The sequence below is a fragment of the Hippoglossus stenolepis genome, chromosome 15, assembly GCF_022539355.2.
Source record: "Hippoglossus stenolepis isolate QCI-W04-F060 chromosome 15, HSTE1.2, whole genome shotgun sequence".
NCBI classification, from domain to species: Eukaryota; Metazoa; Chordata; class Actinopteri; order Pleuronectiformes; family Pleuronectidae; genus Hippoglossus; species Hippoglossus stenolepis.
In genome coordinates, this window is record NC_061497.1 from 17,646,220 (window position 1) to 17,788,190 (window position 141,971).

Here is a 141,971-nt window from a genome sequence, read left to right on the forward strand (position 1 = left end):
ATGAGGGAGCTACTGGCTAAATGCAGAAAAAAACGACCGAATGAATGCATGTATGTATGTGTGTGTGTGTGTATGTGTGTGTGTGTGTGTGTGTGTGTGTGTGTGTGTGTGTGTGTGTGTGTGTGTGTGTGTGTGTGTGTGTGTGTGTGTGTGTGTGTGTGTGTATGTGTGAATCTATGTATGCACATGGATGTATTTATGTATGTATAAAATAAATACGTGTATGTGTAAATGTATGTATGTATGAATGAATGAATGAATGAATGAATGAATGAATGAATGAATGTATGTATTTATGTGTGTATGCATGTGTGTGTAAATGTATGTATGTATTAATTTATGTATGAAAGAATGAATGAATGAATGGGGAAAATAAACTACATAGTAAACAGAACACCTCCATTCAGCTCTCTGAGTCCCATAACCCACATTCATACCTGTTGCTGAACAAGAAGCTGATTATTGTGACGCCTCCGAATAAGCTCCGTCCCTCCCACCCGGCGCGGAGCGGCTGCAGCGGGGCAGGAGGAGCGGGGGCAGCCCGGGGGCAGGACCAGCCGTCACCGCGCGTCACAGGCGGCTTCATTATTTAAACTTGAGTCAGGAGGAGGAAAGTTTTCAGGGTCGGGACATCGTTGCTTAGCAGCTCCAGGCGCAGGACTCCGGCTGCCTCACGTCGGCTCTTTTCACTGCAGTTTATCAAGGAAGCGCGGTCTTGTCCCCTGCTCGGCGTCATCCGTCTGTCTGTGTGCCTCTCGCAGTCTCCGTGCCAAACATGTCCCACACCGTGACGCTAAAGGGACCCTCTCCCTGGGGCTTCCGACTGGTGGGAGGACGGGACTTCAGCACGCCGTTAACCATCTCCAGGGTAGGTGCAAACTCCACTGTCCGCTGTTCCCGTTGCGTGTCCATTCATTCGGCATGTGCGCAAATACGCAGCGCCGGAGCCACTCGGTTCACTTTAGACTTTAGAATTTAGAATTTTTACGCACGAAATGATGATTAAATGTGGTTTCTATAACGTTTTCATCCTCACAAAGTTTATACCTGACGAGTTGAAAAAGCTCAAGTGAGTCATCCTAAAATCCTGGCCTGGTTAATTCATCCTAAATGAGATTTAAGATCAGGTCCAGGTCCGTTATCCCTCACAGCAGTAACTCTAATCGTATTAGGAGAAGCTGACAGACGGTGCCGTCTAATTCCTGGCAGCAGAAGTGGCCAGTTCAGTTTGAGTCATATTGGCTGATCAAGGGTTAAAGTCTGTGAACGTCATCTATAGAGTCAATTTATGCGAGATTATATATATATGGGATCATTTTTAAAGATTAATATCATAACAAAAAAACAATATAATAATATCATCAATATAAGGAAAAAATTCTAACAGGTCAAAGGTTCTTCTAACTTAATTTTTAATATAGAAATAATGTGATTCAATGTTATTTTCCAACTTTTCACCGAGTGAAAGTGGCTCCGTGTTGCAGTGAGACTCACATTTTTGTGTCATTATTATTATTGCATGTGTTCATTCGTGAGTTGACGTGGTGGCTCTGCGATTCTCAAACCTCCGTGAACTTCCCTGACCCTCGGAATATGGGTCAGGAGTCAGTGTGCTGGCAGTGGACCTGGCAGTAGCCTATAGTTTATCCCAGCCTGGGTAAACACAGGCCGGTGCTGCTGCAGGGCTTGTAGAGAGAGGAGGGGGGGGGGTGCTGACATTTGTTTTTCATCAGAGCTCATTGGTGCTGCTGAGGGATTCCAGGTGTTGTGCTCTGCAGCTGTATCACCGGCCCCAAACCGGCCCTTTAACTACAGGGCCCTTTGCACTTCAGACCAGAGGTGTAATTTTTAGATTTACGGTGGGCAATTAATGACTCTCGGAGCGGAGCAGACGACCGCTGAAGGTCACCTGAAGTGCTCCCCATTTTTAAAACGTATCCCTGAAAAGGAGAACTGTGATGCTATAATTTGACGCAAATACTTGGCAGTTGTCTGAAGGTTTGTTTGACGCACTTTCTTTTTCACAATCAAAGTGAAACAAAAGCTGGATGTTTGAAATGTAAAAAAAAAAAATCCAGAAATCAAACACTCACAGCTCTTTGTACCTAAATGTCCTGTTTTGGTGAGGGCTCAAATATTATTGGCTGTGTGGATCGCTCGCTGTACGTTTGATCTTCATGATTCACTTATCTGCATGGAGCGGAGTTTCCAACAGAGTCTTTGCCCAACACCAGAAGTCATTTGGAAAAAAATGGGAAACCGACACTGTGGCCTCATCTCTCCTGTCTTCACTGCTTACGTTAAAGACCAGATGTTGCTTTGTGCCGCTTCAGGCCGTCTCAGGTTTTTTCGTGACACATACCTTCCTAACGTCTTGTAGTAATTTCTACAGTAGGCAAGTTGTGGTTTCACTAAAATCACTCTCACAATTACTCATCACTATCTGTTCATACTTGCATTACTGCCAATATGAAAAACCATGGCATGAAACGGGGGAAGTTCTTTATGTGTGTGTATGTGTGAACATTGCGTAATTCAGTGATGACGGCATCAGTGAAATTAATTACTTGTTTCACTTTGCAGACAGTTGCATAAGGTGGCAATAAAAGAAACATGGAAAAGCTGTTTGCAAGAATAAATAAGGGGGTTGAGGCTGATTCCAGAAATCTTGGCTTGAAAATTAGAGAGGGAAGCAGCTGTTATGATGCAGGCGCGTTTAGCTAAATAAAAAGTAATGTCAGAGGCAGTGTTTCAGCTGAGAGTCTCAGGATTACACCTCTTGGAGCCTTTTGTATGCTTTTTACTGGCAGGACATTATAATTGTTTTCGACTGGTGTCTCGTATTCTGGTTCACAGGAGCTGGTCAAAGGAAAAATTCAACAGAAACTTAGAAAAATAAACGAAGTGATGGGAACATTGTCCTCTCGCCTCATGTCGTGGGAGCTGGTTGCCTTCTGAGTTTGTGATTCATTGCCGCTGTATCTCTTAAACTCGTCGTTCCGTCATGCGCTTGTTGCATTCTTGCCGTACACTGCGCGCCCAAGACGGCAATTACAGGGTGTTGAACGGTGACACGGAGAGAGGTGCATGGTGGGAGACGAGGAGTGTGTTTGTGAGAGTTTCAGAGTGAGATGCTTTATGTCTTACAGGATCCAAAATGTCTCTTTGGGGGATTTTTTAGTATCACGTAATCTTCGTACAAGCCAGAACAGTGTGGAGGATGTGACTCTGTAGACTAACAGAAGAACAGAAAAGACCTAAAAACCTTTGTTTCTTTTGAAGTTTTACAGTTCTTTACATAATCCTTCTGATTATACCTTTGCTCTGCGTGACTGACAGATCTCCTCCCGTCCTCTTTATTTCTGCATATTTGAAAGCGGATGCCATGAAGCACCTGGGAGACAGTGAAAGTTGTAAATACCAGAAAACAAGTTCTGATGGCAGCAGCTGGTTCTTTGCTTAAGGTGCTAATGTCCCGGGATGGGCCCATTAGTCTCCTGTCAGCCCATTAGGACTCCAGCCAGTTAACGGCACGTCTACTTGACTCTGGAAACATTTGCCCTGATAACATGCCTGTGTACGCTGTGGCAGCTTGTTAAACGGCTGCGTGCGCATGACAGAGGAAAAGTGGCGGAGACGCAGACGAATATGAAAAACGCTTATGTAACTGCAGAAGCATTTAGAGAGGACACGCTGAATACGGCAGCTGTGGTTTAAGCCCCTTTTGTGAACCGACGTCCGGGCAGCGGGTGACGCAGAACGCCTGTCAGTCCTGCCAGCGGGCAAACAGTCGTCTTCTGGACAGGAATTTACAGCTGAGTGTTGTCAAATAATGACCCAAATCCCAGGGTAGCTTCCCTTCTCAGAACTTTATGTGGCATATTTAGAAGTCTTGTTTTGCACAAGTTCTTTTAACTGTGTGTGTGGCGAGTGGATTGTTTTTTTGAGTATTTTATTTATTGTTTTGTGAGTGAAATACAAAAGCAGTTTCTTAAAATCCCAACACAATGTCTTCACAGTGTGTGTGTGTGTTGCTCAACCAGTTGTCCTGATGTGAAATAAATAAACCACAGTGACACAAAATAAGAGAAAACCCAAACCAGAGAATGTTTGGCATTAACTTTTGTTCATGATTATTTTCATTATCGCTTATTTGTTTGGTCGATAAAATGTAACAGAAAAGTGAAAAATGCCGAAATGCATATATTCAAACTGGTATTCTTCAATCCAACAATATTCAGTTTATTATCACGTTAGGTCAAAAGAAAACGGCAGATTTAAAATCTGGATCTGGGAAATGTTCGGCATCTTTGGGTGAAAAAGTAGTAGTCGTAGTATTTGTTTCAGTTCTACATTTCATTAGTTATATGCAGTAAAGAAACATAATCCACCCAGCAGACCTTTAGGGTTCTCTTGTGTAATGGTTCTCTTGTTGTTTACACCTGGTTTTGGAATCAAAGTCCAACCTCAGGCAGACTGATACCTTATCAAAGTAGGAGAATCTGATAAACTGACCGTCGAATGTTGTTTATGGATTCAAAGGAAACACTGACACACTCGTATGGACATTCAAGGGGTTGTCGGTCCCTGTATGAACTCCTCCTGCCCACACTGGTCACACAGACATGCCTCAGACGCTTCCTTGTAATGGTTTTATTGTGATTGATGGGAGAAGAGAGGTAAAGGGATCACATCCAGAATGGAGTAATGATTTAGAAGAACAATATCTCCTTGAGCATACAGTTAAAAATATGATTGATTGTATCCTTTAAGGAATGAATAAAGCAGAGAGAAAAAGAGTCTCATTGTATATGAACTTCCTCGTCCTTTGTCATACTTTATCTGTAAGTCCCCACGTATCAGCATTTTTTTCCTTGCTGGTGGAATTTCTGGAATTCTATAGCGTAAAAGAGAAAAGGCTCGAGCCCTAGCGAATCATAACGCTCCACGTGTCTTATGCTGATTACACAAGTGTATTGAAGCGCATGAATTAGGAGCAACTATAACTTTGATTGCATTAGTGGGTATACAGTACATCACATGAACTCAATGTCCCTTGTACCCATTAATCTCTCAGCGTACATCTGTCCAGCTCCCTGTCACACAGACACAACATGTGACCCGAAGCCACATGGGTTTGTTTCTTCTGCTGGATGTTGCTCCCTTTCTCGAGATGCCAGAAGCTCTATTAGAAACAGTGATATCAGATGCATGGCACCGTCGAGGAATTTCCTGTTGTCATCAAAGCTTTATGTGAAGTTCCTGAGTGCGTAAAGCGGGGGAGACAATGTGAGTCCTTGGGTCGCTGCTGAGCATTTCCTCCTCATCTGGCTGTCTGGTGTAGGAAAGTCTGTAGCTGATGTTCACACCAGACCTGGTCTTTCATTGTTGAGTAGTCAAAGTGCTTTTGTGTAAAAAGGCTGTGATGAAAGCGGGAAGTTCTTCCACTTTTTCTCTTTATATTGACTCGGACAGTCCCCGTTCTAAACATGTCTGTTTGGAATGCAGAACCCCTCTGCTGCACAAAGAGCTGTTCATCTGTTTATTGTAAGTCCGGTCGAATCTCGACTCATTGCGCAGAACTCCCAATACAGAATTAGTTTTTGTTGCCGTTGTTGTGAACATTCTGTTGTCATTAACTTCATTACATTGATGAGTCCCGGGTTGCTGCTGCTGGTCGCCTGTTTATTCAAATTTCATTAATATCGAACATATCACGGGTCCAAATCGCAGCACATTCTACACTGCTCTTCCTTGGGCCCTTAACGATACACATCTCAAGTGTGCAGGTGATAAATTGAACATTATGTGACAGAATTACATCCATTAAAGCAGCCTGAGGTTCGGATCTCCTCTCATCTTATGAACTAAGACTTGATTTATGTGCCTTCCCTTCCAACTTCTTGTCATCTTAGTCAGTGTTGATCACCACATACACGCCTTTGTTTGCCGCACGCGTTGCCAAATATCTAAAGCACCATTCTTGATTCATGAACGTGTTGAAACTTCACACGGTGACAAAGACCTCTGTCAAACTCTTCAGGGAAAGTGTCTGCACAAACCAGTCAGAGTGATTAGTAATGACATCATGATTCAGATTCACAGGGATTTCTACCCGTTTATTGATGAGTAACATTGATGAGCGATGTCGTGGTCATCCTAGACAGACACACAAATGCATTACAGAGTGCAATTAAGTTCCATGTGACTCTCCCATTTCCCTGCCCTCATTAAAGTCTAACCTTACATACTGTATTAAATAATAAGCGACAGTGTTTCTTGTTGGTCTTGGCGGACGCAGTGTCTTTGTTTGAGTGTGATAATCACACACCAGCGAGAAACTCACACCCGAGCTATGTAATGTCTCCCCAAAAGCGTCACCAAGGTCATAACCATGGTTCCTATCGCACGTCCAACAAGCAAACAAAGGCGTCTGACACGCTGCCAGGAATTATTCTCTCTTGTTGTTGAGATGTGCGCCTCACTGATCCCACCCAGCTGAGAAAAAAAAAAGCCTCTGTGGAATTCACGCATGAGAAAAACATTAAGAAGTGACAGGTTCCTCTTTCACAAAGCTTGGAAACAACCGGCCACGAGTTGATTTGCCGGTGTTACAGGTCAAGAGGTGTTTAGATGATCGGGTCAGGTTGAATGTTGATATTATTTAACCCTCTGAACACTGATGTAGAGGCTGCGGGACGTTGTTGTTTACACGACCCTGTTTAAATCCACCTAAAGCAAAAGCTCTAAACAGCTAGAACATTCATTATTTTTCTATCGAAACACTAAAGGCCTCTGTCTTGTGATTACGTTTCCTTATGTGCGGTAGGAAAACTTGGTAACAGTCAGTTGTGATGAGGCATTTTCTGTGTGAGATTGTTATTTTCATGATCATATTCTAATCGATCATAATGGTGTAAACATTCATTCTTTTTGGAGCAGAACACCAAAGTCTTTGTCTTCTATTTAGGATTAAATGGTTATATTTCAGTATGAACTACACAGGATGACATGGTCACTGAAAAGTTAGGGAAACAACAGTATTATAACATAACCCACAAAGACCTTATATTTTCAGTCAAGTTCAGAGCAGTTTAACTTCGACGTCTGTGCCTACAAACTGCTCTCTGACTGCTACTATATCATACATATACACTATATTCAGCTATTATAACAATTCCCACATACATTTTAAATTTCAGTATCAGTATCTCAAACAGCAGTATCTATTCAACATTCAGAGCAGAAGCTAAAATGAAAGTATTAGTCCCTCATCTCTTTCCTTTCTGTGCTTTACACACCACCGTTGCAGAAAAATCCTCTAAAGGTCAACAGCACTTTGATTTTATGGCTTCAATCTTGTTATAAAAGAAAGTCTCACTTTCCCCTGAGACTGACGTCATGTTCAGCGTGCGGGTGCAGCTTTAATGTGCACCGTACTTTTCACATGGACGGTCCACCTGTGTCCTCTGTCTCCCTCTGTCTCCCTCTGTCTCCCTCTCAGACCCACAGAGACACACGGCCACAGTGGAACCACACTCATCAGGCGTCAGCGTGCCACACGATGACTCGTTGTGACACGAGGTTGTCGTTTGCTAACCGCTTCGCCTGGTAGCGATTAACTATGTCACCAATTGTGATGTGACTGTTTATATTGCCCAACACCCAGTGAAGTCGCTCTCTGCGGGATCGATGCCGTCTCTAAGCCGCAACTGCTGCATGTGCAATCAGTATAATGATATAATAAGACCTGTCTGGTGTCTGTATATGTTGTGTAATGTCAAAGTTAAACCTGAAGTCAGTATCTCATGCAGTACATCAAGAGATGTGGGTGAAATGGGATTAAATTCAGTTTCTTATTTCGGCCAAGTTTGACTTTTATTTAATTTATTTATATTTTCTGCCTCACAACAGAAACCAAACATAGTTCACAACAACTCTGGTTCTCTCTGCCTTTGAGCCAAGACAACTATTTATGAGCTGCAGTCACATGCCCCAGATTACAGACGTGTGTCTCTCCTCATTTTTAATTCGGAATAATTTAATCTTATTTCTGTCATCACGTGAAAGAAGTGGAAATGGATATCTTAGCTTTTGTTACTTGCATGTTAGTAAAAGGATGAAAATAGAAAGTTACGGTTAAAAAAACACCTAAAAAACTTTTGGGTATTCTTTAAAGCTGCTTGGAGTAATTAGAAAATGACGCTAATCATTAATGGTCCACAGCTCCATCGTCATTACATCACTACATCTGCAGTGTAAATATAGCAGATGATGATGATGATAGTTCTGAACCACTCAACTCTCCACCCTCCTTAAGTTAGGGGAATGTTTAACCTCTGGTGACGACCTCAGCCATGGCACTTGGCATACCACTACTGTGTGTGTGTGTGTGTGTGTGTGTGTGTGTGTGTGTGTGTGTGTGTGTGTGTGTGTGTGTGTGTGTGTGTGTGTGTGTGTGTGTGTGTGTGTGTGTGTGTGTGTGTGCACTTGTGTGCATGTGATTCATGCGCAACTATTCGTGGCCTGACCCTGAAGTACTCACTTATGGAGTTGAACAGTCCACTATGACGCAACCCAGGGTCAAATCAAATCAAACACACCCACCCACCCACGCACACACACACACACACATGTTTGTACTTCTTCTTAGTGAGGACACTGATTGACATAACCTTAACCATCCAAACTAAATGCCTTACCCTAACCTAAACCTAGTTCTAACCCTTAAACCAAGTCTTAACTCTCAAACAGCCCATTGAAAAAGCAAGGACTGCAAAATATCCTCACTTTCCAAAAATGTCCTCATTCTGTAGGGTCTATGCTTAAAATGGTCCTCACAAAGATATAAGTACAGGAACACACACATACACACCCACACAATCAGTCACATTTCTAATACTCTAAAAAAGTATTTATTCTGAAACCAACATCCCTTCGATCATACTTGTCCAGTTTTGTGATTTATGTCATTTCTGCGAAAACAGCTGATGAACAAAGTGAGTTCAGAGTTTTTTCTTTTCTTTCCACGAGACTCGTGCACATTTCCTGCAATGCCTCTGACCTCTGAGCTTGCCGGAACTGAGTCAGGGACATTGGGGTCATTAAAAAGCTGTAAATCAAGACCCCCACATCTGAATCACACGACTTAGCCGTTAGTGGTTCATGGAGCGTGAACTTGTGAGCCTTTGCTCTTTAAACGCTCGTCCCATTTAGCGGATGCGCTTCTCTGGCACAAGCTGCTCCTCTCTGGTGTTCATCCAGAGTGGATCGCCAATCACATCTGAGATTACGGGAAAAGTGTTACTTCAATACAAGGTTTCACTGTTCCAAACACGATACATCTCAATCTACAGCTGTCAAGGTAATGGGTATTAGAGGACGGTGTGGGGGTCAGGCAGTGGGCGCTCTGGTTTGGAGACGAACGAGCTCATCAAGTGGTTTCCACTTAAAAACCGGGATGACAGGACAGAGATTAATCACCAGCGCTCGACATAGAAGGTGCTCATTAAATGGAAAATGATCATAAATCATGTGTTGCCCGTGCATTTATACAAACAACTCATTTTAGCCTTTTGGCTGGAGTGACAGTTCCCGTCTTGTTCACTTTTTATTTGGTGGCATATTTGCTGTAGCTGTTCGCCAGATGAAACAATGATTCAATAAATAATAATCTGTCAGTTTAATATAGTGGAAAATATATTTGGGCATTGGACTATAGCAATTTGAGGACGTCGCCATAGGGTATTGGAAACTTTGATGAATTTTTTTACATTATATTGATAAAGAAATGAATAATGTAGTAGTGAAAGTACCTGTTAGCTGCAGCCCTAGAAGGTGGTGCCTTCATAGAAGCTGTCACCACTCAAGCCAATAACTTCTTCCTCTCCTCCGTCCTCTGTTGCTGTTAGAAATGTTCTGAATGAACATTGGTTTAATCCCCGTTACGCATTTTTCAATCTGCAGCAGAGAGTAGCACAATCCTGCTGTTATTCAGGTGAAAGTGTCACACGGATTAATGCTTTAATTTCCTACAAAAACAGTGCGACCGAACCAATTGAATCCAGCTGCTGCAACTCTCATGCACATTTAATGGCTGGAAAAACAGAGTCAAACCGATCCTCACACATTTCATAGCTTCGCAGCGCACGGAGAGCGACGGGAGACACGATGAGAATTGTTCACATTTCATTGCAGCTTTTTGGTTTTTCATTGCTAGTCGAGAGTATTTTTCCTCTGCAGCTGTTTCACCGTGGAGGTTTGATGATGGAGGATTTGATTGGTAGTTTCTCCATATTTATGTGTTCCAAAAAAACCATATGACCAGTCAGAGGCGGGGCCTGGAAACAGCCGGGACGGTTGTGCGTGTCAGCGTGTGCTTGTAATAACAGAAAATTGTTATCATATGTTACTTAGTGTGTCTGAGAAGGTGAAACATACCCAGAGGGACGCCCGCTCTCCTCCCCCTGTGGTGCTCAGATGTCCTCACATCCGCATGTTCTCCAGTTTGAAGGATCGCAGAGAGGAAGCTGCTCACTGTCTTCAGATAATCTTCAACATAAAAGCGATATGGACATTCGTGACAAAGTTTTTTTTAAAAGGCAGAAGAACATGTTGAGCAGATGCTTGTATGGATCTGACGTTGCACAGAGACAGTTAAGGTTCAAGGTTCAAATCCGGTTAATTAATGGGACTTTTGTGAAGGAGTTGCTGTGCAGATTGTTAGTTTTTTAGTATTTGCAGAATTTAAAAAAGTTCCAGTTCTTTCCATCGAGACTCAGAGCGGCCTCTCACATCCCAGTGTCGTCGCTGCTGGCTTTTCAAAATGTAAACCAAAGGTGCTGCCCAACATAATATTACATAAATCAAAAGAGAGTTGCTCTTGTTGAATTTGGCCCTTGCGTTGAAAATCCCACACTAATACTCTTTTTGTATTTCTGTCTCCCTGACAGTTTGACACCATTTATAACAGCATTTTCTTGTTTTCCTTGATTTGCTTTTTTGGGTGTTGCTCGGATTGTTAAGTCTGTGTTTCTTTGTGTGTTGTCTCCAGGTAACAGCCGGCAGCAAGGCGGCCCAAGGCGACCTGTGTCCAGGCGACACCATCCTGGCCATCAATGGCGACAGCACAGAGAGCATGACTCACATGGAGGCTCAGAACAGGATCAAAGCCTGCACTGGGCAGCTCGCGCTCAACATCATCAGGTACGAAAAACATGAGGATTTTCTCACCAGAGCAACTTAACAACACCGGTAATTTGGTCAGAACCTTAGAATGACTCAAGCCCCTGATCCACTGGTCAAAAACACCCACAAACATCTGGCTTACGTCTGCAGTGGAAATGGGTCAAATGACTCCTCAGTAGACACAAGCTTTTATTGGCTCCGGCACCAGTCAGCAGTGATGGAAACATGACACCCGGGTGAACGCACTAATTTCTTCTTCCCAGGACATGCGTGTGCACTTCTGCCTCTCTAGGCAAAAAATAATTATACCGGCCATCTATTTGCAACATACCATACCAGCAACAACACACAAACACTTATATGCCATACAAATAAAGGGCTAGTGCACTAGAGAGCTCAAATTCCCAACAGTATTAAAGTATGCATGGATCTATGGATCCATATCATGAGTCATGGCAGCACAGATGGCTATTTCCCAAGTGTTCCAATTTCAGCTCCTCAAATTAAATAATACCAGTGCAAATCTCTCCTATTCACCACTTTCTCATGTGCATCAAACACATCAGTGAAAGCTTACCTTTCAGAAGTGTACAGGTTGGGCCTTCATCGCAGCAAAAGTCTGCAGGGATCAATATGTTTTAACAACGAGCCCCTCTGTTGTTGGAATGCCTGCTCCTTCAATACTCGCCTCTGTTTATATCCGCAGCCACATCATTTTCTGTCGTTTAGACACGCTGCCGTTTCCTCTCAATGGATTTGTTTTTTTCTCAAAGACAATCTCTGGCCCCGAGTACGAGTCTGAAATAAAGTTAAATAAAGTTAAATTGAATCGACCACTGGCTCTTGAGAGCAGGGGGCGGGAGGCGGTGAAAGAGGCGGCTGCAGGTGCAGCGTGATTGACACGTTCCTCAGCAATTCACATTTCGCTGCCCTTGCCAAAGGTCAATCACCTAGTTCGCCTTTATGGACGCGCCGGCATTGCTTCTTCCGCTTTTTTTTTTTTTTATCAGTGTAGACACAGTCACTGAACATTGAGACATTATGATGCACAATAAACTTGAATTACATTGGCTGGTGAATAGTAATTAATGTTTTTGTACCTCATTGTTTTTTACATCTTGGGACCAACGTGCAACAGCTGCACATGTGTAAACAGCTGTATAGAGCTGCATGAGGTCTGATAAACTGCCTCAACTTATGTCACATTTTTGAATACTACAGTTCTGAAAATGAATAAAACCTGGGTGTATGGAGTTAATAAAAGAAAAGAGCTTACCAGACCTTAGTAGTCTGCTCCTCCTCTCCGGATTCAGCCCATTTTCCATACGATGAGAATCAATATGTGCAGAATGATCCGACATCAGGAAATGTTCGAACATTAGTCACTTGCTAATCTGTTGTTACTGCTCTGACCCTCGGCGCAGGCAGCTTACGGTTTCTGCTCTGCGGCTCATTAAGTGACTCGAAGTTGAAAAACCTGAGTGATTTTTTTTTATTCACTGCCTCTCGTCCAGGGAACCCATATTGTTTCTATTTCTGGAGGGTCTGTTCGGCTTGGCACAGTCGAGTCATGGCGGCAGATGACAGGTTTACGGCGGTTTAAATGATCGACCCGCCGCTCCTATAGAGCGCCGTCAAAGTCAATGGGGCTTGTGCACACAGTGAGTCAGACAGTGACCTTTTCGAATGGACTTCACAGGGCGATATATTGCATTGTTCCACTATATGAGGTGGAAAATTGTCTTTCACTCTGCATCATTTTCAACAGCGGACGAGATCCGTCGAAACAGTTAATGGCACAGAGAGAGGGGGAGGAGACGGGGAACGACCAAGGAAAAACTGAAATGCCAGTTGCTTCCCACATTTGTATTAGATGGTTACTTCGGGCTGGAAAGTGCAGCGCGAATCTGGCAACCTCTAAGCTCCAATCTCTCAGATGGAGAACACTGTGGTTTCAGCCTCGGTTGCAAGTGACAACTGCCAACTGGTGCTTCAGCTCTCTCCTTTTAGGGCAACAGACGACGCAGTCTTTTCTCTCTCACCGTGGGTTCGGAGCTCGAAGCTTGACCTGCAGTGGAAAGAAGAAACACTCCCGCAGTAATCGGACGCCTCAGATGAGAGAAGATTCACACGTTTCTCCGCCTTGTGTTGTGTAGTGTGCACTCCAGCATGCAGCACCCCCTCCTGCCCTTCACCTCAGCTTGTAGAGGAACCCATCCATTCATACATCACGCTGAGTGATGGAGCATTCAGTGGCTTGTCCACAAAGGGATTGAAGATCTATTTAAAGTTTGTTTTTAGCTCAAAGTGCAGGGGAGCACCACTACACCTGCAGCAGCACAAACAAGGGCACTACCACACTTATCCAGTTGCACCCTGGGGTTTCCAAATTCAGCTTAAATTTCCCCTGAAGCACTGAAAGTTATCTAACACAATAGGTGTATCTAACACAATAGGTTTATCTAACACAATAGGTTCCCTACACAGTAGGTTCCCTATTGTGTAGGAAGGATTTGATATGAGCAGGAGCACTTTAAGGTGATAGATACTTGAAACCCTTGGCTGACGTTCACATGAGTTTTTAAGATGCCACTATCTTGACCCTAATTTTAACTGATGTGAATTTGAACAATGCTTGTCATTTAGGTTTTGTATTGGGAATTGACATTATTTTTGTTTTAATTGGAGTAAAAAACATTTTTGAAATTGACTTTTCATCAGGGTACCATAAAATCACATGGCGCAGAATGCACATGGGTTAAATGGAGACGTTTTTTTACATGATGTCAACAAAGATATTTGACACCCGATAAGCTCTTTCACTTTATATAGCTGAAAATGATTCTGCTAAATTAAAACCACAAGACGAACCCACGATGTTCATCAATCCTCCTTAATTCCTCATTTAAGCTGACAAGATAGCGGTTGGATGCTTGGTCGTATATCAACACAGGCAGGACAAGGCTGGCTGCTGGTATGTGACCTTCTCTGTGTATATTGGTTGAATAATTACAGTGGGAATTGCCCTGCTGCAAGACAGGAGGAGGGCGAGTCATGTCTGAGAGGGACGTATAGCCACACACCATTTTGGCTCCGGAGCTGAAATTAAGTGGTGGTGAAGGAGACGGAAGATAGAGCGAGGGGGGCCTTCAAGCAGAGGAGGGGGGGGGGAAATAAAACATTTTAAAATGGATATGAAAGTTTAGAAAGACAAGAGCGGACAGGTAGTGGCTGACAAGATGAGACAGAGAAAAAAGGGAAAGGATGGAACCAAAGCTGCTTTCAGACATGCGTGGAACTCTGGGCACTTTCCTGAAAGTCCGTTGCCCCTGAGTGAGACTATGTGAGACACAGCAGGAAGATGTCTGGAATATTCACAGCGAGCGAGTTTCTAACACGTGACGCCCATGAAACACGGGAGAATACAAATATCTCGGGATGAAAATACAAGTAGAAGACAAAGAGTATACATCATGTCCTGACTCCTGCTTGCTCTGCCCAGGCGCCACCTCTCCCCGGAATGTTCCGGACCTTGGAGCTTGACTTTTTGTACAATTCAAAGCTGTGAGTGGGTAAACACCTCATACACATGTTTTCCAAAGCAATTCTTTCCAGGTGATTAGAGCCGTACATCCAGAGTACCAAACACCTATTGTGGGGAAGCATGTTCTCTCTGGGGAAATGCTGCGCGGGAAGTTGTGTGTTAATAAACAGCAACAGTCACTATGACAAACATAAACAGAGCCAAGCCTAAATTCATTAATAGGGGAAAAAGGAGGTCACGCTTTTGGATTTTTTGCAAATTAACCACCGAGAAACACAGAGAGGTTTAAATGGTAAAAATAAGTAAATAAATAAGACATGATGCAAAGGCCACTATTGGGGGTGTCGTTAAACATTTTCAAACTTTGACGAAGCTCTTACAGAAATTCGATGAGCTGTAAAAAAGCATTGAGGTTTGTTTTATGCCCCAATTATCTAGACAAAAGGGGGCGTCATGTTGATTTGTAAAAGTCAAGTGCTTATTATCGCTATTTACCAAAGCAGATGTGGAATAAAGGGTCTTTCAGTTCAATGGAAACACTCCTCAGCTGCGGGTGACAGGAAAAAACCAATGATTATTCAATGGGAGCCATTGATTCTGGAGGCCCCCAAGAAAAAAAGAAAAGTTGGGAGTGACTCGGCGAACCCATGCTGACTCACAAGAAAATAATATTTTAGAGGACATCAGCTCTCAGCCCTCATTAAAAGCCTACGCCATAAAATCCTCCAAACAGTCACAGAGTCATAGATGGTGAAACGAGAGCCCTGTAATTTTCTGTTGCTGCCGATGGACAAATATATGAGTCCACACGTCTGCTGTGAACCAAAATTACAGTTCGCTGGCTGCATCTGAGCTTGAGGTCTTGTGTAATGCAAGAATGCTTCTTTGTAAAGTCTCCGCATTTATTACTTTCATAACCCGCCCCTCCTTCTCTTTTTTTTATAATTCATAATACAGAGCGTTTTTTTAAAGAGGGTTTCTGGTGGGCTGCCCCGGGGAAACACATGAAAGCTGAATGAGAAGTGAAGGAGAACCATGACAATTGGGGGCAGCAGCTGCACTTCTCTGTGTGGTATTATTTCTATAAAATTTCATTGAAAGAAATTACAAGACACTTTCAGATGTTGTTAATCTTTGCTGTTCCGAGTTTATTACCTCTGACAAGGAGGTTAAGTTTGTTTGTTTGTTTGTTTTTGGTGCAGATCCGGAACAGGGGACTAGCCTTGGATTATCTTTTGCTCGTTTCAACACGATGGGACATTTTTCAACATTTTCACTTATTTCCGAGGGAATAATTTAGGGAACTGATATCTATGATTGTGAGAAATCTGGTGCAGCTTGATTGAATTTAAGGGGACTGCTGGGCCTTGATGGAAGTAAACTCCGTTCTAGTTTTAGTCGTGATAAAGTTTGTCTCCTCTTCTTTTGTAGAAAATAGTGATTTCAGGATCTTCCTCTAACCCCTGGAAAATGTACTTGAACTATCCACATTCAGGAGTTTTTGTGCCGTAAACTGTGCCATAAAAAGTCTAAATAAATAATTACACTTTGGAAAAACCCAGGCTGATACCTGTATATACCACTATAGAATAAAATGGATGCAGAAATGGAATATACATTACCAATAATTGAAAATCTCTGCGTTATTGGCTGGACCTGTGTTTGTCCAGTGTGCAGTTTCGTGAGGAAGCTGATTAATTGCAGAACGAAAGAGAAAACCGAGAAGGAAAGAAGGCGAGACGAGGACAAGGAAACAGTAAGAAGTACTCTGAGGTCACCAGCTTTTCCATTTTCCATCCGTCCTTCCCCGCGCCTCGGGCCTGTCAGCACTCAGCTGAGAGGTGAAACACCCTCGCTAGTGTTGCCGCTGGCGATCAAATGGAGTTGTGTCGTCTCGGTGGGGAGGAAAAATGGCTGCCGCCCACTCCGCAAAACACACACACTGAAGTTCAGGGTGGTGTCAGTCGACCTGGACAGACTCACTGGACCCATATTGGTGCGTGTCATGTCTGCTTGGCTCGGCCTGAACATCCGACGCTGGGAACACAAGAACCAGCTGTGGGGGTTACTTTCTTCTCCTTCCTCCATTTTTCCCTCCTGGTTCATCCCTTACCCCCCTTATACCTGCCCCTCAATGTGCCGTTCATCCGTCCCCCCTCTCCAAACCCAAATCCCACCCTACCTATCCCCCAGTGTTGCTTCTTGTTACGTCCCCTCTTCATCTCCTCTTCTCTTCCCATCTCCTCCACCCTGACCTCACCTCCCTGCAGTCTGCCCGAGCCTTCTGGAGAAAGCCGTGCGGTCGTGCGGAGGCCTGAGAAACAGATGTCGGCGGTTGTGATGTGTGTTTCCACCGCTGGTCAAGCTGTCCGGAAAGCGTCATGCTGAGTGGCAAGTTAAATCTGCTGAGAAATGAGTCATGATGCCTGAGCTGCGTTACTGTGGGTCTTGTTCTAGTCTTCTATAAAAAGGTCTAATATGAAAACAGGGACATCCTGCTGTTCTCATTTCAGCTTCACTTACAGTTACAAAGAGAATTCATGGTTAGGTCCTGGCTGGAGTGAAGGATGACGTGCATACAGTTTGGTCAGCTCTGGGTTTTTAGCCTTTGATGGGGCTGAATGGAATTTGACTTGTGCAGAGACGTCACTTGCTAATGTAGAGTCTCCATTTGATTGTATTGATTTAGATTTTATTGAAATGGTAACAGAAGGTTAAGTAGTTTAACGAGATTTGCACAAAATACATTTTTTATTACCTCCACCAAAGAGGTTATATTTTCACCCCTGTCCATTTGTTTGTTGGGTGGTTGATTTGTGTAGATTACTTAAAAACTACTGAACAGTTTTCCATGAAACTTTGTGGAAGGATGGAACATAAACCAAGATAGAATACCTTAAATTTGGTATTTTCATGGTATTTGTAGCAAATGGTCCCTGAGATTCGCTTAAAAGCTTTTATCTGCATGTCCCCTTCCTTATCAGTGACTGAAACCAGCAGAGTGTTTACACTTTGGTTATGTAAGTGTAGACTGTGGGATAGCGGATACCAAGTGGTCGTGAGATCCTCAATACTTAGTTCAAACATGGTTTGTGTTATTGAAACACAATAATGACTCTGTTTTAGAGATTAAAATGGTTACTGACCCCTCAGCACATCACTTTTAATAGGTTTTATACTTTATGCTCCTGTGCGTTAATCCATTAAAAATGTATTTATCTGCATGTGCAAATCTCTGATTGAAAGCCCCCAAACAAAGTCAGTCATTGGGTTGAGATTATTTTATCACACTGTAGAAATCATATTATAATGTATTGATGGGAATGCTGACAGTACATATTTGTATACAGGTGCATATATAGGAGTTCCTTTAGGGGGAGAAACACAGATTCGATGATGATCTGGGAAGTGAAATCACAACAAAACCCAGGGCCGAGGATTCAGGAGGAATCGGAGAGAGCAGGCAGAGAAAAGACCCAGAGTCGGACCTCTCTGGCTCAGGATTAGCTCCTGCTGTCTTGCTTTGACTCCAAGGCCTGTGACTCACCGCTGAGGAATTATGCACGAGGCCGCATGCGACCAAAGGAACACAGGACTCCAGCTGGGACAAAGAGAAACCGCCAAAGGAGCCAACTCACACACATGCCTCTGCGCTACTACCAGGACCGCTGCCTTCTCCTTCTCCCTCATCCCCTCGTATCGTCATTCCTCTCACGCTCTCCCAGGGCCTCTTTTTTTGTGGTGACCATAAAGGCAGCGTCAATGGAGTTGAAGAGGAGAAAGGGGAGGAAGGGGGTAGACCACAATCATTCCTCCTGTTTTTCTCCTTTCACTTCGATCGTGTCATCAGCCAGATGCAGATTTTTCCATGTGACTCGCTCAGGTCGAGACCTCCATAACCGCTCTTCAAGCATTTGAACTCTTCTCACGTTACAAAATAACACAGGAGTCGCTCCGGTGGTGTTTGCCGTAAGAGTGGCCTGAAAAACCGCTCTCGTTCAGATGGGTTCGAGGAAGCGAGACGAGACTCTGAAGTGAACCCTGAAATGTTCCGTGATCGGCCGCATCTTAATTTGAAGGCACTCCGGGGTTTTCAGCCGTCTGTCTCGTGCTCCTCCTCCTCCTCCTCCAGCAGCATGGTGACAGTGTGCAGCCAAAGAAAACTCATCCGCTGCTCCGAAAAAACCAGATCTCCCCAATCAGGAAATTAAAAAGGTCAAGCGAGGGAAACTATGACCAAAGGAAAGAAGAGAAAATGACCTGGGATTTACTTTTGTCTGAGCTGCTCTCTGTATATGGGGTCCTTTCTCTTTTTTTGGGGGGGGGTCGTTTTGTCATGAGCCCATTCCTATTCAGTCTCATGTGGATAAAGTTTGTAGTTTTTTTTAAAGTTGTATTGCCTTTGCTGTCCATGATTGTTATTTTAATTCATGAGGATTATCATGATTACAGAAATCAGCTCCCCCTTCGCCCTCTGTCTTTTCATTTTTCTTGTCGTTTGCCTGGAGTAAATCTTCCTCGACGTTGATACAGCGAGGAGCAGAGGGGATTCCTTCGGGTGGAAATCAAAGACAATACTGTAGGAATGAGCTCAGGACTCTTCCCCCCTTGTCCTATTTATCATTGTAAATCTCATTAAGAAACAGAGTGTACCGGCGTCTTCCCACACACAATACCTTTTGGCATCGGAGGAGGTCGAAGTAAGACGAGATAAAGTCTCAGTCGGCAGCTCGATTTTAATATCTAGTCTCCTTTAGCCTTGCAGATCATAACAGTCTGGTTTATACAGATTTACTGGTTTGTACTGCGCAGGCTGGATTCATCCTTGGATCAGACAGACAGAAGAAATGGAAACAGGGAGAGAGATGATCAACAGGTTGGGAATGTGTTTGTGTTCCTGTGACTGCCCATGCAGACACTCTGGGGTTCTTTCTCACACACTGACCTGAAACCTGGCAAACAGAAAGTAAAAATATGTTTGTTTTGAGATTACATCCGTTGCTCAATATCTGATGTGTGAGATTTCCTGATAACTCAAATAGAAACAAAAACAGCCTCCAACAGTGAGGTTTATTGTTTCACCCCTGTCTGTTTGTTGGGTGGTTTGCTTGTTTGTATGTAAACAAGATTTCACAAAAACAAATGAATGGATTTCCATGAAACTTGGTGGAAGGATGCGTCCAGGGGTCTGGGAAGAATCAATCGAATGTTGATGCAAATCCTAAAGAGAACGGATCCAGGATTGTTTTTTCACTTTCTTTTTCATTGTGAGATTCTGCGTTTTTCAACATTTTCACCTTTTCCCAGGGAATAATTCATGGATCTTGATGAAAACAATCAGGCACATTTAGATGGCTGACAGATATGCGTGTGGGAAATTTGGTGCACGAATGACATCCCGCTCCAGACTGACCTTCAGCATAACAAGTGCAACAGTGTAACACTGTAAATCCCAGTTTCCACTCACGCCTCCGCGTTCTCCAGTAATGATGGATGGACGGTAAAGTCCAAAATGTCATTTCAAAAAGTCCCCTTCAGTCTGAACTCGTTTCAATGGGCTGTTTTATGCCGTAACCATTGAAACCAAACAATCTGAAAACATGTGGGGATGTCATCCTCCGCAGTAGCTGTTGTTCGTCTGCCAGACACTCGGCGCCTCATAAGAACGTCCTTGATGGCAACACCTCCGTGGTTCATATCTGCAGCATTGCCTCAGCTCAGCCAACGCTGGGCCAGCTGCAGGCCGATTACCTCAGTTTGTAGACGTCAACACACCGCCCAACACACACACACACACACACACACACACACACACACACACACACACACACACACACACACACACACACACACACACAATCACACACACACACACAATCACACACACAACCCCAAAGACATTGCATTAACGTTCATTCATTTCCTGAAGACAGGGGAATACCCTCACCTTAATTTAACCTTAACCGTACACTGGGAAACTGGGTGAAGAGAAGTACACACACACACACACACACACACACATGCATACAGACACACACGTACACACACAAAGACACACACTGTCTTGTAGTCACTCTGAGTGATTTCCTGGTAGTTGGCGGTTGGATGCTTTCCCGCTAAGCAGCTCACGCCATGGCAACAAAAACTTAATGAACCAAATAATTCATCTCAGATCTTTTTCATACGAAATTCATAAACCTTCACGAAATCAACTTGAAAGTGAAACTGCAGTGGATGGGAATTGTCGGTGACGTTGCTGATGAATCCCAATGAGGATCAACCCTTAGTTCCACAGAATCATTTCATTCTCTGGCTTATAAAGGACCAACTGAATTATGTGGACCTCTGTGACCGTGCTGTAAATAAAGTATTCTATCATTGCTGTGAGTCTGTATGTCGTGCAGTGTGAGCAGAATGGGCAACTGCAGCCAATTACTGGTAATCTCAAAAGCAGGGTGAAAATCTCAAATACCAGTAATTCAGTTCTTTCAAAGACTTCGGTGGAGTTATGATGTGATGAAGACTTTATCTTTGCTCCAGTGGAATGAGGCCCAGGACGTAGCCTTATCCCATTCCTAATGTGAAAGCCTGCCAAATGTACAAATCCACTTTGAAAAATATACTCACACAAAGCTGCCAAATGATTTTTTTTTAACTGTAGTTATACTGTAAGTGATTGTTTTGGCACAAACAGGGGACCGCTAATATCAGACCGCAGTAATGGAATATCATGTGCCGCTAAAGTTGTCATCTTACACAGCTTACAGTAATTCAAAGAGGATTTAAATAAGTAATGTCTTTCACTCTTTCCAACATTCACACGCAGAAATAATTACACTCGAAACACTGGATATTCTGTGGAAAGAAACCTTTTGTGTGTCTCGGCAGAAACGACTGAAATGCCGGGGTGTGCGATGGCAAAAGATTGATCTGACTCACTCTCTCTCTGTTTCTCTCATGGGTATTGTCTTTTAGGTCGGGATCCGGAGACAGAGTGTGGTCGCCGACTGTTAGTGAAGACGGCAAGACAAGTCCTTACACGGAGCCTGACTCACAGGTAACCACTGTTTACTCTGGATTTACCGAAAAGCACAACTCACAGGAGTTTCTTCAGATTGGAATTCACGTCAGGGCCTGAGTTTGTCATCCTGACTTTGTCTACTTAGACTTTGGCTTTTCAAATTCCCCAAAAAGTTACTCACCAGCTCAAATATGAGAGAAATAACTGATTGGTGAAGTCAAGCGGTGAAGCCTTGGTTGGCTCTGGGACCTCATCTGTCTTTGTGGTGTTCTAGTGGTGAGATAAGGAAGTCCCATTCATCACAAAAAAAAACATGCATCAGGAGATGGAGAGGGTCATCTACATTACATTACATTACATATCATTTAGCTGACGCTTTTATCCAAAGCGGCTTACAATAAGTGCATTCAACCATGAGGGTACAAACCCAGAACAACAAGAATCAAGAAAGTACAATTTCTTCAAAAAAGCTAAACTACAAAGTGCTACATCTACTAACCAGAAGGTCGGTGGTTTGAGCCCTGCCAAGATATCGAGCCTCAAATGGCCCTTGATGGTATAAATGGTGTGTGATAGAAAACTTTGAGTGGTCGGTAAGACTGGAAACGTTCTATATAAATACAGTCCATTAACCATCCCATTTTTTTTATTATTATAAACTATATATAAACACTGTCTCCCAGATGCTGTGATGATCGCGTTGGTAAAAAATTACATCTTCTCCATCAGTTCGCCGTTTAATGACCACAATACCCACGACCCATGGCTGCCATTGCTGTTCTCAGTCATTGATGTGAATCAGAGCGGTAGCGAACTCTAAATCCTTTGTTGCTCAATTTATGAACAAAACACAGCAACATCCAAAACTCTCCCGGAATCTGAAAAGCGAACTGATTTAAGCTGCAGATTGCTTTCAGCTGTTTGTTCTTCGGCTCTTCCCCGCCGTTAGTGGTGCACGTAACAGAGCTATAAAACTGTTATTGAAGGATTCTTGCTGAAATGCACGTTTTTTATGAGCACAGGTTCATACCTTCACTTTTTTAAATCTAGAAACCAGGCATTTTCTAACACAGATGCATATTTTTAAGGGGAAAATGTCCTATTCATCCAAGTTGTTGAAAAGCTCCAACTGTGAGTCATGTAACATTGTCTATGGGAAAAATGAATGGAGTTTTTACACTGTCCCAGGGATTTGGGTTATCCACCAATGAGGAGCTATCAAATTGATACAATAGAAGTGAATAGCACATCTCAAATCATCTGAAAGCTGCATTTCAACTTCTCTATTGATCAAAATAATCCACAGATTTCACTGTGGGCAGGATATGTCAAAACCAAACAAGTCAAAACAAAACGTTCTGTGTGGCGATTGAGTAATATGTGTTTTTTGCTTTGGATGAAATGACCCTTTAAACCCAGATTATTCAGTGTTAAGGTCATTCTGAATGAGACGCCACCTGCGATAACTTCCTAAAGTTCAAATCTAAGCTTGTGACAATGCACGTAGACAAAAACACGTCGATAGACAAGGCAACTGCTGGTGGTGATTCAGCAGCATTTCACACATATCAGCCACAAGAATGACTTATTCACATTTCGGGCCATTTTGGTGGGTGTGAAACCCAAGACTTCTGAGTCTGTTTATGTCGTAAACAGAATCCATGGAAACGGGCACAACCCTGGATCCGTGAAGTGCATATACGCTAACGTTCACATGATCATATATGAGATAATGCATCCCACTGTTCACTCGAACGGTTTTGAAATAGTATCCTGATTGTTCTCCAATCATACGAGCTGCCAAACGGATATTCAGGGCAGGATGAATTCTTGCAGATGATCTTATCCAAGTTTTTCCAGTGCTGGCAAGCCAACAGGTTTCTGAGCAGGGAGAGAACAGGAGGTTGTGTGTGTCTGTGTGTGTGTGTCTCTGTGTGTGTGTGTGTGTGTGTGTGTGTGTGTGTGTGTGTGTGTGTGTGTGTGTGTGTGTGTGTGTGTGTGTGTGTGTGTGTGTGTGTGTGTGTGTGTGTTCGCTCGCACATATGCCGCGAGTATGACGACGAGTGTGTGAACTGAACAGTCAGGACAATGAGCGTATTGTGGCCCAGACATGTGAGAGATGACCATTTGTCAAGTATTGTGTCGGGGTGGTTGTGGAGTCAGGAATGATCTGTGTGTGTCCCTCGCTGAGACAGGGGCTTCTTGTGTAAAAAGGGCGGAACAGTCGCACAAAGAGCTGAGGTGAAATCTATCCGTCCACTCATCAATGGGATTTTGACACCTTACAGGAAGATATTGTTTTCAGCGGCAGAGACCAAAGGGAAAGAGGCTCCAGCTTATGTAATCAATCAGGGTTGTTAATGGTCGTGGGACGAGAATTCTCATGAGATGATCTATCTTTGTAAGTAGCAGCTTCACAGGGGACTTTTACTCTGAAAGGTCCAATCAGCAAATTGAGCTGTATTTTGAATACGATATAAATCAAAAATTAAAGCAACACCATGTAAATGTTCCTGAGCAACGACGCCCTCTGTGGTTATACTGGGTTATTACCTCTGCACTCGACGACCTGAAACAGCTGAATGGTGAATATTACCCATGATCCACGGCTTCCTGAAACAGAAGCTGGGGATGAAAGGGATCTATTTGTAGAAATTGAATATAAAATATTCCCAGTGATGTTTTCACTGGTGTTTCATCTTAATTTCATGAATTATTAAATATTAAATATTTAAATACTTTATATTTACATCAGGGGCGGGTCCTCTCTACAGAGGCCGCCATGTACAAACTAAACAACTTTTGAGTTTTTATGACAACTAAAGGCTGCCACAGGTTCTCTTTCATGTTTGGAAGGGGAGAGTGAGGTGAGGGGTGTTCAACCTGCAACTTCACCACTAGATGTCACTAAATTCTATACACTGAACCTTTAAACTTATCCAAAGAGGACATCTCTAACAAAGTTTAACCACTTGTCAGTTAACAATTCCTAACTCCTGGGTGGAATAACTAATTCAAACAACCATAAATTGACTACTTAGAAATTAATTATTTATTTTAGGTAACCCTAAAGAACCATGTATAAGATAATCATTTATATCTCGATAGTTTTTACAGACCCAAAGTCGGCCTTGTATTCTCCAGCCAACGGTCAGAACTGTGCCACAGTCTTCATATCACAATCTCAGCACCAGCACCTCAGATCTTGCTTTGATTAACATGAAGAAATACCAAACCTGAGTGAGGGGAACCATCAGCTACAGCAGTTTATACAAACATGGACATGCATGACGGGACGGCTTTGCTTGTGGGTAACGTGAGAGCAGCAGATCTGCCTCTCGCCTGCTCTTTTCTCCCTTTTTCCTCTCTCCCTGTATCTCAGTAACATCTTATCCTCTTTCTCCCTCCCCCCCTCGCTGGAGTTTAAAAATGTTCCCTGGCGTCTCATTTAATGAAGTGAACCTGGACGCCTGGAAACCACTAAGTCAGGGCCACTTTAGCTTCACGCTCAGGTAAATTCTTCTCTGCCTGAACAGGGGAAACATCCGCCCCCCGGGGTCACATAAAAGACCAGGGCTCGCTCTCTCTTTTGTTTCCTGCTGTGTGAAGATACAGCTGGAGGGGCCGAGCTGACACAATGGTGATTGCTCCTCAGACACCTCGCCTTTATTGGAAACTATAAATGCAATGGGGATCTCTAATGCTGCTTCCAGACGTGCACTGAACTCCAGACATTATCCTGAAATTTCCTGGAGGGGCTGTATGTGAGAACACAAATGTCAGAGTCAACTGCTCCTAAAATTTTCTGTAACTTTTCCTGCCCAGAATGTCCGGAAAATTTCGAACACGCGATTGATTCAAAACTGAATTATCAGGATGAAAAAAAGATGCCATACACGTATAAGATGCTGAAAGTTAATGGGATAATGAGATTTGAGAGCTTTTGGCGAAATTCATACATAATGTCCTGTCCTGCCTTCTGCACTCAGACGCCAGTCCAAGTCTGAATGTTCCGGACATTTTCCTGTTGTAGTAAACGTGTCTGACAGTATCCTGTCTGGGGCCCAAATATTTGGAGTTCCTGTCTGAAAACTGCTTTAACACAGACTCAACCCGAATCAAGCCGAAGTGTGTGATACACAGTTGCTCTAGTGCTGAGCCAGTTTCGACGAGCATGGACAAAACTGAAAAAGAAAGATGAGGATCACTGCACATTTTCTGGCTGTGCTGGCAGATTCTAAACTTACCAACCGCTACGTGACGTGAGCCCCAACAAAGGGACTCATGCTGAAGCAGTGCTCTTTGTCCAACAGGGCGAGAGCTGAAACCAGAGAGGGACACCAGCTGATGTCTAAACAATATACTCTGGAAATTGCCACACATTATTTCCCGGCCTAAGAAAGGTTGACTCATTCCACTAAGAATAGTGCAGCAGCAGCAGCATCAGAAAAGCATTTGCAGAACAGTTGCAGCACTTGAGGCTAATAAAAAAAGAAAAGCGCTTAAATGGGATGCCAGCATTCTTCAGGGAATTCTGTGCTTAAGTTTTCCTTTTGTCACCAGACGCGTCTTGTTCTTGAGCAACTGCCTTAGTTAGAAATTCCAACCTCACTTGTGGGAATTCAGCAGGAAGTGACACGTGGAAGCTCTGACACGTTTCCTGCGCCTCGGGATGTTGTCATAAAAGTGGACGAGGAAATGCTGTGTCTGTTTGGACACAACTAGCTGCGTGATATGATATTGTTGATGTGAATGTTCTGCCAAACAATGCTGGAGTGTTTGTGGGAGTGTGTGCGATGTGTTTCCATGGAGCTGCACTCACGTCTTGGCAATGGTGTCCACCGGATGTCATACACAACTTCCTGAAGATAAAGAGAGCTGACGAGCCGTCTGAAGCAGAACAACATGAAGTGTGTGTGCAGTTTTGACGACCAAAATCTTGATTTGAGCTCCATCGTGGAAAACAAATGAGCTGTAATCAGATACTCTGCACAGATTCTACATTTCGTGCAAAAGCATTGGGTGCACTTGAGAGAGAGAAGATGAAAAACCTATATGAAGCCAAAAGTGAATCATCTGTATCATCCGAGTCAGAGGGTTTTACAGTTAAAGAGCCCCCTGCTAGAGGGTTAGGGTTAGGGCTATTAAGGTAAAGAGGTAAAACCTGGGTAGATCATCCAGGGGGCAGGACTTGAAATTATAAATTCCACTTCAGAAATCACAGTGTTATCGATTAGCTGTCTTTCAAAGTTGACATCTTCGTCAGTATTTATGGCTGCTCTTTCTCATCCTGAGGTTTTTCTGCTGTATTCTCACATGGGCTCACTCGGTCATTTTCCAGACAGTTTACTGCCAGGCCCCGTTCCAGAAAATGTCCGGATCAACTTACCTGGACAAACAGCTCCTCTGGAAAATCTCAATATAATGTCTGGAGTTCGTCTGAAATCAGCTATTGTTTTACCGTCTAAATAAACCCTGCAATACCCTCATCAGCATCAGAGCGCTCCCCCGATTGCTTTCGTTCCTTTCGCAAATCAGATTCACTCCACTTCAGATGCAGTCCACATTTTTCCCCCTGGTTGTCGTCACATCACGTATCAACATGTGTGTTGTGGTTTGTGCGTTGCGTCAAGTAGAGACTCAGATTTACTTTTAATCAAAACCTCAGCTGAAGTCAGTCGGAGTCAAGTGCGGTGATCACTTGCTGATGTGTGCAGTGTGCTAAAGTGCATTTGAACAGATGCGATTGCTTAGATCAAAATGTGGAAACTACAGTGCTACAGCTCCGACAGATGTTTTTTAAATTTGCAATGTGAGTCATAATTCTCAAATTCCCCCATTTGGCCTGAAATAAAAAGTTTTCATGCTCTTGTTTGGTTGCTCTAAGACATGTGAGTTGTTATAAAATACACCAGATACAGTGTTTTCATCAGAGGTCCTCAAGAGTGGTCAAATCTGCAATCTATCACTTTCTGCCATTTTCGAGATGGAAGTTTACGTCATGCTTTGCGAGAAGCTCATAAGTAATATGAACGACCACGAGTCTTACAAAACAGAACTAAAGTAAATTAAAACTTATTCAAGTATTTATCTGCATAACTTTGATTTAAGGACCAGTATCCTGATATTTCTTGATCTTAAATCTGAACCTTTTTTCCAATAAGAACAAGTTTTTGAGGGAAAATGCCTCACAGGCTTAAATTGGGTATCTAATCTTACATCTCGGTTGTCAGTTTTATTCTTGGATCAGTGTTATGCTCCAGTTAACTCACACCACCAGTTACTGACATTTCAAGTTTCTGAGAATTCCTTCCATGAAATTACACAGCAGCCGCTTCAAGTAGGTGGGAAAAGCCTATTCGTCAATGCTGAAGACAAACAATATTCTTCTGGCCAGGGACATCGGGATGCCATTCACTGGGACCATACCCCGTTATTAAAGTGAAAGCTATTGTGGCCGAGCACCATGGCCCCCGTGGAAAGAATGAGGCTCCGCAATGCGGAAGCTGAAAGTTCTGGATCACACGTCACGGACGCTTCCAGTTCCAGGCCGGGAGCTGGCAGCTGAAGTCGAATTCTCCGAGCTAACGTTAATGGGAGCTGACAGACAGAGTCCTTGCATGACTTACAGACACAGTAATTCCTTTACTGCTTGGAATTTAATCCTCTGGAGGAAAAAAAGGTGATAGATAGGATTAAAAAACAGTCTGTTTTAGGAATGGAACAAATCAGCTGCTTTCAAATATCTGTCATGAAGAATAATTTGCCCACGAGTGTTTAAAACTTAACAGCGCAGTAAACTTGATTTGTCTGAGATGCATATTTACACCACGGAACAATAAACAGTGAACCAGATGAGACCAGTTAGATGTTGTGCAAAAAAAATGGAATAAGATTTATATCCTAGAGAACCTTAAATAGGTCTTAACAATATGGGGCCATCAAACCTTTTATGAGTATTCGCTGCCAAAATATGTTTACTGCTACCTCCACTATAAGCCCCTGCCAGGAAATCTCAGAGCAGTGGGTCATTGCTGGAAAGCCTTTTTAACAGCTCCATATTCATGCGTGTTAGATCGCAGACCTGTGACCCCACTTATTTGGATGTTTGTGTTCACTTATCAGTCAGTAATCCCAGAAATGTCCAAATCAGTCTTTGGGCTTTTTTTCGTAATGGAGCCTTCCCCGCTCTGCTCGGCTGTCAGCGCGCCGGGGAGTGGACGGGGTCACTGAGAGCGCTCACTGCAGGGGTAAGAAAGGTCCAAGCAGAGTGCAGCCGTCCAGACTTGTTCAGATTTAGAACAAACCTTTTGTCAGAGGTCTGTTGAGGATTAGAGGTTTTGAGATTTTTTGAATTTCCTCGGCCTGTGTCATAGTTGTTGCAGGAGAAGTGACAAAGATATCTAAACCCTAAAAAAACACGTCCTGTTATCCTATTATCTAGTCACTGAAGCCTTTAAAACTGATGCTGACAGCATTGCTGCCATTAGTGGCTTTGCTCCTGCATAAATCCACATATCAAATTCAACTTGGTGAACCAAAAGCCAACTATCTTGACAGCACTGAACTGTGAGGGAAGGCAGAGACGTTGCACCATCAGCGTTCATTGAGAAATCCAGTGTGGAGGATTTAAGGAGATCGGTAGATTGGTAGAAATGGAAAATAATATTCATGATTATGTTTTCAATCGCCTTAACCTAAGATTCATGGTGTTTTCATTACTTCAGAATAAGCCGATCGTATGTCATGGGGAAGACTGGTGTTCAATTCCCCAATGGGCAGAGTTCCACCTGCATAGGGACTGTTTATTTATGTCCTTATGTGTATATTTCTACTTATATATAGTTTTGTCAGAGCACTGTGGCTCTGTTGGAACGAATGTGAAATCCTGAGAGGTTTGGATCACACGCCACAGATTCCTCCAGTTGTCCTGATGTACCCATGTACAGAAAACAGGTCCACTACCAACGAGGACTGCTTGTACATGTATATATGAGGTTTACGAAGGGGAGAGGAAAGAGTGTTTCACTTGGTTTCAATCTGCAACCTCCTCGATGCCACCAAATATGACACAGTGCACCTTTAACCCTCCAGTGTTGGGCATAAACTGCTCCACAAAACACACCCTAACCCTTTTTGCTACTTTCCTTAACCCAACATTATATAAATCTTGAACCAAACAACTTCTACAGTAAAAAAAGACCGTCTCTGTATCGGTATCACTGAATGGTCAAATAAACTTAACGATTCTTTTATTCTCTTTAATGCTCTCACTTGAAATTACATTGCTGTAACTTGAAACCTTAAGGCCGTGCTGTAATTCTGTACTTGGCTACATTTGACTTGGCAAAACCAGTGTGGGCAAAAAAAATCTAAAGTTTAATACCGCTTCATTTCAAAGTGTAAATTGATAAACTACAACACGTTTCATATGTGAGACCCTTGGACTCCACTGCGACATTAATCTTCCTCACAGCACCCCCACTCCGCCTCAGCCCGTCTGACTCTGCTCCCAGAGAGGCACCCAGGGCCGGGACCAGGGAGCCATAAAGGGCTGGTTTGTGTTTGGTTAGTGGTGCAGAGCGCCATGTGAAAAGCTTAATTTCGGAGGTCTGGAGGGATTAAACCACGCAAGAGGAGGAGGAGGTGGTGTCCGTGTGTGTGTGTGTGTGTGTGTGTGTGTGTGTGTGTGTGTGTGTGTGTGTGTGTGTGTGTGTGTGTGTGTTGAGCATGAATTTGTTTGTGTCTCCGGTGAGGCAGGCAGGCAGGCAGGCTGCTCTCGGTCTTCAGGCATATGATTTCAATTAGTGTCCTCCACCTTTTCCTCCTCCTCCTCGTCTCTGTGTACCCTCGGCTGACCAGACTGGGGCTGAGGCACCGTGGCTGAAACCTGCAGTCCTCTAACATTCAAGCTCTTATTAATCAGAGTAACCTTCAGTCAGGTTGATGAATGGAGCTACTTGGCTCCACTTGGCTGAAATCACCTCAGTTAATATGTTTTCCTTATTTGTCTGTCTTTGGCACGTACAGACACACATACATGGTCAGTGATCCTGAACCATTAGCCATGCTTGGTTACCATTGTAAAACAGGCCGGTGGAATCAGACGGCCGCCTGAATTTACGAGCATACAGCGGTAGACAATGCTGGTTCTCGTAAATCCTCTGGTTCTTTTACTTTTTCTTCCTTTTCTTTTCCTCTGAGCCGGGAGGAATGCAGCCGAGATTTGGGAGAAAATGAAAGAGTAGCCGTTCCTCAAGAGACAGAAATTAGGAAACAGAAGATCTCACAGATGGCCTTTCTCAAAACTCTTGTTATGTTGAGATTCTGTTGGACGCGGACCGACGCTGCTCATACGAACTCATATTAATTCTAAACTGTTTTGACTACTTTTGGAAAACAAGATAAGGTTACCGGGAGAGTAAGGGTGAGAAGGCATCCACCAGATTAGCTCGTGTGTCACCTTAACACAAAATCCCCATTAAACCTCAATGTAGGCCAGACCTGGAAAGGTCAAATAAATCCTTTTAATGAGACAGTTGTCTTACAGCTGATTTTTCGTGATAAAGAAAAGGAACCGTACTTTTAGAGCAACTTGAAAGCGCTCTACAGGTTCCAGAATCTTACCAAACTGGCATTTTTATAAGGCGAGCCCCAGATGTGCAGGCTTATAAATCCGCCGTCCACCCAAGGCAAATATCTGGATAACAGACACGCAGCAGGCCGGAGAGGAGCGAGTGATATGAGGAGAAAGACAAAAGGAAGGGCTGAGGAGGTGGAGGGGGAAACGGAAGGAGTCCAATGCATCTCTGGCAGGAGTGTGAGGGTGAAAATGGGTGAACATTTGTTTCCTGCTGACAACAGGGAAATCTCAGAAACGCAGTGGTTTCAGGTGCAGTAGTTACACAGTAAATCCTTATTTTGTACACTTTTAAGGGCTTCATTTGTCTTTGCTGGATGCCAAAATTGATGTGGCACTTAATAATGTTTAAATAATTATTCATTGGAAAAGGGACTGAGGGGAATGAAGGAATTTATCATTCTGCGTCTTCAGGGTTTGATTTCCTGCTGTTTTTGAACTGACACGAGGGTTCTGGTGGAGTTTTGTCACTTTAGCTGGGCTTTGTATTCCTGGAAAACATCAGGCTGGAATGAAACAAAACAACTGTCCATGGAGTTCGGCAAGTTCAGGGCCGTGGAGACAATCGCGGCCCGAGTAGCACTCTAACCTTTTTGAATGCACAGTTTCTCCTGACTTGAACTGCAGGTGCCCATCTGTGTCCCACTGGGTGATTTAGGGCTAAGCAAATAAAACTTTATTTCTCGTTCACGGTTATTTTTTTCCCTCCACTCAATAAAACTAGATCAGCATCTTTTTTGTCTCCTACCTCTCTTTTAAACATATGGTCGTATACGTTAGCGTGTGATTACCTGTCCTCCTGCACATGGCGTGTCTTTGTACAGATTAGTGGTCATAAATGTAATGTCTTTACCGTCATGTCTCTGCAGGGGTGTGTAATTCAATACGCTCTCTGGGATTTTCCTCCGATTGCCTCCCTTTATATTCCCTAAACCCAGACGTGAATAAACTTGCCTGACGGTGATACAGTTGTCGTAGCGATTGTTATTCGCAGATGTAGCTTTGTCTAGAAACGATACATGAATACAGGGTTTTTCTTAAGATTAAAAAAAGACGTGCACGGACGGTGGTTTCACCTTTCCAGTTCTGGGCGTGTTCTCAGGAAGTTGACTTAAGAGGAATTGGCAGTGTAATAAAAGATTACCAGGTTCAAAAGGGCATTTTTAAGAAACCAGGCAGTTGGGTTCTTGATGCTTTTCCAAGTGACACCTCCAGCTAGCTGCTACTGTGACCACCGGGCTAGAGTTAGAATACCATGTGCAGTGTGGTTGGATTGGGGGTTTGCAACACAAACTGCTCCAGATGCTTTCCGGAAGTATTTTATTGATACATCCACTGCATGTGGGTGGACAGAACAATAACCAATAACCAGTCCCCGTCGTGGGAATCGAACTACGGGTTTCCACGTGACAGGCGGATTGCTCACATGTAGGAAAGTGAACAAATGGATCGAGATGAGGGTGAAGATCAGCACCGGGGCCACATCTTCACCTGACCTCACACTCCTCCTGTGGTCGGTATAATTAATCAGAGGTAGAACTGTTTATGTCACTTAACATTGTAGTGTAGGATATTTTAATCCCACTCAGTTTAGATCCTCCATCTGCGCAAACAGTGCTAAAGCCGATCAGTAAGTTCTGGTTTGGTTTGTTCGGTGATGTGGTGAGAACCAGGCTTCAGAGGGAACCGGCTGGTTTTGATATTCTGCCCAAACAGGGTTTGGCTTCTGGGGTGAAGCTGCCTCGAGCGCTGCCTCCCCCCCCCCCACCCAGCCCTCCCCAGAGAACTTAAACCATGAATGGCCACCTGCTTGAATTTGTTTCCCCCAGGACTTTCTGGATTTATCCATCCTCACATGCCCACGGTTTTTGGGGCGAGTGGGAAGAAGTGGTTTTAGATTTCTTGAAAGTCGTCTGTCTTAACTGCAGGAGGCTGAGTTCAAGATGTGGGCTGGTCCGGATAGATGTACTGAAGGTCTCCAGTTTGCTGAAAAGTGCTGATTATGGAAAGATCTGAGGAAGTGTGTGTGTGTGTGTGTGTGTGTGTGTGTGTGTGTGTGTGTGTGTGTGTGTGTGTGTGTGTGTGTGTGTGTGTGTGTGTGTGTGTGTGTGTGTGTGTGTGTGTGTGTGTGGAAGTGTGTGGTCCAGGCGAGGGCCGAGGACAGGATGACATCAAGCAGACCCATCTGTTTAAATGACAGGAGTCCTGTGTGTAAAGGCTGTGAACCTCTACCTCCTGTAGCTAAAAGGCATTTGCAACTTGCCCAAAACACACAGTCAGCCACACACAGTCACACACACACACACACACACACACACACACACACACACACACACACACACACACACACTAACACAAGCACACATTCATTCCAGTGACATATGCAACAGTCTAATCTACAATGACTCCATTCTCATCCTGCTTCATTGCTTAACTAAACAAGTCGCATATTTCCAGCCGAAGTGTTTATCATGTAAACTCGTGCTCATGCGCAGCCGCGTTTCATCATTAAAAGCTGCTGCTGCTATCTCTCAAATTCAAAGCTCTTAAAACACTATCGGAGGTGGTGACATCATCACAGGCCATGTAATAAAACTTTTTATCTGGAAAGTTTAGTCTCGGGCACTGAGCGGTATCACTCAACTTTTGCTGATAAACACCGAGCTGCTGGGTGATGTCACTGTGGAGTTTTTTGCAAATGCATGAAAAGGGCGTTGACCTCGGGATAAACACACTGGCTGAGCGTTCAGCAGGCGTCTGTGCATCTGTCCCGCGTTACTCCGGTCGACTCGTCTAAACAGTTGTCGCTGAGATGAAGTTATGGTGGAGACAAAGTCTGATGCAGCATGACAGAAAGATAATAAATTTAATCTTGTACAGTCTATCAGCTCTGTCGACTACTCCATTCATAGAAGAAGCAGCCAGGGGAAAAACTACATCTCCATGTTTACACCACATGAGTTAATTTGTTTTGACAGAAGCATTTGCAGGATATATACTGCAAGGTCTTTCTTTATAACCCTGACTATTATAGAAAGGAGGGGGGGTAGGAAAAAGCCTCACCGCAGCAAAGACTCATTTGGGAACCACCACTTTTTCAGCCTCTAAAGAATTGTGGTTTTCTGGTCAGGGCATCACCAGGCTTTTGTTTGTTGTCCCTCTTCTCTCTTTTTATGTAGAATGCATTCTGTAATTAAGTCATTACCGTTTCCCTTCCTGCAAACACGAGTGAGCTCCTTTATCGTAACAAGCTTCTCTTTCACCATCGCATCCCCTGTTTCTCTATAATTACATGAATTTTAAACCATACATTTTTTTGTATTTTATCTTCTGTATCCTGTGTTTTTTTTAACACATTCTTCTTTTTTCTCCTGTCTTTCTAGAATTTCCGTCCCATTAACAGCGGATATGGCGGTTTCAGCCGTAAACCTTCATACACCCCCGAGCCCCAGTCCCCACCGGCCCCTCAGCCCACTTACGTGAATAACGGCCACTCCAGACCCAACAACGGCCACAGCTATGGATACGGAAACGGACACGCTCAGTACAACAACCCGACGGGGCTTTACGCTGGCAGCAACGGGGACAAGTTTCTGCCAAGCAAGATGGGCGGCCTCAACCTCAGCGCCACACACAGGTGAGACATCCCAATTGCGTACTGGAGATTAAACAGGTTTCAAAGTTAGACTGTATTCAGTTTTATTGTTTACTTATTCTCCACCACTTTTTTATCCAAGAGAGAAAATGCAGTATTCACACACAAACTTAAACAATTTTTACAGCAATTCTGTAATACTGCCATGGCCAGAAATGTAATTCAAGAGAACCAGTAAAAACAAATGTAATATCAATTGTCAAAGTTGTTATATTGAACTTTAAGGTGTTTTTATGGATTCACATCAACATGTGCATTAGGTAACATTGACCTCAGCCAATTAGACGAGCTGTCTTGACCTCTGCCTCCTTTCCTTAGTATTCATGTCTTCATTCACTACATTCATTCACGTTTTTATCGTCTAACATATGAATGCTTGTGCCGCCGGAGGAAGTGCGTTTACATAACCCTGGAAACGAGCCAAAGATGAGTTGTGCACATGCACACGTGCAAAAAACTTTTTTTAAGTTTAGTCAACCGTCTCTATGTTGTTGATAGCAGGGACTCATGAGGTGTATCAGCTTTCACTATATCCCATGGGGACTTTCCCACACCTGCCTCATTACACGACATTACTGTGAGAAAAACCTGGTAATGGTTATAAATAGTTCTCAAGTGGTTTCCTCTAAAATCCATAAACCTCACCAGGTTTTTTTACACACCTGCAGAGTGAATCCCAGGAAGACACTCCGCAGCAGATGCACACACACACACACAGACACAGACACTGACGTACACACTCTAGATGTCTCCTGACACACCTGCACAGATGAGTTGGTGCCTCTGGAAAAGCCATTTGTTGTTGTGTGTCCCCTCAAGTGGACGATAAATATATTAGTTTAGACTTCCAATGAACGTCCTCTCCAGAGTCCTGGTAATCCGTACTAGGCCCACGCACACACACACACACACACACACACACCGCACTTCCTTCAGACTCCTGGAGTCCGGAGGCACACTTGCAGTTGAGTGTGTCAAGATTTGAGCACATCTGTCAGCAGCCCCGTGCATCTCCCTGAGGTTTGAATGTATCAGATGAACGGTATCCCTCCTGTGCGGTTGTGGAATAACTTGATGGATGGATGAACATGCCCGACCATAGCGCCGGGCTGTTGTGATTGAGACTTCATGCCGGTGGAATCACATGTCGAGCGTAAGGCGGAGACGTTTCTCAACCAAAGACAGATTGATCCGATGTGTTTGTAGAAGAGGAGAATGCTGCATTTTTCATGGTCTGGGAGCCATCATCTGTTTTTTTTATCTTTATGTTTAGGCTACTTCAGCTCCTTTCATTCCTTCTTTAGTCAAACATCACATCACAACAAATGTATTGTTCAAATCGGCCAAAATCACATCATCCCCCATGATTACTAAATGTTTTTTAAACACCTGTCAATAATACTTTGTCTCTTGCCTCTCCTGTCTCCTTCAGCCCAGAGCCTCCCATGCAGCCTCTGATGCAGCCTCCCATGCATTCTCCCATGCAGCCTCCCATGCAGCCTCCCATGCAGCCTCCCATGCAGCCTCGCATGCAGTCTCCCATGCAGTCTCCCATGCAGCCTCCCATGCAGCCTCCCATGCATTCTCCCATGCAGTCTCCCGTGCAGCCTCCCATGCAGTCTCCCATGCAGCCTCCCTTGCACTCCCCCGTGGGCCGCAATGGTTTCAACACACAGTCGGACGTCTACAAGATGCTGCAGGACTACGAGGAGCCCGTCTCTGAACCCAAACAGTCCGGCTCCTTCAAGTATCTCCAGGGAATCCTGGAGGCTGAGGATGGAGGTAGGGATTTCTGTGCTGCACCTCACACCATGCTGCTTTTTGCAGGAACAGGGAAACACCCATAACAAGCTTCATATTGAGCCAGAAGCTAGAGTTGAATTTCATTCATTTGAGTTGTAAATGTTGAGATGAGGCATGTATTAGGCATTTGTAATATGGTAAGCCCCTCTGGACTTGCCTGCGTGCATTCATGCAATTCTCACAAAGTGTTTTGTAACCTAATATTGTTTATTCATGTATATGCTTAAAATTCCTGGGACAATATTTCCTCCAATGCAGATGAGGCCAAGTCCGGCCAAAGGAACATCTTGCTCAAGACTGTTTTCAAATCCTCTGTCAAACTGGCATAGTTTTCCTTATATAGAAAGACACAGACAGCGAGGACAGAGAGAGCGAGTCAGCATGAGCGAAAACAAGAGACAGAGGGAACAGGAAAAAAAAAAACTGATGAAGCTCTTTAAATAGCTCACGCATGGATGAACAAGGGAGGGAAGTTTTTCTAAGGCAATTTACTGCAAAAACAACTTCACAAAGGTCACTAAAGAGAGAAATATGGTTTTCCTGTCGGCCCTCTGACCACGCGGCCGCCGAACTTCTGAGAGGGAGTCATGTGATGCTGACAGCAGGGATAATCCCCGGAACTAAAACCCTCTCTTCGGGTTTCCTTGTTTATCACCAGCGCAGGACAAAAGTTGTGAAAGCAGTAATAATAAGCCAAGGGTTGGTATGTCACAGCAGAAAGAGCACAGTCCTCAGGGAACAGGGGTTGTGACCTGTTAGCTCAGATCATCAATGATTGATGTTTGTTTCTCACACTGAGGCGTCCTTTAGAAAACGTCCTTAACTCTTACTGCTGTTACTGGAGTGTCAGCAGCTGTTAATGCAGGATTCTGCAGCGTCATATTCAGCATGCTTGCTAGGTAACAAATTCCACGTGTCAACAATTGTTTTAATGTTTTGTGTGCACCGTGTTTACTTTGTCATATTTGAGCAGCTCTGTCCAAAGTTCTAGCAATTGCTTTAATCTGCTCGGAGAGAGTTCACATACTCTGGTCTGACTGATGTGGGTTTTGGATGGCAGTGCTGGTGCAGATGTTTTTGTTATAGAGCACCAAATGATGGCTAATGTGTTGTGGTATAGTTAACTGAATATTTTCCATGCAACAAATCAAGAAAAATATGCAGTTTATGAGTCCTCCTGGGGCCCATTTCAGCAAATTTGCAGCATGCAGGCTTGCAACTTGCAACTTGAGAGCATTCCCTCTTATATTAATGTTAACTAAAAAGAAAAACCCATGCACGAGTATGGGAGAGGACTGCAGGAGTTGTATTCCCTCCTTTATATTGCATCAACAGTTTATTTATTATAGACAATTCATGCTTGCCATTCTACAGTCTATTAGACACACAGCTACATCAGCGACATATCCTGCTCCCCCACACACACACACACACCCACACACACACACACACACACACACAATGACACAAGGAGGTTTTACAGCGTACACTCTGTCGACACCACAAGGTCAAACTCTTACTTAGCATTTGCATGGGGTATGTGTTCCGTATTGTTGCACTCTTTGAAGATATGCTTTTAACTTTTCCTTAGTTTTATTCTCTTTTTTCTTTTTATAAAACGCTAGTGCAAGAGATAATAATGATAAAGAAGTCTTAAATTTTGATATGTATCAGTAATTTATGGCACCATTTGTGTGTAAGACGTGTCTGCAAATCACTTTTGGGAAACAGAGCCCCCGTTACTTATTTTTGACAGTGCATTAAACTGTAAAAAGCTAAATAAGCCCATATCTCTTCTCTCACTAATAATGCATGGGTAATATCAAAGCTCAGTGTATCTTGCTTCTCTGCCAAAACACAGCTGGGATTGGCTCCAGCCCCCCGTTGACCCTTAAAAGGATAAGCGGTGTCGGTACTTAGAGAGATAACGTTTAGTCTGCAAATCATTATCTTTAGCAAATATATACAGTACAATATAGCATTGGAATGGAAAAGCATCAGTTTCTCACATTTTAGAAATAAAAAAAAAAGCAACGACTTGATTTCTTTTCCCTGTGGAATATTACCATCCCGGGGCAAAAGTGAAAACTTCCCTCCCGGTTATCACACCTCTGGGTCAGCCTTTTGATGTGCGAACCGACAGGATAATCCACAGCACAAGGAACAAACGCTGACTGCTCCTGCTGCGAGGCCTGGAGCGCTGCCAGGCCGCTTCAAACTTAATTTACTGCTTAATATTGCACTCAACGCAGCGAGCGAGAGGGGGAGTGTTGTTGAAGGGAAAGAGTGGCGCTAATGATAGACAAAGGGGCTGCAGGGAGAGAGAGAGAGAGAGAGTAAGTAAGTAGCGCCGCTGATGGATTGAAGAGATTAAAAGGAAAGTGTGTTTGTCTGCTGTCGGTGGTCGTTCGGCTCGGGGAGACTTGACAGGTTGATTGACAGACCGGGTCCTCGGCGAGATGAGCCTGACGAATCCTCAGGTTTACATCGGGATCGTTTTTTTTAAAAAAGCTGTACCTGTCTCTGCGTTCATCTGTGTGAGATGTGTGAGAGATCCTGTCGCTGCAGGGTGTCCCTGGGCGTGCAGGAAGTCGAATTAACAGCTGTGAGCAGATCCGACGCTCGCAGGTTCGAGTGAAATCGTCCTGTTTTTGCATGCATACCTTGTTGTCAGGCTTTTAAATCACCACAGTTGGTCCCACTTTCGAAGGAGCACCCTCCCCCCCCCCTGGTAGAGGCCATGTTGACTTTCAGGGGGCTTTTAAAGTTAAAGCAAACAAGAGTGTCAGTTTACCCAGAATTCCTCAGGCTTCACGATGATTGGCTAGAAACGGTGATATAGAAAAGGGGTGGAGGATTAAAGTTTTATCACTTAAGATGGATAGAATATAGAGAGTTAAACTCAATTCATCAATATTGTTTTGTTTTTTTAATGATAATATGTGGAGCTATTATAAGTTATATGAGAACAAATACTTTACTCATGAATGGAACAACTGCTGTGTGTTGCAAGAAGTACACAGAAAAATGTTTTCTTTTGATTGTGAAGAGATTTCTCTGTCGCACACAATGCTTTATGATATAAAATAGAAAAGATTCAGGGATAGACGGACACGAGAGGACAAGACTTTTGAGAATGTGTTTCTTCAACAGCTGGGGAAAGAAATAAACATTAGTGCCGGTGACCTCCGCGAAACCTCACACCTTCCCACCCACCCGCCCATATTTTCTACCTTCAGCTGTCCAAAAAAACGACCTTCTATCAACTGCCCAGGGTATTTTTGCAGCAGAAAGATTGTCGCTTCACACAATGATGAACGACGGCCACAAAAGCGAGTTTCGGTGCATATAAAAGTGCTCAGGAGGGAAGCAGGCCGTGTCCTTTCCCAGAATACGACCTCTGTGAATTCCGACATCCATCAGCGTCTCTGGTCTGCACAGAGGGAAATGTTATACTCTCAAAGTAAAACACTTCTCTGATTATTGATGCCTGCTGGATGATGAAATGTAAACGTGAAATGCTCACACATAGTGAGAGCTGCTACGCTCGGGTCACTTTGTCCCATGAACCATATGGGAGGTTAAAGGGAAATATATCAAAGTGGTCCCTCTGCTCGAATGTAGTGCAGGCGATAGAGTGATGGAGATAAACATCACATCAGTCAGGTTCCCCTTTTAACTCCACTGCAGAGAAGGTTGACTCTGGGTGTGAGGGTTTGAGGGAACGTTCAGTTCAGATGATTATTCCTCAGGGATCAAGACGGACCTGAAAAGATTTAAAGCCCCGTTAAGACTTCTGCTCCAGTGGTTGTTAAACATGTGATTCCATGGGGACCCTTCAACTGTCTAAAGGCACAGGGGAGAACACTTCAGATCTCCGAACAGACATTATTTAGATTCTTAATTAAATTTCTAAAACTAGTGCAAGGCCTTTTATAAAAAATGAAACTATAAAAAGACCTGCTGAGGGAGCTGCACTGCTTCTGCTGCACAAAGAGCTGGTTACCTGTTTGATTTAAATTTCAACTGAAGCTTGACTCAGTACACAGAACCCTGAACTGCAGAATCAGTTGTTGTTGTTGTGAATGCGCTGTTGTCGTCACTTTGGTCCCAGTCGCAGAGCACTGGTCTTTATTAAAACTTTACGTATCACACCATATTCTAAACTGCTCTCACAGTGTGAAGCCGATTAGATGAACAGTTCCAAAACATATGGTTTTAATAATTGATTTTCATTCATTTTCTATTTGGACAAAACTATCATGTCAGCACATTCTTCAGTTGTTCTTTATCTTGTGACAAAGTTGTTCTCTGATGTGCCCAGATAAGATAAATTGATCCAGCAGCTGATCATTTTACAATTCTATATTTCTTTCTAAATCCCCTTTTTAAAAACCTTTGAGAATTTAAAACCCGCAGCTCAAATGGTCAGGAACAAATCAAGACACTTTTCTCTGACTTCCTTAAGGAGTTGTTGCTATCCCCTCAACAGCTGTATACACTTATATTATTACAGCTGTTTATTTTTCTTTCAATATCGGGATTTGCTTTGCCTTCAACTCCCCCCGGCTCCAAACTCTGCACTTGACAGGTCTCAGTCAGATGGAGGCTAACACACACACACACACACACTCGAGTGTTTGACTGTTCTACATCACATCTGGTTGATATTAGTCACAGTGAGGGACACACTTGTTGCTCGGGGTGAGATATGCCAGCTTGTCACTGTCCGTCAAACGGAACACGGCGTCTTAAGCGGAAACAAGCTCTCAGTCGTCTTGTTTTGCCTCCGTCCTGACTGTGAAAACTGTAAATGTCCAATCTCTCTCAAAGAGCGCTGCAACATAAATGCTCCTCCATTAGAGAGCATCATTAGGTAGTGGAGACATTAATCCCAGGGATAACAAACCCAGCTCATGTCAGCGCTTTAACACGCCACGGAGCGGTGTGAGGGGAACCGAGCCCCAGAGAGCGAGTCCTTTGAGTTGGGTGCCAGAGGCGAGGCTGTTAGGCCGCGGTTAGTATCCGTGATATGAGGCCTCCGAGCTGCTGGCACATCCCCAGTGAAGGGAAATCAGTGGCTGTGCCCAGCTGATCTACCCTGGTGCACCAGTCTGAAGTGGTTCCAGATATCCAGTATTAACCATACGCCCCTTTTCATGCGATCCAGTTAGACATGACAAAAGGCTCATAAGGCAGCAACCATCATCCACCAGCCTCAGTTATATATATATATGTAAAGCTGTAGCAACATAAATGAACATTACATACTGAAATATATATTATATACTGAAGACTGTAGCTGATGGATTAGGCATCTAGTAATATTTGTATGTTAATGTTAAAGAAAGCTTTCGTTCTAATGGCTAAAGGAATTGAGATATTTGAGGTAAATTAGAAAATCGAATGAAGATATACTCATCTTTTGTACTTTCCTATAGATTTAAATGACCAAAACTATAAAAATATATTAATAAGCAGTTTTAATGACGTCCAAATTGTCTTGCATTAAAACGAAAAGTTGGAATAACAACTCTGGAAAAACATTAAGAACTGAACATTACACAATCATTTTTAAGGCCTGACCAGTTTCCAAATGTTCTTGTATTTATTCTGTTGTTATTTTCTTATTTCTAGGTGTGTCCCCCACAGAGAGAATGAGAAACTTGAAGTCTCCAGTCAGGTCTCCGATCCCCAAACTGGGAAGCCCCATTCCCAGCCCCATGCCTGGTCTCCAGAAGCTCCCGCAGTGCACACGCTGCTGCAACGGCATTGTGTAAGTACAGACCCTACTTTGATATGAATTCGTCCTTTTTGTGTCAAATATTTCAAAACTAAGGTCAAATTATTTGTATTATTTTTACCATCTATGGTTTCAGCCAGCACTGATCTGAGTAGTATACAAAATTAAGCCCAGCAGGCTCCTCTGTAGCTCCTCTGGTTGAGTGCGTCTCCACATAATATGGCCAAGACTTTACTGCAGCACCCGTCCATCGCTGCATGTCATATCCTCTGTCTTCCCCCGTATCCTGTCCTATCCTTTACAGTGTCACTCAAGTAAAGGTCTCCATGATCCACAATTACAGACTGCTGACGATACAGTAAACATGATGCTGAAAATACGATGATTTATTCTGAGCCTTGCTGTTTAGGCCGTCTCGCTCCCCCATCTGGAAAGGATATTTCTCCCGCTCGTGGTCATAGAGTTAAAAATGTTATTCAGTTATGTTAAAACATAACTGAACAACAGGCGTTTCGCAAGCGCTCGGAACAAAAGATATATTCCCATTCATCATTTTTAAGGATCAAACCAAACCCCCTTCCACACCCTGTCCCGTGCACAAATGATGTTTACACGTATTTTTGACTGCACATGTGCATGTAGCTGCATATTCATAAACAGTGAGCGTACGCACATTACACACACACACACACACACACACACACACACACACACACACACACACACACTCCAGCCTTCATGCACTCCTAACCCCACCTTGTAAAAGCAGCTCCAGGTGAGCAGTGATGTCATCGCCCTGCTCTACCCGTGAACAAGAGGGCATTGTGGGAGCTTGTGTGGCATAATAAAGCTGTTATGACCTGGGAGCATTTTACAGCTTTTTAAACAAGTGCAGAGCAGAAGTCAGGAGTTTATCCTGCAAGTGGTTAGATGGGGAAAGCTGTTAAAAAACAACAAAAAAAAGCAGCAGCAGGCCCGTGACTGAATGATCGTGTCCCGAGAGGAAAATCTAACTGGAAGCATGTGAAGGAACAAGTGCAGTCTCTGTGTCACAGAGCAGAGAGCGTCTAAATGAAGTAGTGTTGATCGGTGGCCAGCCGGAAAAATAAACATGTACTATGCACCCTTCATATCTGACAGAAGGAATATGTGTAATCTTTTGTCGAAGAAGGAATATATTTAAATGTTTGGTTAGTTGCTATAAAGTTTGATAAATGTTGATTTGCATAGATAATGGGAAATGCAATAAACAACTGTGAGTCAGTAGCTTCCTTTTTAAGGGTTCTGCTCAATGTGATGTCGTCTGCAGCGATGCCTTTTAAGGCCGCCTGCATTTTGCATTTTGCTCATCAAAGCATCATCCCTATTTTTGTTTTTCGCTCTCCCCACACATATAAGGCCGTGTTATTCCTGTACACTGATGGTAGAAAATACATGTTGGATTCAGACTATAGAGTCCAGCAGAGCACGCACCAAAAAGAGCCACATGAAGGCGAGCAAGAAATCAGTCGACACTAAACACAAATCATACTGTAAACCTCCAGCTGGATAGTAAGGACGGGGTGAAGGACGGAGAGCTGGTCCTAAAATAAATCTTTGTGGCTCTGGACAAAGAGCTAGAAATAATAACCACATACTCAGGAATAGTTTCTTCTCAAGAGGATTATGCAGCTACAGTATGGGAAGTGAAAATAAAAAGTTCCTGTATTATTTTAATTCACCAGGGAGTAAATGGACATGTCGTGTTAACCCACATACCACTTATTTTCCAACATATAAATAATTTTATTTTCAAATTTTAGTTTTTGGGAGGGGTTTTGTATGTTTTTTTCACTTGTGTCTTAAGTTCCCTGTCTTTATTTATATACTTGTACTTTCTATATTGGTTTTTTAATTCTCTTTATCTATCCCAATATTTGTCTATGTTTGTTACGCATCAAACATGAAAGCAAAGTCCTTGTATGTTGAAAACCTACTTGGCATAAAGCAGGATTCTGATTCTCAAGTATCGCTGATCAATTTGAAATCAAAAGGGTGCATCTGATATAAGTGTTTGTTGATAGCTAATAAACAACACTAAACAAAACTGTACAGGTTAATTCGGCTTCGTAGGGTAAAGGATAAAAACAACATCTGTGTGTTTCATGTTGGTTGTTTTTCATTGTGCGATCGTCCCCTGCTGCATCTCTGCTGTTTCTAAATGTCTAAAAGTCTGGATCCCTCTCTTGTCTCCCTTCAGCGGCACCATCGTGAAGGCCAGGGACAAGCTGTACCACCCCGACTGCTTCATGTGCGACGACTGCGGCATCAACCTCAAGCAGAGAGGCTACTTTTTCATCGAGGACAATCTGTACTGTGAGACCCACGCCATGGCGCGCGTCCAGCCCCCCGAGGGCTACGACGTTGTGGCAGTGTACCCCAACTCCAAGGTGGAGCTTGTCTGAGACGGAGGTGGTGGAGCCGGTCATTCTGTAATATAAGCGGGACGCCAGAATATGGGAGGATGGGTCTACTGAGTATCTTAGCCTGGGTTTTATTTGGCTCCGTCAGGGGGGAATGACGCTCTTGGATCTTGGAGTTTTTACCTTTTCGCAGAGTCCTATGAAATGTGTGTTTCTACACTGACTGACCTAATGACATGCAATAGACATCAGGCGTCTTAAAATATGTAAAAGCATCTCCAACCCATTAACAAGCTGATATTGTTCCCCACTCAACCATTGAATCCTACACACACACAACTACCAGTTAAGGACAAAACAATGTTCAAATCCACATCACAGGCACATTACCAGATTATCCCATGTAAAAAGAATACAAGAAATAAGCATTGCAGTTAACACAAGAGATGTTTGAGCTGATTGGTCTGTTTGCTGTGATGACGTGTGCAGAGGAGCTGCTGAATTTCCATTTCACCCATTATAGCGACAGTTTCCCAGACAGAACGCTCCACTAGGAAATTGCCTGTGTTCTGCAAAGTCGCCTAAAGGTATTGGTGATATATTGTTTAACGCTTAAATGGGTTTAAAGGTTTCTGTGTCTTTTTAAACTATAACTTACAGTTACACATTATACTCCTGCTGCCGTTGGACTTTTGCATTTGTAATTTACATGTTCATTTTTCAGACTTTTATACAGTTACGCAAACTGGGGAGCATCTCTCTTTGATTGTCACTTTTTTTTTTTTTGCTCACTTTCCTGTTACGTGTAATTCCTTATAAGCAGATCGGGGTATGGAATGTGCGTCAGTTTGCTTTGAGGTGTGGGTTTGCTGAACTATAACCTGCAGTGGACGCCTCGGTACACAGCTATGAAAACACCACCTTCTGAAATGCCAACAAAAACTGCAGGAGACATTTTCAAAGCTCTGCGAGAGTCTCGGTTAAGATTTAGTCAAAGTGTGTGAGCACAAAAAAACCTGAATTCATTTTCCAGCAAATTGCCACAAATGCAGTGAATTTATTCCCAGCAAAGGAGATAAAGTGCTTCTGGCTCGTGCACCTGACTGGGAGAGGAATTTGAGCTCTCACACTGAAGAATTCCAGTTCACGGAGGAGAGAGCACAGAGTTCAGCGGGTGTGTTTATGAAAAACACTCCGGGTTAACGCTCTCCGCCCGCTCGCCACATCCTCTAAAAGCAAGCATGTGCATTCGAGGAGATAGAGCCGTAGAAAACTGTTAGAAACTCGTAAAGTGGGGCTCCACAGTCGACAACATGTGGGAGCAATATTCGCCGAGCGTAGAGGTTTGGACCCACTGCGGAGAAACATCACTGTTCCTCTTTTTGGAGAGATGGAGAGACACAGAAGTTGGAGGTCTGCGTAGTTTTTTTATTCCCTTCCTACTCTGAATTAATATTTTTGCTCACAGCCAAGAGATAAATGAAATATTTTTGTACTTGTCTTTTAAAGAGAGAGAGAGAGAGCGAGAGAGGGAGGAAAGAAATGAGGGGACGGCGCAGGTTTTCTTCTCTTGACACACTTTTTTTTTTTATTACGATATCATTCTTGGCGTGTTGTGAACTGGGTGGAGAAGAGTGATTTGTTGCTTTTCCTAACAAAACTACTTGGATCATTTCAGATGAGAAAATGAACTTTGCCGTGCTGATATCCGTCTTTTTTTGTTTTTCTAGATATCAACAATGTCGTGTAGCCACTGGTATGCCATCTGTACTAGTCACCTTGTAAATTATGTGAAAATGATATTGCTACCACATTGCTCCTTTGGTATTGTATATATTTGTTTTTATCGTGATTGCTTTAACATACATAAAACATGTGTACTCACATGCCTTTTGCATAGCCTGTGTCCTTTACATGATTTCTTTGACACAAATCCTCTTTTTGTGTTTAACTTATTGTTCTACCAACACGTGTTTTTGTCCTGGATATTCTTATTTGCCTTCTTTTTTTTTTTTAGGATCTGAATAAAATGAGAAATGAATTACAATGATAGTCCACTTTTCTTTACAACACGAAAAAAGGTTCAATACCTGCATCTCTTTAACAGATATCTGGGCCTGTACTTGGTCTGTATTTATATAGCACTGTGCATCTATGTGCAGCACTTGCTTCGATGAGAAGGGTACATTTTGGGGTTCAGTATCTTGCCCAAGAACACTTTGAACGAATGGGAAAGACTGGGATCGAACCATCAGCCTTCTGGTTAGAGGACGGCCGCTCTCCCCCCTTTCACCCACAGCCTCCCTCAAGATATGTGTCTTACAGCCCAAATCCTCAGACATCCACTTCGCAGATGCTTCGATTCTGAGCATGAAATTGTCAGGATGTGAAACCCGACCTCGTGGTTTCAGCATGTTGCGTCTCATACAGCTTTATTCCCCTCGAGAGCAAGTCTATTTTTCAGGGTGTGAGGTAATACACATAAAGTCTGATTTGGTCAACTCTTTCTGGGCAGAAATACCAGGAGTTGGTTTAATTAAAGAAGATGTGATGCTTGTTTTAAAGTTAATTCTGTTTCCACTTCATTCAGTCATGTCGCCTTTGCCACGTTCAACTATCATTAAGATTCCCCAACATCCACCAACTCACACGTTCCCTCATTAGTTTCCTACTATAAATTTCCACTTGAAAGTCAACAGATTATCTATTTTTATCACGTTTTCTTATCCGCAAGACATTTGTTTTTGAACTTTGCCTGTTACTTGCTCCCTTTTGGCCTTTTGACCCAATGTCCCCACCTCCGCTTCACCAAACACTGCCTGTCCTATATTTGAATGAGGGCCTATAGTTTTATCTGAGCCCAAGAGTTAGAGAATTATACTGACAACATAGTAAAAGATAATAAACAAAGAAAGGAAGTAAAACACCAACTTTGAATCAGCTTGTCCACTTCTTGTGGGTGGTCCACATGTATTTCTCCACTGACATAAATCATTAATTTAGAATTAAAACTCTGTTGCTCTAGGGGCATTTTGTCCTTAACTAACTCCAATCATTCTTTAAGACATCGGTTTATTAACTTTGAAGTTATGAGAGGCTGAATTTAGTCAGATACAACTTCAAAACATGTGTGAAAAATGTTTAAACGAACACTTCAGCTCAGACGTCGTTTGGGAAACGAGCCAGTGGTGCTAAAGTCTTCACACATTTCTGTAGCGATGCTTTACAGCAACTGCAAATGTGTTGACGTTCATCACTTTTTCTGGCTTTTCCTGTCGCTGTGTGTGCTCCAGCCACAGAGCAGAATGACTCCGACACACAGTTAGAGCAGATGGCAAAGATTCAAGGGGGTTTGTAATGAAAATCAGGAGGTGAGAAGTCATATACTGCCCCATTAACTGACCCAGCGCCTTCAGTGGTAGCTCTTTCAACACAAAAAATGAATGTGTGCAGACTTTCAGGTGCAAGTGGGAGAAATCAGGGCGATAAACAGACACACAACAAGAAAAGAAAGCAAGAGAGAGGAAGAAGTAAACAGAGCACCAGTGTCTGGACCAACAGATACTTACTCCTCTGAGGGGTTTTCGTCTAATCAGCATTTGCATGTGGGAAACATTAGCAAATGCTTCCCACATGCGTAACCCAAACTGAACTTAATGCAGTTAGAGAGCTCATGTAGGAATTTTCTTTAAAATTGGCGCCACGGGCAAAATTCAGTCCACTCAAGATGTATGTATTTGTTTCAGGAGAAGGGTCAGATAAGTTTACCGGTCAGATAAGTTTACTGCAAAGTGAATTTTCCTCATGTTCCAAATGTCAGACGTCGAGATACCTTAGACGATCATCAACCTTAGAAAATACTCCTGGAAAAGGTTCCTTCATCGTGCTTCAGTTCAGTTTAGTGATGTGAATATGAAGTCAAGGTAAATCTGTTGTGGAGGAACTTTACCGAACAGACCCACGCAGGGAAAAGGAAGCAAAGCAGGCAACAAGAGGGAGCGAGGGAGAGGGAGAGGGAGACCGAGGCTCAAACATGGAAAGATTTCCGCCTCTCTCTCCCGTCTATAAACATTTAGTTCATTTGAAAGATAAACACTTCCAGTTGCAGAGACACAGAGCTCGCTGTGCTCTGCAGGCTGCAGCATCACCGCTTGACCAACTAGTTCAGTGTTCGTCACATCTGTGAACGTTGAATATCAATATGCATGTATAATATGCAGTTTCCTTCAGCGAAAATTAGGAAGTGTCATCCTCAAATCAAATTGTGCCTCAAATATACAATTCTAAAAAGAATTAAGCAACTACCCTATGAAAAAGTATAAATATAAACAAAATAAAGTTTTTCAATTAAATATAGGTAAACACAAGTCGAGGTAACGTGGTTGCAAGGAGCAGAACCACAAAGACAAATTCATCTGTATGGAATAGATGACTGTCAATCTTTTCTGATGTATTTCCTCATGCCTATTATTAGTTTGTTTCATGCATTTGTTGTCATGTCAGTTCCTCCATCCATTATCTATATCATTTCAAGGTCCCAGGGGATCTGGAGCCAGTCCGAGCAGACATCAGTTGAGAGACGGGTACAAAGGTCGTCAGAATATGACCGACATACAGAGACAAACAACCATTAACATACACAGTCAGAATAAAGAGTCACCAATTAACCTTTCCTCAAATCTGCATAACTTGGAGGAAACCGGAGTAGCCAGAGAAAACCAGTGTAGTTACAGGGAGAACATTCAAAGGCCTGAATAACTGGGATTTGAACTGTGAACCTTAAGGCAACAGTGCTAACCATTGCAAACCATGCCACCCAATGTCAATTTTTAATATCTTTGTTAAGAGACAATAAGAGATAAACAAAATATAAATATCTTCCTTGGCCAAGCTTGCATCTGAAGAATATTATCCGACTCTTTGTAGCTCGGTGCAGAAATACATTAAAAAAAAGATTTATGTATTGAGAAAAGATGTTTGATTTATCCACTGTAACTTAATCCTTCTTTAGGCTTTTCATGAAGTTTAATACCATCTCTACTTAATAAATCCCAAAGATGAAAGTCCAGTTCTGCGTCTATCTGTAACAGGCTTGTTTTTCTTTCTGTGTATGTGCTGCTCCGGCACTTTATTCATGTGAGTGACAGCTCTGATCTGCTGATAGTTCACCGACATGTCTCTGATCCACTGTTAACACCAGGTTCCTCGTTCTCGTCCTTTCACCTGCACGTTCCTTTCTCCTCTACTTCCAGTTGCATCCCAACAGTGTCACTATAGCACCTTACTTCCTTTGTGTTTGACGACAACAAAGTCCTGATCTCTCCATCGTCTCTCTTTTATCTTTGCACCTCCCTCCATCTTTACGGAGCATGCTGTTCATCCCAGGGTTGTGGTTCCATACGGTACCAACCTGCTGCCTGGGACAGCCGTGATTTGTGGAGTCTTACTGGACGAGTGCCGGAGATACCTGCGAATAAGACTCTGTACATGCAGCAGAGTAACATTCTGGCCATTCCTGCTCACGAGTAAATTGGAAACATGCACCATAACTCAGAGGAATCTTATAAGCAACACACGGACCTTTGATTTACTTCAGAAGAGGGTTTGGTTGATGTTGGAGGAGACAAGAGACAATCTTCTGTTTTGCTTTAGATTAAATGGCTGCAACTTAATTCCATTCAATTGTGAAAGCAATAATGCAAGTGATTTTGTCTTTTTACGACCGTACACGTCACAAAGAAATAGGCATCTCGTGCATTGAAGTAAAAATCGAGTTGTAGCTTTGAAACATAGAAGAGTTCACGAGAGGAGTTCTGAGTTTTGTCTTTCTGGTATTGAAGATTTGGGTCGTTATGGATAAGATTCATGAGGATTCCTCTCAAATGTGACAAAACGTTTACAGACAGAGCCACAGTGCTCGCAGAGTATTTGGCAGAAGGCTATAGGTGACGCCTTCAGAGAGAAATCTGCTGCTTCAAAATGATTTTTAGTGATTATAAAAACATCATACACAAATTGGCAGAGCTTTAATTGATTAATGACGTTGTGGTTTTTTTCACATTCGTGATTGCACATGTGTTTGATATTGTATTTTTATTGTTTTGGCCGTGTGAAGGGATGAGACTCTGATTGGGTCTTGCTTTGATTCTCATTGGGATTTGGAAAAGAAACGGTCAGTGATCTCGAGATATGCACAAAGTTCTCAGCAGAACTGAGCAGTAAAGTCCAGTGAGGAAAGTCAACAGCTGGTCCTGAAGAGGTTGGCGAAAAGATGATGGCGGAACAAAATGTTAACTTGGAGTGAATGAATCTGTTAATAATCAAGAAACACAGTTTTCCCAAAATGGATAAAGGAACGAGCCGAGTGGAAACAAGTTCTAGGGTCTGACTTGCAAACTTTGTGCCTTCATCTGTGATTTTTCGCCCCAAATATCTTTTGTTTAACACAACATAACCTAATTCAACTTGAGCTGTTTTTTATGTTCACTGAGGAAGAGATAATTTTCAGTCCCATTTGTTTGTCAGATTTACTGAAATGGCTTAAATCTGTGTTGACAGAATCAATAAAATGCAGTGAAGTGTGAGACCATTTGCTCTCCAAGTAATTTCTGGGTTCGTTTAGCTTCCTAATCTTATTAACTAGAAAAAGCTTTTAAACCGGAAATGAAACTGCGCCTATTAAGCCTTGAGCTGGTTTCACACGATAACAGAACAAAAGGAATATTCCAGTATGATATTAAAATCAACACATGTCAGTTGTGTTTCGAAGTTTGTGCGAATTTGATCGGACCAAGACCGAATCCACATTTCTAATGTTGCACAAACAAGAAGTGACGTGAGTGAGCTGGCATTGGAAAAGAGTTTTGGCATCAGACTAATTTAGTTTTACAGTCAATATTTATTCATGATGGCAACATTTAAATTGCGCAAAACATACATTACATGTGCTCCAATGCAGCGAGGGAACATCCTTTGACATCCTCTGTTTACTCTGCACAGTGTAAACAGCCAACATGGCCGTCGTCCAGTCAACAAGGAGCCATCGCCGCGGTAACTGTTGGTCTCCAGACATATGCGACGCATCTCTGCTCTCACACGTCTGTTTAAATAAATGTGGATATAAAAAAAAAACCTGAAACAGATGGCTCGTGTTTGAGACATTCCCGCTCTCACCAAAACCTGGCTCAGTGAACAGTAAACTCAACAGACAGTGACGACAGATCAAAGCTGTGGTTGTTTTTGATGGAGGATTATCTTGTCGATCTGAATTTTAAAAAATATACACAATTATATCTTTGTTTCTGTGAAGAATGATCTCTGAAACACACATGTGTGATTATTAATGGATTCAAACATTGGGATTCAAACAAATAATTATGTCTAAAAGAGGAAATGACAGTTTTAAGACTTTGTAAAACATTATATTCTATGCTGTTGAATCAACCTTATTCATAAGCAAGAGAGTGAATGATTGTATTCACAATATCCACCTGCACGACGGGTTTACAGTGATTATTTTCTTTATTTTTCAATGAAAAATGGAGGTTGCCACATAACAAACTGTGTTGGCATGCTGGGAATTTGAACCTTAGACTGTACCTTAAACAAAATAATGGACGGGATGGATTTCCGTCAGACACACTTGCATAATAAACCTGTTTCTGGTCAGGGCTCTTTATTTAGGACATTTAGGCAAAGTTAGAGATTTAGGGGCAAGAGACAGGAAAGACCAGTTAAGCCGATCCAATCAAAGCAAGTCAGCCAAAACAGTAAACAGATGTCGCCAACCGTAAAGAAGTCTCTTGTCTTGTTTTTTCCTCCCTGTCTTTTATCCAAGCCTGGAACTTTGAGCTTTATACATCCCCCAGTTCTCTTAATGTCTGTCTGTACTTTTTAAAGGCCTTTTTAATGACAAACCCCGACAACACGCTAACAAGAAGCAGCAACGTGTCCCAGTGGATACCATCGTGACTCCATGAGAGGTTCCACCGCTGTTGGCACTACTGGACAAACACTGCAGGAAACGAGTGCCAGTTCTTTCTCTCTTTCTCCTTCTTCTTCGTCTCTTTATTCCTCTGTCTCTCTTCCCCTTTAACTGATGGAAAAAAGGGTCTCTTTCTGCAAACAACGCAGGCTGGATCTCATGAAGCAGACAGATGAGATACTATCATCACAGGAGCTAAGTATAGGGCAAGCAGACTCATAATTCTATCAGAGGTGCCTGTCTACTGGAGGTATTTGTATTGCTTTGGTCTTTCTATATGAATCACACAAACACAGGCACTCCAGGACAGTTCATCTCTTCACTTCAGCAGCCTAAAGAATTGAATCGTACAACTTTTTAGTTGTTGTATAAACTTTATCTAGACCGAAACCTGAGAGCTTTACTTTGCATAGCTTGTTGGGGTTTTTTTTTCAAAATAAAACACTACAAAACTTTATCAAAGTTTAAACACTCACTTCAATTTAAATGTAATTAATGAAACAGTTTCAGATAGACAAGACAAATGAGCACTCGGGCAACAGGTCAGTTGGACAGCAGACCCTTGGATTAATGTAAAGTAATATTAGAGATCACAGCGAGAAGGTTTCTGGTTCTAATCCCAGATTGGCAGGGGTTTTTCCATGTGGAGTTTGTATGTTCTCCTCATGTCTGCGTTGGCTTTGTCTGGGCAAATCCTTGCCTCCTACCAGGATAAGTGGCAGCTCAGATTTTTAGCATGCAGCAAAAACAACAAAAAAACAGCAGCAGTATTAGAACTTTCATAAAAACACATTATTTGTCTACACATTATTTTATCTGTGCTACAGGTAAGCCAACATAATACTAGATGGAATACAGTGTTAACACAAGCTTATCATCCATATCTTGGGATCAACAAATAGTATATTTAAATATGTGGATTGGTTGTAATCTGGTCAGCGGTTCAACATTTATTACGTCTCACACCTCAACTCTTGTGTGTGCTACGTGTCAGTTGTTTCTGTTCACGTGCATGTTTACATTCCTTACATCTTTTGAAGGTCTTTATATATTTCGGGTTCTATGCCAAATGGTATTTCATGCCAGTTCCCATTTTCATGAGGCTTGCTATAATTTTTTAAGAGGTTATCCAACTCGACTGATGGCTTCCAAGATCATTATCGCTTAAAGTTACCACAACAGAACAATCATTTGGGAAACATGATATATCTACTTTTAAAGTGGCAATAATTAGCATTTCAACAATAAAACTGTATCGAATGCCAACGTGAGAACAATGTGTGCATGTGAAACAGGCTTTTAGGGGAAACACCACCTTAATATGCAACTCCCATCAGCTGTGGAGTTTTACAGCAGGTTTAAGTATATTGTTTATTTCTCTGGCTCCAGCTTCACCGTGCTGGTCACATTTCCGGCTGCAGCAGGCGGCTGCTTTCAGTGAAAAAGCTGTAAAACTCCACTGTGGGCTACCTGCTTGGTTCTAAACAACAGCATCGCCGAGTTAGTGAGAAGCTGCAGAACATCTGGAGAGTTGGCAGAGACCAGCAGCAGAGGTAGAGAGACAGTCAGTGTTGGAGTTATATTTGCCAGATGGTCAGAAACACAACTTCACATTTGCTACATTATTGGGAAAAACTGGAAATTCACCTTATCAAGTTAAAGAGTGATGATATTTTAAAGTCTCATAGAAAGAAAAGTCTCCATGTTTTATTGAAAGATGTATAAATCTTTTATTTTATATTCATCAGCTTTAAATGACTTTGTTCCGACAGGGTTAGTTCACATCAGAAGAAGGAGGGTGCACAAAGTAAGTTCAAAATCACCATCCGCAATAAACAGTTAAAAAAAAGAAGTAGTCTGAGAACACAGAAACTATCTGCTCACACATAGTTTAAAGTTATCCAGGCCTGTGTAAATGACAGGGATTGTGTAATTATAGTTGTGTTAATATGAGATAATGTGCAATCCATCCTCAGATGTGTGGGAGTTTTCTGCAGACCGCCTCGATGAAACCATGCAGCTCCACCATGTCACCGGCAAACATGAGCTCATCTCCACCTTCAGACTTATAATTCAAGCTCAGAGGTTAAAATTTGATTCATGCGCGTGAAGATCTCAAGTTCGTCCTGGAGACAATCTCCATTAACCTCCGTTGAACCTCAACTAGAAAAATATGTTCGAGGAAGCACCGAACTTGAAATTCATCTCGTATTTCTCATGGTGACACTGCAGAAATGTTAAAATAAGTCAAGTGAAGTCAATTTATTTGTAAATCACATTTCAAAACAACAGATGTTGACCAAAGTGCTGAAAGATCAAATAAACTGGGACAGGAAATTCATCCGTGGCCGCAGCTATTTTTAGCCCCAACATGGAACAATCAAGTAAATGACTGAACAGAATAAACAAATGTGTTCCTTCTTTTTTGTTTGCCTTCTCCATGTTAGTGGATGGGACATGGACCGAACAAAAAAGTCAAAGTACATGTCAAATAAATTATTCGTAAAGTAATTTTATTTAGTTTATCACGCTGATGTGTGTTCAAGTGTGTATTTTTCCGATAAGTTTAGTTTTAATTATTAGTTATTTAATGCCATACAAAAGGGGTGGCCGGTCATGATTGACAGCTGAGACTCATTCCTGATTGGTGTTTCGGTGAGACCTCGATACTGCGGCTCCACCCCTTGGTCGCTACTGTGCAGACTCTGGCCCCAAATGCGCAAAATGGCCCCGGTCGTACAATAGTGGATCAAGTGGCGACGCAACGTTCTTCTTGATACAGAGTCAGTGATTCCGTCAGTTAAGGTTTGCACATGTTACTTTGGATCGCGTTGTGTAAACCAGAGGGGGTCTGACTGGAGACAGGCGAAGTTTGTCAAGGCCCCTGCGGAGCGCACACCTGTTCCATCCTGTTCCATCCCCTGACGCACTGCGCACGCATGTACCCGGTGATTGAATTTGACTTGTGGGGGGTGAATGAAGAGAGGTTTCTCCACTGAGGCTGGAGCCTGGAGGGGTTCGAACAGAGACTCAGCGCACAGCCCCAAACATGCGTCTGTCCTCCACAAGAAATGTCTGGAATATCTTGTGTTTTGTGTCCGTTGTTAGGAGGTTGTGTTAGTCTGCTGTGTATGAAATTCATTGGTTTGATCCCCACTGCTTTGTGGATTAGCTCCACCTGAAACTAGAATGGCCCAACAGTTCCCTTAATTCCAATCAAGCTGCACCAAATTGCACACACACATAAATATTAGTCTCCTAAACATGCCAGATTTTCTTTCATCAAGATCCATGAATCATTTCCTGGGAAATATGTGAATACTTATGAAAGAATGTCTCCTGATCCACACCCTGATCCGGATCAGCACCAACATTGTATGGGCTCTTTCCTGACCTATACTGCATCCTTCCACCAAGTTTCGTGATAATTTGTCACGTAGTTTTTGCGTAATCTTACAAACAAACATAAATGGACATGGGTGAAAACATGACCTCCTTGGCGAAGGTCAAAATACTCTGGTGATGCCACTGCAGAACTTACATTTTAACTTTTAAAAGGAGGTTCAGAAAGTAGAAAGGGTTGCTCTTCAATTGTTTGGTGGAAGTTTACAAGTCTCAGAGGTTTTCATATGCTTTGGATCATCAAATAGAGAAAAAGTAAAAATGTCAGTCAGACCACCCAGTTTACTAACTCCCACTCACCTTGGCCCCGTTACTGGTAAATACACTATAATTGTTCTACCGTCCCATTTTTTCACAATCATCCAGTTAAGCTTTGCCTCAACTTTGAAGAAATCAGTAAAAAAGGAAAATACAACTTTTCTCTGTCTTGACTTTTTTTCATCAAATGCCGTTCTCCACAGCCAAAACCAAACAATCAGAACAAGAGCGTCGAGTCCATAATGGGGCATACAAATTCTTCAAATAGCTGAAAAGTGGATGCTACAATAGCTAAAGCCTCCATTTTGGCCCACGCTGTTATATAATCATTTAACTCATTGTTAGCACAAATCTGACAACACATGAAAATACCTCTACGAAAGCCTGTGGCTGCTGGAAGCAATGCAGTGGATGTGATTGATCAAATCCATCCAAAACAGAAATGTAGCTCTCCTCTAATGCCGAGCCAGGCGTTCCCATGTAACATCCCCAGCCAGCATTTGTTAAGTGTTTTTCGAAAAAAAAAGGAAATAGCTCCATTAAGTTAGAGCCATAAAATCCTAAAGGACTATTCCTGACTTTAATTATTGGCATATCAAGACCAAAATGTAAAACAGCTCGCCACCGCAGCCCACACAAAAGCATCCAAAAACATTTTTATGAATCAAAACACAAGTGGGCCGCTGTCGGGTGAACTTGTTTAACTTAGCCTGCGCTTTAATCTGAGGGGCATTAATCTTCCACTTTTCAAAATAAGCACATAATGTAAAGTTAATCTAGGGCAAATGTATCCGTGTCGGTTACCTCACCACCGCCGCAGAACTGACGCAGCAGCTTAGTACGAGCAGGTCCCACAGATGAGGGGCCAGCGAGCCGTCCGCCGGCCAAATGACAGCACTTGTTTGCTTGGCATTCCCATGGTTTCCATGGGCAGGGGCTGAAAGGAGGTGCATGTATGTGGTTGTGTGTGAGGGAGAAAAAAAAGAGGCGACTGCATGTAGGATCAATTTGTTTACATGAACATGTCGTGCATATAATTGGGCATGTGCATGGGGAGTTGGGAGTGCTTGTGCTTGAAAGTGCTCATGCTTGTTGGAGTTTGCCTGGGCTCGTCTCGATGACAATCCCATCGGACCCGCTGAGCTGCATCACGCCTCCTGTGCGCCGCAAGATTGGGACGTCACTTCATTCACGGGTTCATTCCTCTGAAACTGCAGTGACACAATACTTTCTGGCAGGTTCTGTGTGGGCGTCGATGTGGTTCCCTCTTTGGACAGAGACTACACTGGTCCCATTGTGTTTTGCACTGACACAAATGCTTACTTGACCATTTTATTTGTTTGCAATTCAGGCTGGGCCATGACACGGGATCCTGGGTGACAAAGCCTTTAAGGTTGGCTGTCCAAACATTTGAAAAGAGACATATTATTCTTATATTAAAGAGTTTTTTTATGAAAAGGTTAACATGCTCTAATGTTCAGAAAACAAATCACCTTCCTCACACTGTCCATTTCTGCAGCTCCTCTTTTCAGCCTCTCTCTAAAACTCTTGTCTCTGTAAGGCCACCCTCCCCTTTAAGTCCAGACTGCTCTGATTGGTCAAAGTGGGGCATTGTGATGTCTCATGAGTATCACCTACTGATGAGGAGCTTCAGGATCAGTGTTTTCTGTGAGGGAGAGCAGCTGCTTTTACTGCACACTTTGTATTTTTTACCTTTTTGAATTTTTCATACAGAAAAAACCTACATAACTCACTAGAGGAAAGAGAAAAACAGAAAAAGCACAACCTGTGTCCTTAAAAAGTAAATAATAAAGCAGTGTTTCTAACAAACTAAATTTATGTTTAATTCCCCCCCCTAAGTGCCTCTTAGCTGGGTGTGTCAGGGTGTTCAGCCAGTTCACCGACCAAAGAGCTTTCACTGGGAGATAAGAGCCTTCATTGTCTGAGTGACCCTGGCTGAGACCGAGTTGGCCACCGCTCTCTCCTGCTCTGCATAACGCCACATTAATAACATTGTTCAGAGACCTTGAACTCCTTTATCTGACTTCCAGCGGAGAGAAAGAAACTCGCAGCCACTGTGTGTCAAGTGGAAAGCAGGAGAAGGGCTGGGAGGGGTTGATTGGTGGAGAGGTTTCCGATAAGAAAAGACTGATGGCATGAGGAAACATTTTTTGCCACAACGTTGGCTCATCAAGTGAACATTGTTGGTAGAGGCGTGTGCAGAGCGAAATCTGTTCACCAATTGCTGAACCTTGACCTCTGATGTCTTCAATGCATGATGGGCCAATCAGCAGACAGGTTGTGTTGAGACGTTGCCATGAAAAACAAAGATGTCAAGGACGACCCTGAGAAGTGACATCTTCTGCTTTCATGACACTGAAGGAAGGTTAACCAGTGCTTTGTTTGAACATTTCTACTTTCATGACTTCAGTACAATCGATGTAAACGTACCCAGGGCCACCAGGCTAGAAATATTATCCTAACGGTGCCGGGGCAGGTTTGAGTGAGTGTGAGAATTATTTATTCAATCTGTGTTTCTCTCCGTCCACCGCCTCATTCAAATTGAGGGGTTTCCTTTGATTATTTTGCTTTCCCATAGATTATTTTACCTTCTCAAGCTCATTTTCCTCTCACTCTGACTCCATTCATTGCTTCTATTTTATTACATTACATTCATTCTTCTTCCCTTTCGCCACTTTTCCAGCTTTCAATGGCCCTTAATTTAAACCAGCTGTACAGTTTATCGACCAGAATGCTTCTGATGTTATTATTCATATATTATTCTAGTTATGATTGCTGTTATTGCTGCAGTATAAATTGGCACAAGGACATTTGGTTATGGTATAGTCATGAGTTGAGGATTCCCGAATGTGCTCCTTTCGGTCTTCGTAGACTAAAATAGTTTTTTGGGGATGTTGGTGAAAACAAATTCATAACATATGTAATACAGAGACTTGGGCGCCACTGACCACGGACTGCAAGCAACAGTTCTGTTCAATAGAACAAACCTCAGTGTTTCCAGGATGTAGCAGAGTGGTGCCGCAGTCAGCTGAGACACACATAATAATACATGTTAGAGTCTTTTGGCTGTGGCGAGGGGGGCCTGCTCTTCCTTCTGCCAATGCCTGACCACTGAAACCCAGACAGCAGTTCTCCCACCCAACCCCCTCTAATGGTGCGTTCACGTCAAACGCGTTCCAAAGAGAGATTACACACAATGTCAATGCAAAGACGGGATTTCCGTGTCTTTGGCCACAGGCAAAGCAAATGGGGCATAATTCACTTTAGCTGAAATATTTGAACTCAGGCAAAAACTTCTCGTGACCTGATGTCGGGAAAACCAATCAGGACAGAGAATGAAGCTCACCGGACTCAGGTCCTGGCACCGACCCGAGCTAGGGGGTGATCACACCATCCACTGGTCAGTTTCCGGTAGCGTTGGAAATGACAGTCATCCAGACACAGCTCCTGGAGGAGACAGTGAAATTCCCCGAGCTGTGTGCCTCCGGATGGTTTTTGTGGACCCACACACAAACAGCGCTGGATTCTCTGGCGTTTACACAAAATGCACAACTTGCATGAGTAATGTGAATAAACACAAATGAACCCGTCAACGCAACGCACTATCCTACATGATAAAGTGGTGCACTTCCTACAAGTGTGCTGCTTTGTTTTTGTTATAGAATCCAGGAACAACGTATGGATTTTGTCGGCAGCAGCTTTCAAAGTGGATAAATGTTCCAACAAGAAAAATAAACATTTTTGCAGATTGTATCTTCACATAAATTCAGAGGGGGATCCTCGTACAAGAAGAAGGGGACAATATTGTTCTCTCATCTTACCCACTGAATGTGGGTGAGTGTATTAATGCTGGGATTGTGTTCCCCTCTCTCCCCCGGCTTGCTCCAGGCTTTCTGCCAGGTCCATACAGTAAAATCCTGAGCCTGAATGGAGGATAAAAGCTGCAGCTGTGGAGGCAGCAGGCAGTCAGACAAAAGTAAATGGAGTCATTCTCCAAATCAAGGCCAACTTGCTGGACGGCTGCTGCAGTTGTAACCCAATTATTCCCAGGCCACATGTTCTGAAAAGCAGGGACGTCAGGCCGAGGGGGAAGCCCTCCTTCTTTCTCCTGCAGCCACCCCATAAAAAAAACACTGGAGGGGTTGAGAGGGAGGGTGGCGCGGAGAGTAAGTGTTATTCCATATGACCCAAGTGTAAAGTCCGTTTCACATGTTGTGGCTGTGGACGAGGGCTGACATATGTTGTGGTATGGTGGGCTGAATACTCTAGTATGCAACTGGAATCCCGATATGAGAGATGACAGGGAACCTACGAGAGATAGAGATGATTGGGTGGAAGTTGAATGAAGGAAAGTTTTCAGGTTTATGTCGACTGCTTCACGTAATTTATTCTACGCTTGAATTTTAAAACAGCCCCAAGGTTATTCAGTAGTTAAACACTCACAAGGTAAATCCATGTAAAAGCACTGAGTGATGATATGAGTATGGTGAGGAGTAATGACTGATGTGAGAGTTTATATAGTAAGCCACTGCACAGAGTGTGATTGGTCAACTTCTTTGACCATGTGTTGGAAATGTCACGCCCCTTACCCGGAGGCATCAGCTGGTGAACACACTGCAGCCACAGTGGGATGTACTGCAGTACCAATTCAAGCCTGACATGATGCAGGTTTCTTGACCATAGAAAAACATGCCATGAATGCATAGCTGGCATTGTTTTCAGTCACGGACATTGAACTTAGCAAATCTTTTACATGCACTGAAAATCTATTTATTACAAGAAAGGTCCAAACCTAAAAAGATTAATCGGCCTATAAGGCCCTTTGGTCAGTTTATTCAAATGTATTAAAAAGCCATGTAGTCGTTTAATTCAAACGAAAAGATTCCAAACAGTAACACTGGAGTCCAAAGATATGTCATGATCTGTCATGCAGTGTTTAGTTGCATGTTATTGCCCCCCTGTGGTGGTCAGAGGTGAAGTATTCAACACCACCTGCAGGTATTTGCAGCCTGAATGGATTTGAAGATTAGTGAGGAAATTATTCATTCATCAGTTGGAAAGTTACCAAACCTAACTACGTTAAAAAGAACAAAAAGTAAACAAAGATACATGGATTATAGTGGTTTCCTTTCTTTCTCTTTCATCTGGGTGCATGTGATGGCCTTTGTCTCCATCATGTGGTTAAAGACGATCACCACATTACCTGCAACTCGAACTTCAAGTTCTCCAGTTACGTCAAGTGAGTGCTGGTTCCTCAAGTAACCTGATTGTTTGACTTTTAGTTTTTTTCCTTGGTCCACACCCCACCCATGTTATAAATGTTCCCTGAGGCCATGCTGATTGTTTTGTTGTGTCTGGCGTTTCCCTCATCATATTGTAGATCACAACATTCAGGTATTCTTTGTTCATCAGTGATGTCGCTGGGTCATTACACCTCCAACCTGAAAGCAGAGCAGAGAAAAGAAAGAGGTAAATCAGTGGCATGATGTCAACAACAGCCAGTAAAGTGGTTGAGTTTGTATCCTAACAATGAACTGGTAATTTTTACCTCTTCCCTCCCTGCACCACAGGGTCAACCTGGTGATGAGGTTACCAGCGGCTGCAGCGAGGTCATCCAGGTCATGTAGGATAACTGGCAAACAGTCAGATCTGCGTGCCTGCAGCATGTTATCTGCCGCAATAGATATAATCACTATGATAACTGGCACGCCGATCCCTGTCATCACCTTCCAGCCGGTCGTGGAGAGGGCAAACACGAGGGATTGCAGCAGCAGGAAGCAGAGGAGAAGATATGAAAACGGCAAACTGTGCACATGTGAGTCGTGTCAGTTTCTTTTTTCATCAAAGAATAGTTGGGATATCTCTTAAAGGTCCAGCTCTTCAAACCATTTTGTTCCTTGTGACCTAAAACAGAAACTATGGCTGCTCATACCTGCCGGCGCAGTTGCAGAGAGAACACGGCATAAGTACGGGTAAAGGTGTGGCAGGTACAGGATACCACAGCAGTTTACCAAGGAGGTTAAAGACAATTGACTCAAGGGGATCTAAAACAAACAGAGGTTAGGATGAAAGCGTCACACAGTAAGAAACGTACTGGTGCACAAGTCAAAGCGGGAATGAAAATACAGCAGAAGTTACTTTCACAGAAAACTGTGATAAAAGCAGCAAAAAGCTTATTTTCAATCACATCATGTTGTGTTTACTGTCAGGTGTTGCACTGTAATCCATAAAAAAACAGGAGAATCATGTTACACTGAAAAGATGCTGCTATCAGTTGTTTACATAAAGGTTACAAATTCACTTTTGGAATATGAATGTTACCCATCAGCTGTTTGTAAAGGATGCATCTTTGTTTGGTAGCCAATTACGCCTTAGTTTCGGCAAAGATGATTTCAGATCCCGACAAGTCCGGCAGGGCTCGGACAAAGATTTTGCAGTGAGGGGTTCAAGTAGTGCTCGGTCACATGGACTGGTCCAATCCACTTGATCTTTTTACCCTGCGTGTGCCTGTAATCGTAGAAAACATTGGGCTGTGTTCGGGTTTCGGACCAATAAACAAAGCGCCCGTCGGGTTGGACTCGGACTTGCTTATTTTTCTCTCTGGCTCGGTCGGGTTCGGACAAAAAATAGCACCCGACCTGCACGCTAATGTGCACACAAGTGCATAGATACCGACTGGCTTGGGGTTTGTAACTAGGGTATGTGGCAGTTAAGTGTGACTTGGTGGCACCCCCACCCCCTGAGTGAGCCCATGCTGTCTGTGGTGCTGTAGATGGACACTGCAGTTGTTTATAGCATCTGTAATAATAATAATAATATTATATTAACAGTAGAGCTGTTTCATGTCACAACTCAACCTCTCCCATGTGCCATACCACAATGTGACAGGGTATTGAAACTGTTTTTTACTTTTCCAATAAGAAAAAAGTACCTTAAGATGATCTCATCATAGGACAATAGATGATAATAAACCTTTGTATCTCTTAATAACGTGTGCAAAATGTCACAAGGTCTAACTTTGAGGTAACATTGAGTTTTTTTTCCACTTAAGTTTTTGTGTTTCAGAGTTGCCTCTACTCTCTGACATGTTTGCCCTGTTTATTCCTGCTGCTGTCTGTATTTAAACTGACATGGAATAATTGTGCTGGATAAGTTATTTAGCTAATTTCCTAGTTCCCATTCTGGAGAGCTTTTGTTGATAACTTCCTTTGGATCGTTCTCACGAGCTGCTCTTCCCTGGCGTTCGCCCGCGGCTTTGCTTCTGTCTTGAATAGTGAAAGAATTCTTATAGACACAGAACCTGGATTATCATTTTAGTAAGTGGCTCAGTGAGAACTTCAAGAAAACATTCTGGGGATGTTGCCTTTAAAGGTCATATGAACACGGAAATACAGAAAGAAAACAACATGCTTGGTTCTGGTAATTATGAGCCTGCATGCAATCTAGGGTGTGTCCTCACGCCTCTCATAAACGAGTGCCGTTGAGGCCACCAACACTTAAGTTGTCACTCAAAAGGATGGATTAAATGAGTCTGGGTAGATATGGTAATTAAATGCAACCTAACTGGTTGGTGGAGGTGTCCAATAAATCCTCATTATTGTCAGACATAACCTTGAGTAACCGAAATCATCTGTACAAGGAAGACGTCCACGTGCAGGACAAACAGATGTAAGAACTCAAGTGTCCTTCTTGCCCTTGGCCTTCTCAGTAACTTCATGTCATTTTTATGTTGTAATCATTGTGCGTTAACTTTTTATATAACTTTTATATAGCTTTGACGTTGTGTTCATTTTATTCATTGTTGTTTGTCTGCTGATTGTTTCTCCACAGCCACAAATTACCCCAATTGGTGGTTATAACGATATCCACATAACCCTCAGTCCTATAATTATACTGCAACACTGCACGCACGCACACAAACAAACACACACACACACACAACTATACTTTTCAAACTCCTCTCTCTCCCCCGCCTGCATTGGAGCAACAATGGTGTTGTTGACTGATGTTCCGATGTTTGAGCCCATGATGATTGTAAACGGCTGACTGAACATTCAGCACTACACAGAAAGACACGATTAGACAAAGTCTGTATTTATACAAAAAATTTATAAATTAATTAATCAGATGTGATAATCAATTTACCAGGTCGTGTCCTTTAACTTTCACTCACAACCCGAAGCGACAAGGCTAACGATGATGGATGTAGAGGTGGAAGAGCTCCGGACTAACACCGTCACCAGTATTCCCACCTGCAGCCACTGGATTGGACAGGATGGCCTTTTCCTGGAAGACATCCCCGAGCCACCTTGCCTTGAAGGGACAGACAGACGGAAGGAAGTCTGAAAGAAATCCAGCTGAGAATACAGCGTATTGTAGAAGAGTGACGGTGCTCACCTCCAGCAAGTTGGAAGGCAGAGCTCAACACGTCAAGGGAACACATGAAGAAGTTGAGATTTGCAAGGGACTTTGCAGAGGGGCACATGCAACTGATTTCACTCGCTCTGACATTGTCTCAGTTTCCATCGTCCAGTTGTGGAGGGGCGATGAGTGGCAGTTATATGATTTATACAACAACAACAGAACTCTCATTTAGAACTACAGTAACAGTCCTAATTGTTTTCAATATTGCAAAATTCACCCGAATGAATACTGTGCTCAAAACAATAAAGAATGACTATGAATCAATGCTGCTTCCGTTATATGGTTTATACAAATAATATTATATTTTAAGACCTTGGGTTTTGATGAAATGTGGCTGCTTAATAAAGTTAATACTGACTTGGATTGCAACAGACTGAATCAAGAAGCCCATTCTATTTCTATACAGTAAAAAACGGTTAAAGAGAGTAAGAAAGGGACGTGAGAAGATAAGAAAGAGAGGAATGAGAGAACGAAGGGGAGGGGCCACTGTGCAGTGCAGATTAACCATATTAGTAGAGAATGACAGTTGGAAAGTTAGGACTCTCCTCCTTTGTCTTTTAATCCCTCTTTGTAAAATTCTCTCTCTCAGAGATCAGTGAATGAGGCTGAGGTCACAATGAGAAATGCTGCTACCAGGAACTGTTGAGACATTTTTGACCATCCTCACACATTACTGTATATGCCACTATATATTATGTATATAGTGTATATTACATTACATCTGTACACCATTAGGAGAACAGTGCCTGTCTAATTCCACATATACTCCCTTCTCTCAAAGCAATACACAAGGTCAGGTTATGGATAAAGGGCCAACTAGCAGTACATTGTAGTGTCTACACTCAGGGACCTTCATATCTAACTCAGATGCCCAGACAGAGAGACACCAGAATCCAGCTATTTTGCGTATTCCACCAGTGGCAAGACGTAAAGACACAACGTGATTTAGGAATGCATACTTTAGGATAAACTATCCAATAGGATGCAACATAGAGTGACAGCAATTCTAGCCGTTCATGGATGTGCTGTTGGAATGGGTGACGCAGGGAGAGGGAGATATACTGGGAGGCTGTGGGAGACATCTTCAGACTTGGGGTGGGGGGGTGACAATTGCTCATGTTACTCCTTAAGAGTGCTATAGGCAGAACTTCCACTGAGACGATGCAGATTTCCTATAAGACAAATCATTTATAAGATTAAATAAACAAAATGTTGTCGTTTTTGTATGGTCCGATAAAATTGCTGCATTGTACCCGATCCTCTTAGTCGACTGATAACGTATGACAGGGTTGTGTACGTTTTGTAATCCAAATGTCGCCATCAAACGTCTTAAAATGCACAATATACCTATACCAATATACGCTACCTGTTGGTTCCTGCTCCAGGTTGACACTATTGACCTTTAAAAAATGCAGTGGGTGTCAGTCCGCCTCTGTAACCTGAGGCTGAGAACAGAAACATTAGATCACCTGTATTATTGTTGTCCCACAGGTTTGTCGGAGTAGGCAGGATTAGCCGCAGAGTCATGCACCCTCATGTTGTCTTTGCGTGTGCTCACTGCTTTGGTGTGAGAGAAATGTAAACTACTGTCACGACTGCGCCCAAGTAGACGTTTGCCTCATGCAGGGCGGTAGTTGCGTGTGCAGTAGGGAGGGGGAGGCCCATCCCCAACATAGCCTCGGGGCTTTTTTGTTCAAGTTTGCCTCATTTGAACAATAAACATGGTTCTGCGCTCCGCTTGGCACCAGGTGACTCCGCGGGACGCAGCCACAGGAAACGACCGGAGAGGAAACTTTGACTATGAAGGATTATGATGAGAGCATAGCTTTTCTGGGGCAATGGGGACGTTTCCAGCAGGTCGTCTTCTTCCTGCTCTGCTCCACCATTGTTCCCAATGGATTTGGAGCTTTCACCCTCGTCTTCCTCACAGACGTGCCGAGTCACCACTGCCTGGTGCCTGACGACAACCTCACAGAGGACTGGCGCAAAGCCACCATACCAGTGGAGGTGAGAGCTCCATCGCATTCATTTTCCTCAATATACATGCGTTTCGTTTGAATAAGGGCGTAATAATTGAAATATTACAATAGTATATCCTTCATAAAACATTTGTATTCACTGTTACTTGATAAGATAAGACTTTATTAATCTCAAAGCTCCAGCTGGCTCCACGATTACAGTAGCCGTATCAAATAAAACAGAATAGAGTTAAGTAAAATAATGAAAGTGAAAAATAGAAGTTTATAGTCAATGAAATAAAGATAGAAAGTATATGCTGAGAACTACAGAACCAGTGTTTAATAGTAAATATCAATAGTTGCATGAGACAGAGAAACTAATACACACACGAAGTGGCAGTGATTAGAAAAGATAAAGAAGTAATTAATATGGGATATTGCACATGTTTGGTTATGATTCACATGAAGAAAGATAAATAACAATATTGCACAACATCTGTTGTTCCCCGAAGTTCAAAACCACACATAAATTCATTTCTTTGCTTTGACAAAGACATTTCTGCAGAATATTTATAATTTAAGAATACAAAGGTCAAATTCGTAGTTCTGTATTCTAATTAAGCAATTTTTTTCCTGTAGTGTAACTATGGTACACATATAATACAGATGCTAATATACAGCAGTGGCGTGGCCATATTTCGTGGTTGTATCTGAAGATAATAGAGATACAGGTATTGTATGGATATAGTGGCCAATTAATAACATATATTTCCTTTGTCTTATTATTATTTTACACAATATGTTATGACAGATAATATTACTGCAAAATAAACTCTTGTAATCTAGCGACTTAATGTTGTTTTTACCACTGTGAGGTGGTGAATGGGAAAGAGGAGCAGAGCAGATGCAGCAGATACAGGTTGGATGTGGTCAGAAATCTGTCCGCTCAGGGATTCGTTCCTGGCAGGGACGTCAACCTCACCGACCTGGAGCAGGAGGCCTGTGTGGACGGATGGAGCTACAGCACGGACACGTACAAATCCACTGTAGTCTCTGAGGTAAGGGTGTGTGTGGCCGAGACTGTGAGTGACCTTCTTGTCATATTTGTTTCTTGCTGTGTCCTGAAGGTGTTTAATTACCAGCTTACTGTCTCTGCATAGGCACATCAGCCCCTCCCTGTATATGTCTATTTTGTCCCTGCAGCATTTGTGTGTATTTGAAACTCTCTCTTTGTTCTGTCCGTACTGAAATTAAAGCAATCTCAATAAAGGTGTTGACAAAATGCCCAAAAAAATCGAAGGCTGGGCCCAGGATTTCTTAGGCTCGTCCACGTGTTGCATTGACCTGGAAAAATAATAAATATTTCTCTCAGAAAGCCTTAAAGGCAAACTTCTCCCACGTGCACATGTGGATCAAGAGATTTCTATTTAGGATGTGTCCTTGTTGTGCAATCAGCAATTGCACAAAACCTCCTTGGCGCAGGTAATCATATCTTGTTGCCCGTGCGTTTCCTTGTTCAACTGGTAATGCAACGATATTTCAGTTTCACCTGGTGTGCAGTGAAGAGTGGAAGCAGCCGTTAACTGCCACAGTCTATTTCCTGGGAAGTCTGAGTGGATCTTTCTTCTCCGGACTGCTGTCGGACAGGTACTCAAACACCTGCTCCATGTGACATACACTGAACACTGCGGCCTCCATTTAAGGTCAAGTTGTAATGTACGAGTTATTTATGAAGGCTGCAGGGCTTGTAAACTCCATATAGAAAGACGATGCACTTTTATTATACATGTGATGTGGCAATTGAAGTCTTGATATTTTTATCTTTCACCGTATATTACTTTATACATGGCAATTATTAACTTGTGTGCACAAAATTGAAAATTCATTTTGGGAGACTTTAGGTTTTCTGTGGTTTAATCCCCCTGAAACTGTGATTCTGCATCATGGGTGCTTTCACTTTTCATACTCAATTTGTGGTGCATAATATTTCTATACTTTTACTTCGATTCAATTTTGAATGCAATACTTAATATTTTGACATTTACTACTAGACTCAACTCAAGAACCCAAGTGTTTCCTCCACCACTGACGATATTCACAGTACAACATTTAGTCTTAGGCGACTGTACAATATATCTGGTTGATATTACTTGATTTATTTTACTTCTCCCTACAGATTTGGAAGGAAGCCTGTTCTTTTTGCCACCATAGCACTTCAGACGGTTTTTACCTTCATTCTCGTCTACTCTGCCTCATGGCTAATGTTAACCATCCTCCTCTTCATCAATGGTTTGGGGCAGGTATCAAACTTCGTAGCTGCTTTAGTGCTGGGTAAATATATACGCTTCTCATTTATCGTCACAAGATTTACAACGAAAGTGTAAATAACTTGGTACATTTCTCTTCCGTGTTCGACACACATCCACATGATTGTATTTCTTTCTCCCTGCGTGCAGGAGCTGAGATCTTGACTGGCAACGTGCGAGTCCTTTACTCATCTTTAGGCACGTGTTTAGGTTTCACTGTTGGCTACATGATGCTGCCGGCCTTCGCTTACTTTATTAGAGACTGGAGATCTCTCACATTGGCTTTGTCGCTGCCTGGCCTGCTCTACATCCCCGTCTGGTGGTAAGTTGCACCCACTACAAGGAAGCTCATATTTGTGTTTACTTACATCAGAAGCTCATGAATGGAATGCTTTGTCTCTTACCAAGATATGAGTTTATTTGTCAGAAAGAAGTTGAATCATTCATTATGGTTCCTGATGGAAAGAAAACCCACATCATCGTGACCAACAGTCTCAGTGGAATTAAACGTCAGGTGAAACCACAGACAAAAGAGCGATCAGTGTCCCATGCAGGAATTGGGATGAGCAGAACAAAGCTTATACATCAACATGTTTTACATGTTTTCATCATTGAGTAAGAATTTCCATAAAGAAATGATGCCACTGAAACAAATGTGGAACTAAAGTAAAGTAAGGTTTCAATGTCTTTTTTGATTATAAAGCGGGTCAGAGTGCTATTAATACTGTGAAAGTATCAAAATACTGAATCTACTGAGAAATGCACAGCCTGTATTCGTAAACTGTGTAAACTCTATCCGTCTGGTCTCTACCACGTGGAATGTGATCTTTCATGGCGGCTCGCAGCTAGTCAGCGTGCCCAGTGTCGTTTCTGTTACCCAGAGACTCGATGTGTAGCCTCGTTGTTTCCTGGTTCAACAGCAGTTGGTTGAGCGGGTGAGAGGCGTTTTTGTTTTTGCTCTCAAAGCTCACGGTGTGCAAAGAAACAAACTGTTCTACCTGGATGTCCTTTCACAGGGAGGCCTGCACATGCACAAACGTGCACACACATGAACAGTGACATAAACTTGAATCTGAACCGGCAGATAAACAGTTTGACAGTACCACACGATATTTGTATACATAGAAACGACTGTTTGCTGCTGTATATATAAATTATGTTTAAAAGGATTTGGTTATTTTTTTTAATGACCCACTGTGATCGATATAAATGACTTAACAGATTCCCAAGAGGAAAGTTTTAACTCGTCTCCGTCCTTTTTGTTGCTTTTGTTGTAAAGTTATTGTCTTTAGATCCACTGAAACTGTTGTGTAATGAGGCAGGTTCATCCCGGAGTCTCCTCGGTGGCTGCTCTCTCAGGGAAGAGTGGAGGAGGCTGAAGCCATCATGAGAAAAGCTGCTAAATGGAACAAACTTCAGGCTCCTCCCGTCATCTTTGAGATTAGCAGTGTAAGTTGATCTGAACCCTTTAGGCAGTGAGGCTGAGAAGTACAGTATGTGGATGAAATACAGAGACAAATCCTTTGTTTTGGGAAGGAATAATAATACAGAGCTCTTTTACAATGAACATCCTGAGCCTGAGGTCCTTGTATCTTGCAGGATGATGAGGATAAGACAGAGGTGAAGGAAAGCCACAATGTCTTCGACCTGATGAGGAAGCGCAACATCAGAATCACAACAATCCTTCTCTGCTGGGTGTCGTGAGTTTCACTTCATCCTCCATGTATCACATCACGCTGAGATCCTCTCTAACCCTGTCGACAGTTTTAGAAATACAAGCTACGATGGCTGAGACAGCTCAACATATGAAGAGAATCTATGAAGAGAATATCTTTCACTCTGGAAACACACATGTTCAGAAAAGGAAAGTGTTTTCTGAATGATGTTTTTCATGATTTACTTTGAAATACAGTTTTTTATATGAGTGAAGTTTACCACCACAGTTATGTGTTATGTATGTGTATATATATACATATTTATGCATATGTCCATGCATGTGCTTGTTTACATGTATATCTATCTATGTCCATGTGTGTACTTGTGTATGTGCATGTGCATGTGCATGTGCATGTGCATGTGCATGTGCATGTGCATGTGCATGTGTATATATGTGTACATGTGTATGTAGGTGAACATGAGTATGCATGTTCATAAACATCTGCATGTGCACATGTATGTGTATTTATATATGCCCATGTGCATGTTTATGTGTATGGGCATGTTTATGTACGTGTGAATGTGTTAAAGGTTATTTATATTCAGATTTCTGCTGTAGGTTCACCATGATGACCGGATACTTTGGCCTGTCCTTCAGCACGGCCCAGCTCCACGATGACCCCTACATCAGCTGTTTCATCTCAGCAGCCATAGAGGTTCCCGGGTACATCACCAGCTGGGTGGCGCTACGATATTTCCCACGACGATATGCTATGATCTGTGTCTTGCTCCTTGGATCAGTGCCACTGTTCCTCCTTCAACTTGTACCTCAAAGTAAGTAAAAAAAATACATCTTGACACTGGGAGATTTCAGGCTCTTGGGCCAAAGTAGAAATAAAACATAAACAGGCACATCTCCTCATTTCCCTGTTGTTTTGCAGGATTGTATTCACAATGATTCTTGGGGCCAAGTGATTCACAGTGTGGTGAAATTATAAACATGTAAAATAATTAAAATGATAAAATAAACAATGAAGCTATTCATTAATGTAAATGTAGCTTTCAACAAAGTTTCTTGCATTGAACTGGAGTCATATTCAAAGTACTGATAATTTGTTACTGGAGTTATAGATAATAGTTATATACTGTTAGTGGTAGTTGGAGAAATATGAAACCAAACCTTGTTTCACTGCCTTGAGGTGAACTGTATCATTATGTTGTTTCAGTGTCAAATGAGGTCTGGTTTCAAACATCACTGGTCTTTTAGAAAGGGCTTCATTCATTTTGACGAAATATGGCATATAATCGTGTGGGAAAATTCCAGCTGATGCACATGTAATAAAAGTAATAAGCTAATTTAATGATGGAACATTACGTACATATTAACCATGAAGCTGCATGAGCCTACGGCGGACACTAGGCCGAAACTACATGAACTATTTTACTGTGTCATACTTCACGATACCATGTACGTTTAATGCAGTATCACTGGATAAAAGGTATTTAGAGGCTGCTTCAAGTTTTGCAAGCCACCAGCTTTTCACGGTGCTCGCTCCATTTGAAATCCTAAACAACGTCCAAAACGCTGCACAAGGCTTCATCTGCAAATGACAAATCCATTTAATTCGCACACACTCATAGATAGCAGTCTCCTCAACACACCAGAAACAAGACCCATGAATTATTAGCCCCATTGTCCAGATACAGGCCGAAAATTGAAAGAGTTCTTTCTCGGACCATTTTTCAGGGAGCAAATGCAACCTTCCTTCCAGCAACATGGAAATCCGTTCTGTGGTTTTTGCATAATCCTGCTGACAAACAGACAGACAGACAGGAGTGCAAACAAAGCTCCTATAGGCAGTGGTAATTAAGAGCTCGGGGCTTTGTTGTGTTTCCACTGTGTTGTCTTTGGTTAAAAAAAAAAACTCTCCCCTTAACTTTCAGCTCTACCACACATGTCTCTTGTTCTGGAGATATTGGGTAAATACGCTCTCACCGCTGGCGTCTCCATGATATTTACCTACACCTCGGAGCTCTACCCAACGCCGCTCAGGAACACAGCCACAGGAACAACGTCCACTATCTCCAGAGTGGGGGGCTGCATCGCGCCGTTTGTGTTGAAGTTGAGTGAGTACACACGTTTCGCGTTTTATTTTGTGGCCCCTTTCCATCTAATTTCACCTCCCATAAGACCCAGAGCCCATTCTACCATCTAACCGTCCCCTTCTCCTTGGTTTAGGGATCTACCTGAAGGGCCTTCCTCACATTGTTATGGGGTCTCTGTGTGTTGTGTCGATTTTTGCCACCCTCTTCCTCCCCGAGAGTTTCGGACGACCTCTACCCGAAACTATTCAACAGATGCACAAAAGAGAAAAGTATTCCGCTTCAGAAATACATACATTTTTCTACATACTAAATTATACTGGCCAATGCATTGAATAACTACAGGAAGTGATTGAATTCAGAACACTACAAGTAATATTGTTTTTGTTTGTTTGTCTTTATTTCTTCTGACAGGATACGGTGTCCATGCATCAGTGGGGGGGAAAGAAACGTACACGTGCACTACCAGGACAGTCTAATATGATTATCAAGTGTTTTATTTATTTACAGTGACTTTCCTCTGTATCCATATCTCAAAGCACCTTACAATATTACAGAGTGGAACACAACAGTTCCCAGCAAGTGCAGGCACGTCGGAGAATAAAAACTCGTAGGGTGGAGCAGCCGTCTGCCTCGATTTGGAGGAGAGAAATATTTAGAGTGAAGTGATCTATGGAATTAAATAGGTTCATTGAGCTCTTTAAAACATTTTGTACACAGGAGGGGGGGGATCATTTTTTCAGTCAACTCTGCGTTTTCTTGGTTCCCAGCCAAACATCCACCAAGTCTGACGTCAATCGGTTGAGTGGAGGTTGAAAAAAAATCTAAATACCGACAGGCAGATAGAGATTCATTGATTTATAGAACACAACGCTGGTAATTTGTCTGAACAGAAACTTTCTGTTGTATTAACATTTGGGTGAACGCTGACTTTTCAATTTGGCTCAAGTATTAATTTAAATATTACAGTATTGCTTTGTATTAAAACCACATTATCTAATGATTGGTAGCTAAGATCATATTACTGTTCACTGCACGGTTCAGAGTGGTGACAGTGATCAGAAGAAAGTGACCTTCACAGATTTGCTTCAAGAGTGTAGAACTATTTCTCTTAACAAAGTAAATAAAAACACATATATAAAGATAATTAAATATCCTATTATGTTTGTGCAGCCATGGGAATCCGTGTATATGTCTGTGCTCGATCGATGAGTGTTCCGATAAGAGAATGGCAACAAAACAGAAAATGGCACGATGATTCTTTTAATATATCACTCAAAACCAAAATACCTTCATCATCAACACTGATTGTCTAAAGCGTTAGATACACAAGGGAAATTTGTGAATCATTGCAACCTTTTCCGGTTCAGAAAATTCTGATAATTCTGTCTACGTCGACTTTAATCTATTGCACAATGTGATGCTGTATGAACGTCTGACAATGAAGAGCTATCCAACAATACACCACCATGAAAAATAGGCAGTTTTTATTACCGACTTTCTCCCTCTCAGGTCAGTCTGTGCATTGTTTGTTCATTTACAAAGATTATTCAGAAATGTTTAAAAACGCATTTTAAAAGTGAAACAAAAGAATTGCAGCTACACTAAATGTGAAAATCAGTATATTTGAACATTCTGCTATATTATATGTACCATGTATATTTGTATCTATTCATAACAGTAAAGCAGCAGTTATGTAAGTGTAGTTGCAGTGGTTGCTCTCTCACGGAAGATATTATTCCAGGTCTATGGACATATTTCAAAGCATTATTATAATTATTATTTATATCATGTTCTTGGTCCTGTTGATGTCAGATACAAATAAAATTCAGTGAGGAACTGTTCAACAGCTGGATGTCAGTGCTGCTCCTCGATCAAGTGACCACTGGATTTTTCTTTTCACTGGAAATCTCCTCGTCTTCCTCGGTGTGTGTGGCCGTGTAAGGTGTCTTCTGACAACATCTGGAGTGAAGAAAAAAAAAACGGTGATGCACTTTCAGCAGAGCCGGCCCTTCCCACTAGTCAAGCGGCTGCTTAGGGCCCCACAGCCACCAGGGGGCCACAATAGTCATTTACCATCAGTTGAATTAGGGTTGCCAATGTATTGCTTACTGCTGAGACTTTGATCCAAAACTGGCAGCAATGATATTAGTTTGAAACACAGGGCCCCTCAGATACAGAGAAATGTTGCAGGTTGGACGTTGAAAGTAATAATGTTGCTGTAATATTTACCAGATGAAAAACATCTAGTGACCAAGTATTTATTCTTTTACAGTGTACTTTTAAAAAGTTCAGATGACTTTTGAATTTTGGAGTAGATCTGGATAAATGGGCACATCCATTTTTTTTTCAAACTTTCTTTAACTTGGCGATAGGGCATTAGTCTTGCGGAGATATGTAGTCTCCATGTGCCCTTCTAGTTATGGCTGTGGTGGGTATATATTTGATATAACATTACTATTAGTAGCCAAAGGAAATGACCCTGGTGGATGCAAAGCAGTGGTTTGTTGTGTGTGAACATACACTGAAGTAAATCATTTTAAATCTGGCTCTTGTGCAGCAAATTAATCTGCAAAATGAAGAATAAATAGTTGAATAATTGAAAATAAAGCTGCAGAAACACAGACCCAGAACTAAGCCAGTATAAACTAATGACAAAATCTATAAGAGCCCCAGTCTGTGGGAGGCGCTGTGACTGGGAGGTGTAAACTCACCCAGGGAAGGGTTGCATGTGAGTGATGGTCTCGGGCAGAGGCATTCCATAGCTCTCGGGCAGCAGGAGACTCAGCAACCCCGCCAGAGTCATCAAACTTCCCATGAGGATGTAAGGCAGCGATACGGAATAGCTTCCTGTGGCAGCACATCAGAAGAGGAGAGGGTGAAAAACAACCTCGGCTACAGAGGAAACCGTCGAGTGGTTCAAAACAAATGGGACAAAAGGTGAAGTTGTAAGAGACTCTGAAAAAAAGTGTGATTTAAAACCAATCCACTAAATCTTGGTCAGTGCTCACAGGTTCATCCAACCTGTGTGCTAATCAAGCCGGCTTTTGTTTTTACTCTGGGCACATTTGTTCTTGCAGGAACCAGCGTCTCGTTAGCATAGAAGAAGGAACTGCTTTTAAAAGCACTGGATCCCGATGATTTAATTCACTACCATGTATTAAAACATATAAGTAGTTATTATTCAGATAAATGACCAGTTTTAACCAAAACTTTCTATGGTAACATTCTAACACAGTCACTTTAGTTTGTAGTTCTTACATTTATAGCTCATTTGAAGAAGAATGACATTACATCTATTGTTGCCTTGATGCTTGAGTTTGATCTATTAAATGAATGAAAAGGGGAAAGGCAGCGGTGCGAAATTAAAAACTCCAGAGCGCCGCTGTCCACAGTGATTAATGTAATTCTTTATGCTTTAATTTAGGACATAATCACAATGAAGCTGCCATACTTATTATAAGAGTCTTAAACCCAAAACTATTTGAACCCAATCAACACGGCTGCTGAGTTTCCACATCCTCCCTGTGTTTGTGTTTGGGCGCTCCAGTTCCCTCCCACAGGACAAGGGGTACATGACATGAGGACTCTGAACTCGCAGCAAGTCTGACTGTGGGTGTGTAAACACTTATGGCCTGTACTGCGGCCAGCCACCAGGGGGTGATCAAGATGATTTAGCTTCACCTTTGAGGAGCTGTCAAGTTGTAAAATCATCATTAACAGTCTACAGTACGCAAACTAAAGCCTAAAACGCAGCTGGATATTTAGGATTCGTTCCTTGCACTTATCCCGTAGTGACCAATAGACGGCTGAGTGATGTAACATATACATACTGTACTTTGAGCAGATCTTAGAGCGTCCTTACTCAAGTAAATGAAGTACGGAGCCATGATGCTGCCTAATCGGGAGGCCATGGAGCAGGCGCCAATGGCTGTGTTCCTCAGCACGGTTGGGTAGACTTCTGCTGTGTAGGCGTACACGATGGCGAAGGCCGTCGACACGGCAAACTTCCCCATCATCTCCAGCGTTATGGCAACAGGAATCAGGTCTGGAGGGAATAAAACATTCATTTGTTCGAGGTTAAATGTGAGTTCGACAATTCGACAAATCAAACTAAAGTTCTGCTCTTATTGAAACTTGAATGATGAATGTCACCGAGGCATCGTACTTGCTGGTATGAGCTGTATGAACAGTAGAGACAGTCCTCCCATGGAGAGCGTGGAGAAGATGCTCAGTCGTCTGGAAACCCAGCGAAACAAAACCCACGACAAAGTGTAGGCGGGCAGCTCGACCACAGCCGACAGGAAGCAGTTGAAGTAGGCGTTGCCGTGAAGGTTCGCCGTGTTCAGGGACAGTGCGAAGTAGCCAATGGTCAGGGAGTTCCTGTGGGGATAATTGTTAAGGTCAGAAACAGAGTGAAACTGGTTTGTGTCCACGTACGAGCAGTTTTATCAGTGTTTCAATTCTGTGGCAAAATTGTAAACATGACAAATAAATTAAAAAGCTGTAGGGGAACAAAGAGTACGACTTTCACAACAGGGACATTGACAATGAATAGTGTGGATCACAAATACAGTTATGTGGACAATAAGATCAAAAGGACATTTTTGACTGATTCATCAGGTGGATGCAAAGCAAACAGTTTTCTGTAGGACTATTAATATATATATATACATAACTGCAAGACATGTAAATAGTCTATTTACTTAAAGGTTAAATAAATATGTGACTGTTGTGTTTACAGTGTGTTTCTGCTGTCTACAAGTGGCGAATAAGTGTTACTGCAAGTCTAAGAAACATTAACAGCACAAACAGGACAGTTACAATATTGCTTTCCGGCCATAAGCGCAAAGACACTTTAAATAATTGCAGTAAAAATAGTTGTTTAATATAATATATAAAAATCATAATTACAAGTTAAGAGGAAGGAGTAGTACAGATGAAGTTTTGGTGGAGAAAACAAAATGAAGGTATTTATAAGGACCCTTATTACAACAATATTCAGTTAAGAAATGAATGATTTTGTTTATAAAATGTTCAAACTTCATTTTTTTTTTTAAATGATGCAGGAGACTACAAAATAGCGATACCTGTTGACGAAAGCCTTGATATATTTTAAATAAAATATTATTAGCTGAAGAGGTAAAAATGCCAGTATATGAGAAGCATAGGCTTCGAGGGGAAACAGACTAGACTGGAAAAATGTACTTTGCATCCTTAATTAATTTTTAGTAAAATTTAGCTCATTCGCCTGCTGTGATTAGCTTTTGTTTCGACCAAAAAATGGGAAAAAAAAGAATCAAGCTGCATCTGTTTTCCGACTCAGCGAGGAAGTGAGCACAAGAAGAACTCAGTCATGCTGTGCAGTTACATAAAGCCTGATTTTGATCTTGGCCGCAGGCTTCACAGCACCTGACAGGTCATTATTTGTTGTTAAGGAAGCAGGTTGACATGCAGTTGAGATGATGCATGAACCGGCCGTCACCATGTGTTAACACCGTGCGTGTACTAAACGTCTACATGCCAGTGCATACGTGTGTGTGTGTGTGTGTGTGTGTCTGTGTAGCTGTGCAGGCGGGGTCACTGTACTAAAAGTGGAGGTCTCATGGGACAGCGGGGACTCACCACACCAGCCACAGCGTGAGCGAAATCCCGCAGATGTTTCGGGAACGCAGCAGATCGCAGATGTTGTGGGTCGTCCTCTCCTCGGACTGACGTTTGTTCTGTGGGGCAGTGGAGCGAGTGGAACAACAAACATTTAACAAGGACAGGCAGCAGTCCAGAAATAATGTCATTACAGAGGGAACATTGTGAATTCATGGCCACTTGCTGAGTGAACACATGCACGTGCACATGTTCACACAAACATTGACCAAACGTGTTCAGAAATGAATGCAGGGGAAATGTCCAATGTTAAATGAGAAAATGAGGCAGAAAAAACTAGAAAATAATACATTGTATGGTTTTATCCCTTGATCCCATTTATAGTTATCAAACTATTCCTTTATTAGTGCGGCTACACACTATTTGTTGACCTAGGCAACTTGGTGGAACCTTAAACTCCAGATTTTGTTTTGAAAAGGAAAAAACAATGACTTCAGCCTGAAGCTTCAGCAAAAGTTTGGGAGAGTAGAAAGAAATAGCATCTCCGCTTGTGGTGGCAATTTCTGTGAATCAAGCACAAAGTCAAACACTTGTCTGTCGGTCTGTAAGTTGAATCCAGCATCTGCAGATGGACTCACAGTACAATGTACAAATGAGCAAAGAACAGAGATGAGAGTTGTGTTCTTATAACCCACAGCCCCCTCCCATTGGGTGTGTAAAGGTATTTATTACCCTTCTGACGACTTATCAGGGTGGGATCTATCCTGCCTTCATGTCTCTGTGGGAGCCCCCCGGACCGAGACCCCAGATGTGAGATCCCAACCATTTGCAAAGAGACACCATAAAGTTAAGGCTTCAAGAGGCGATGAGGTAAAAGTCTCTGAGCAATAATCGTAAACATAAAGTTGCATTTTTTGGCAAACATGCTGTGCTCTAAGTGAGGTGCAATCTGGATGTGGACCTAAAGTGGCCCGTGTGGTAAATGGAGAATATCGTCCAAATAGTACCTAACAAATTCGGGCCACTTTTGGCACCTTTGGGTGACATGTGGTATTGCCAGATGGCTGGATGTGGGCCAAATCTGATTTTTGTGCAATTTTTCCTTGGATTGCCCAGTTTCCACAATTTTGTAACACTGCAGTGTCACATGTCTGTACACAGGATGACAATGCCTTGGGGGTTGAACATTGAACTGGAGTAACAGAAGGAAATCTTGGTTAAAATCTTACTAAAGTCTCATCTAGGTTATTGTTGATTGATGCGCAACAGTAAATTATTACACCAAACTGTTCAGTGCAAGGTTTGTACACATTCACACACCCAACGTGCCTAGAGAAACTGATCCACAGCGATTTTGAGCAGGGAAACCGGTTTGAACTGGATAGTGGCCTAGACACAAGAGTTGCAGGGATGCAAAGGGTTTCAATACTTTAATTTTCATTAAATACTGATCCCATGAATATATTAAAAGTATGTCTTACAGCATAAAACCCAAATACTACCATGAAGCAGCCACCTGAAGCTATAGAAGAAGAGAGATTCAACTCCACACTCACTTCCCCTGATATGTTCAACCAGATGTATCGACTTGAATTTTGTACTCCTACATCTTTATCTGAGTGAGATCTCACCTGCAGGGGACTGAAGATGACTGGCGGAGGCTCGATTTTGTTCCTCCTAGCGGCGTCTCTCACTATGGCCTCGGCCTCCTCCACCCGTCCCTGAGAGAGCAGCCACCGAGGAGACTCCGGGATGAACCTGCCTCGATATACAACAAGTGGACGGTGAGAGAGAAAGAAGAGGACAGCAAACTCGTTTTGACTCCTCATCTGAGTGACTCCATCAAAGTAAAACCTCCCCCCACACTAGCTTCCATAAAGTTAACATACACAGATTCCTTTTGTGGTTGCTAAACTGGCAAGACACAGTGATAAGATCGACATTTTTATTCAGTAGTTTTTCATATATTATTATTTAGTTTATAAAATTAAAGCAAAAGAAAAAACTGAAAATGGTCTATCTCAAGTTCCCAGAGTCAAAAAGCTGAATAATTTCACTTTAGATGACGTAAAACAATTTTTTTTCCATTTGGGTTAGAAAAATGATTTGATCTCTACAGATTAATTTTCGTTTGGACAAATAATGGACAGTTACAGCTCTAAAATGGTACAATACATAGTTTAAAAATGTGAAAAGGAGAATTTTTACAACCTACAAATAAAAAAACACATACAGTAGAAAAACAGATGGGAATGATCAACACTCCCCTGGCACTGCTACGATCAGCCTGTAGAAATCCATGCAGACAAACACAAGCAAACACACACCTACCTACCACCAGAAAGGCAAACAAAGCAAACCAGGCAGGTTGAGGACGAGGATGAGCATCCTCCAGTCTCTGATGAAGAAGCCCACCAGCGGCAGCAACATGTAGCCGAAGCCAAAGAAAAGACTCACACCCATCGTGGAGAAAATGGTCCGCACACGTGGGCCGAGAATCTCTGTCCCTGGAGCGCAAGAGAAAAGAAACACAAGGAATGCATTACACTGTCTTTTGCTTTGCCGTGAACCAGTAAGCGACTATATACTGTAGTTCTGAGAATCAATGAGTCAAATGAAGAAGTACCTAAGACGAATGCAGACACATAATTGGAGATGTGTCCCATCCCGACGACAAAGTACAAAGCGCAGAACACGGGCCAGGATGGAGAAACCGCCTTGATGAGTGCAAACACTGTCTTGAAGGCCAAGGTGACAAACAACACGATTTTCCTCCCATACCTGGACAAGACATAAAGCAGAGGTAAAGCACCAAGAAAGCATGTTAAGATCGAAACTTCATTCACACACATGCCACCATGAACGACTCTTTTTACAATATATTATACTTTCATTACATTTCAATGATTTCAAAGAGAAAAAGCTGTATTTCTTTGCACTTTTACTGAGCCTCCTATCCTCTTTTAGCTTATTGTTTAGTTTTTATGGTACTCTTAAAGTATGGCTCAAATCTAACTTAAACATCTCCCATTAGCCCTGTCCACCATTGGATTGCCAGACAGAGTTAGGGACGAGCTGGTGAAGAAAATTAAATTCCTACACTCTCAATAGTCAAATGTTTTCTTTACAGATTTGCACGGTGGCCGAGGGAGCAAATTTTTAAAACGACTTCATCCATTTGGCAGAAACGCACAGCAAATAGCGAAAACGGCACCAAAAAGTTTCCATGGGGACCCAAAAAAGTGATGAACCTGGCTGTAGTTAGGAAGTTATTGAAGTGTGCTACTCGCCAGCGGTGATAGAAGGTTGCATGTGTCGTCAAGTTGATGAAGATGTTTTCTGAGTTTGCTTTTGTTGTGACTTTTTGCAGCGCATGTGTCTTCAAATTGAGCTCTCTCGGCCACCGTACTTTTGGTCCAGACGAATCCACTACCGCAAGAGGAGTGAACGTTGGACTTATAATCATTTAGAGGTCACAGACAGGACCCCAGTGGAATGATAACATTGCTCTGAGTCTGCTGGATGTACACGAAAGCCGCTGTAGGTTAATGCGTTTTGCCATATCAGCTATATGACATGTCGAGCCTGTGGGAGTGAAAGTGTGTGTGAGCTCATTTTGAAGATCTTTTGCCTCCAAGTGGTCTAAAATCAACTACTTCTATTAAACCTTTCAAGTTTACTCCACCGATTTCACATTATAATCAATTGTCAGGCTCATGTTGATCGAATTCAATGCAGCCAAACTAATGATCATGTTTTCATATTCCACATATTCTATTTCCTTATTTATACCTAAGATGCACATTACCCATAATACAACTTCACAGCAGTCAGTGTGTCTAGAGATATAAGAATTGAACTACGAAGGTCGGCTAACCTCACTTCTTCTGATCGTATCTGGTCAAAGTGACTAAGTGATAAGAATTCCTCAGCTGTGTAAAATCAGTTGGTTTCCCCTCTAACAGGTGAAGACATGAAGTCGTAGAGCGAGTTCTGTCTCATTCATAATTGTGCAATTGACTTTCTCTCTCGTTTGGTTGATTTGGGAGGTGAAGCGTCTACAAACGATGTGTTCAATTCACTGGTAGACATTTTGATTATGGGGCTGAACCACATGCCATCGTTAATATGTTGAAGTTGAATCTGTTGTTGTCTTTCTTGTCTTGATTTGTTTCGTCTCTTTTCCAAGTGCAGTCAGTTTATCAATCCCTGTATGTGCAATATTATACATCTGCTTTCACCTATACTTTGACTTCCACAGGAAAAATGATCCAAACAGCAAAGGAAGTGTTTTTCATCCATTGTGCTGCACAGATGCAAAGACCTGACCTTTTACCGACAGAGTGACACTCTTGTTGTCACGTGGACATCTTCAAGAGGTCATGAGTCAAAAGTTAAAAGGCCCATTGCAAAGTCGGCCGCTTAGTGATTAACTTATTCCACAGCAGCTCGAGTTGACGCTGAGTTGGCTCTGACTGAAGGTGGTCTGTTGTTCGTCACCTGTCGGAGAGCTGCCCTGAAATGATGGAGCGGCGAGAACCCCACTGAAGAAGACAGAGGAGGTCAATGGGTTCTTCCACCTGTCCACACACCATGTTCCACACACACACACACACACACACACACACACACACACACACACACACACACACACACACACACACACACACACACACACACACACACACACAAACAGATGCTGTACCTATCAAGTAAAGTGTTCAATTCTGATTTGTTAGCTATAGAAAAACAGTGTCAAGGTCATAATCAATATCTTAAAGTGCAACCTGTTTAGATTCAGAAAGAGACAATAAATCATAATGTCCATTATCATAATTCTAATAAAGTAGAATTTAGATATTCACTCATTATTTCTGTGCCATAGCAGCGCTAATCATCTTAATTACTGTCATATTCCAACATGCTTTAATGGAGGTGGACAAAATATTTGAAACAAAGAAACACATTTTTCATATTTTATTTTCGGTTGTTGCTCTTGTTTTACCCTTGAATTTATTCTGACATCAAACTATAGTATTTCCAGTGAAGGGTGAACAAAAGTTATCCATCTCTGTCTTTTAGTATCGGACAGTTTCCAGTACTCTCGTGACTTTATGATGATTCATACGTCTCAGTTATGTTAAAAGGGACATATAGATATAGTTCAGCCATTTATCCTCCCTCATCCAAGAACTGTGCCACGGCTGCAGCCTCCTCTAAACAGGGGACACCAACCTCAGTTATGATGGTGGAGGTGTAGAGGCTCTGGTCGTAGTCCCACCCGTCCAGGCAGCCTTCTTTTGGCACCTCGCTCAGATTCACATCGACGCCGGGCACCAAGCCTCTCTCGGAGAAGCTCAGCAGATCATCCAGTTTGTATCTGAGGCACTTGCTGGGCACCAACTCTCCTCCGCCATCCTCCTCCAGCGGGATGCTGCTGTTCCTCCACGCCGCCGTGAGGTTTACGCGCGGCGGCACGACGCAGCGGTGCAGTGGTGTGTCGGCCACAAACACCATGGAGAGGGCGGTGAAGCCGTTGGGCACCACGGTGAGACAGAGGAGGAAAAACACCTGCTGCTGGAAACGGCCCCATTCTCCCAGGAAGGAGGTTGCCTCTTCATAGTCGCTCATGGTGCCTGCGGAGCTGCGCGTAAAGTGGGGCAGAGTTGACAAGAGACGCGCAGGACTCTGCAGTGGGTATTTGAAAAGAGGTTTTTTTTTTTTTTCTCCTCAGCAACGAAACCATCCCACCTCTTTCTCAGTGTTGTATTCATTTGGGGAAACCGGGTTTTGAAGGCACAACCCGAGATCCAAATAAAGACTCAAGCAAAAATGTCACTCCAGGGGATTCAGTCCACAGTGGGATAGGGGGCAATAAAATGCTATATGATTAGACCCAGACAATAATAAGTCAATGATTAAAATGTGTCATGAATATTTTTCTGCTTTATATCAATAAAACAAGCCCATAGTTCCATCAAAATGTGAAATTCTTCTGCTCTCCATCTTTTCCAAATTATAAATAGATAATGCAGTGGCTAAATATATTTTTCTTTTTCCCTATGTCCCCCACATGGAGTCCATATTTAATGTGGCTCATATCTTACACACAAATCAATGCTATTCTTTCTGAATATAAAGGAAATAATTACTAACATGCACTTACATGTATAAACCCAACATTCAAGCACTTGAAATACATGCATCAACTGTGGAACGACCCCTTACACCCCAGGACAGAGTACGGTTACACACACAAATCCCCGTTAATCAACAACTCTGTCATAAAGGGGCCATTTTACTGAGTTTCTGCAGGTCTTTTCATGTTATAAACTCAAAGTTCTTCCATAAGAAGAAGATAAAGTGGGTCTACAATGGGAAAAATGCAGTTTTTTAAGGAGAAAAAGGAAGACGTTCCTGTACACTTTGCCAGCCACTTGGTTGTGCTGGACTGTCCCAGAGTCACCTGGGGTCCTGTCTTGTGTGGTCGACCACAGCCTGTTCTTGTGCTGCCATGATTATTGCCTCTGTGCTGTCTTTCAGACCAGCCTTTTCCAACCAGTAGGATCCCAGAAATGGGAATTAATGTGCCGTGAAAGCCCAGGTTAAAGATTGTGCATGCCGAGTTTTCAACTTAAGTGTTTAAAGGTTCAGTGTGTAGAATTTAGTGACATCTAGTGGTGAAGTTGCATGTTGCAGCTGAATACCCCCTCGCCATTCAGTTGTCATTAAAACTCAAAAGGTGTTTAGTTTGTCCAGTTTGGGCTACTGTAAAAAACATGGTGGCCTCCGTAGAGAGGATCCGCTCCCGATGTAAATATAAAGTATTTAAATAAAAAGGGCCCATTCTAGGGTAAAGAAAACGACAATTTGTAGAATTTAGATAAAACACACTATAGTGAAAACATCACTAGGATTATTTTATATTCAATTTCTGCCAATAGATCCCTTTCACCTAAATCTTAAACACTTACCCTTTAACCTGGGATGGGCTTGATCATACAATTTGTGCAAAATAGTAGTGGACAGGTAGTGGTGATATATACGTCATTTAAAACTCATCCAATATGTTTTGAGACAGCTTTAACATGTAAAAGTGATAAATAGGGCAAACTGTATGTCCTAAAATGCATGTAAATGAATGTCTCCTTTTGAAGACCTGAGTGCTCTTTGTAAATAAGCACTGCTGCTGTGCTCTTAAAGTGTGAGTTGAGTGTCAACACCCGCTCCTTGGTTTAGATTTAAACTGATGTTCAGTTGTCATGTGATCATGATAACTTTGTTAGAAGAAATCACTTCAACTCTTAATCCACTTATAAGAAACCTGGTTCATATATACAGCCACAAACTTACTCCAATGATGACTCTACAGCAGCACGTGAGCATCTTCCCTTTTGTTTTTTCACCACAGAACCTGAATCAGGCATCCAGATGTTTTCACACTTTGATCAGTTGTCCCTGAAAGCCAATGGGTGTCCTCAGTGATGAAAGACTGAGATCTAATCTTGTCACAATGTCATGTCTCTAATCCCCTCCTGTGTGTTAGGACAAAATACCACAGCTCGGCATCCTCCGCTGAAAGGTTCCTGATCATCTTCATGAAAGGAAGTCAATGCAGGTACTTAATAAACTGATTAACAGTGTCACCAGGGACATATTAGTGATTCCTTGGTTAACCCAGTACCAAACATGAAGAGGGCAATACTAAGCATTAAATGTTGGCTTTTATCTGCAGATTTTAGATTTCTGCTTGATTAACATTATAAGTTGACCAAACAAAGAGTTTAACAGACTACTGTTGTATCTAAAAGTAAAATGGCACTCAGTGGAGCGCTTACCTCCACTAAGGCCCAACAGTCTCCTTAAATTCAATCAAACTGCAACAAATTTCACACACTCATCGATATCAGTTCCCTAAATATGCCAGATTGTTTATCATCCAGATCCATGAATGAATCCCTGGTAAAATATGGATAATGTTATTTAATGTTAAAGGAAGTGGAAGAAAGTGGATCCACACCAAAATGTAATGGGTCCTTCCCTGACCTATACCACAGCCTTCCACCAAGTTTCATGAAAATCTCTTTATTTATATTTGTTTGATCTCACTCACAAACAAACATAGAAATCAACCAACAAACAAAGGAACAGGGCTAAAAACATAACTGAGTAACTATGTGTGGCTCCTCTCCTTTGGAACAGGGTCCACGGGTTATTGCACTGATGCTAAGGACTTAAGTTAAACTTGAACTTAATCATATTGAAAAAAAAGTAAGATTCTACCAGAAGATTAAGAGTCAGAGGAAAAACCACTGTTAACAAAAGCAAAAGAAAAGTACACAAACACATCCTGCATGTCTAAGTAGACTGGGCTCTGACTTGTTGGAAGCTTATTCACCTTAATTCTGAGAATAATGGAGGCCAAGGCACAATGAAGACACAATGTTCAAAAACATCACAATGAAAGCTTCACAAATCTCTGTATATTGAGAAAAGAGGACTGAGATGTGATGGAATTTCAGATTGTGTCGTTTTTAAGATGTATTGTAAAGATTTAATCGCTGATTACCTTAAAAACCAACACAGATGCATAATACAAATAAATATAATACAAATACATTTAGTTTATGTAGCACTTTTAAGACATTTTACGAAGGTTAAGAGAAAGCAAATTAAAGCATGTAACTACAAATATAAAATATTCATATTAAAGGTAAAATACACTTGTTGATCAGTTATTTACAGAGTATTATGTGTCTGGGGAAGTTTAACAGTTATTTCCAGATCTAATTCAATGGAGACATTTGTTATGTAAAACCAACCAACTAGTCCAATGAGGGTCCTAAAGCTACTTAGCAACATTTAGAGTACAGGCACGTGCACCTCTTTGGGGTATTTAAAAGTGTGGAATGTTGTTGAGAGAAAACACCACTTTGACCACAGCGCTGCGGGGGCTGGGCGACCAGACTGGCCACTCTGAGGCTTTTGATCATTTCACTTTTAGTCAATCAAATCGAATCAGTGGGTGGGAGATCTCCCCTTTCGCTCATCTCAGATAAATAGTCTGAGTGTCTGTTAAAAAATAAATAAACTGACATCCAGTGTATCTGGCATTCGTGCTGTAAGGATGAAAAAGTGCTCTGTGACTCTGTCCCACTGAGGGATCAGCTTACTCTGCCCCACAGAGAGCTCAACTCTACCACTCTGGCACTAAGCTGAAGACTTTAAGAGGGATACAGCGCCTCATACTTTGAAGAATTTTTTTTTTCTAATTCTCCCTCAACGGCAGGGAGGCACTTTTATAAAGAATGGGAGACTATGATGAAGACACTGCATTCCTCGGACAGACCGGTCCTTACTTTTGGACCACATTCTTCCTCTTAAACACAGTTTTTGTCTCCACCGGATTCAATGGGCTTTACATCGTCTTTATTGGAGCGGCGCCGAAACACCACTGTCTCATTCCGGACGTTAACTTGACCGAGGAGTGGAGGGATGCCGTCGTTCCCTTCAGGATCGTGGATGGGGAAGCTGTGCCGAGCCAGTGCAGCAGGTACAAGCTGGATGTGGTGAGAAACCTCTCTGCTGAGGGGTATATTCCTGGAAGGGATGTCAACCTCACTAACCTGGAGGAGGAAGGATGCTTGGATGGATGGAACTACAGCAAAGAAATCTACCTATCCAACATTGTCACTGAGGTCAGAATCAATGTGCATATGTGTTTCTTGCATAAGGTGTGAGTCATGAAAGTGATTAAGTTTCCCGTTTTCTTTTTGTTTATATCATTTTGTTCACGTCTTTTCACAGTGGGACCTCGTTTGTGACAACAAGTGGAAAGTTCCCTTTGCATCCTCGACTCTGTTCGTGGGATACCTGGTGGGATCCCTAATCTCAGGGCAGCTCTCTGACAGGTATTTAATCCATAGTTATACGTGAAATTCCCCTACAACACACTTTACATCCCTATATTCCAATATAAAAACTACTAATACTACTATTTTATCTTCATCAGTAGAGAAATGTTGCTTTGAGTTGTGTAAGTTTTAAGAAAAAGCTCATGAAAACTAACGAGTGATTATGAAGTGGTTTCAACAGTGAGGATAACTGTGGCAAATGTGACCTCAAGGGCTGATTCGCTGCCATTGTATTTACAACAATAGCGCCATCTACTGTTAAAGTCAAAGACGCCTGCCTTGAAATCTCTGTGAAAGTGCCTTTGTCATTTCTGGACTAAAGAGCTTCAGCCAGGATCAGAGTTTGTGAAATAACAGCGATGGGGGGATGGTGGTAGAATGTGAAGCCAGATGACAGGACGTCCTCTGGCCCCTTTAATGACGCAATGGTCGCAAGTTCCTGCAATTATCTGTACGGTTGCTACTTATTTGAAATTAGTTTCTGCTGAATACTGGTTTAATTTACTAGTTAAAACATATCTCAGGATGAAGAAGAGTAGAAGACACAGATGAAGATGTCAACTTAGTTCAAGTTCAAGGACAAGCTTCATTTCAGCGTTGGCTTGGGTTGAAGTGGTTGTGCTTCCTGTCTATTGTCTTGATCTGTTAGAGATGTACATGGTGGTCAGTGTAGAGCTGTTAACCCCGAGGATTGTAGATCAATGAGTCCTTTTCAGGGTTCATCTTAGAGTTTCATCTCTGTGCTTGTGGAGACGCATGTGGCTCAGGACACAGCAGTGAGGAGCGCTTGTGTGTTGAACTATTTATTTCCTCTGCAGCTGTGAAAACTCGGCCCTCCATGGATGAGAACTGGGGGGGTGAGGGGGGGTTTGAGGTTTTAGAGCTTTTTGATCAGTGTGTCACATTAGGGCATTTCAAGGATTCAAATGAAGCCGTCCAATAGTTTCCCTGCATGTTTCCATCAGTTCAGGAGAGCTGGAGGACACGCGTAACCTTTGTTTAGGTAGATGATGGAGGAAACTGAGTTTGCAAGTATGTCTTTGTATGATGAACAGATTTTTGCAGAAGTTGCAGACATGTGTCAAGCATCTGCTGCAGGGAGGGTGTGAAAACAATGATCTAGCTTGCTTACAGCCACATTTTTACAAAAGAAACGCAGCACACTTTAATAGAAATCAAAAAAAGGTTTTGAAGCACAGCTTTGAATATTACAGCCAAATAAACAATGAAGGCAGTTTTAAGGGAACACAAAGGAACTGTCTAAGTTGATATAACAGGGAATAAAATCTGTTAGTTCAGCTAATCTATCCCAGATATGGGTTGTGTCTGTTTTCTGAGTTTTTATAGCATCAAAAACTAATCAGAAACATGAACACTTGAACTAACAGCGTGGGATAAAGTCTTAAACAAAACCATCTTTTTGGGGGTTTGGCCCATGTTCCACCCACTCACATGTTTACTATACTATATTACTGCATCCACCTATACTGTCAATGATATTTACAGATATTTTTCCCCTCAGGTTTGGGAGGAAGAAGGTGGTTTTCGTCTCTCTTGCTGCTCAGTGCGTCGCTGTCATGCTTCAGTCCTTCTCTAACTCATGGAGGATGTTCTGCATCATGTTCCTCTTTGTCGGAGCCTCCCAGATATCAATCTATATTTCTGCATTTGTACTTGGTAAGAAATTAAAAAACACTCCTCATCCTATGTTTTGTCTTTAGTCAACTGCACAAGCAGACGGATTCTTTTAATGCATGTCACTAACACGTTGTTTTCCCACAGGGACGGAGGTGCTGAGTAAGACCATGCGTGTGCTCTTCACAACTCTCGGGGCCTTTCTCTTCTATTGCATCGGGTACATGACACTGCCCTGGATTGCATATGGCATCAGAGAATGGAGGACTCTTCTTGCTGTTCTGTCCGCAACTTCTATTGTCTACATCCCCCTCTGGTGGTATGTTGCTCCTAATCAGTTTCTTCATTTTGTGTATGGCCACTGTGACAATGCACGGATCATCAGCAACCCGCGGTCTATTTTAAAATGAAACTTAATTTTACCGTGCAGGTTCATCCCAGAGTCTCCGCGCTGGCTGATCACTCAGGGGAGAGTGGAGGAGGCCGAGGTCATACTGAGAGAAGCTGCCAGGAAAAACAAAGTGGAAGCTCCAGTCGTAATTTTTAAACAATCTCAGGTGAGATTCACACATTGCAATTAATAGTGTGATTGTGCATTTCTTCATGGATCCTGGTTATTATCTCTGCCAAGGAGACTGTGTTATGTTGTTTGTACACAAGATTACACAAAAACCACTGAAGAGATTTCCATGTAACAGGATGCAGCATGTGTCAGGATTTTTCAGTGTAGATCTGGAGCAGAAGGCAGATCTACAGTTTTTATTTTTATTTCTTTGTTATATAAATGGGTGTTTTTCAACATTTTTATTGATTTCTTAAAGAATAATTTATGGATCTTGATTTAAAAAACATTTAAAATAGAAATTCGATGCAGATCCATTTAAGAACCTGGATCTCTTTCTGCCTAATATAAGTTCAAGCTGGTTAAAAGTATTTTTCTGTCGACACGCATCAATTCTCCAAAGTACTGTTACAGAAACAAACATTGTTCCTTTTTCTTAACATTATTTTTCAATGTATATCTTGACCCCTGAAACATTATTCAAAATTCAACATTAATCTGTAATATCACAGTTATTGCTAAAAAAAAATACAGGTATGTTCTCCCATATCTGTAAAACCATCAGGTCTCCATCACCTTAAGCAAAGTCCAAATGAATCTGCTTAGAACATATTTGAAATATTCCACATGCAACTCTGGATTAACAACATGACTAATGCTGTGTTTTGTTTTTGTCTTGTAGCGAAACGGGATGCCTCAGTTTAAGACGTACACAATGCTTGATATTCTCAGATCCAAGAACCTCAGATGCATCACACTGATGTGTCTCCTTTTGTGGTGAGTGGTTGTGTTCTTTTCTTCTTGTCTTTATTTGAATCTTAAAATCTGATCACGGACAATGATTACACTATCATCATTACAAGTGCCATTGCTGCTCCCTTCATCTCTGTCAGATATTTTCTTTTGTAGATACTTTAAACAGTGAAACACCTACATGTATGTTAGACACTGTCTTTTCTCATGAATGTTGTTAAAGTCTATATTTTGTTGATGTGCTAAACGCGACACGTGACATTTACTTGATAATGCAACTAAAATTTAGCTTTTCTCCTTTTTTTGTCAGGATGGCAATAAACATGGGGTATTTTGGTTTATCCCTGAACACTTCCAACCTGAGTGGAAACCCCTTCATGAACTGTTTTTTGTCGGCCACCACTGAGGTCCCTGCCTACGTGGTTTCCACCGTGCTGCTGAAGAAGTGTCCGCGGAGGGCTCTTCTGTCGTCCTTCCTCATCATCGGAGGAGGAGTCCTGCTGCTCATCCAGTTCATACCTGACAGTAAGTCATCTTTCATCACGACAACCTGACAAACATGCATTGGCTTACATTATAAGCGCACATCACCATATAACCCACACTGCAGTATATGAGACATTTATGGACAAGTGCTCACTGCAAACATTTTTTGATAAGGGATCTCATTTACATGGCAGTATAACATTTATAGGGACAGTTGAGCACCTTTTGAGATAAGATAAGCAGCCATTTTTATTGCATCATGTCAAACAATGTATGCTGCTGTAATTACTACTGTTATTATTACACCGATAAATATCACTATTATTCCATCTATACTGCTTATCCTTTTTTTGTGGTTCATGTGGGGGCTGGAGGCGCTGGAGCCCATCCCAGCTCAAATTGGGTGAGAGGTGGTTGCCAGGGCCGGTCACCAGTGTAACGCACGGCCAACATGCACACAGTTTAAAATCTCTATTGAATCTTGCTGTGAGGCGGAGTCAACAGTCTTGCAGGGCTAAAATAAAACTGTTACACAACTCGTGGTCTCAGGACAGTTCGAATCCCAATTCTCTCCAGTTGCTCCAGCTTCGTCCCTCAGTCCAAAACAACATTTAGATCAGGGTTAGGTCAATCGTGGGCTACTGGCCGGTCCAGGGTGCCCTGCCCCCACTGTTAGCTTAATGTCAGCTGGGATCAGCTCCAGCACTCCTGTGACCCTTGAAGGAGAGATATGGGATTGATCACTGGATTGATTGATTGATGGATTGATTCAAGACATTTTTAAGGCAGTACTGTCACTTTGATGCCCACTGTTCTTCTGCTTCACTACGAAAGATTAAGGGTCTTCTACTCTCTCTCTCTCTCTCTCTCTCTCTCTCTCTCTCTCTCTCTCTCTCTCTCCTCCCCAGCCCTCCAGCACGTTGCTCTGGCTCTGGAGATGACCGGGAAGTTTGGCTTCACCATGGCCTTCAGCATCGTCTACATCTACACTGCTGAGATTTACCCCACTGTCCTCAGGAACGTCGGCATGGGAATGTGCTCCTCTGCTGCACGCATCGGCAGCATCACAGCTCCTTATGTCATCTATTTAGGTGCGTGGGTGTTGAGTGCAATGTCTATATATTCTCTGCACCATATATCTTAAAGAACTAAAATGTCTTCGTAGGATAATATCAGATGTATCGGATGTATGTGCAAATATAATTAATTTTAGCAATATACAAGTCAAGTGTTTTTCATTTTTTCATGTATACATACTTTGTTATTTTCAGGTAGCTATAATAAGGTTCTACCTTATATCCTCATGGGAAGTCTCACCATCACCGCCTCTGTGGTGAACCTCTTCCTTCCTGAGACCTTCAACAAAGATCTTCCAGAAACAGTGGAGCAGATGCAAGAATGTCAGGGGTGAGTACATTTCACTGGACTCAACTAAAGTGTTTCACACCTACATTTGCACATTGCTTTAGATTAGACAGTAAATAGTGGCCTTGAAGCAGCATATCTATCAGAAATAATATATGAACAATTACAATAATGTATGGATCATAATCAACCATTTAAAAGCATATAATACTCTATTTTGTTGGCTCCATAGTAAAGAGAAAATATCGAACACTTCATTGTTGACAATCTTCAAACATAGAGCTCGAGGGTATATATGAAGGAACCAAAATGAATATGTAATCTTCAGGTTGGTTTCTGTGGTAACTGTGTTGCTGATCAGCCAGATCAGTTTTGACAAACATTTTCTTCTGATTGCAGGTTGTGCAAAGGACCCAAAAAGAAGAAATACGTTGAAAATGGATCAACAGGCAACGCACCTCTACAACATGAGGCCAAATCTGACGTGCCAACACTCAATGTGTAGTAGCCACTTTATTTCTTGAAAGAAAGAAATGAAAATCTGAAAATAAAATCCCAAACATGCACAGTGGGTATTCAAAAAAAAAAAAACATTTCCAAGAACTGTTTTTTTTATATTAATACTTATTTTTTTACTCAGTTGGTGCTTGATGAGAACTTTTTTGTATGAGAGTTGCAATGCATGAATATCTGATTATTCTATAATTTTTGTGCAACACAATTAAAGAAATGAACATATCTTTGGAGCCATTTACTGTTTTCTTTTGTGTTTAATAATTAAACATCTGTTTATTTTGTTTTGTTAAATATAACTAGTGAGATTATGCCAGAAGAATTATTGTTTTAGTTATTAGGGCCTGAGCACCGACGGTGGGAGGCCCTATTGAAATTGTAAGGATTATTCTTATTATTCTATGCTAAATGAATTGGCTTTTTGAGGGCTTTAACATGCTCAACTTCTTCCCAAACTTTGCAGAAAATTAGAAAGTGGGGAAAATTTACGTATTCTGGAGTAATTTGAAATGGGCGTGGCAAAATGGCTCAACAGCGCCCCCTGGAATGCAGCCCCTAGGTTTCCCTTTGACCGATCTTCACAAAAATCGTAGCCCAGGTGTATCATGACCAGACAAACAAAAAAGTCTCAAGGGGCATTATGAAGAAATGTCTTGTTTTTTGAACGTCTTACACTTGGATGTATTCCTCCTCATCCACTGACTGCAGCCATGTCAAACTGTATCAAATGGGTCTCAAGACATTGATAATGAAGGCATAAGATTACTGTGACTTTTCGTCAAACGCCATAATAGTGGCGTGGCGTCAAAGTTCATCAACTTGCCGTGACACACGAAATTGCTATAACTTCGGTGTTCGAGGTTCAACCTCCCTCAAAATACATTTGTGTAGCAACAGCCCCCCCCTGCAGACATTCATATGGTTTTGAGGAATGGGCGTGGCAAAATAACTGACTAGCGCCCCCTAAAGGGCAGCCCCGGCACTACGATTGGCCGACATCTACAAAAATCGATAGGGACATGTGTCTTTTCATGACAAACAAAAAAGTCTCTTGGATAGATATGCTAGACCAAACAGGAAGCCCGCCATTTTGGCTTTGGTGGCCATTTTGGCCATTTTCTACAATTTTATCAGATCAACTTCAACTTCTGGGAATGTCATCTCAACAAGATGGAGATATGAACTACCTCAGTATATTTGATTTCAACACACGGTGTGACCGTGGCGTGGCATCAAAGTTTGATTACACGCCATCAAAACATGAGGTTCTGTATCTCTGACATATTTGTTCCAATCGAGTTCCAAACTAGACATGTAAGACAGGAGTCCCGGCCTGATGACATCTACACAGAAATCTTGACTTAAAATCACAGCGCCACCTGCTGGCTACAGGAAGTGACATGTTTCATACTTTGATGCACTGCTCCTGGCTGCTTTACAATATACAGCTCAAAAGAGCTCAGTCAAGTCATTGGATCATGGTCAGAATTGTGACATTTCCTCAAACCGTGTAAACATTGAGTACATTTAGTTACTTTTGCACTTTTAGTTACTTTTTAGTTACTTTCATAGTTTTAGTTACTTTTGTAATTTTAGTTACTTTTTAGTTACTTTTGTACTTTTAGTTACTTTTGTACTTTTAGTTACTTTTTAGTTACTTTTGTATTTTTAGTTACTTTTGTACTTTTAGTGACGTGGGGTTACGTTATGTTACGTTACGTTACGTTACGTTACGTTACGTCACGTCACGTCACGTCACGTCACGTCACGTTACTTTACGTTACATCACGCCGGCTACGTTCGTGATAAGCAGCCAGGGTTCATGGTTTTTTTACCAGGGCAAGAGAGACAGAAGACGGCATTGCCTTTTTTTTCTGTTTGCTTGCAAAAATGGAAAAATAAACCACACAAAACGTGACGTCTGCCTGGACGATGGAAGATTCACTCCTCAGGTGGCTCAGTGGCTTTATGAGTTTGAGTTTTTATTCTTTAGATATTTCTCAACATGTTTGAGGACACGGGTGGCAGCCTGCCAGATTCTTCTATAGCTCTGTACTGTAATCTTGGAGGAGGCTGGCACATGAATATCCTTCAGGATTGATTAAGTCTTATCTCACCATATGTTATCTTATCTTTAAAAAATAACCAAATCCATTCGGGTCCTGAATTTGAATATTTGTTTCTTTTATTTTTTAATATCTAAATTACTTTTTTGTCAAAACGGCACTGAGTACAGATTCTGAACTATGTGCTGCTCTACTACAGGACTTTGGTCACCAGTGAAAGTTCATGGTTGACCACAGTTGATAGTTGTTGTGGAGGAATGACCATCCTCACATATTACATCTGTACAGCACCATTGTGAGAGCCTGTCTAATTCCAAACACTCCCTTCTCTCACCAAGCAATATCCAAGGTCAGGTTATAGCTAAAGGGCCAACCAACAGTACATTGTAGTGTCTACGCTCATGGACTTTCATATCTAACTCAGATGCCCCAGACAGAGAGTGTGACAGCAATTCTACCCGTTCATGGAATTGCTGTTGGAATGGGTGATGCAGGGAGAGGGAGATATACTGGGATGCTGTGGGAGACATCTTCAGACTTGGGGGGTGACAATTGCTCATGTCCCTCTGTTGACATTGTTATATTGTTCCACCTTCTGGTCTCCTTGATGCATCAAGTCTACATTAAACTCTTCTGCATGAGACATCAGCTGCTGCCTGAGTTCTCCTTTCAAGAAAACTTCCATAACTCCATCTCAACAGAGCTGGTAAGTTGCAAATTTAAAGTTATTCTTTGATTTGCCTTACCAGGTCAGAGCTTGACCAGATCGTAAAGAAAACATGCAAAATTACTGCAGGAGAGTCGCCGGTCGTTTTTATCATAGACGACTGGCCTCATGGCCAACGAGAGTCAAATCCAAATTGATCCATCTGAATCAAAACTGAATGAGCAGAAATGAAAGGAAGTGAACTGAGCTGTAGTGAAAATTTGATTTTGTATATTTATAATGTTATAATGCACTGTACTAGTGTGCTTAGTCTGTACTAAATCTGTTTACCAGTGGTTGGTTGGTTTCTGGGGCGACTTCGGGACATGCCCGGCAAAGGCAATAGCCGCCACCTGGTTACACCCTGACCTCGGTGTAATCTGCAGTTTTTGCGGGGAGCCTGTGTCTGTCAGGAAAGATTAGTGAAGACTTCGGTGTGTTAGTTGAACCCCACAGCCCCAAAAAGGAGGGGATGTTTTCCGGGGGGGGGCTTCGGGCTGCGCTCGATACAGAGTGACCCACCTGATGTTTAAACTATAGAAAAGACGTTTTTGAAGGAGTACGAAGAGGTGTATTTCGTTTGAATCAATCACAGGGAGTATCTACTCTGTGTCCTTTGGGAAAAGTGGATGCTTCGTTTGGATTTCTGATCCCGGAGCCGAGGCGCCGATAGTTTTGAGAGTGTGTACACAAGGCGAAATACTTTCTGAGTTTTCGTTTAAAATCCTGTAAGTTTGCCACCACTGATGTAGTAAAGCACAATGTAACTGTGGAAGCTCTGACGCTGCAGCAGGGTTTCATGAATGTATGAGTGAATGTTTTTTATTTTTCAAATATATGTGAATATGCCAACAAAGGAAATAATCAGTCCACAGCCGAGGTTAAAACTAAACTGTCAAAAATGTGTTTAAAAAAAATTCAATAAAATAAGGCAAATCGGAAAGCAGAGCAAAAGTGTCAAGTAAATTAAATCACTCCCGCGGTGATAAACAGGCAAAACAAGGTGCCTGGACCGAAGCCATGTTTTGCTCAGCTGGAGACACAGGCAGATAAAAAGAACAGAGTTACAGTATGTAATGTCTTTTCCTGCGCTCATGTGTGAGTGGACTGATGGGGAATGGCCAGTTGCTGGGTCATTTTCCCCACAAAGTTAAAAAGGTTATCACTGATCAAAATGAGAGGAGATTAAATAAGCTAGAGCAGATGAAGCCTTACGCTCCCAGATCCACAGATATCAGTGATAAAATGTTCCTGATGAATGCTGATGAATTAATGTACAAAAGTTTCATAAGAAAACATGATGATAGAATGAACAATGATTGTTTTTTACAAATCTACAAGATTAATGTGCTAAATAGGAAGTAAAGTTTGAATGTGTATGTGCTGACATTCCTGTATGTGAGTGAGTATTCTTTTGAGGAATTTGCTACTGATAGCTGAAGTGATCATATCAGATAATGTGCGATATGCTTGAGCGAATGAATGAAATGTGATTTAGGAATGCATACTTAAGGCTTAACTGTCCAATAGAATGCAAACACCTAGATGTAACATAGAGAGTGACAGCTATTCTAGCCATTCGTGGATGATATGCTGTTAGATGGGTGACGCAGGGTGAGGAAGATATACTGGGATGCTGTGGGAAACATCTTCAGACTTGGTGGGTGACAATTGCTCATGTTACACTGTTGACGTTTGTATATTGTTCAACCTTCTGGTCTCCTTGATGCATCAAGTCTACATTAAACTCTTCTGCATGAGACATCAGCTGCTGCCTGAGTTCTCCTTTCACCAGCTTCCATAAAACTTCCATAACGGTTATTATCATAGTTATTATCTTTCTGCAGTAATAAAAGTTACCTCAAACATCACTTGATGACGAAAACAGACTTCACAGACTGTTTTATCTGCTGGGAAATGATTAACTCCCTTTTCAAGAGTTCCTTGAACGTTTCCTGGATTACTGTATATTCTACCCGTCGCTTGAGTTTGCTAGTAAACATTTAAATCAACATAATGTACATACTGAGGCAATGTGTTGCACGACGAAGAAATTGCATATCACCATTACTTGTATTTTTGCACCTTTTTTTTTAATAAGTAACTGAGTAACTTCCAAGATCAGGTGAACCCACCATAAAATCTTCCACCGAGCAGCAGGACATTCTCTCTCTAGTACTGACAAAGTATCTGTGTGTCGTCCTTCCTTCCTTCCTTCCGTGTTTCTAATTATCAAAGATATTGTTGAGATCATGGGAAACTTAAAAATCAGGGACTACGACAGCATCACATCTTTTCTTGGATCTTGGGGACCTTTCCAGCTGAGGATTTTTCTGGCACTGGCCATCAGCATCCTCCCGAATGGCTTCATCGGCATCTATATAGTATTTGTGGGTGATACCCCACCTCATGAGTGCTATATCCCGGAGAACTACGGCATCAGTGAGATGTGGAGAAATGTGACAATCCCACTGGAAACAGTCAATGGCATCGAGAAGCGCAGCTCCTGCTCGAGGCTCAACCTGGACCTAGTCAGGAACTTCTCCCAGAATGGAATTGTTCTGAATGTGGATGTAAACGTGAGTGAAGTTCCTCTGGAGAGTTGTTTGGACGGGTGGACATACAGCCACCAAATCTACCAGTCCACCATCGTCACAGAGGTGAGCAGGAAAGTCATGAATGAACTTCTGAAGATGTTTACATTTTCCAATTAGAGATGGTATTTAGTCACGTGTTTTGTAACTATTCAGGAGGGTCATAGTTAATGTAATCTGTATCTTATGGTTTAACCTGTGCAATAATCACTCAAATCTATCAGCATCTTAAGCAATTTGGAAAAAAAGTCATCACAAAGAGTAATTGGCAATAATCAAAAGCGTGAGACAGGTGACTTTGAAGTAATAGAAACATACGCATGTGTAAAGTCCAAACCAAACCAACCACGATAACAAAAATGTTTGATTTACGTGAAGATTAAGCCGGGTCAAAGGCCAAACCTTTAATCATTATATCACTCACACACACCTCGTCCCGTTTGCCTTTGTGAACCAATACTTTACACAGTGTTCTCACATGAAATAGTTCAAAAACTAAATGAAAAATAGTTTCAATTAAATTACAGACACCAGTGACTTGAATTTAGTTACGAGGAGTTAATAGTACCAGCTTTGTAAGTTTAAACTGCCGAGTTTATTGACTGATTTAAGTGTGTGTAATCAGTACAATAAAGCTAAGCATCATCACAGATGCTAGTTCATAACAGGAGATGCATTGTTTCTGGATATTTACAACCGAAACTGTCAGCCATGAAGGTGTATCTGTAGCAAAGTAAACTGACCCGAATGAAAAAGAAAACAAGGATTCCTATCATTGTCAGAGAGGAAGTAAAAGAAGGAAAAAAATCATCTAACATGAACTAAACGTTCAGTGTGTAAGATTTAAGGGATCTATTGGCAGACATTGAATAAAAGATAATCCTAGGGATGTTTTCATTAGTGTGTGATCATCTAAATTGTACGAATTGTGGGTCCTCTCTACGGATTAAAATATATTAAATACATAATTTTGTTTACTAACTGGAATGATTTTAAAGGTTCAGCGTGTAGAATTTAGTGACATCTAGTGGTGAAGTTGCATGTTGCAGCTGAATACTCCTCACCTCACCCTCCCCTTCCAAACATGAAAGTGAACCTGTGGTAGACTTCAATCAAAAGGTCTTAAGTTTGTCCAGTTTGGGCTACTGTAAAAAGCATCTGTAGAGAGGACCCAGATGTAAATATTAAGTTTTTAAATATAAAGGGCTCATTCTAGGGTAAAAAAAAACAACAAGTCGTACAATTTAGATGAAACACACTAGTGAAAATATCACTAGGATTATCTTATATTACATTTCTGCTAATAGATCCCTTTCACCTAAATCTTACACACTGAACTTTTGGTTGCAAATTTCACAAAAAAACACACAATTATCCGTTCTTAAATTTTGAAACCTTATGACAATAATGACTATGTACTGCTGTGTTGGTTAGTGTAATCAGTTATTCTTCGATGTGGGAGGAAACAAAGTATATTTACTTTGTTCCTGTTTGTTAAAGGAGCTTAACCTAGCGCTGAGCTGAGATGTTTATCCCCGGAGTAACCTGGTTACCTGGAACTAGCCTTCAGAGGGGAACTTATTATTTTCAAATACTTTTCACAGCCTGTGCTTTAATACTTTTTTAGTTTTCTACTTGAGAAAAGAACGTGTGTATTTTGCCACCTCTGGTTACTCATTGCACTGATGGATTTTGCAGTGGGACTTGGTTTGTGACAATGCATACAAAATGCCACTGACCACCTCCATCCATTACTTCGGTGTGCTGTTGGGGGCATTGATCTCAGGCCAGATGTCTGACAGGTCTGTACACTGATTTTTTTATCATTGTTTTCATTATTTATATTATTTTTTTCCAACTTACTCAACAATAATCTGCTTCATGCCTACTCAGGTATGGACGGAAGCCTGCGCTCTTTTTCATGATGATCCTTCAAACTTTGGCGATCACAGCCCAGATATTCTCCCCAAGCTGGGGGGTCTTCACATTTCTGTTCTTCTTGGCGGGTGCCGGGGGATTTTCCAACTATATCATTGGATTTGTGCTGGGTATGTTTTCCATTAAGGCTGCAGTGTTTGGTTACTGCTTAATGTCTCAGGTTACTTTTTGACAAATTCTCCTTTAATTTATCACAACTACAGGAACAGAAATTCTAAGCCCAAAAGCCCGAGTGGTCTTCTGCTCCCTTGGGGTTTTCATGGCCTCGGCTGTGGGTTACATGGCAATGCCTGCGGTGGCTTACTTCATCCGTGAATGGCGGATGCTGCTGATTCCCATGGCGGCCTGTGGCCTGATCTACATCCCTCTGTGGTGGTGAGAATAATTAGCAATGATCTTTTCACAAAGCAGCCTTTGCATTCCTTGGTAGTGTCCTTCAGTTCATAACTCGGGTGTAAGGGTGTAAATTCTAAGAGGTGCAGACTCTTCATCAGTCAATAAAATCAATCTGTTTATTTACTTCAACTCTCCAGGTTTGTTCCAGAGTCTCCTCGCTGGCTGCTCACTCAGGGACGCATGAAGGAGGCCGAGGCCATTCTGAGACGTGCTGCCAAGGAAAACCACATCGAGGCTCCACAAGACATTTTTACACAAGCTGAGGTCAGTTCATCAGCAAGTTTACTATTTGTATGTTTTTGGGGTTGTCCGTCCGTCCATCCCATTCTCAAGAAGGGTATTTCTTCAAATTTGGTTAAAGTTTTCACTTGCACTTAATGATTAGCTGATTTGATGTTGGCAGCCAAAGGTCAAAGGCCAAGGTCACAGGGTTCTCACAAACAGTGTTTATTCTTCCTGAACATGATATCTTAAGATCAGCTCAAGGTCTTCAGTTTAGGTACGAACATTCACTTTGACTCAGAGATCAACTGATTTTGGTGCCTTGACGTCAAAGAAATGCCTAAAGGAATATGATATCTCAAGACCCCATTGAGGAAATTTCTTCGCCTTTTGATTAGTTGTCACTTGGAACCAAAGATGAAGTAATTAAATGTAAAAGTGGTCAAAAGTAAATCTAGTATATAATTCTGGGGGAAGAAATATGTAGAAACTGCACTTGTTGGCAGAGGCACCACAGTGTAATTATAGTTAGTTTTAATATTTCATACATGTTTTAAATAAAAAAATTATCATTTGTACCACGTGATCTCAAGGCTCAGTGTTGCTTCTCAGGTTTTCCTGTTTTGTCAGGTAACTTATTTTACCACCTAACGTCTAAACGAATATGAAGAATCCAACTACATAATACTATGTATTTGTGTACCAGGGCTTCATCTGTGGATTGGAACTTTCTAGGGTTAAATGTTTGCAACCATTTCTTCTTGTTTTTCCCAGATTGACAACGCACTGGCCATGAAAGACAAGAGATACACCATTTTAGACATCTTGAGGAACTGCAACATGTTCTCCATCACATTAATTTGCTCACTCCTGTGGTACGTCAACAGTTTCCTCACATGACATGAAACCATAGACTGTATATAAAGATGGACGACATGACTGCTCCCCAAAAGTGAAGCCAAATCATCTAGGTTCCTGTTCTTCATGTCTCTGCAGGGTCATCATCACCCTCAGTTACTACGCTTTAATCCTCAACACGTCCAACCTGCATGGAGACCCTTACATAAACTGCTTCTTGTCTGGTGTGACTGAGGTGCCAGCTTACCTTATCGCTTTATTACTGCTGCAGCACTGCTCCAGGCACATCTGCCAGTCGTCTTCACTCTTCCTCGGGGGCGTGATGATCCTCTGTGTTCAGCTCGTTCCACTTGGTAATGACAAGTCAAACTGTACAAGCAGCTCACATAAATATGTTGATGAATAAATTAGAAGAACAAATTTAAATGGAGCACAAATTGCACATACTTATAGTTAAAAGTACCTTGTGATGGGGGTAAAGGGTCAATGTATTACATTTAATACAGTAACAGATATTTCAGTCAAAACTTTGAATAGTAGCCAATAACTGTGATAAATGTTAGCCTTCACATTGCCATCAAAAGGGCCACGCCGCGAGCATAGATATTTTGCAAGCAACTCATTCGATATTTTCTGTTTGCTTTAGTTAAAGTTGTCCCTCTTTTGTTTCCTTAGATTTACCAATTGTGGCCGTGATCCTCGAGATGCTGGGGAAGTTTGGCATCACGTGTGCATTTTGTGTCGTGTACGCCATCTCGTCAGAGCTCTTCCCCACTGTTATTAGAAACACAGCAATGGGGTGTTGCTCCATGTCTGCTCGGATTGGAACCATCATGTCTCCCTTTATCATTTACCTGGGTACGTGCAAGTCGTTTCCTATTGTTCACACCGATGCCGGGGCAATAATTCATATTTCTGGAGAATAGAGCTGCAGTGATCAGTCAGTTAGAAAATGAATCTGTAAATATTTCAGCCATGTTTCAATCAAAATGCCAAACATGCTCTGGTTCGAGCTTCTCACATGTTACATGCCAGTAAATTCTATATTCTAAAACAAGTTACCACAGTTAGAAGTGTCTGGGGAGACATCAGCAACAAAAAAGATAAAGTCTTATTTTCCTCACCAATCATCATCAAACAAATATTACACCTATTGTCAATTTTTCATTTATATTTCCTCTGCCTTCCTCGTGGTTGTTCTTTTTCTCTCTATGTAGGACAATACTTCAGGGCACTGCCGTACATATTGATGGGGGTTCTCGCCATCTCTGGTGCCGTCTTGTGTCTCCTGCTGCCTGAAACGTTTGGGAAGACATTGCCAGAGACCATAACACAAATGCAGCCGATCTGGAGGTGAGTGCACTCAGTGAACCTGCTGGACTGACCCCAGTGTTGTAACAATACTGCACAGAGGGAGCTGATGCAAAGGTCACAGTCTTCAGTTTGACTCAGCTTACGGTTTAAATATGACATTAAAAAGTAACTTGTGAGTGCAACGTTCTCTCTTTTAAGTGTTTTTTAAATGTTTTCATAAAAGTGCAATGAATATGAATTAGTTTGTTGCTCTTACACTTTTAATGTGCAGAGTTGTTTAATGTTTACAAGGTAAACTGCAGTTGTCCCATGACTTTTGATGTCACTCTTACTGTAACCATTCCACTGTTGTTAAATATCATCTCAATGTTCAAACAGGAGAAGAGGGAAAAACCAGAAGGAAGCTGAACATGGAGAGAGCACGGCTGAAAATCAGACCAAAGAATCCAAGTTATAATGTCTTATCATCTTTTGTATATTTGTATTGTGTTTATTTGACTCTAACTAGACACCAGAATCAGCATTTCCGGGAAAAGAGTCAGATACATAACTGTAAATCAGTTATTTCTTTCATTATTTAGGCTATTTCTGTATTTATTTAGTTTAGCTCATTAACCGCTGCCGCCCCTTTTATTTTGAAGACAAGTGGTCAATTTTCATTTCTCCAGTTGGATTAAAATAACTTTAAAATGATTTTGTAAGTGAACATTGTGAATTTAATATTGATTGCAATGTCGTTTATTCATGTTTTAGTTCCACTTGAAACCTTTAAAGTTTTTTAAGCATGTGATGATGTAAAATTCCTGAATAAATGATTTCTAAATGTCTCGTCTCCTGCAATGGCTGGATCATTTCTGAGATCACCAGGGAGAAGCTTCAGGATAGATTTGTTTTTTATATGATACCTAACCATCTCTGAGGTTTCTACATCCATCACTGACTTGAATGTAGTCGTTGTGCTCACACAGCATTGAAAAATAAATGACAGGGCACAATCATCTAGCACATGGCAATCTTTTTCTTTTAGTAAATTAAATTACATATTAATACAAAGCCGCATTCCTGTTTTCTCAATCAAATAATTCTGTCTCAGGTTGAGTTTGTATATAAATAATATTCCTTGCGGTTGTTCCACTCCTGGCCACTAGGTGTCAGTGTAGATTCCTCTGCAGGTCTCTTCCTTTCAAACTGATGATGTGTCGAAGAAAACTTGTCACTTCCTCTCCAGCACTGTGTTGAGTTGTGATTGGGGAGCGGAGTTCACCGATGTGTCCGCAGACTGATGGAGCCACGAAGCTTCTTATTTACTGTTTACACCATTTAAACAACCCGTTAAGTTCCTGGTTTCTCGTGTGACCCGGGAAGTCAGAGCACAGGCGGCCTGACACGGAGCTCAGCGGGGGTGGGGAGAAGACGAGCTAGCTTCTCGGCTAGGTGGCTGTGTCAGTGGCTGCTGGACAACTTCTGGAAAATGGATTGCCACTGTGATATAGTTCACGCTTTGCTCGCATTAGCAGCTCTGTGTTGTATTGTGGTAAGTAGTCATGGTAAAGAGTTCATGTTGTGTTGGCAGAGATCTGTCCTGGCTCGGTTTGGTGTCTGTAATGTGAAGCAGGGCTGATCTTCCATCTCTTGTTCTTCCCCCCCACCACGTATTATATCCTTTAACAATGTATTTTCCCTTAATTTAACGAGCCTACATCTTCTCTTTGCGTGTGTTTATAAGTATTACAAAAGTAGCTGTTATCACTGAGGAAATCATAATTTGAAATCCCCCCCAAAGCAGCTGCAAGACTTGTTCACTCAAAGGTGGAAAACCAAATTGTTTAGCTAAGTAAAACATCCCATGATTTACATATAACAAACATTAACATATGCATAACACACTTGTCCAGAAAAGCCAGATTCTCTTCATCTTGTCTGCAGAAAATGACACCTGTTTTTAATTTTACTACCTGCAGGCAGAGGTAACATGAGTGACTCTCTTTCCTTTCCAGGTGTTCATTGTCGCGCACGTCACTGCCGAGATGGTGAAACTGACACGCCACGAGAAGGAGAAATACTTCCTGACCGCCTCAGGAGAGAAGGAGCCCTTCCCCAGCTTGCACGACCCCCATTCCAGGGAGCTGTCGGTGGTGATCCCGGCCTACAACGAGGAGCTCCGCAGTGAGTGATGGGGGGAGAGTGGTACAACCTGTTTCTGTTCTGAGACCCATGTGGCATCATGCTTTTTGCTCTGTGAAAGCAAATCCGTCCTTTGCCACACATGAAATACAGCCTCCTCAGCTGACATCCTCTGACCTGCTACACTTGAATCTGTATTTTTACTGTTCACGGTGGCCATACATTGATTTGCTTGTGGCCACCACCACAATATCAACACTGATCATCACCATATCAATCATGATTGATAGAAATTGGTAAAATGTTACTTCATAGCTGCACGAGAGTCATTCAGCCCCTTTTGACGCCTATAAACTTTGTTATCGAATACATCTGTAAACTCAGACATATTTGCACATACTTAACGCTGTCTTCTTGTGACAGGATCTCTCAGGACAAATGTTAATACAACAGGGTCAGACTGTCATTAGTCACTTAAGTCCCATCAGCGTTTGACTTGGATGTGTGGATACAGAACACTGTTGGACGATTTCATTGCAGTTGCATTAAACAACTTATTTACAGGATACAAACTGTTTAAAACACATACGTCTGTGTTTGAAGCAATGTTTTGCTCTGAACTTTGTCACCAACAGTTAAAAAGTGACAAATGCACAGTTTAATATGTGTTGAACTGATGAATTGTCAACAATCCATTGTTTTACATGATTCACCTTGAACCTGCAGTAGGTTATAGACACTAACGGGGTTTAACTGTGTGTCATGACAGTGCCTGTGATGTTGGATGAAGCTATGGAGTACTTGGAAAACAGACAGGTAAGTGCTCAGCTTCTAAAGGCAAGTCCTTACAATAACTTTACTGTAGTTTGATAATTTATTATTATTTTTACTGATCAGAGCAAATCAGTTTAATCATCCTCTAAATGGCAAAACAGAGAAAATGTTTCAAGTTAGATCTGTTATTCCTAAAAAATGTCAGCAGGTGGCAGCATTCAACTGAAAATGTGCCTGTTTCCTTCCTGCAGAAACAAAACCCATCCTTTACCTATGAGGTCATTGTGGTGGACGATGGCAGCAAAGACAAAACCACAGAGGTAATACCTTTTTTTGGGACAATCTGTTTCCATTAACTTTATATGTGCTCTGTGCTAAACATTTCAAAGTGGATGTGGTGGAGATTTGTGTTGTGAGTGAACTCTGTTGTGATGTCTTGCCAGGTTGCTTTGCGGTACTCTAAGAAGCACGGTGCCGATAAACTGCGCGTCCTGACGCTGGTGAATAACAGGGGGAAAGGAGGAGCTGTGCGAATGGTTTGTCTGACAGCACAAAAAAGCATTAGTCAGGAGACTAGGAATGTGTTTTGTTTCGATTTTTACCCCAATGTCTTTCTGACCCTGTCTCATCTAAAGGGAACACTGAGCTCCAGGGGTAAAGTCATTCTGATGGCCGATGCTGACGGAGCCACTAGGTTTTCTGACATTGACAAAGTGGAGGCAGGACTTAAAGACATTGAGCCTAAACCAGTGAGTCTGTATCCAGTTTTTGTTGTTGTTGTTGTCTTACATAGATATTTGAATATTTGGCAGTTAGTGTGTAACCATTCGATTCATTCAATCTGTATATTTAGGAAAACATGGGGATTTCCTGTGGTTCCAGAGCTCACCTGGAGAAAGATTCTGTAGCTGAGGTAATTGTCTTTTTTTAGGAGTATTGTAGAGTATTGTGTGTTAAACCATGAAGTAACCACTGTTCGGTCTTTTGTCACAGCGATCGTCGTTTCGTACATTCCTCATGTACGGCTTTCACTTCCTGGTGTGGTTCCTCTGTGTGAGAGGCATCAAGGACACACAGTGCGGCTTCAAGCTCTTCACTCGGGAGGCTGCACTCAAGACCTTCTCTTCCCTCCATGTAGAGCGATGGTAAGGTGTCGTGCTCCACCGTGGAAATGTTGATGTAATGATGCAGTAATGTCTGTTTTGCTGCCACATAAAGGCGTTTATTTACCAGATATATGCAGCGATTCACTGTCCTAGTTTTGTTTCTTTGTGTAAAAAGAACAAATCTGTTGAGGTGTTGGTTCCACATTTCTAAAAATGTAACCAGAAACCTCTCTCAGGTACTTTCACTTATTCAAATGGGACCTCTAGTCATGACATCACCAAACTGTATAGACCAATAAAAACAACAGGGCACCTTCTCCCCCCCAATAACAGCTAACAGGAGAGTGAAGGAAGATACAAAAGTGAAAAACACAGTCTTAAAAATAACCTGCTTTGACTTTGTATTTGTTGCACTCTTTTATTTTTCAGTACTGACATCAATACAAAGTCTGCAAAAAAACATGGATTTAAATTCAACTTTTAAACATCTGTACACTCCTTTCTCTATTTCTTCTCCCAGGGCTTTTGATGTGGAGCTCCTGTACATCGCCCAGTGTTTTAAAATCCCCATAGCAGAGGTAGCGGTCAACTGGACCGAAATAGAAGGTGGGTTTTTCATGGATCCTCCCAGTGGGCCATCTTTCTGTAGTTCTATAAATATCTCTGTAGGGTGTGTTTACACGCCTGTGATCGACTGATTACTTCTAGTTACTCCTCTGTTAGCAATTGTACTTTATACCCGCTGATTTTTTTAGTTTGTAATCTCTTCAAAGATTTTATTCTTTTTTTTCCTTGTCTGTTTTGGTTTCCATTTTTTGACTTTGACAGATTTACAGGGCTACTGTTGCATGCCTGTCTTATTGCTGGAGTGATTATGTATTTTCTGATGACGTTATCATGTGGGCCAATCAGCATTAGATGTCAGCAAATTGGTCTATTTCCATCATCTGTCCCTCTAAAAGCATCATGTCTGTGCGATTTCTCCACCAGGGTCCAAGCTGGTCCCGTTCTGGAGCTGGCTGCAGATGGGTCGAGACCTGATTTTCATCCGCATGCGCTACTTCACCGGTGCCTGGAAACTGGAGTCGCCTCGTAAGACTGACTAGCCAATCAGACAGGCCCTGGTATCCCAGAGACAGCCTTTGATAGGGCCATCAAACCCTCTGGATGAGGTGGGATAAACAACCGTGTCTGTCATACGCTGTAATCGAGGACAGTTTGCTACAGTCTTCTCCTTTCCAAAATCCACAGGAGGGGACGTGAAGACACAGTTGTGGGTTCCTCGTGGTCCTGCCTTTATTATAAATAATCTGATATCGGCTTGTGATGGCCCCTGTTACACGCACACTTCTGTGGCCGCGGCTCACAGAATGTCCGTATGAATGAACCGTGTACTAAGTTACTTAATGTTTATCTTGTGGCCAATCATGTGTGAGTGACAAGAGCTTGTAGGAAATGTGGAGGATCTGATAATCTGTGCGTCATGATTCCGATTAGACTGAATGTTGTTACTGTTTGTGAGATTGTCAAAGGGGAGGGATTGATTTTTTTTGAGGAAACGTGTGGGATGGATGATTTAAACAGAAATAAAAAGAAAATATCAATGATTTATGCTTTTGAAAGTCTTTATTAACAAAAGTAGTGCAAGTATTCTTTGGTTTACAGCAAAATACTATTTAATGATTCCATATTCTTAAATTCCTTTTGCTTTTCTTGAACTGCCTTTGCTTTAAAATTTATAATTTGGACTATTGGTCTTACAAAACAAGAAATTTGATGTTATTATCTTATGCTAATAATCAATTGTCGAATTAGGTTAATAGTGAAAAGTCAATTAGTTGCAGCTCTACTATTAACAGTTAACTAATTAAATGTCACTTCTTTAGCTTCTCTGAGATTTGCTGAGAGGATTTTGTATCGAAGAGCAACAACAGCAGATATAAGACCTGAGGGTCTCACCATCACTCACAGGAAACAACTCATGACCCTGTATCATCTTCTATATCAGTCAAATCATAATGTGGCAGGAAGCAAACACAGACGAGTTTAAACCTGTGGCCTAAAGTCTGCTGCTGAGATCTTTTTACAAAGTAAACCAGAGAAGTTACTTGTTTGTAATAATCGATTTCTCATGGATCAAATGTAATGTTGAGTTTTTACACTACGTTAAACATTTCCATAACATTTAAAGGTTTTGTAGGATGTGTTTTCACCTTCTATCAGTCAGCTTCCTGTCTCTTTGCACCCCCCCCTGTTTGTTTAAACTTTCTTGATATTTCCTGGATATTTTAACAGATGCACCTTTATCTTAATACAGAGGCTGACAATACATACTTGCTTCTATCTCAGGTCACTGTTTCTCTGGCTGTGGGTCTAGAGGGTCTATATCAGGCACTTTACAGAGAATATTATTAGGGCCCGAGCACCGAACGGTGGGAGGCCCTATTGAAATTGTAAGGATTTTTCTTATTATTATTTCCCTTTTTGGGCTTTTTCAGGGCCTAGATATGCTGAAATTCCGACCAAAGTTTGCAGGAAATTCAAAACCCAAAAAAGTAATTGTATTCTGGAGTAATTTGAAATGGGCGTGGCAAAATGGCTCAACAGCGCCACCTACGGAAAAGCCCCTCAGTTAGCTTTCAATTATTTAGCTATCAATTATTTTTTTGGACGGACAGACAGACGGACGAAAAAATTAATAAATAAATAAAATCCGTCCGTCTGTCCGTCCAAAAAAAATGTCTGTCTGTCCGTATTATTATTTTTTTTGGATGGACAGATGGACGGATTTTATTAAATTTAATTTTTTCCGTCCGTCTGTCTGTCCGTATATTTTTTTTTGGGACGGACAGATGGACGGACGGACGTCTGTCTGTCTGTCTGTCCATATTACAAAATTGCTCACGCTACATCAGAGCCCCTACTTGAACAGATCTATTAGTCTGTATGTAATAATAGTGATGGCGCCACCTACTGGCAACAGGAAGTAAGCTTTGTTTTACAACTATCATTCGATTTACATACAATTTTCACTGTGTGTTCTGCAATTGATAGCGTGGACCATAATGAGCAATTAGCAGGCAAGGATCGACATCGCGTGACGTTTGTCCTTGCCGCAGTGCGCGAAACGCATGCAACGCAGAGATGTGCGCTTGGTCATTGATCGCTCTCTCCACTAACCGCAACAGGCTTCAAAATGCCTGTGCTCGGGCCCGTTAGTGCTACAACGTAGCCCTAGTTATTATTATTATTAGAGGAAATCTCCAATATCTGACTCTTATTTTGTTTGGTTTGAACTTGATGTGATGTAGTGTTGTGGAAGTACAGGGGGCTGAGTTATCATCAGTTTGGCTTTTCCTTGACATGAAAGAAAGCAGGAAACCCCTGGATTACATTATTAATCACCAAAATCATCCCTTTTTTCCTGTCTTGGAAAACGTCCAGCAAGCTTCTTTTTTTGTGGTGGCAGTAAATGAAGTTCTTCATGGGGCTGTTTTTCATAAGGCTGAGGTCTGCAGGGTTGTTCGTGCTGGTGATGCCTCCGGGGCCTCTCGGAGCCTCTCGGAGCCCCAGGGAGAGCATCCTGTTTGTGCTCTGTGACCAGACAAGACACACAGGCGGCGGCAGATCATGATCCGGCTCCAGTTTCCTGTCGCATTGAAAATGCAACACATTTTGTTGTTTTTTGTATTTCATTGATCAGATAAGGGGAAGGAAATGAATGGAATGTCATTCACGGAGATTAGTTTCACTTTGTAACTTATGCATGATGCCAAAATTGATAATTTTTTTTAATTTCTATTCAATGAAACATTTATTAACCAGACATTTATAAAAGCATGACTTTATTTTATTGTCACCTCCATAAATCTATCATGACTCATTGATAATCACGAGTCTGTAAACATGAGTCATGAAAGATTTTGTGCAGGTGATAATAAAATGAATTAATCATTGACATTTATATCAGGCTTTTATTTAGTTTAGTTATATTTCATTTTATCTGCCAAACTCACTCCACTTCCAAAGAGTGAAAATGAACATCATCAGTATTTTTGCCCTGGGACCTTCCCTGAGGCACCAGACTCTCCTGGCTCCGGTGGACCGTCACCACCTTCCCAGGACGCACCGACATGGTGCGTGTGCAGCCCGGGTTAGATCCACCTGGTGGCTCGTGAGGTTTCAGCCATGATCCCCAGAGTGGTTTCACTCCGTGCTCGGAGTATTGTTACGTTCCGCAGCAGTTGCTGTAAACTGTGAAAATGTCAAACTTGTAGACTCACTGTCGCCAGCCGGGGCTTGCGTCATTAACTGGACCAGACACGGCACTCCCAATAAAAGGATCGTATCCATCCGCAATGAGAAGAGACGTCTGTGTGCCTCCCAACAATAGATCATGAAACAACTCTGATGTTTTTCTTAAGAGGAATAAAAATGTGTGTGTGTGTGTGTGGGTGTGTTTCACGTTATGATTGAGTTTAGGAGGAAGACTGTGGACCCTTCCTCCTCCAGGAGACTCTCTACTTTTATAGGCTGCAGGTGTAGAGGCTGTGCATGTGGAGGGGTGAACACTAAACAGGTTAATTACTTATTAAATGACAGGTTCCAGTTAGAAATACCTTATTATATATAAATTAACATGCTATTATAGACTGTACATAATATTGATTATAGACTAATTAGGCTTCCAGCACCTATCCAGGCAGAATTAACCTCCCAGGAAACAAAGACAACTAATTGAAAATGTGCATCGATCATGTTAATCCGTATCAGTGTTGTATCATCTGTATATGCAAGAAAACACATGATTTATATAATAGGATGAAGAAATAGTCTGGAAGGAGGATGAACAGGTGGGCGTGTTTTTCCTCCTCACCTCAGTTAGTTAGTGCCAGTAAATGTGTATAAAACGAGGTTGGAGCGAACTATGGTTGAATCCTGAGACGGTGCATGGCTCAGGTGGCGCGCACGTGCACATGCACGCGTGCACGCCCCTGCCGCTGGATCAGAAATCCCTGAAATCCTGGTAAAGTTCCAGGAGGGGGGAGGCGGAGGGATCTCTCGTGCAGGCGCTGCGGCTCCAGCCAAGCTGACGCCGCCGCGGCTGTGTGGCGCTCCGCTGGAGCTGCAGGAGGAGCGGAGGCTCCGGGCCCCGCAAACCTGCGTCCAAGTTACCGCACAGGACCGCAGGGAAACCGGAACACTGCGGGACTCCGCCTTCACAATAAAGATAATAATGCTCAGTGACTTGTGGAGCTGAGCTGCGAGTGATGCATCGTCAATTTAAGAATTTGAATATTTGTAGTCAAAGTTCACTGGTTTGCTTTGCTATTTTCTTACTATATTTGTTTTCGTTTTTTTTTTATCTTTCTCTGTTTATTTTCAGCATGATCGAAATAAATTGCGAACATAAACCAAATTTGTACTGTAAAATGTTTAAGTAAAAACAGTAACAGTAGGAATTACTTAATATTAGAATACAAGATGTGGGTTGTCCAATTAAAACATCTTAAGACACAACGTTTCAAAAAAGAAATAGCTCCATATGTGGATATGTGGACATATATTATTGTATAACAATATCTTTATAAACTAATTGAAAACAGGTAAATTTGGCCACATGGGCTATTTAATGTAAAACCACAGTTAAATGTAAGACTAATTTATTCACAGCACATTCTGTCCATTAATTTTCACACACATTTTTTTAATGTTTCTGTTTTAATCAACAAATGAACATCACATTTTCTTTCTTTTTTAAACTTTATTTTATGTTATTGTTATTTTTTCCTTATTATTATTGTTATTATTTTGTTTACTTTTTCATTTTTGCTTCTTTAACCCTGCTTTTATTTTGGAATCTGCTACCGGACGCCATTCATACAGAGGCCAACTTGACACTTAAATGTCAACACACATGCTCGCAGACACTATCCACACACACGAACACACCCACACACACAAACAGACACACACCTTCGCTGAGCCACTACACCGGGAACCCTTCTCACGCACAGGACTGTCTGGTGCGCACTTGTCATCACTGCTGAGGTGAGAACAAAAAAACAAACTTTACATTTCTTCAGAAATTAAGAAATTCTCTCACAACCTCTGTTATTGTGATTTTTTTTTATATTTGTGTACTGTTTTTTAAATACTTGTAAGAAGAAGAAAAAAAACGTGGCACTGTTGGGCAACTTCTTGGGAATGAAATATTCTTACAATATCATAATTTTAATTATGATCAAATATTGGGATGATTTAGTCAGATGATAAATAAATAAACATGTAAAGTCATTGGTTGTGATAATAATCCACCTAATTAGGATTGTGTTGAATGCATGCGTGTGTCTGGCGGGTTGATGTTGTGTCTGCAGTGTTGGTATCACACTATGACAGGAATGACTGCTCACATTATCCACTGTGCCGCCAAGGTGAGGAGGCTTTTAGTGGCTTAGTGCGCAGGCTGGATTTCTTTTGGAGTCTTGGCACAAAATGAGTGGTTGTAGTCGTAGTAGAGGAAGCTGGCGTGTTTACTTTATTTGGGGCAGGGGGTGTCCTGGTGATAAAGCATTAGGTAATTAGCCTATCTGAGGCTGCAGACTCAGTGACGCCAGGCTCCATAAAGCAGCAGCAGCAGCAGCAGCAGCAGCAGCAGCAGCACAGGACTGATGCCGCAGTCTGTGCTGTCACTGTAAACCGCAGCTGTCTGTCTGTGCGTCTGTGTTTGTGCTCATACTACTTCTACAAGCACGGAGCACAATGTACAGCACCCAGGCTGAATCACACCACTTACTGATACCTGTTGGCATCTAATTAGAAAGTCCACACAGTCCTGGAGGAGTGTGCTCTTATTCTGTTGTGTTAGATTGGGATGATTGCATGTCCAAAAACAGAAGCTGTGGTTAAATCAAAAAGCCTCCACTTCACCTTTGTAGGGAGAATCATCTGCACAACTAGGAATGAATGCTTTACAGTAGAAGTGAAGAAGAAGTGTTTTTCTACCACATGGGTCAAATATGATACCGTGTGCCGCAGGACGTCCTGCCACAGGAGATAAAAAACAAGTAGATCACCATAATAAAGTCACTGTTGAGTCTCACATGCGCTTACTGTAACTGTATGAATATCTGAGAAAACAGATGTATCAGTAAGATTGCCACTGGAGTGACATGCCCAGAAAAGGTCTCTGTGGTACTGATTCAATAGGCTGGTGGAACAGAGTGAGCACTTAATTCACCTTTATATTTCCATACCTGATTGATTTCATACCAGTTTTCAATATTTTCTCGATGGGCAGAAAGACACAAACATAAAAACAGAGAGCTCTCTCTTTCTCTCTCTCTCTCTCTGTCTGCCTCTCTCTCCCTCTCTCCCTCTCCCCCTCCTGTCCTGTGATGTATTCTGGCCAGACAGTATGGCTCCTGGGCGTCAGTGGCATGATCATAGAAACAGAGGCCAGAAAGGACATTCCTCATTGTTGGTGAATCTAGACATGAGCTCGGCTCCATCTTGCCCTGCTCTCTCTCTCAGGCAGTTTGGGATATGTGGTTATACTTTATTAATAAGAAGAAGAAGAAGAAGAAGAAGAAGATAAGATTAAATAAAATAAGATGTACCTTTATTGATCCTCTGTAGAGGAAATTCAAAGTTGACAAAGCAGCACAAGGAAATAGAAGCATAAGGAAGAAAATAAGAATAGAAACAGAATCTAGAATAAATAAAATACATTGATCCCTACAATTGAATCCTGTGGTCTCTTTTCTGCCTGACCTCTGAACTCTCTTTAACTGCACATCTTTTAAATCTAACATAATAACGTCTGTATTTATTCAGCACTTCACAAAAAAAGTAAAAATACATCGAAATAACAATAAAAACATAAAAATAGAAGTAAAACAGGTGACAGAAATGTAAGCATGACCTCCAGATACAATCATTTTGTTTTGATTTATAGAAAGCTACCGACTCAGCCTACCAGCCTTTTCCTTTTCAGCTGAAGTAGACCTTAATACCGGTTTCCCATCTCTTCTCTCGCCAGGTGATTGAAACTTGACCTGAATTTCTGGCTGCGTGAGGAGCAACCTTTCCTGCAGGAGGCTTCAAATCCAGCGCTGCCGGCTCGGATCCCTCCTGTGCCAACCCAGAGAGGAGATTTAGGGTTTGCGCTGCACTGGCGGGAGTCCAACTCCTGCAACCAGCTCTGCTCGGAAGTAACAGCGGAATACGACGAAAGACAGAAAAGCCTCTGTTTACACAGACTCTGCCTCTTTTATCCTCACCTCTGTTCCCTCGCTGTCCCGGCTGCTCATTTTGCTGTCCTCAAGGGAGCTATTTATCTCCTAAACATCACCCATCAGCTCATCTCGGCCCTCCCCCTGTCTTATTCATCTCAAAATGAACTCCTCAACCTCCATTACGTCCCTGTTCTCCTTCACCAGCCCGGCTGTGAAGCGCCTGCTCGGCTGGAAGCAAGGTGACGAGGAGGAGAAGTGGGCCGAAAAGGCCGTGGACTCACTGGTGAAGAAGCTGAAGAAGAAGAAGGGGGCGATGGAGGAGTTGGAGAGGGCACTCAGCTGCCCCGGGCAGCCCAGTGAGTAACATGGTGTCTAACGGGGTCACAACATAAACCTCAGGGGTCTTGAGATGATTTACAGGATAGGAAATATTTATTACCCTGATATGAGAAGTAAAATCAATCTTTTGTGCACAACAAACAGCATGGGCAACATGTGATGAGGGGGGGTGCATGTTTTATTTTATGGGTCGTGAGATAAACATGTTGGGAGCCTCTGGTCTCGTCAGAAAATGTGAGCTCACAGGTTTGATTGCGACAGATGCTTTTTTTGCAATGTGTTCTTGCACAAGACCTGGAAACTAAAACGAAAGAAACCATCGTGAGCAAGTCTTGAGAAATCCTAGGATTAAAAGCCTGAAATATGAAATTATACTAGTTTGATAATAATTTTTGTCGAAATTAAAATAGATATTTTACTGAAATTATTTAAATTTTTTTGTTGAAATCATGATATTAAAAAAAAAGATCTAGAGTCATGTAAATTAGCCGAGCACACAAACGTACAGAATTGATGCTGCTCCTCGTAACTTGCAGAGTTTCCACACGGTAGTAACTGTATCAGAAAACATTTTCATCCTGTAGAAAAGTGTGAATTTGACTCATTTCATCGAGCTGTATTGACGTCCGTGCCGTTTCATTTTCAATCCTTCAGGCAAGTGTGTGACGATCCCCCGCTCGCTGGACGGCAGGCTGCAGGTGTCCCACAGGAAGGGTCTGCCCCACGTCATCTACTGCCGGGTGTGGCGCTGGCCCGACCTGCAGTCGCACCACGAGCTGAAGGCCCTGGAGTGCTGCGAGTTTGCCTTCGGCTCCAAGCAGAAGGACATCTGCGTCAACCCCTACCACTACAGGCGCGTGGAGACTCCTGGTACGCACATTGTCAAAGTATATCCTCTGAGTTAGCTTTACAACGTGAGTTAATTGTTGAATTTTAATATGGTAACTGTAAAGCTTTTATTGGTTCTTAAATAGAGGCAGGACATCTGATCCGATGCAGCGTTTCCCGAGCCAAAGGGATTTGCAGTAACATGATCTGTCTTGCTCTTTGTTTCTCCCTCTCTTTCTCTCCTGCCCTTGTCTCCTCTCAGTGCTGCCACCGGTTCTGGTCCCACGCCACAGCGAGTTCAACCCTCAGCACAGTTTACTGGCCAAGTTCAGGAACGCCTCTCTGCACAGTGAGCCTCTGATGCCCCAGAACGCCACTTACCCGGACTCCTTCCCGCCGATGCCCTGCGCCCCCTTCTCCTCCTCCAACGCTTCCTCCCTCGTCCAGTCTCCCACCTCGCAGAGTTACCCCAACTCCCCCAACAGCTCCGCAGAGCCTGGCAGCCCGTATCACATCACGGGTAGGGAAACAAAAACAAGCAAGCCGACACCTTTTTAAACGTTACTGTCTTATTGGAGGTATTCAAACGTCTGTCACAAAAGCAAACAGGCTGCAGCAGATCCAGACTCCATAGCCGTTTTTAGACTTGAACTCCGGAGAATGTCCGCACGTTTGGATCTTTACTTCTTCCAGAGTTTTCCTTTTTCATATAAACAACGCAGCAGGAGATTCTCCAGTCAGACGCGTTCACAACACAGAAAGCAATTAGGTGAGGGGTGGCGCTGCCTGCAGGGGCCAGACATAACACGAATTTAGCTGTGGAGATCATGTGTTTGTGTTTACAGGACATCAACACAACTTCTCGAATTTTGTCTTTCTAAGTTAACATCTTTGTCAGAGTCCTGTACGCATATGGCTCCTCTTTTTCATTCCTTTTGGTTTTGTGTTCAGTTTTCCGTCCATAGCGTTAGAAACATCATCTTTTGTAAAAAAGTTTTTTCTTTTGAGTTGAACCGTTTTACCTATTTATCATCTCGTTGTGATCTGTGACATGTTTTTCCAGCTGAGACTCCCCCGCCTCCGTACACCATGATGGAGACAAGTCCTCAAGACGATGTGAAGTCCGGCAACTCCACAACAACCACTAAACTTACCTTTTCTGCTCCACACACAGGTAAGAAAGTGGACATGCTAAGTACTATATAAATATATGCATATTAAATTATAGAAATGCATCTATCTACAGGTATAGAGATATTTTTACTGTATTCATACTGAGGCATTGATTCCTTCATATCCTCAACATCTCTGCTTCTTCTCGCTGCTGCAGATAATGTTGCCAATCAATGGCACCATTGTGGCTTTATAGGATTTTTACATCAACATGATAAAGTTTCTCAAATTCAATACAGCCCAGGATAGAATATGTTCTCTCCACCTCTGACTCAGCCTTCTCTGGTGTTCGTAGATTTGCGTCCCGTTTGCTACGAGGAGCCGGAGTACTGGTGTTCCATAGCCTACTACGAGCTCAACAACCGGGTGGGCGAGACTTTCCACGCGTCATCCCGTAGCGTTCTGGTCGACGGCTTCACGGACCCGTCCAACAACAAGAACCGCTTCTGCCTCGGCCTGCTGTCCAACGTCAACCGCAACTCCACCATCGAACACACACGCAGGCACATAGGCAAAGGTAGGCTCGTGCAGGTAATTCATGTCAGGGCACAGAGTTTCCTCAGAGACTGAAGGAAGGCTCCTTTTATTTCTGACAAAAAATGAATCTACAAACTTTATTTCTTCCTGCCCCGAATCCTTCAGGCTACATAATGTTTTTTCTGTCTTGGTCAAAGAGTAAAGAAAGGCTGCTTTTGTTGGACAGACATCAAGAGTCTCTGTGGGTTACAGTAATCTGTGCTCTGTGAGGATGTGTGTGGTTTTCTATGATAGGGGTGACACAAAGGGTTGAGGGTAGTTTGTCCCCAACTCAGACGCTACTGACACGACTCAGACATTCCTCATTTACGAGCGTCGATGCCCTCGTGGGTTTTTTCTCTGGTGGAATATAAAAAGAACGAAGCCTTTTCAGTCGAGGCGACCGACTGATGATTGAGGTTTTTATGCTCTTTTGGACATTTAAACTGTTATTTTTGCATCATGGTAGAAACTCCTAGACATTCAAGTTGTCGATTCCCTTCATCCTTTGAGGCTCTATCCATTTCCCCCTCCATCCCTCTCAGGGTTACACCTGTACTACGTGGGTGGCGAGGTGTACGCCGAGTGCCTGAGCGACAGCAGCATCTTCGTCCAGAGCCGCAATTGCAATTTCCAGCACGGCTTCCACACCACCACCGTGTGCAAGATCCCCAGCGGCTGCAGCCTTAAGATCTTCAACAACCAGCTGTTCGCTCAGCTCCTGGCCCAGTCCGTCAACCACGGCTTCGAGGTCGTCTATGAGCTCACCAAGATGTGCACCATTCGAATGAGCTTTGTTAAGGTACTGATATGGGACATGATAAGAATCTCACTGTAACTTTGTAATCTGTTATTTTGACCTTGAGGTTGTCAAATCCCGACATAGACAAAAAAAAAAGGAAACAGCTGAGATTCATGGTCTGTCCTCTCTTCAGGGTTGGGGCGCTGAATACCACCGTCAGGATGTGACCAGCACCCCCTGCTGGATCGAGGTACACCTGCACGGGCCCCTGCAGTGGCTGGACAAGGTCCTCACACAGATGGGCTCCCCGCACAACCCCATTTCCTCCGTGTCCTAACATGAGCACCCGCACACTCTTGGTCCTTCACACAGGTAGTCGTAGATTCTGTATGCTCCGCTCTGTCCAGGTTTTCTGACCTGTGGTCCGTCTCTCTTGACCTCTCTCACAAAATGAGAAAAAATTATATTACAGCTTTGTCCGCCGATGCAGCAAGACTGAAAATATATAACTGAATGATCGAGGGTTCTTTAATTTCAGTACGATAAAGCATTTATCTTGATGACTGCACTCAAAAACGAGAAAAATTGGGATTTGTAGGTACTCAAGACTTGTGTTATGTGTTTTAAATGTTATTGCTGTTATTGTATTGTGTAATGTATAAGTGTTGCGTAATGTTTGACTTCCTATACTGGTTGCTTTTTTCTGTCATTCCATTAAAGTGTTTTTTTTTTTTTATCTTTGTTTTCTAATGATAAATGGACAAAAATATCATGTTGAAATATAAACAGAGACATTGATCACCTTGACCTTCGACTACTGAAATCTATATTGATCATCTTTGAGTCCAAGTGACAAGTGATCAAAAGTTGATGAAATTCTAGGCAGTCTTGAGATATAAAAATTCAAGAGGCTAAAATCATGTTTGTGACACCATCATGACCTTTGACCACGGAAATCGAATCAGTTAATCTGTGAGTCCTAGTGAACACGTGTGCCAAATGTGACAATTCCCTCAAGTGTTAATAAGGCAAAAGGTGTTTTGTGAGGTCGCATCGACTTTGACCACCAACTTCTTATCGGGTCGTCTTAGGATCCAAGTGATCACCAGAGTGGGAGGGACGATCGGACAACCCGAAAACATAAAGCCTCCGGCCACTGGCTGTCACCGGTGTGGAGGCAAAATTGTCAGCATCATTATTGAAGTCTCATCGTCACAGCAGGGGGATAGACACTATCACAGCTACACAGGAATAACACACAGTACGCAGTTTAATTTGTAGACACCAATATGCATCCCATCAAACTTCATTTGCATTTCTTTTTGTACACACTTTGAATTGATTGTTTTGTGACATGATAAAAGTTGTGTGTTAAAAATTTCATGGAGCACCATCTGAATAAAAATGAGGCTACGGGAATGCACTGCACAAACGGACAAATGTTCAAACGAAAACATTAAAATCCTCAAGAGTACTGCATAAATACCACTTCATAAATAACACTAAATAAATAGCACAACAACGAACAAAGAATCTAGTCCTGGGTTTTTCTTTCAGCAATGGAAAAAAAACCCCAGGAGAATCAAATTTTTAAAACCTCTGAGCAATTTTTTAACTGGACATTTATAATCCAGAGTTTTGATTCTTTTTGCCAAATGAGGAATAAATAATGGATGTGAAATTTAATATCTTGTATTTAGGAAATCATACTTCATAAACGGCACAAGACACGTTCTGATTGCATGGTTAGTCCTGCCCTTTAGATCCGGTGAGTTAAGTTCATCTGTCTCACCGCGGCTGGAGAATTGTTTCAGTATCATAACGATTCCCTTTATGCATCAAATGCCAGCGTTTGCGTTGACCAGCCGCTGTCAACAACCCGGGAACTGTCCCTGTGATTGGCTGCGGTTCTGTGTGGCCAGGAGCTGCTGCTGCTGCTGCAGGAAACCGATCACCTCTGGACTCCGGAGCAGTGACTGGAAGACACACACAATCAAATTTGAGTGTAAAGTGCAACAACAAATATTTCTGAAGATCTAACATTTGACTTTCTTTTTCTGCCTTTGTTGGGAAGATAACGCCGTGTGTCAAAATGTCCTTATACCACATTTAAATTCACTAGATATGGATTTTATCATAAATATATGTCCCCTAAACACGTCTGATTTTTTTCATGAAGAAACATAAATTATACCGAGAGAAATCAATGAGGAATCAATGAAAATGTTACAAACAAATGCCCCATTTCACAATGTTAAAGAAAGAGACAAAAATCCTGGATCCCCTGATCCAGATCTGCATGAAAACGTATTTCCTAACCCAAACAACAGTCTTCCACCAAGTTTCGTGGCAATCAGCCCAGTAGATTTAATACATAATCCTGCTAACAGACAGGCAGACAAATGCAAATGAAAACATAACCTCCTTGGCGAAAGCAATAAAGTAATAAGTTAGAAATATAAATGGTTCCCTGCAAGAAGGGGGGGATATTCCTGGCATAACTGGATCCAGCCATTTAGTAGAAATTAAATAGTAAAAAAATCACATATGAAACAACAAACTGGCTTGTGGTGGCCCCCAGTTCGAAGACACTGTTATACCTTTAATGTGTCACTGTTGTGTAGTTACCTCCGCCAAGGAGGTGGTGTAATAATCAGCGCCTGTTAGTTAGTTGGTTAGTAGGATTATGTCAAATCTACTAGACAGATTTCTACAGATGTGGAATGGGTCAGGGATGAACCCTTAACCTTCTGGTGCCTGTCCAGATCAGGGGGCAGATCTAGGAAATAATTTTTTAACACTTCCCTTTTAAAAATCAGACATTTAAGGGAACCGATATTAATGACTGTGTGCACTTTTGTGCAGATCCAAGTAAAAAATGGGGATCTAGTGAATCTAAAAGTGGTTGCATGAGGAAGTGTTGGGCCTTGGTGGAGGTAAGTGCTCTGCTGAGTTACACTAGGTTCCACCAGTGACCCACTGGGACTCACCAGTCTCTTCTGGTTGAGCACCTGCTCTATCAGGGAGGGTCTGGCCGGTCGGTCCCCCATGGCACCGAGACGCTGCTTGTTCACAGACACCGGCCGCTCCTCAGAGTTCTCCTGAACACAACACAAAGACACAAACAACCATTACTTGACTGAACCACACTTTACTGAAGTTTGGACTAACAGAGGATCACATGAGCAAATGACTTCAACCCTGTTAAGAGTCAACTACAATGTCAACAGAGATTAAGAGTCTTTAAAATCATTTCTCCTCCAATCGCCACTCATGGGTTGAAACGAATGAATCTCGTTATAAAAGTATGAACAAAGTTTACTCTCACGTCTATTTTCCCGCTGGACATGGCCTGGTCGCTCTTCTTCTTCTTGTACTTGTCCTTGTACATCTTGTTGCGGTGTTTCTTGCACATCCACGGCTTCCTCTGCTTGGCCACCTGCGTCGTGGTCTCCGTGCAGCCGTCGTACGTGCACTGCTTGGGGGCGTTGTCGCCCTCCGAGGTGTCCTCGTCGTTCAGCTCCTCCGGGCTGGCGGCGCCGTCCCTGGGGTCCGAGGTGTCCAGCACGTCGCTCTCCTCGTCCGGGTCGTCCATGTCGTAGGAGGAGGAGGCGTTGTTGTCCGGTTCGTGCGGCGTGATCACGTTCCGGCTGTCCACCACCCCGGCCTTGCTCACGTAGTACCGCTGCCCGTCTTTGGTGAGCAGGAGCGTGGAGTCCCGGTCTTTGTTGGCCGGCGCTGAACCGTCATCTTCGCTCATGACTGCGGGGAGCGAAGGGAGCAACAGCCGCAGCTAGCTTAGCTTAGCTAGAGAAATACCATCTCCCCGTTAGCTCTCGTTAGCTGAAGCAGCGATGTGTGGACGTGTCCGCACGCATGTTACTTCACAACCAGACGTTTCTCTGCGTGGTCGTGATAAATATCATTAGATTTGGAGATAATAAAAGATTATTGTTGTGGCTTCCTGTCGTTAAACTGCTGCTAAACCTGTGCCCACTGCGAGGACTTTCTTCTTCGCTGCTTTCAGTTCATGTCCTACACTGACCCCCTGTGGTCAAAGGGAAAAATACATGCTCAATAGAATGTGTATATTTGATGCTATTAAACAAGAGTTTAGTAAAAACATGAAATTAATACAGTAAAATATAATATAATACAATATATGTTCCTTTACATTCCACAGCCTTAGATTCCTTAAATTCCTGCATTCATAATTTAAAACTTATAATAAAATATACATATAAAAACTTGAGTTAAACTGTAAAAGTACAAAATAGCAATTTATTTCAGTTGGTTAGAATTTAAGAAATGTGATTTTTTTTAATACTGCTGAGTAGCATAATCTGTATAAATATGTTTTTATGTTATACCATTGTGGTGTTTGACTTGTGTATTTATTAATATTTTTATTTTATAACTATTTATATTTTTTGCTTATACATTCAAATATATTTCAGTTAGAGTTACAGTTTTAATTGCAGGTTTGAATATAAGAAATTTAACTGTGTACTGGTGAGTAGCATAATCTGTATTAATATGTTTTTAAACATAGTAATGATCTTTCAATATATTGATGAGATTTAATTACTCTAATTCCAAATAAAATAATCAATACTCTACTGTTGTTGGTTTATGGTTATTCAGGCAGGAAAGAATGACACTAAAATGACTGAGTGCATTTTCAAAGATCTACATGTGACAAAGCTGAACGTTTTTAAGGAGGAGCAGTTTCATTTTTCAGTCAAAGCGAGTTTTCAGATCTACAATTGCTCCACTTGTTCTGCTGTTTCTGGAAGTAACAAAACTCTGAACTTCTGGGGAAATAGCTGAGACCATTGTATCAATCTATTCTCTGCACACAGTGAATAACCCTATTTTCATGAAACCTCCAGATACTCCCCCACAATACCTCACGAGTGAAAACATTTTTTATTGCTCTTTATTTATGCCACACAGGACTTTTCCTGCCCACCTCTGATAACTGCACTTTAAATGCTTTTTATTGAAATGTTACCACGAGAAAGCCCAAAACAAATTTCCACGAATAGATGGAGTGGATAAAGTTTCCTCTCTTCTCCACCATCATCCCACCTGTCGTGTCAAGTACAGAAAAATTTGGCTTCCACTTCTCCGACCACAACGGTTGTGGGATTTATGGCAATATATCAAGTACCTCTATGGTGAAGTGGCCCCTCAGCAGATAGTGGATAACAATAGCACAATTAAAAGCCTCAGTGGGATGATGTGCCTGTGTTTTAAAGGAAAAATTGACCATTCAATAAAACTGTGTGGACCCGGGGATCCTTGGTGCACTGTAAAAAATAGGATTTAATGGTTGCATTTAAAAAAGCATGGAAACAAAATGCTATTTGAATAGAGCTTTACATTTTTGATTAAAACGTATTTAATAAATTGACTACATTCACAATAAAAAAAATAATCTGGGTGAATATATATTTGCTTTATTTGCTTTATTTACTAAATTATATTTATTACATATTGGGATGAAAACAGTTTTATTTTCACAGGAATTGAAATCTATTTGATAATATGTATTATTTTGTTGCTGTAATTGTCTTATTTAAAATCGACACAGTACCATAACCTCCTGGTTCATCGCTACAGGAATTGTGTTGTGGCCAAACTCTGCAGACTGAAAGATGATCTAACATATTGAAGCTCTACAAACAACACTGACACTTTGTTTTTTGGAACATATTTTAATTATTACTATTATTATTGATAGATCATTGTTGAACAGAGGTACAGGTATTGGTATTGCAACAGATTTGAACACTGTGGTGCAGCTGTGAGAGCACTTTGGTAAACCACATGTGCCCGTGTGCAGGGGAGAGTTCATCCCCACAGCACAACGAACTCATACTGATTCGGTCAATATGACGGCACATCACTGTCTATGCGTGACGATGGGAACAAATACACAAACTTCTAGACACGTGTGACAACAGCAGGGAGAAAAATCGGAAAAGAGAAAACCCCTGCATCCCAAATCTTCTCTGCTTTTTTTTTTTCTCACATCAGTTATTGGGAATCCCTTTGCTTTTACAGAGGAAGTGACATCATTCCCAGTGTCCGACAAGCAGAAGAAATGGTCGTCTCATTTCGTCTGTGTAGATGAATGTAAGCGGTGCAACGTCAGGTCTTTTTCAACGTTACTGTTTCATTTCGACCTGATCGTCTCCTCGTTTATTTTTTTCTTTTGCTGACACACACGTATGACTGAGTTCTCTACCAGTAAATAAATATACTGTATTGTGGACTATCAAAATAAATAAAATTATGTTATTTACATAACATATAAACAAATACCTCATCACTAAACTGCATTATTTATTTTTTTATAAGAATACGCTACTGAATGTCTGTCACGCTTCCGTCTGAATAAATGAAGCCATGAATGAGGTTGTACAGAGCTGAAATAAAATCCTCTTCACCTGTACTGCTTCTCTATTGTGCTGCTGGTTCTCCGGCATCCATATTGACTCTGTCAGACCTGTGTGACTGCACCCAAACCGCAGTACTTTGTGCAAATAGGCAGTCGCCCTCCGAAACTGTACCTGAAACATTTCTCCAAAGCCACAAAAAGTGTTGCAACAACGACACTTTTTCTTCACTGCTGGAATATGTGGATGAAATATGTCTTCGGTGTTTTGGAAAAAATGTAAACAAGGCTTCAAAATACATGAGCGTCACAAAATAACAAGATATCAACATGGAATGATTGTGTGAAATTGAGTGCATCAAGGGAAAATACTTCAAATGGTGAGTTTGCTACACAAGCACCCAAATTCTGGAATTTTATGTGTAAAGATGCTATGGATGAAGCAGAAATTTCAAGGAGCGATCCAATGCACCATTATTGTCGTAATAGCAGTCCGTGTAAAATGTAAACTGTAAAACTGCAATCCAACGTTACAGGAAGGCAATGCCAATACTGTGTTGAGCACAGGATTATAGCACAAGTGCTGTCTTAGATGTAGTTTTCAGTGAACACTGTTTTCTTGAACACATTTTTGTAATAAAAAAAAGTCCTTTCTCCGCTCGCTTTTCAACATTACACCGTTTATCAAGTCTATGCTCACAACCTACCTCACAACCTGAGCTTCTACTTCTATTTCCATTATGTCATTATTCCACAAAGCTCTATAGGACAAGTCAAGAAAAAGTTGTCCTCAATGAAAAAAGGAAAATACATAATCAAAAAAGAAAAGAAAAGAGTATGAATAATAATGAATAAATAAGGTTCAATAAAACATGAACATTAGTCCATATTCTCATATTGCCTTGTAGAGCTGCTCCGCCATAAGGAAGTTTCCATGTTGAGCCCCGATCATCACTGAAGGGTAAACAATACACTGTCGCCCTTCCTCGCTCCTTGAGCCCTGCAACATGTGCTCAGGTGAGAGAACGTTAAAAAAGGAAATAAAGAAAAGTCTTTCATCTCGTTTTGCCCTCTCCCTCTTCCTCGTGATCCCTGTTTCTTGTTGCCTCTTTAGTTTTTTTCTCACTCAAAGGTCTCCACCCTTTGATCCATCTCTCCTCCAAGTTTGGAGAGATGGATTCAGGGAAGATAAACGTTTTTTCTCGTCCACAGTTTTCCCCCTTTTCACCCCCAGCCTTAGATGAAAAACGTCTCCTCTTCCTCCTCCTCCTCCATGCAGAGGGAGGAGATGGATGAGGATTTATGTCTCCTCGCTTCCTCCTCTGCACATCTTCTCCTCCACCTGCTCTCTAGAAGGGCGAGCTGGGGGAGCAGACGGTGCTGGCTGAGCTGATGGAGATGTCATCAGAGTCGGACGGGAGGCTGGGGTACGGGGAGGGGTCAGAGCAAGTCTCAGGGGTCAGAGAGGGAGGGGCCATGGGCAGGCCGGGGAGGCAACTGGGAGGCTGGGCCCGGGGTGCGTTTGTCGTTGATGTTGTCACTGGTGTCACCGTCAGAGTCGTCTGCAGGGGCGGCGGCTTCACATCCGGGTGGCGTCCTCGTCTGAGAACCTGCCCCTTCTTATCAAGAGAGGTGGCCTGAGGGAGGAACAGGAGAACATGTGATTAGATCCTTTGATGCAAAGGATCCAGTGGAACAGTGAATAAATCCAGTATGGAGGACCAGGAGAGCCAAACGTGTTCAAGGTTAATGATATTTAATTATACGGTTAGAAGTGGGATTCACAAAAATATGTTAGATTAATAAAGTGGTTCAAAAACAAAACAAAAATGCTGAAGTCCTGGTGTTAGTAGATGCAGCCATCACATCAAGCAAAAACAATCACTGACAATCACTGACATTTAGAATCCAAAGGGTTTTCCACAGAAATCAAGGAGACACCGATAAACAGGGAAACGACAGGGAGGACAACAACGATGCAGGTATGAAAACTGATTTGCAGCGAGTGGGGGATGAAAGGAAGGAAGCGAAAAGCCAAGGACACAGATCACGAAGTGGGGACGACATGAAGCTGTGAGAGCAGCAGCACGGCATGCGGGGGGGTGAGGACATCAATTTCAGAGACACAAATTTTTGGTTTGTTTGGATTTCTCGCTGGTTTGTGAACAATCCAGCCCAGTTGTGTCTCTATGGCAACCTGGCATACCTTATCCAGTACATGGCCGGGTGCTGGTAGAAATCCAACGACCCAGATCTCTGCATAGAAAAGCTGTCATCCAGCTGAATACAAAGAGAAACCAGCACAATCAATCCAAACAGCAGCTCAGTCACAGGAATAAGAAAAAGACACAAACTTCACTCAGAGAGTCACATCTGTGATGCAAAGAGACAGAGTGTAACCTGTAGGGCAAGTTGAATCATGGGTAGTGTAGTTTCAATGACTTACAGAAATGACTGACACTCCTGCAGTGGTGTCGTTGACCTTCGGGCTGGTGTTGAAGTGCTTCTTTATCTTCCCTGCTACTGACAACTGGCGATCATTCTCACATAGACCTTCGTCCTGTATCGAGCAAAGGAGGAGAGGTTTTAAAAACAAAAAGAAAATCTCATATTTGTGGGAAAACTGAATGAATGTGTGGGGCTCAGTTGGACTCACGGTGACCCAGGGGTGCTCGAGCACCTGGAGGGAAGAGTATCTCTGGTCCACCTCCACCTCCAGCATTGATCGGATCAGCTCCTGCAGCAGTGAGCAAACAATCATGAGGTTTTATTCCTTTTATTATAAAGTGAAGTGTCTCTGTTCAGAATACACACAATCACACAGGGCTGTCTCACCTTGGCTGTCTCCGACACATTGTCCCAGTACGGGAGAGGAAATTCTAGCTGTCCCATTAGTATCTGATCAAAAAGCACTTCTTGATCGTCACTGCTCCTGCAAACAAAACATTTCCACGTGAACATGAGTATAAACTGCTCCGATGAACAGTGTTCAAAGGATTTCAGACGCAGAATTAGCACCAACTATTAGCAAGAGTCACACACACGTCTCTCTGTGTGCAACATCATTTCAAGAATGACTCTAAATGCAGCAGAAGCGAGAGTTGAATTTTAGTCTTTGGAGCAGCTCTTACCCTCGAAAGGGGGGGAAACCACACAGTAGGATGTAGGTGATGACTCCAGCTGCCCAGATGTCCACCTTAAGGCCATAACTGCACAAAGACAAATGGCAAAGATTCAGAACATTGCTAAGCAATCAAGCGAACAGTTAATTCTCTGCAACCAGCATCCCAACGGCATTCAGACCCAGATGTTGGCCATGAAATGACCTGTCACATTAGAGAAGCTGTGTTTACAGCGGTGTCCTCTGTCTGCAGCAGCTGATGCCCTCACCCTGTTTCTGCGATGATTTCGGGTGCTACATATGTCGGGGTCCCGCAGACGGTGTACAGAGGTCCGTCCAACACGGTCGCCAAACCAAAGTCCCCCAGCTTCAGGCTTTTGCTGCCGTCTGCATGCTCATACACCTGAGACAAGAAGAAATATTTATAAAAATGCTGAGATAAGATAAGGATAAATAGAGCGTGAGACTAACAAGTCATCTGATGCATAAACACTATTTGTGACTCCTACTGCATTCGTGTTTGTGCAGCAGCGTGAGCTCTTCGTTTTGTTTCCCTCAGGCCAAATCCATCGGGGGAACTTGAGGACAGTGGCATGTCTGGCTTTTTGCTCAACTGATCTTTTTTGCTCGAGCCACAGTGGGGCGCCAGAGAGTGAAAAGGTTTTGATCCAGCACATATTGTCCTCAGTTTTTAACAAGCACACACTATGAGTGACTTGCAGCCAGAAACTGCACTGTTGGAGAAGTAGTTTAATATTCTGCATGTTTGTGGCGTTTGCAATAGTTTGCAGGGGTGGACAAATTTATCATAGCACCATATTAAAGAACTACCTTTATTGATAATTTTCACCCAGCTCCACTTGTCCCTTCAGCACCGCTTCTTTCAGTGTCTTGCAGCTGATTATTTTAAATGTTACGAGCCACAACTTTTCTGCTCTGGTTGACTTTCACAGTTCTCATCAGTATCATTTCCAGATGTTGCTCGAAGCTGTTTTTGTATTTAGCAGCTACAGAGCCAGACATTAAGAGCAGAACTTGGTGGAGACTAACACAGAGTGAAAGCTGGTTGAATATTGGATAATTAAAGTATTGGAATACTCTTAATCGCGGCGAAATATTAGCAAAATGACTCCAAAAGGAAAGACAGTGTTGCTCAGTTTCTGGTGGTTGTTTGGTGTGGTACAGTGGCAAAAATAAACTTAAACAGGTTTAAAAGATGATGATAAATTTGAGATAGTGTGCAGAAGCACTGCTTATGGTTTCATACAAAATGTCAGGTGTGCTACTTTATTTTGATCACCTCAAAATCGCTCAGGATATCAGGACCTTCAATAAATGAGAAAACAAATCAAAACTGTTTTACTGAAACAGCTGGAAAGAAAAGAAAACAAGACAAGATGCTGCAATCCCATCTTTGGTCTGTAGGGGGTGAATGTGGCAACACAGGCCACTCAATCATCTATAGGCGAAAACATCCCCAGAGCCTCTGCAGGTGAGAACGTCTGGTCCTCACAGTCAGTGTATTTCAAATGAGAGAAGAGGGGGCAAAGAAGAGCAGTCTGAGAAGGAGAATACGCCAAGGAGGCTGACAGAGGAGGAAGATGAGGATGAGGAGGGAGGTAAGGAACGTACAAGGATGGAAAAGGAGTGTGCGGGAGGTGTGAGGGCAGCAGGGATGAGTCATCTTTGTTGTGAGTGATTTTACTTGAGGACGGAGAAAGAGCCAGAGTGTGCTGCGGCACAGACACATGCAGAGCCGCTCTGTGTCAACTCACCAGCAGGTTCTCTGGTTTGATGTCTCTGTGCACAATGTTGAGGCTGTGGAGGTATTTGATGGCACTGGCCAGATTGTAGAGCATGCCACTGGCGTCTCGCTCCGTGTATCTGTTGGCAGAGGTGATGGCGTCGAACAGATCTCCCCCCTGCGGACAAAAAGGACGGACGGGCCGGCTTGTCAGCGATGGGAACAATAAGTGTCACAAGAGTTTCTCTGGCGCTTTTCACACGGACAACTTGGCAGATTCACTTTCCAAGTTTTCACAGTTGCTCATCTCGTCTGCTGAAAAGAGTTCTCGGCGGAGAATTTGGTTGAGTAACGAGGGTTTTTTGTCTGCTCAGCAGCTGGGGGGATAAACTGTGTCCTCATTTCCCAACTTAGTTGAAACATCTCCTCCCCGTGTCTTAAATATTTCCCTTTCGTTTGATTTTTTTCCCCCTTTAATTCCCACTTTCTCTCAGGCGTTTTCTTTGTCGGTCTCATTTTCTCATTCTGTCTTAATCATCCTTGTCTTACCTGTCTCTCTCTCTCTCCTATTCCCTCTCTCTCTCTCTCTCTCTCCCCCCCTGACTGGACTAAGTGGAACAGAGGCTTAAAATAGGGCCGGATCTCTCCCTCTCCCTGCACAGACACTGTCAGCGTTCGACGTGCACAGCCAGTTATTTAAATATGAGCACTGTCAAATCCCACAGCTCGGCCCATGAGCAATGCATGGCATACACTTCTCTGCGAAAGTATGTGGACACTGGGTGAGAGGTTACACAACTATACATGCAATTGTTAAACATCTCATCCCAAATGCAAAGGCTAATAACATGCAGACTCTTCAAGAGGGGTGCAGACACATGGCACACAGACAGGATGTCAGTTAAACCACTTGTTCCATGTTCTTCTAAAACATATCAAAATAAAAAAACCTTGTGGGTGTCGTTTATTGAAAGGAACTTCCCAAAACTGTCAAAGTTGGACGCACGCTTTTATCTGAAATATCAGTGTGTGTTGTTGCATTTTTCCCTGAGTTGAAATTAAGGGGGAAATGCCTAGAACCGCACCAGTACTTTGAGTTATATTTTGCAGCATTTCTTTTTTGCATGCTGCTCTTGCCTCCGCTACGAATTCGCTCTCCCTGTCACTCTCTCCACCTCATTCATCCTCAGCCTCCTCTCCATTGCGACGCGCTCACGTGTGCACACACTTCTCCAACAGATTGCCTCTCATCTATATTCTGTAGTACTCCACGCTGCAACATGAACAGATGGATCACATTCCTGCCTTCTGAATTATGCACAAATATTTCTTGACTCAGAGAATGAAGAATGTGAACACACGAGCGCTCCGGGCCACAGATCTCTATCTCTCGATCCCACACTGGGTGACGGGTTGGAATTCAACGTTCGCCTCAGTAGCTGAACGCTGCTGCTCTGTGTCTGTTGCTGATTCTGCCTCCCTGCTCTTCTCTAACTGGAGATAATCATCATCATCATACACAGACAATAGTTGCATCCATTATATCAGTCGGGCAAAATATCTCGGCCTGCTCCAAACCACAAACATGACAAAACTAGAACCTCACTCAATAGAGCGCAAACCTCCACCAAGGCCCAACAGTCCCTTTATATGCTGCACCAAATCTGTCATGTTAATTTGGACATAGTTCTAAAACTATATATATTGTATTTTGCTATATATTATATTATATTATACATAAACTAAATTTACCTTGGGATTAATAAAGTATCTATCTATCCATCCATCCATCTCTCTAAACTGTTGCTTTCCCGGCTGAATCATCATTTTCTTTGCTCCACATTGGTGCTCTTGTTTTTCAAGATACATGAATTATTCTCTGGGAAATTGGTGAAAATGTCCCAAAAAAATGCCACAACTCGCAATGTTAAAGAAAGGGATAAAAAAACCAATCCTGGACCCCCTCCCTGGATCGACACAAAAACTTTCTTGTGTTTGTGTAAATCCATTTGGTCGTTTTTGTGTAATCCTGTTGACAAACAAACAAATACACCAAAAAACAAACCAACGAACAGCAGATGAAAACAAAATCCTTTGCAGAAAATGGTAGTTGACAAACACGGGCACACACCTTGACCAGCTCCATGATCAGGTAGAGTTCGTTGTACGTGTCCACCTCCTCTATCAGCAGCACGATATTTGGATGTTTGACCCTGCGGAGGATCGCCACCTCGTTCTGGATCATGTGCTCCTGGAAAAAGAATTTCAATCAGTTTTATAGCCATGGAAAACAAACTGGAAGAAATATTGTCTCCTAACTACGATGGCGAAAAGACGTTTTAGCTTTTTTAATCTTTCCCGCCTCTGTCGGAGTGATGGGTGTGGTCGGAGGTGAGTGACCACACCCAAAAGAACAGAAAATTGGCTCATGTCTTCAGCCAATAAAGCTGAATTTAAAGAAATGATTTGAGAAAAGGTTTTCACTGAGTTTTGTTGTTTAATTCTTTGTTTTCTCAGCTCTCTGTTAGTTTTATTGACACTGAAATCATGAACTGATGTTCAGAGGCTAAAGAACCATTTTCATGTATTTAAGCAGTTTTCAACACAAGTATCATTTAGGTGAAGCAAACTTCTACTTCTGTACCTTTCCTCTGCATTTGCCCTTGTTGATGATCTTCAGAGCATACTCCCGTCCTGTGGTGTGCTCCACGCACTCTCGGACCACTGCAAAGTTCCCGTCGCCGAGCATGCGTCCCACCTTGTAACGGTCTGATATGTAGGATGGCACAGCTGGAACCTCATCCACGAGAACCTCGGCTGCAGGGAGGAAACACAAGGTTTAGAACTGAGCGTGTTTTGTAAACTTTTGTCAGACTGAAAGGAAGCGATTGCATAGAGGTAACAGAGGACATAGAAAATCTTGTTTAAGTCTCCAGCGTGGGTTGAGGCTGTAATGGCTAATAATTAGTACAGTGTTTAGCAATGTGGCCTCACAGCCTCTGGGGACCAGGGACCAAACATATCTCTACAGTGGATGGATGGTTGATTTGAAATCAACTATCCATCCACGGGTGGCAGATGGTGAAAAATATTGTTGGTGGGGCTTCTCTGTGTCATACTCAGTTTTCCGTAACCATCCCAGTACGATTTAACACAAACTGCAGGATACCAGTTCTTTGTGAAATAGTAGGTAATTATTAAATTCCAATAATAAGCATGTCAGTCATTTTCTGAATCATTCTTTCATTTTCTAGTCAGAAAACTAAATCAAATATATACAAAAATAATAATAATCAGCCGATTGATAAATAATGTAAATTATTATTAGTTGTTGCCCTTGTATATACAGTACTATTAAGACAAAATAAAAGGAGGAGCCATATACTGCTGGATTTCTTATGAGGTAAACTTTATTCAAAGAAAGATTGGGTCAGGGGAACGTGTGTACGTGTGTGTGTGACATCTTATTTGTACAGGAATTTTGCCCTTCTGTCCTTCTGATTAGCAAATCTCTCAACGACCCTGTTATTGAAGTCAGGAATGTTTCTGACTAGCTTTTTTTCCATGGAGAGCATAGCCAGAGCATTCAGGTGTTCCTGTGTCTTGGTGTTCCTCAGGAAGGTTTTGATCCGGTTTAAGGTAGAGAAGCACCTCCCTGATTCTGCTGTTGTCATGGGTGTAGTGATCAGTATTTTGAGGAGACTGACCGTCTCAGTGAATGTGTCCTGGAGGTTGTTCTCCATGAAGAACAGGAACAGTGTCAGTGCACCACTGCAAGCTCTGAACTCGTTGTTCTCATATATAAGGCATAGCTCGGTTTTCAGCTTGGCCTTGCTCAACATGGGGTAGGCCTCCACTGTGGTATCCAGCGCTAAGTCGGGGAACCTCCTGTGGTGCTCTGGGAACAGGTCTCCTTGTAAGAGGGTGGCACTGATGAGGTGCTTGGTGAAAGAGAACCGGTCCTTGGCATCGCTCAAAATGGTATAACATACCTATGAAATGAAACATATAAACATGTCACACGGCAGAATGAAAAGTGTGCAACTCTTACATTAGTACCCAATAATTTAAGAAGGCAGACAGATCGGGTCATTTTACACATCCTTAAACCTCAACAAATACTAAAATATTGTTAATAACAAAATTATGTTACAGCTTACCTCTGTAGCCAACTGCTGGTGTTCTCCTGGTCCTAGTGTCCTCCGCTTCTTTATGGGCTGCTGCTCTACAGACCCACTGGCTTGCCCATGCAAAGAAGGAATGGAGTCCCTGATACAAAACACAAGTTACAATCCACAATTATTGTTTCAGAAACTAACCAGCGGGAAAGATGAAAATAGGTCTGTCGTTGTGTACAGTGTTTAATAAACTGCATCTACACCATTAGAATTGGATTTCCTGTGCACCGTCTTTACAATATTGAATGAAGTATTTACTAGTTGCTCTAGTGTGTTCAACCATGTACATTCATATTTTTACATACTGCTTATTGTGAGGATATTGTTTCAATCTTTAATATTTTCTAAGCCAATAATAATAATGAATTGTTTACCTGATCGTTTGCATGCGGTCGGTGAAGCTCTGGATGATTCCTGAGATGATGACAGAGTCAATGTTCCTCTTCTGCAACTGTTTGAACAGCGTGTCCACGTGTGGCATGATCCTGTGAAACAATGCCAGGAAAAAGCAGAAATCTTCGTCTTGAAGCATCCTCACAAAGCCCCCGGCCTCTCTGACAGTTTGAGGATCGAAGTGACTAGAGTCTCTGATGGTCTGGAAACACAGCAGAAGGTCGGCCTGGTGCTCGAACACGGTGTTAACAGCACAACTGTGGAAGTCCCACCTTGTTGTTGAAGTTCCGGGAAGTCTGCGTGCCACCACCTCATCGAGCACCGCGGTTCTCTTGAAGGACCCGGAGAAGAACTCAGAGAACCCACCGAGGTCCGAGAAGAACGTCCTGATCCTGGGGATGTGTGACGTCGCCTGCTGCATGATGAGGTCCAACTGGTGCGCGTAGCAGTGGACGTAGTGTGCATTTCCGTAAACCTCCAGCACCTTACGCTGAACTCCACCTTTTGTCCCCCTCATCACAGCAGCCCCGTCGTAGGCCTGGGCGATCAGCCGGCTCTCCCGCCCCCCGGGGAGCAGCGTGCTCAGCCTCTCCAGCAGCGATGTGACGATTGAGTCGCCATTTGCATCCTGAAGCGGGATGAACTCGAAAAACCGCTCCTGCACGTTGTGGTGACGGTCGATGTACCGCAGCACCAGCACCCACTGGCTGTGGGTGGACACATCGGTGGTCTCGTCCGCCTGAATGGCGAGATAATCGGCGTCGTGGACCTCGTCCAGAATGCAGTCCTTAAGAACGGACAGCATGGAGTCCAGAAGCTCCTGTTGCACCGTCTTTGATGTGCCTTTGAACACTGCGGCCTTCTTGAGATGCTCCTCCAACACGGAGTCCAGCGAAGCCACGAAACCTTCCAGCCCCCGGACCGGGGAATCCGCGTCACCGTGGAGGCGCAAATCCAGTTCGAAGGCGCCGCAGATGACACAGTCAACTATCTTGGATAAAATGTGCCGGTTCTTAAAAACCTCCTCGTTGTGTTTTCTCACCCGGGCCCGGTGGCCTTCGTCCAGCTGCTCGGCGATGCTACCTGTGCCCAGCATGGCCAGCTCCATTGTGTTTACCAGGTGCGCCCTCGAACACCCGTGCTTCTTTATCTTCTCGGATAAATGTTTCATATCTCGGATTCCAGTAACCGTCCATGCTGTGTCCGCTCCAGCGGTTTTTAAAAGTAGACACGGGAAGCAAAATACGGCCTTTACCTGTCCGCATCCCGCTAGCCAAGCCTTCCTCCTGTACCATTTGCGGGAAAACCCTCGCTTGTACTTTTGACCTCTCTCGCTGGCGGGCCGGCGGATTGCGATGTCAGGTTGGTCGGGTCCGCTTTCTTTAATTTGCAGTTGCTCGTCCAAAGGTCTCCTCTCGAACGGATTACAGAGAAGCGACTGGATCGAGTGTGGAGGCTGAGCTGCTGGTTCGTGTGTTCCCGCGGCCATCGTTGTCACAACCGTCTCACCTCCACCTCCACCGACCCTCAGTGACCGGGCTCGGGCCCTATGAGAATCGCCCTTCTGGATTTTTTCCCCGACGATGTTGATTGGCCGAATTTACTTTGCCACGCGCGTATCTTCCCAAGCAACAGTCCCTTATTGGCTACTCGTCTCTGCTTTATGGGCGACGTGTCCAGCGCCCCTGAACCACAGACTGTGTCCTGATCACTTGTTTCCCCCTGAACATATTTATTTATGTCTCATACAACACACGTTATTGTGAATTTTAAATACTTTAAAAAGTTATAATAGTTAATGTTAGATTTTTTTAATTAGAAAACAACACACTCTCCACAATGGATAGAGAATGATTTCTCTGTTACATGAATATTGTCTCTTAATGTGTTTTATGTTGTTTTTAAATGTGACCTGCACCTTTATCTGTGGAGTGAAGAGACAAAGCTGAATTTGAATCTGTCTAATTGACCATAACACTGTGATTAATACAACATATTTACAAGTAAGTAAGAGGACTTATGAAATGGATAAAAAACAAATACAGACAGCACAGAATCTGATAAAAAAAAATTCTTATAATAAAACCATATCTTACTAAAATAGAGGTTTTTAAAATAGCATATGATCATTGAGCCCATGACAATTTAAAAAAATATGAATTTTAAAGTTAACGAGGGCCCTGGTTACATCCCACTGATGACATTTTGTCACACTGAGGCTTAGCGAAGGGTAATCAGAGTGGCAAATTGAAAAATAAATGCGGAACAAACTGTTAAATCAAAATGGGAATATATGCAATGAATGTTTGGTTGAACATTAATTCATGAATTTATTCGTGTCACTTGGGAAGGTTCCCCAGCTCCTCTGTAAATGATTAAAATCAAAAATAAATGTCACATGATATTAAGATTTCTCCAACTCAGAGAGATTAAAACTGTTTGTGGTTATTTCTTTAGTTCAGTGGATTGAGAGGAAGCTTTCTACTACTCATAGTTCGCCAAACAACAAAATATAACATATCCTCTGGTTAATACATACAAAGACTCGCACTAATGTTGGTATTATCCATCTTTTAAATGGAAAGAGCTGCAATCTGTCCCACAACTGCGGACTTACATCCTCCTTGGTGATTTGAAATCTTTGTTATCTGATGTTATTCATTGTTCATTGTAATTGTTTTACTGTTCTGTTCTTGTGTTGCTTTTTATTTATCAACTCTTTGTTGTGCCGTATTTATTTGCTGATTGTAAATGTCTCTCGTTTTCAGATCTCTATTGAAAAAGTAATCAAATACTCGGGGGGGAATGAAGTTGGGGGAGGTGGTAAGAACAGAAAGTACAAACCAGTGGAAGAACACATACAGAAGAGATGGATGAGATGGAGATGCATCAAAGGTCATGAACATGATTCAGACACGCATGATTTCCATCACCTTTGCCCACTAACGCACAGATGGGACGTGTTGAGTTTTCTCACCTTCAGTGACGAGTCCGTCCCCATCTTCCCCGGAGCTGGAGACTTTGGCGGAAGACAGAGAGGTGGAAGAACCCTGGGACCCCTGCATAGAGAAGAGCGGCAAGACGAAGGTGATTACTTGAATCTGTAGTGTTGCCGGAAATAGTTTGTAAGCCACCTGACATTCAATAAAATACAATGAAACTGTCCCTCCTGCGACAATCCTGAAAATAGACGACTCATTTCATCCCCAGAACATCTTCCAGTCTGTCTGTTATTGTGCTGCATGAACACAGTGTCCATGAAAACACCCAGAACCGATTTGCTTAAGCTACTTGAGCTGAATATAAATCTGTTTCTTATTCTGCAAACCACCTGCGTGCATGTGTGCACACAAACGTGCATCCCAATAAGCTCCTCTCCATTCACAAAACATAAATTCCTGTCTAATCACCCCTTTCTTTTCACTCCTCACCACTAAACCATAACATAAACATAACAAATACAGGTTTTGGTGACGCTATCAAAGGCGGATGAATATCACCTTTCATGCGGTTGCTAAGTAGGGGGTCATTAGGGGGAGGAGGAGGAGGAAGGAGAGGGGCTGAGATGCGACGTCTGCGTCTATCCAAAGACAAAAACTCATTACGGTCTCCACCTCGTAACCCTCTGTCTGGTTGTCATGGAAGCAACAAGGATGGGGAGCGAGGATGGAGTCAGGACTGTAAATGAGAATCCGCCCCTCTCGCATTTCTATTTCTCAGCTTGCCTGTTGACAGTTTTGAAATTCGTCCACTCTATTTGTTCGGGGTTTGGCTGTCCTTTCGTTTGTAAGATTTATGTTTTCGATATCCATCTCCGCTCAGATTCTTCTCTCCTGCCTCGCAGTGTTTCCTGAACACACAGCAGCAGTAAAGCACCTTTGGGGTTTGGAGGTTTCCAGCACTCAAACAAATACCACAGGTGAAACTGGCACATGTAGTCGGACCCTCACACTTTTTTCTACAATAAAAGGAGAGCCCCTGGACGGATGTGAATTATAAACAAGTGCAGTTTGTTCTATACCGTGTGTGTCTGCATGTGCAACTTGCCTGAAATGTTGAGGTGTAGCCGGACTTGTGTTTTGACGTTCGGTCATGGTAAAGTCACCTGTTGTGATGCGTGAATTCAATAATCAGTCGGTCCAAAACCATTTTTCCCTTCTGATCTCATTTTCTTTGAACCCAGGCCTCATGTGAAACTCTTGTTTCTGTGGCGTCCAGTCAGAAACGGGCGAGAGAGTTGATTTGTCAGAGGGGAAAAGGCCACCCATCGTAACGACTTAGATCTGAAAACTATTTTCAGAGCTGAGCTGCCCTGTATCCAGGGCCAAGTAACTGTCGGCTCTTTTACTCATCTCTACTGCTGCGGCCTCAGAGCCACCCAGGTGAGTGTGGCTGTGAGTCAGGCAGAATTTGGTTTATGTAATGTTGTTTTTAGTCTGGCGCTCATCCCGGATACAGAGAGGGAAAAAACCCTTAATACCCATAAAAGCCAATGACCCTCCTGTTCATTCTCCTGCTCTTTTATTGTCTCGTCCCCACTCGCCTCGTATATTCACCTTCCTTGTGCCCTTATCGCACATCCAGCCCCGTCGTCTATACTCTCGCCTTCCCATTTTGAATCCTATCTCCCTCTTCCTGCCACCGAGAGAAACAAAATGTTGTTGCTATGGAAACTGCTCACAGAGAGGAGAGAGAGGCAGCATCATGAGACTTTCCAGTGTGGAGACAGAAAGCCTATATATGGCCATTTCCTGTCTGCGGGCTGGGAGGTATAGGGTTGTGCCTTCGATGAACATTGCGTCTCTTTGCTGTGTGGAAGACTGTGGAGACAGATGGAGTGACAGACAGAGTGAGAAACAGAGAGAGAGACAGAGACGGAGGAAGGGAAACAAAGAAATAGGAAGAATGATGCAGCCTATGGAGTCTGGTGTGGTTCGTATTGATCATTAGATTTGTCTCGTTATTGTTAGACCGTCCTGCTTTCTCGCTGTTGCACAATACGACCGACGTACACTATTCCTGGCTCCGCACCCCGACACTCTTTGCTCTGGGCTGTGACTCACACCACTAAAAAACACACTGACGAACCTTTTGCATCATGACCGGAGCCGCAGCTCTTCAAACCCGTTGGGCAACACTCAGCGGGCTGAATACTGATCAGTGCATAAACAGGAATTCATCAGGATGTCCATAATTGACCTTAAACACGTGGAATCAGCCCAGGAGGCAGAGGTGCGGCGGCAGAGACGATGATTAATTTTGTGGTTAAAAAGGAAGTCCGCCAATTGTGGAATTCGGCATTTAAGATGCACCGCGGATTTACATAACCAACTTAAGAGTAATGCTGGACTTGTCCTCAGTGCCCCCTGTTTGAATCAGATTACGCCACACGTCCTAAAGCCTTCTTTTCGCTCTGTCCCTTAAGCTGGAGGAGGAGGGGTAGAGCCAAGCCTTTCCTCCAGCAGCACTTCTTCACTTTCACTGTCATGCAATATCCAGCAAGAGCAGCATTTATTAGTGTTTGCTTGAGTGGGAACACAAGATTTGATAGAATTTAAGTACTGTTGTGTTTTAAATTCCTCACGAGGAACACAAGGTACAGGAGGTAAAATTTCACAGCCCTCATTTTGGTGTCTAGACGGACAGGAAACCTAATCTATTTGAGCCTGATCTGCAGGGATCAACCCTGTTTGGGGTTTTCTGTCTCTCTGCTCTGCCAGTTGGACACAGGCACGCTTTCCAATCACGTTCCTTATGGGCTGCAATCCTGGGGAAATCACAGAAACGTGATTAAATGCTCGAGGGAAAATTAAAAACTTGGTCGGAGACTTGGGCTGCAGTGGAACAGGGGAGATGAACACACCCCCGGGACTGTGATTGTGTTGTAATCTCGGCTCTGCTGAACACAGAAGTGAGTTTAACAAAGCGGAACCATTGATAAATGTAGATAACACAATTATTTTCATTATAACCTTTCACCATCCACTGGAAATTATCATGGATGAGGTGTTTTTGCATATTAATAAATAATAAATTGCAAATGAGGAACATGAGAATAAATAAAGGAATAAAGGAAAAAACACAAAATGAAAATGAAATGACAATGAATTTAATTGACATCAACAAATGGAAATTAATACATTAGACAAGGAAAATACAAACAGAAACAAATGAGCCATGAAGAGCTGGCAGCCTCACATCAGAAAATCACAACACACAGATGATGCACCGGATTATTGAAGAGAATTTGCCACAGATAC

At 42.4% G+C, this 141,971-nt stretch overlaps 10 protein-coding genes across 13 annotated transcripts in view; 6 read left to right on the forward strand and 4 right to left on the reverse strand.

Moving 5' to 3' along the window:
* Positions 1-552: 552 nt before the first annotated feature.
* pdlim4 (PDZ and LIM domain 4) lies at positions 553-47,042 on the forward strand. The gene is made up of 7 exons (XM_035178692.2): positions 553-868; positions 11,054-11,205; positions 21,707-21,788; positions 34,776-35,029; positions 36,480-36,829; positions 42,488-42,626; positions 44,833-47,042. The coding sequence occupies exons 1-7, from the start codon at positions 776-778 to the stop codon at positions 45,035-45,037; spliced, it is 1,275 nt and encodes a 424-aa protein (XP_035034583.2). The 5' UTR covers positions 553-775; the 3' UTR covers positions 45,038-47,042.
* A 19,611-nt stretch (positions 47,043-66,653) lies between these two features.
* Positions 66,654-74,990, forward strand: LOC118122385 (solute carrier family 22 member 5-like). Its single transcript, XM_035179082.2, has 11 exons — positions 66,654-67,091; positions 67,918-68,100; positions 68,586-68,689; positions 69,219-69,373; positions 69,499-69,670; positions 70,671-70,797; positions 70,948-71,048; positions 71,624-71,838; positions 72,949-73,131; positions 73,244-73,379; positions 73,522-74,990. Exons 1-11 carry the CDS (start codon positions 66,885-66,887, stop codon positions 73,589-73,591), a joined length of 1,653 nt encoding a protein of 550 aa, XP_035034973.1. The 5' UTR covers positions 66,654-66,884; the 3' UTR covers positions 73,592-74,990.
* On the reverse strand, positions 74,355-84,392 carry LOC118122384 (solute carrier family 22 member 5-like). The gene is made up of 10 exons (XM_047343598.1): positions 83,947-84,392; positions 83,212-83,312; positions 81,338-81,492; positions 81,047-81,218; positions 80,343-80,469; positions 78,733-78,830; positions 77,276-77,490; positions 76,973-77,155; positions 75,822-75,957; positions 74,355-75,069 (listed from the first exon to the last, which is right to left on the reverse strand). Exons 1-10 carry the CDS (start codon positions 84,340-84,342, stop codon positions 74,982-74,984), a joined length of 1,671 nt encoding a protein of 556 aa, XP_047199554.1. The 5' UTR covers positions 84,343-84,392; the 3' UTR covers positions 74,355-74,981.
* A 3,270-nt stretch (positions 84,393-87,662) lies between these two features.
* On the forward strand, positions 87,663-94,172 carry LOC118122172 (solute carrier family 22 member 5). The gene is made up of 10 exons (XM_035178721.1): positions 87,663-88,409; positions 88,519-88,622; positions 90,148-90,302; positions 90,408-90,579; positions 90,691-90,817; positions 91,505-91,599; positions 91,886-92,100; positions 92,970-93,152; positions 93,333-93,468; positions 93,826-94,172. The coding sequence occupies exons 1-10, from the start codon at positions 88,020-88,022 to the stop codon at positions 93,929-93,931; spliced, it is 1,683 nt and encodes a 560-aa protein (XP_035034612.1). The 5' UTR covers positions 87,663-88,019; the 3' UTR covers positions 93,932-94,172.
* A 4,791-nt stretch (positions 94,173-98,963) lies between these two features.
* Positions 98,964-104,076, forward strand: LOC118122252 (solute carrier family 22 member 4-like). Its single transcript, XM_035178858.2, has 9 exons — positions 98,964-99,371; positions 101,004-101,107; positions 101,199-101,353; positions 101,447-101,618; positions 101,777-101,903; positions 102,636-102,736; positions 102,858-103,072; positions 103,395-103,577; positions 103,937-104,076. The coding sequence occupies exons 1-9, from the start codon at positions 98,964-98,966 to the stop codon at positions 104,074-104,076; spliced, it is 1,605 nt and encodes a 534-aa protein (XP_035034749.2).
* Positions 104,077-105,238: 1,162 nt separating this feature from the next.
* alg5 (ALG5 dolichyl-phosphate beta-glucosyltransferase) lies at positions 105,239-109,644 on the forward strand. The gene is made up of 10 exons (XM_035179468.2): positions 105,239-105,567; positions 106,031-106,199; positions 106,927-106,973; positions 107,183-107,251; positions 107,375-107,467; positions 107,567-107,680; positions 107,785-107,844; positions 107,925-108,076; positions 108,558-108,643; positions 109,028-109,644. Exons 1-10 carry the CDS (start codon positions 105,505-105,507, stop codon positions 109,141-109,143), a joined length of 969 nt encoding a protein of 322 aa, XP_035035359.1. The 5' UTR covers positions 105,239-105,504; the 3' UTR covers positions 109,144-109,644.
* A 4,352-nt stretch (positions 109,645-113,996) lies between these two features.
* Positions 113,997-120,679, forward strand: smad9 (SMAD family member 9). Its single transcript, XM_035178551.2, has 8 exons — positions 113,997-114,088; positions 116,079-116,630; positions 117,268-117,483; positions 117,704-117,961; positions 118,505-118,615; positions 118,910-119,131; positions 119,676-119,932; positions 120,066-120,679. The coding sequence occupies exons 2-8, from the start codon at positions 116,435-116,437 to the stop codon at positions 120,207-120,209; spliced, it is 1,404 nt and encodes a 467-aa protein (XP_035034442.1). The 5' UTR covers positions 113,997-114,088; positions 116,079-116,434; the 3' UTR covers positions 120,210-120,679.
* A 462-nt stretch (positions 120,680-121,141) lies between these two features.
* LOC118122094 (regulatory factor X-associated protein) lies at positions 121,142-123,910 on the reverse strand. The gene is made up of 3 exons (XM_035178552.2): positions 123,201-123,910; positions 122,863-122,973; positions 121,142-121,848 (listed from the first exon to the last, which is right to left on the reverse strand). The coding sequence occupies exons 1-3, from the start codon at positions 123,630-123,632 to the stop codon at positions 121,744-121,746; spliced, it is 648 nt and encodes a 215-aa protein (XP_035034443.1). The 5' UTR covers positions 123,633-123,910; the 3' UTR covers positions 121,142-121,743.
* Positions 123,911-125,581: 1,671 nt separating this feature from the next.
* LOC118122091 (serine/threonine-protein kinase DCLK1) overlaps positions 125,582-141,971 on the reverse strand; it is a 47,337-nt gene continuing 30,947 nt past the window's right edge. For 2 of the 4 annotated variants that reach the window (XM_035178545.2, XM_035178547.2), the window contains 11 exons: positions 138,689-138,770; positions 133,785-133,957; positions 133,272-133,391; positions 131,172-131,318; positions 129,666-129,799; positions 129,407-129,484; positions 129,111-129,207; positions 128,932-129,012; positions 128,722-128,835; positions 128,482-128,555; positions 127,711-127,912 (listed from right to left, as the gene is read on the reverse strand). In XM_035178545.2, coding sequence (XP_035034436.1) covers positions 127,855-127,912; positions 128,482-128,555; positions 128,722-128,835; positions 128,932-129,012; positions 129,111-129,207; positions 129,407-129,484; positions 129,666-129,799; positions 131,172-131,318; positions 133,272-133,391; positions 133,785-133,957; positions 138,689-138,770 — 1,158 coding nt within the window. In that variant the 3' untranslated portion in view covers positions 127,711-127,854. Of the gene's footprint in view, positions 127,913-128,481; positions 128,556-128,721; positions 128,836-128,931; positions 129,013-129,110; positions 129,208-129,406; positions 129,485-129,665; positions 129,800-131,171; positions 131,319-133,271; positions 133,392-133,784; positions 133,958-138,688; positions 138,771-141,798 lie in introns of those variants that run through there. The other 2 variants (XM_047343620.1, XM_035178546.2) reach the window with 2 other exon arrangements.
* On the reverse strand, positions 134,516-138,679 carry LOC118122092 (zinc finger MYM-type protein 1-like). Its single transcript, XM_035178548.2, has 3 exons — positions 135,693-138,679; positions 135,301-135,409; positions 134,516-135,132 (listed from the first exon to the last, which is right to left on the reverse strand). The coding sequence occupies exons 1-3, from the start codon at positions 137,198-137,200 to the stop codon at positions 134,605-134,607; spliced, it is 2,145 nt and encodes a 714-aa protein (XP_035034439.1). The 5' UTR covers positions 137,201-138,679; the 3' UTR covers positions 134,516-134,604.

Coding starts and splice junctions, on each gene's coding strand:
- smad9 (XM_035178551.2), top strand. CDS start 116,435: ATGAACTCCTCAACCTCCATTACGTCCCTGTTCTCCTTCACCAGCCCG. Junction 117,484..117,703: donor CAGGCGCGTGGAGACTCCTG/GTACGCACATTG, acceptor GTCTCCTCTCAG/TGCTGCCACCGGTTCTGGTC. Junction 119,132..119,675: donor ACGCAGGCACATAGGCAAAG/GTAGGCTCGTGC, acceptor CATCCCTCTCAG/GGTTACACCTGTACTACGTG.
- LOC118122094 (XM_035178552.2), bottom strand. CDS start 123,632: ATGAGCGAAGATGACGGTTCAGCGCCGGCCAACAAAGACCGGGACTCC. Junction 122,974..123,200: donor TGTCCAGCGGGAAAATAGAC/GTGAGAGTAAAC, acceptor TGTTGTGTTCAG/GAGAACTCTGAGGAGCGGCC. Junction 121,849..122,862: donor TGCTCAACCAGAAGAGACTG/GTGAGTCCCAGT, acceptor TGTGTCTTCCAG/TCACTGCTCCGGAGTCCAGA.
- pdlim4 (XM_035178692.2), top strand. CDS start 776: ATGTCCCACACCGTGACGCTAAAGGGACCCTCTCCCTGGGGCTTCCGA. Junction 21,789..34,775: donor ACACGGAGCCTGACTCACAG/GTAACCACTGTT, acceptor CTGTCTTTCTAG/AATTTCCGTCCCATTAACAG. Junction 35,030..36,479: donor AACCTCAGCGCCACACACAG/GTGAGACATCCC, acceptor TGTCTCCTTCAG/CCCAGAGCCTCCCATGCAGC.
- LOC118122252 (XM_035178858.2), top strand. CDS start 98,964: ATGGGAAACTTAAAAATCAGGGACTACGACAGCATCACATCTTTTCTT. Junction 99,372..101,003: donor AGTCCACCATCGTCACAGAG/GTGAGCAGGAAA, acceptor TGGATTTTGCAG/TGGGACTTGGTTTGTGACAA. Junction 103,578..103,936: donor TCCCTTTATCATTTACCTGG/GTACGTGCAAGT, acceptor CTCTCTATGTAG/GACAATACTTCAGGGCACTG.
- LOC118122092 (XM_035178548.2), bottom strand. CDS start 137,200: ATGGCCGCGGGAACACACGAACCAGCAGCTCAGCCTCCACACTCGATC. Junction 135,410..135,692: donor GACCGCATGCAAACGATCAG/GTAAACAATTCA, acceptor GTTTTGTATCAG/GGACTCCATTCCTTCTTTGC. Junction 135,133..135,300: donor ACCAGCAGTTGGCTACAGAG/GTAAGCTGTAAC, acceptor TTCATTTCATAG/GTATGTTATACCATTTTGAG.
- LOC118122385 (XM_035179082.2), top strand. CDS start 66,885: ATGAAGGATTATGATGAGAGCATAGCTTTTCTGGGGCAATGGGGACGT. Junction 67,092..67,917: donor AAGCCACCATACCAGTGGAG/GTGAGAGCTCCA, acceptor TACCACTGTGAG/GTGGTGAATGGGAAAGAGGA. Junction 68,101..68,585: donor AATCCACTGTAGTCTCTGAG/GTAAGGGTGTGT, acceptor ACGATATTTCAG/TTTCACCTGGTGTGCAGTGA.
- alg5 (XM_035179468.2), top strand. CDS start 105,505: ATGGATTGCCACTGTGATATAGTTCACGCTTTGCTCGCATTAGCAGCT. Junction 105,568..106,030: donor CAGCTCTGTGTTGTATTGTG/GTAAGTAGTCAT, acceptor TTTCCTTTCCAG/GTGTTCATTGTCGCGCACGT. Junction 107,468..107,566: donor AAGGAGGAGCTGTGCGAATG/GTTTGTCTGACA, acceptor TCTCATCTAAAG/GGAACACTGAGCTCCAGGGG.
- LOC118122172 (XM_035178721.1), top strand. CDS start 88,020: ATGGGAGACTATGATGAAGACACTGCATTCCTCGGACAGACCGGTCCT. Junction 88,623..90,147: donor TCAGGGCAGCTCTCTGACAG/GTATTTAATCCA, acceptor TTTTCCCCTCAG/GTTTGGGAGGAAGAAGGTGG. Junction 90,580..90,690: donor GTCTACATCCCCCTCTGGTG/GTATGTTGCTCC, acceptor TTTACCGTGCAG/GTTCATCCCAGAGTCTCCGC.
- LOC118122384 (XM_047343598.1), bottom strand. CDS start 84,342: ATGAGCGACTATGAAGAGGCAACCTCCTTCCTGGGAGAATGGGGCCGT. Junction 81,493..83,211: donor TCAGGGCAGCTCTCCGACAG/GTGACGAACAAC, acceptor TGTCTTGTCCAG/GTATGGGAGGAAAATCGTGT. Junction 81,219..81,337: donor TGTGTCTGCATTCGTCTTAG/GTACTTCTTCAT, acceptor CTTGCGCTCCAG/GGACAGAGATTCTCGGCCCA.